The sequence below is a fragment of the Cuculus canorus genome, chromosome 9 (assembly GCF_017976375.1).
Source record: "Cuculus canorus isolate bCucCan1 chromosome 9, bCucCan1.pri, whole genome shotgun sequence".
Lineage (NCBI taxonomy): Eukaryota > Metazoa > Chordata > Aves > Cuculiformes > Cuculidae > Cuculus > Cuculus canorus.
In genome coordinates, this window is record NC_071409.1 from 15,933,035 (window position 1) to 16,073,176 (window position 140,142).

At 55.0% G+C, this 140,142-nt stretch overlaps 3 protein-coding genes and 1 long non-coding RNA gene across 7 annotated transcripts; 1 reads left to right on the plus strand and 3 right to left on the minus strand.

Annotated features, from left to right (window-relative positions):
• The first annotated feature begins 455 nt into the window (after positions 1-455).
• THPO (thrombopoietin) lies at positions 456-2,726 on the plus strand. Its single transcript, XM_009559312.2, has 5 exons — positions 456-692; positions 1,511-1,635; positions 1,718-1,804; positions 2,004-2,168; positions 2,275-2,726. Exons 1-5 carry the CDS (start codon positions 653-655, stop codon positions 2,443-2,445), a joined length of 588 nt encoding a protein of 195 aa, XP_009557607.2. The 5' UTR covers positions 456-652; the 3' UTR covers positions 2,446-2,726.
• Positions 2,727-3,131: 405 nt separating this feature from the next.
• Positions 3,132-5,780, minus strand: POLR2H (RNA polymerase II, I and III subunit H). Of its 2 annotated transcripts, XM_009559261.2 has the most exons (5): positions 5,658-5,780; positions 4,711-4,794; positions 3,894-3,987; positions 3,702-3,785; positions 3,132-3,577 (listed from the first exon to the last, which is right to left on the minus strand). In XM_009559261.2, the coding sequence occupies exons 1-5, from the start codon at positions 5,728-5,730 to the stop codon at positions 3,460-3,462; spliced, it is 453 nt and encodes a 150-aa protein (XP_009557556.1). In that variant the 5' UTR covers positions 5,731-5,780; the 3' UTR covers positions 3,132-3,459. The 2 variants fall into 2 exon arrangements, with proteins under 2 accessions (XP_009557556.1, XP_009557559.2); XM_009559264.2 differs by lacking the exons at positions 3,702-3,785; positions 3,894-3,987 and having other exon boundaries at positions 3,480-3,577.
• Positions 5,781-28,620: 22,840 nt separating this feature from the next.
• Positions 28,621-55,814, minus strand: EPHB3 (EPH receptor B3). 3 transcript variants are annotated; one of them, XM_054074419.1, is made up of 16 exons: positions 55,625-55,814; positions 42,483-42,547; positions 41,441-42,113; positions 33,967-34,122; positions 33,483-33,818; positions 32,559-32,683; positions 32,248-32,416; positions 32,048-32,153; positions 31,594-31,691; positions 31,286-31,408; positions 30,938-31,185; positions 30,509-30,724; positions 30,270-30,419; positions 29,988-30,181; positions 29,691-29,846; positions 28,621-29,404 (listed from the first exon to the last, which is right to left on the minus strand). In XM_054074419.1, exons 1-16 carry the CDS (start codon positions 55,710-55,712, stop codon positions 29,296-29,298), a joined length of 3,012 nt encoding a protein of 1,003 aa, XP_053930394.1. In that variant the 5' UTR covers positions 55,713-55,814; the 3' UTR covers positions 28,621-29,295. The 3 variants fall into 3 exon arrangements, with proteins under 3 accessions (XP_053930394.1, XP_053930395.1, XP_053930396.1); XM_054074420.1 differs by having other exon boundaries at positions 28,622-29,404; positions 31,594-31,646; positions 55,625-55,813; XM_054074421.1 differs by lacking the exon at positions 55,625-55,814 and adding an exon at positions 46,069-46,495 and having other exon boundaries at positions 28,622-29,404.
• A 25,043-nt stretch (positions 55,815-80,857) lies between these two features.
• On the minus strand, positions 80,858-102,368 carry LOC128853027 (uncharacterized). The gene is made up of 3 exons (XR_008451252.1): positions 94,612-102,368; positions 89,342-94,528; positions 80,858-85,113 (listed from the first exon to the last, which is right to left on the minus strand). It is a non-coding gene; the product is annotated as an uncharacterized LOC128853027 (long non-coding RNA).
• Positions 102,369-140,142: the final 37,774 nt, after the last annotated feature.

Consider the following 140,142-nt stretch of genomic DNA (forward strand, 5'->3'; position numbering starts at 1 on the left):
TAAGTATGACCAGGGATGGGGTCCACCTCTGGGCAAGGGTCACCAGGGTTGGGGTCCACCTCTGGGTGAAGGTGACAAGGGATGAGGTCTACCTCTGAGCGAGGGTGAGCAGGATTGGAGCCCACTTCTGGGTGAGGCTTTTTGGTGGTCTTCATGCCTTGCTGCCACAGGTGGGAACGGGACTTCATCAAGGATCATGGTCCTGGTGCCACCCAGTCAGCAATCCCATCTCTTCCGCAGGTACTAGGGCCACCTTCACCCCCTGGACAGGCACAGCCAAGGCAATGACCACTGAGGTCCCAACAGCTGAGTGCTCAGGCCGGGGGCAGGTGAGAAGCTCTGGAGGGTGCTGAGGACGCCTTTCCCGTGCCCCGAGCCAAGGGAGGAAACAGCCGGAGGCAGGAAGCTGTCCCCAGGGGCCAGGGCCCCCGCTGCGATTTTGCTCGAAGGTCAGTGGCGACACAACAGGAAATCGCGCTGCCTTGGCTGGGCGGCCAGGCGGGAGCAGAGAGCTGTGCCGAGCCGTCCCAGGGGCGCTCCTGTCCCCTGGCCCTTCACCCCTCTGGGCAGCTCGCGGAGAGTCCGCGCCTCTGCCGCCCTCCATGGAAGGGGGACAGGAGCCAGGGAGCAGCCGCTGGCCCCAGGGTGGAAGATGCAGGGCCGAAGCCCCCAGCTGAGCATGGAGCTGAACAGTGAGTGCGCAGATAAAAGGAGGGAATGGGAGCGAGCAGGAGGGGGCATTGCATTAGCAGAAAGCACTGTGCCCACAACAAACAGAGCATCTCTGGCACAGGTACCCCAAGGGATGAGCCCCATAGGTGGGCAGCAAACCCCAAGGGTGGCTCTGCTTTGGTTGAACCTGCCCACTACTAGCACACGAGACAGCTGAGGATCTCTCCATGCCTGTCCCAGGGGTACAGTCTGCACCGAGGACTTTTGGGGACAGGTGTAGTGACAAGGTGGGTGGATGCACAGAGGGCCTTTGGAGAGGAGATGCCTGTTGCCAGGATAGGCAGTCATTGGGAACTGCAGCTGCCCAGCTGAGAGGTGCCTGGGGCAACCGTGTGCTGGCAGGCAAGCCCTTGGCTGGAGCAGATGTACGCAGGCAGGGATTCCCCGAAGCGCACGTGACACTCAGAGCTGCTCCTGGCACAGATCAGGAGGGCTGGCCCTGGTCTGTGCAGGGAACACAGCTCTGCTCCCTGCCTGCAGTCCAGCCTAGAGCAGAGCCGAAAAACTTGGCACAGGTGCACCTGCGCAGCCCCTTAGCACACACAATCCACAAAGAAACCCTGACCCTCCCTAGCGAGCACTAGGCATCTGTGCTGACTGACTGCAGGGCAGCATCAGTCCCTCCTCAGCCCCACCAGGCCTCCCCCTGCACCCTCCCAGAGGGGCCACCATGGCCACCACCAGGCTGAGGCAAAGGGCTTGCCACTGCAGGCATGGCCCTGGGCTGGAGTTGGTCAAGCAGGGCAGCATGGTGCCAAGGTAACCCATCTCCCCCCAGGACTACTCTTCCTCACATCCTTCCTCCTGCACTTTGAGGGCCATGCCAGCCCAACACGCCTCATCTGTGACAACAGACTCATACAGAAGTACATTGAGGAGGCCAAGGACATGGAGAAGAAAGCGGTGAGGATACAGTAACCCCTGCACCCAACCCCGAAGCAGGGATGGGCTCCCAACATCTGACCTCAGCATCTCTCTGCACCAGGGCCAATGCCAGGCACTGCCCACACTCAGCTGTCCTGCGGTACTGCCCTTGGTAGACTTCAGCCTCCAGCAGTGGAAATCCAAATCGGTGAGAAGGGCTGGGAGGATGCTGCTGGAACCAGGGTGCCCAAGGGGCTGGAGAAGGAACCCTGGGTGGGCATAGGCACCAAAGATGCCTGCAGACATACCTGGTGGCACAGGGGGGTGGAGGACCCCAAGGACCCCTAGGGTAGGCACAGGAATGAATGAGGCCTGGGGGTCAGCCTGCTCACTGCCTGCTCTGCCAGAGAGAAACCAAGCGGCGGGAGATCCTCTGTGACCTGGCACTGCTGGTGGGTGCTGTGGCAGGGGCCCAGAGCCAGGTGACTGAGGAGTGTGGGGCCTGGCAGCTGAGCCAACTTTACCGACGCACCAACTCCTTCCTCCTGCTCCTGCAGACCTTCAGCTGGAAGGTGAGACCACCCCATCTGAGCCAGACCACCCTGGTGCAGGTGCCAGCCACACTGGGCTGGGCACAATCGTGTCTGCCACCCCTCTTGTTCCACTCTCGCCCCTCAGGAAGGACCCTGGGAGCCAGGCTGCTCCCCACACTCCATGGAGCAGACCCACATCACCAGCATCTTCCTCACCTACCGGCAGCTGGTGCAGGGGAAGCTGCACTTCTTCTTCCACGATCTGGCCAAGGACTCGTGCAAGCAAGGCCAGGAGGGTGGCAGAGACCCTCGGTGAGGCTGCGCACAGGGCTCACCCCTAATCCCAGGTCAGAGCAATCCTGCCAGATCTTGAACTGTGCTCTGGGTGCCCAGGAAGGTACCTGCAGGGAAAGGGTGCGCTCTGGCACCTCAAGCCTTCGATGAACTTCCAGCCCATGGAGGCAGACAGCAGCAATGCCTGTGTGCCCGCAGGCACAGGCCCTGCCACCCAGGCAGGCACTTCTACTGTGAATGCTTTATGAATACTTTACAATTAAAGAACTATTTTTGTAGAGAATCATTTGTGCTCTTTTCACCCTTGCTGTGGTCCAGGCAGGTGGACTGTGCACCCCCAGGGGCCTCGGCCAGAAGCAGCCTCTCAGGGTCTTTCCCCAGCTCCTCCTGCAGCAGCCACCAGCTCTGCAGGGCAGGGGTCTCTGGACCCCCCTCAGGGACATGAGCCACTGCTTCTCACCTCCTGCACCCACCTGCCTCTCCCTATCCCCAGAGGGCACCCTGCGCCTGAACGGGTAGCAGAGAAGAGCCCAAGGCGTGTTTGGAGTGCTCATCCTTTGGGAAGGCAGTATGGACCCCTTTTTCTCCTGCCGCAGGTGTAACTGCTCCCTGCCAGCCTCTTCTCTCAGCCAGCAGAGCCAGACCTAGCAAACACATCCTAGTTTAATCAAGAACATGCCTGGCCTGCCTCAGGGTGGCTCCTTTAGGAACTGAACCCCAGCCCCAAGGCAGATAGGTGGCTGTCCAGTCCAGCTGCTTTTGAAGCACAGGAAGTCAGAGGGTGGATGAGACGCCCAGGAGGCAGGACTGTAGAGCACCCCGTAGTCTCTGGATGTCAGGCACCTCTCTCTGTGCCAGAGCAGGCTGGGGAGCCCAGGAGGAGTCAGAGGAGCCTGAGATGATGAAGGGGACTGTCCTGTCCTCCTCCAGCTCTGAAAAGCCAGGCAGCATAGGTGCTGGTGCAGGATTTGATGTTACGGGGCTCCTGTTTGCTCGCCAGTGGAACGTCTCTGGGGCAGCCCATGGAGGCAGTTTCCTAGAAGGCCAGCTTCTTCATCAGCAGGTAAACTCGCGAGTCCACCTCAAACCCATGCAGGTTGTTGGCGTCTCCCTGCAGCCGCATGAGAAGCCCCCCGTAGGACACGTAGGCAGAGCTAGGGTGGGAGGAGAGGAGTGATGAGAGCAGGGAATCCTGCAGGAGACCTGGGTTGAGATCCCCATGCCTCCCACCACCACCCTAGGGCACCACTTCCCCCCCTCCTACAGACAGGCACTCACAGACGCGTGGCTGCCTCCGTGGAAGTCTCATCCCCTTCGATTCTGTACACCTTGCCATACATCACGTACTCGAACTGGTCTGCCCTGCGACAGGACAGCAGGAGCTCAGAGAGGAGTCAAACTTGGGTGTACCCCTTGGCACCACCCCTTTTCTCTCATCCACCCCCGTGGGTGTTGGCTGAACCTCTGTACCTGGATGGCCTGTCGTCCGTGGGGTTATACTCGCCATCATCCAGGGTGCCATCTTCATACAAGGTGCTGGCAATGACCAGGCGGAATTTGTCCCCTGGAAGGGGAGAACAGAGGAGAAGTGAGAAGGCAAGAGGTGCAGCCAGAGCAGCAGTGGCCACAGCAGATCTTGGGGTGATGGCAAAGAGCCACACTGGTGGGTTTAACACAAAGCCGCGTCCCCGTGTTCAGTCCTCCAACAGGACTGGGGAGAGTGAGGAAAAGATAACACTGAATCCTCTGTCTGCTGCACCTCACAGGTATCAGTTGACACCATGGAGGAAACCAGAGGCAGTAGGACACCACAGCTGGTGTTTTCAGGGAATGCAGGCAAAGATTTGCTGGGAGAGTCCCAGAGTGCTCAGGGAAGGTACGCGAGACCCTACAGCAGCAGTCCCAGCCCTTCTGCACTTAATCTACGGTGAGACCTTCTTTCCAACTCATTTACACAGCCAGAGAAGCTCATAGCAAAAGGTCTTCCTTAAAGCTTGGCTGCCACCAGCTGAGGCAGTTTTGTTAGACAGCATCTGTAAAGAATGGGCCAGAGATGAGCACAAACAAACCTCACAGTGAGACCAACCAAGATGCAGTTCAGTCCTAGCATGGTTGAAAGCACCCAGCACCTCCTGTGACTTGGGGACTGCACAGAGGCCTAAGAAAGCCTGAAACAGCTCATTCCTTGTTCCCAGCAAACTCGGCCTCCCTCCTCTGAGCACAAGTGTTTGCTTCTCTAATCTCACCTCATCCCAGCCTGTTGCGGAGTGGCAGCCTGATAGCTTACCGAGGTCCACAGGGTAGATCTGGATGTTCACATCCAGGATGAGATCCATCTTGAAGGATTCGCTCTCACAGTGCAGGCGGGACACTGGGGAGAGAGGCAGAGTCAGGAAGGACACAGAAGACTCAGGAGCTGGGTGGGAGCAGGGTCCCAGGGCCAGACCACATTTGTCCCACCCCACCTAGCGCTGGCACCCGAGCTGTTTGGGAGAACGGGTGCACAAGGTTGCCAAAGCCTGAAAGTGGAGTGCAGTACAGAAAGGCAGGGAGAGGCGCATGGCAGGTTGGGAAATGGAGTGCACCAGGGGCTGGGGGCACTCAAACTGCGTAGGGAAAGCAGCACACACAGGGGTGATATAAGAAATAGTTACTATTGCAAAGAGTAGAATATTTTTTTATTTAAGCTAAAGGAGAGCTAAGTTTCATCTAAGTAATTGTATTTTTTGAAAGTTAGACAGAACATCCCTCTGACAGCATTCTTTCTTTCAGTGTTTTTTTCAGACACTGTTTATTCTTTAGAGATGATAATGTCTTGTGTTCAGTGTCATCTATGCTGAACAGATGCCTCTCCTCCTGTAATCACCTCTGTTTGCAGCCTCTCCCTATCTCAAATGCCAGGTCAGGCAGAGCTGGAGCCAGCTCCAAATGAGCAAGAGTTTTGACTGTTGTGAAGTTCATAATAACATTAAAATTAGTCTTTGGAAAGTAACAGAATGTGCATAAGATTTCTCAGAGAATTTTTCCATGTGCATGAGAGTGGGAAACACATTCTGTAACCAGCGACTGAGCGCTGCTCCTCGTGTTGCCCAGTCCTGATAAAGGACGCCTGCTTTCTAAAACTCCTAAACGAGTCTTAGAGAGTTTATTTGCCGGCATTTTCGGTATCAGGGGCACGGAGCGGGACGGGCGGAGGAGGCACAGGGAGGGCAGCGCCGAGCAGCCCCCACTCACCGCGGTCGAACTTCTTGCCCTCGGGGTCGATGTCCTTCACGTCAAAAATGTCCTCGAAAAGAATCCCGGCCATGGTGCCTCCACGGCGCCGCGCACCACCTCCCGCCGGCCGCGCGCGTTTCCGCCGCAGAGCGGAAGTAGTGATGGGGATGGGCGGGGCCTGCACTGCGGGTGTCCGCGCGGCCCTAGTGCCCGCCCGCCCCCCGTACCCCCGCGGGGTCAATGGGCTGAGCTGGCAACGCCGGGGCTGCGGGGGGCAGAGGGGGGCGGCGGCAGGAGTAGAGGCATCGGGGCGTAGCGAAGAGGAGGAGGGCACGGGAGTCGAGGAGTGCCTTACAATCGGGGGGTGCACTGAAATGGGGGGCAGTGCAATGGGGGAGCACTGAAATAGGGGGTGCACGGAAATGGGGGGCAGTGAAATAGGAGGTGCACTGAAATGGGGGGCAGTGCAATGGGGGAGCATTGAAATGAGGGATATTGCAGCGGAGGATGCATTAGCGTGGGAGGCATTGCAGTAGGGGGTGCGTTAAAATGGGGTGCATTGGAATGGGGGTACATGGAAATGGGGAGTACGTTGCATCGGGGAGGCATTGAAATAAGGGTGCATTGTAACGGGGGGGCATCGCATCTGGAGGTGCAATGCAAAAGGGGGGTGCATTGCGATGGGGCACGTTGCAGTGGGGGAGTGCACAGCAGTGGGCGCCGGGGCTGCGCTGCAGAGGGGGGTGCACAGCAAAAGGGGGCGCTCTGCAGAGTGGGGTGCAGAGCAGAGCGGCTGTTCTGCAGAGGAGGGTGTACGGCAGAGGGGGTGTTCTGCACAGGGGAGCTCTGCAAAGGGAGGTGCTCTGCAGAGGACGGTGCACGGCACAGGGAGTGCAGAGCGCAGGGGGTGCTCTGCGCAGGGGGTGCTCTGCACAGGGGGCCGCGCTGCAGCGGCTCCGCAGAGCCCGTGCCGGGGTAGCTGCTGTCTCGGCCTCTCGGGGTGCCGGTGCTGCAGGGCTGTCGGGCCGGCAGGAGGCGCTGCGAGGCCGCGGATGGATCGCGGGGCCGCTGCCTCAGGCGGGCTCGGAGCCGCCTCGGTGTCCCCCGCTCCGCGGGCAGGACCGAGCTGCAGCGCGGGGCCCTCTCCGCCCCGCTGCTCCCCCTCGAGGCGTGGGACAGAGGGCTTCCCCCCGCCGCAGCTGAGCATTGGTGCGATGAGCTGCACGGGCTCAGCCGCAGCCCCCCCCCCCCCCCCCCCCGGCAGCTATGTGGGGAGGGACGGTGACAGCATCACCCGTGTCCTGCCGGTGAACCGTGAGGGCAGCGGGGGGGCTGGCAGGCCTGGGGGCTGCTCGCACATCGGGGCGCCGCGGGGTTCCCGCACGCCTGGTATCTGGTCAGGAGATGCCGGCGCGGGGTCGAGAGTTCATCCCTGTCCCCCCCTCCCGCAAACCCAAATGCCACCACCCGCCTGCCCTGACTGATTGTTCTCCAGCTCGAGCAAGACGCGGCAGCAGGGACCCCGATCCTTGTGTGGGGCAGGGAGGCAGCCTGGATGTAGGGGCTGCCATGGGGATGGGTGGTGGGGTCCTGGTGTAACGGGGACCAGGGAAGGTGGGTGACATGCACCGTGTGCGCGCCACGTGCCAGCAGCTGCTGGGGACCACGAGGCCGTGGGCAGGGACATCTATGGGATGCAGGTCCCCTGTGCCTGCAGAGAGGTGGCTTCGTGGGGATGTAGCCCACGCTGTCCCTGGGAGCCGGACGTCTCCCACGTGAGGCTCCTCCAGCATCTGCCACGGGATGCCTGTCACAGGGTGTCCGTGGTACCCACACCTCCCAGGTGTGGCCTCTCCGCTGCGTGTCCCCTCCGTGACACGGGCTGAGCGCATCCACCGCAGGCAGTGGGACGGGGAAGTGTGGTGACACGCAGCGGGGACGCTGGTGAGATGGAGAGGGGGTGCTGGTATGAGGGGGCTGGTGGCCCGTCGCGGGGGGGGGCATGCGGGTGGTTCATGGCGAGGTCACCCTGCGGCGGTGGCACTCAGCGCGGACAGCCTTAATGCACTGGGACAGAACCTCGGATCCTTCTAATCGTCGTCTGAGACGGTGACACCACCCCTCCCCAGCCCCACAGCCCCTCCCTGCTCTGCCTGCCCGGGCGGGGGAAGGGCACAAACCTCCCTGCTCAAACGTGGGGCCAAGCATGGGGCCAAGCCCAGGCTCCCCGCACAGTGCAAGGCGTTGGGTCTGGTGCCCGCAAAGAGCTCCCTGCACTCCCGTTGGCATCCTGCACCCCCCGGTGCCCCTTCCCGCTGTGGGGGGTGCGGAGCTGGGTGCTGCAAGGGCCCCTCAGGCTGCGCACATTGCCGGAGGGTGGCAGCAACACACCAAGCATGGCAGAACACCCCCGGGCTGTGCCACAGAGGACCCCAAAACTCCAGCTGAGTTCACCAGTCTGATCAGTTGCCCTTTCCAGCATCCCCAGAGTGCCATCCTGGAGGGATGTGACCCACCAGGCAGATGCCAGCCGGCTGGGGAAGGGCGGCATGGGGCCAAAGGCTGTTTTTCAGGGAGAGACCCATGTGCCAGACCCTGGGTGCCCTGGGTTACCGCATGGAATCCTGGTGTGATTCAGGCTAGGGGGCCCTGGCATGGTTGTGCCTCCTGCTTGGGTGCTCTCAGGGCCATTGCAGCGTAACAGAAAGGGCTTATCCCAGCTGGCTGTCCCTGCTGAGACCTGGCATGCTCATTGCAGGCCAGCAGGCTGCTGGGTTGTGCTCGCCAGCCGGTGAGGGCAGCCCCCAGGGATGCTGCAGCCCTCAGCCCCTGCCAGCCGACAGCACCGTCTGTCTCCCTGCCCTTGCGGGATCAGGGCACAGCTGACTTCTGACCCCGGGTGCAGGTGGGCACAGCCCCAAGCAGGGGTCATGGGCACGCGGCCATGCGCAGGACCAGCTGGTGGAGGGTGGTGGGGGGCAGGTTTCCAAGTGCCCTCCAGATGCCATGGGGCCAGGGTGACAGCAGGAGTCTGGCATGGTCTTGAGCCCCTCTCAGTCTGGCTGTGCAGCATAGCCACGGTGCTAAGCCCCCTTCTCGGCCCCATGCCCTGGTAGCCCAAGGGGCAGGATCGGTCAGGGACATCTGGCCCGCGTGTAAATCTGTCCAGGACTGGCAGAGGAAGGGGCACCCTGCTTCTCCTGCACCTGTCCCCATCTGCCCACGTGCCCACTGCTTCGCTGACCCTGTGCCATGCTGTGCTGTGCCATGCCACGTCATGCCACAGGAGCGTGGGTGGCCAGAGGGACCCATGTGCCCAGCTAATGCCAGCCCCGTGCTGCTGGAGGGTGAACAGATGGTGCCAGTGTGGGTGCTGGTGGGTGCTGGGGGGGGTCAGTGCTACCTCCGGTGCTGTTGCCTGGAGAGGGCCTGTTTGCCAGCCAGGTGCCTGGCGTCACCTCCTTATCTTGGACTAAACAAACCCTCCCCAGATCCGGCGCCAGGCGCTGCCCCTGTACCTGTGAAACTAGCCACCCACTACCCTGAGGCTCCCATGCCCGCTGCCCCCTCCATGCTGGGCTGCAGGACGCACCTGGGACATGAATCCATGGAGGGGAAGAGCTCCACAAAGGCTGCCCTTGCTCTGGTGACACCATAGCACTCTGGGTCTCCGTGCGTTAGGGCAGATGGGGCAGTCATCACCGGGTTGTGTGTGGAGTACCCGTCTGATGCCCCCAAAGCAGGACACAGGGTGGCACTCTCTCTGCCTCTGCATTGGGGCACCCCTAAAACATTCCAGCCCAAACTGGGAGCCTCTGGGGATCCCTCTGTCCTCCTGTGGCTGTGTCTCTGATGTGGCAGATCCCGGCAGCCCTGGTGCCTGCGGTGCCAGGCTCCCTGGAGTGGGGGTGCAGCCCCCCGCCTTGCTAGCTGCTTGGCTGTTATCTCCCGCCGATAAATTATACAACACAAGCGTGCCTTTGAATCGCAGCCAGGCCTCCATCCGGCAGGGTGGCCTTTGGGGACCCAACATCAGACATTTGCGGGCTGCCTCCGGTTGCCTTTGCCAAGGAGGGGGACAGGGAAGGGTAATGTGATTTCGGACACTGCTCAGCAAGGGGATGCTGGGGGTGGGCTCCTGGGCCGCCATATGGATCTGAGGGCAAAAGCAGAGGAGCATTGGGGCTGGGAAACCTGCCTGCACCCTGTGCTCATACCCACAGCTTACTATCCTGCCTGTACCACCATGCATCCCTGCTTTCACTCCTACCCATATCCCTCACCTGCATCCCTGTCTCTGCCTTCCTCCTTGCCTGCACCCTTGCTCACCCCCTCACTTGCTCCGCTGCCAGCACCCCTGCCCACTGCCTGATTTGGGGTGCAGGGTGGCAGCGGTGCCTGGGCTGCCAGCCGGTGCTTCAGAGGCGGCGGCCCCTGTTATCGGCTGCCACAAAGGAGCCGAAACGCCGCCGCCGTTATTGGAGCAAACAAGGACAGGGTGAGGCCGCGACGGTACCTGCAGGCACCTGCGGGCACCCACCTTGGCAGCATCATGGCAGGAAGAGGAGTGAGGGGCAGGGTGGCACCATCTCCATGCACAGGGATAGGGGGTCCCCACATGCACCCCACTGTTGGGGAGCTGAGGCCACATGGGGCAGCCCGGGGCAGTGCTGCCTGCTGGTGCGTGTTGCAGTGTGCTCTCCTGCCAGTTCCTTGCGTTCCCCCTGTGATGGTTGCTATGGGGTGCCCATCCCTGCATCCTGCTGGGTTGTTCCCCACCTGGGCTGGGGGTCAGGCAGGAAGAGACAAAGCTGAAATTAAGCTGTTAATGAGCCCGTCTGTCACCAGGCCACCAATTACACAGGCTGGGAACGAGGAGATGATGGAGGTTGGCGTGACAGGGGGAGGGGAGCAGGATGCCAAATCTCCAGCATGAGGGCAGCTGGGGATGTCACCATGTCTCATCTGCTCCCCCATGACCACTCGCCACCAGGCCCCCCAGGGGACCACCAGCCACATCCTGTGGGGTGGGGGACAGCAGGGACCGAAGAGTGGTGAGGCCACAGCCATGCCAGGAACCCCAGGGATCTCTGGGAAGGGATTAGCCCCTTCCCCTGCTTCTGAGGCTCTGGAGATAAAAATGAGCTTCTAGGGAAATAACCCTGGCCACTGACCCTGCCTGGCACAAGCAGTGTCATGAGCTGGCTGTTCTCTGCACTCAGGGCATGGGGGATGGCACGTGCCTACAGGGAGCAGAGGCAATGACTACTCCAGGTCCACTCCCAGACTCCACAAGGGGTACAGCAAGGAAGGGAGTTTATAACCCTTCCCACCTCCAAGCTCCTTGCCCTGCTCAGAACTGCTATGGTGCATGGCAGAGGCCCCTGTCCCCAGCTGGGATGGTCTAGGGTGGTCAAATTCCTCTGGGCTGATGCTGACATTGTTTTTTCCGCGACACCTCTTAGGAGCAGGGCTGAATGCCCAGCTGGGCAGGCGAAGGGACAGGCATCTCCCCCAGCTGTCATCACTCCTGCCTGTCCTCGTGATGGCCCTTAGCAGCACCCCGGCCCAGGAGGAACCAGGGGGTTGCTGGAGCCAGGGCTGGGAGCCTGCAGGAGCGGGTCCCTGCTCCTCTGCTGTGGCGAGGGGCTCCACGCTGGGCACTGGCAGTGTCCAGCAGCTGCCTGCTGTGCCATGGCCAGACCCACAGAGCTGAACCCGGCTGAGCCAGAGGGTGGGTTGGGATTAGAGCCGGGGGATTCTGCTGGGCTCTGAGTTAACTCAACGGCTTTGGAAGACAAACAGATTAAGGAGCTGTAGGGATCGGGGCAAGAATCGGCTAGATTGGAAGCAGAGGTGGGTGGCAGCATCCTGCTCGAACCTTGCTCCCCCCTGCTCCATCTCATCCCTGTCCCTGCAGCACCCTGTCCTGTCCCCCCACCCACCCAGGGTGCCTTTTTGGGGTTCCTGTGGTGCTGTCCCATGGCCAAGCCACTGGTCAGGGCAGGCTCTTCCCTCCAGCCTAGGTCTTGGCTGCGCATCAGCAGCCTCCGGGTGTTGCTGCCTTCCCCTTCCCTTTCCCTGCCCATCCCTTTCCCGCTCTCTGTGCCCCCTCTCCCTGCCCTCCCCCTCCCCAGCACCCTGCCTCCCCACCCGCATCCTGACTGCATCCTCTCACACATCTCCTTGCATGCCTTGCAGGGTGTGAAGCCACCATCGCAATAAGCCATCCTGAAATAAGCTTCCTCCTGGGGCCTCATAAATCTCAGAAAAGCACAGAGTTGAGGGGAGCATTCCTGCAGTGCCCTTTGCTGGCAGCGTCCCGTGCCTGGTCCTCATGTCCCCCCTGCCCTGGGAGAATTTAGGGCTGCATGGGCACCCCAATAGCATCGAGTCCCTGGGACAGCCGTGCTCACTGAAGATTGTATTGCCAGTAATGAACAGTATCTAGGAATGGGGGCTGGGGCTGGAGGGGACAGAGGGAACACTCTTGCCCCTCTTCCAGCACCCAGGTGCATCTCTGAGGATGCTGGGCAGCAGCAGACCAATCGGCTTTGCTGCCTGTTTCAGGGTGACGTCCCCATAGCAGAACACTCAGCATCATTTGTGACATGAGCCCGCAAGGTCTCAGCGAGCCTTTGGCAGTGCAGTGGGTAGATCGTGCTGGGTCAGGGCAGCCTAGGAGTCCCCAAGGAGGAGGGGGCCGCAATGAGAAAGGTTGGGTGTGGGGGACAGCCTCCTGCTGCCATGGCCCCCCCAGCAGCCCTGGTCCCCTCCCACCACCGCTTCCTGCGGAGGCGGCCTAGGGAGGTGATGAAAGCAGCCCCAGCAGATGTTTCTGGCTTGTTTTCATCTCATTAACTGTTTCCTCTTTTATTATGGGATAAATTATTAATTGTTCGGCACAAGGAAGAAAGGAAAGAGAAATCCTGACGGAGACACTGCAGGCTCCGGGGAGGGTGGTGGGCAGGGGCTTGCTGACACAGCCCTGGGCTAGGGGAGGGCAGGGAGGATTTGGGGTCCCCTGGGTGGAGGCAGTCCCTTGCAGTGCCACCAACCTCCGGTTGCCTGGAAAACAGGGGTGATGCGGGGTGCAGAAGGCATTCGGGAAGGTGGGCTGTATGGGGGCTGCTGACACCCGGCCTCTACCAGCAGCTGGTGGAAGTAACCCAGGCAGAGAGGGTGAGAGCAGGGCTGCGTGTGGGACCCAGACTGCGGACATCCATCTGCAAGCTCCTTGCCTTGGAGATCCCCTAACGCCTTCTCCCTGTGCCCTCTGATCCCCAAGGGCTGAGAATGGACGTGCAGCATCTCCCAGCTGAGGGACAGGGCTCAGCCTCAGCCCCAGCTCTCCAGCCCCTGCCTCTCTGAAATATTCATGGCCTACAATGATGAGTTAATTTAATTGCCCTGATGAGGAGCTGAATAATTTAAGCTTTTTGCGAGCAGGTCAGAAGACATCATTAGTGGCTGATCTTGGAGCAGGGAGGGGAAGTAGTTGAGCCCCTACCCTGCTGACACCAGGTGGGCAACAGGGGTACGAAGGGACTCATCCAAGTGTCCCAGTGGTTGGGTAGTGTGTGTAGAGCTCCAAAACACCAAGCCACCCTGACTATCCTGTGACCCTCGGTGCTGTGGGACACAAAGGTGGCCCCTGCCCAGTGTGCTGCAGGTCCCTCAGTCTTGTGGTCCCCGTAGGATCCATGTCCCAGCTTCCCTCCATCCCCAGCATCACTGCTTTGGTCTGCAGCCAGCAGCGATGGCTGGGATGAAATACAGCTCGGAGAAGGGGCTGGCGCGCTCTGGATTCCTGAGATAACGAGGACAGGCAGGACAGAGACCTTTATTTACATTTTTTCCTTGAAATTTTGGCCTCTCTCTGGTGAGACCCCATCCGGCTGCCACAAAGATAAGAGGGGCTGGCGAGGGGGCTGCTGGGGGTCAGCTTATGTTTTAAGGGGCTTATTCCCCCCTAAACCACTTATGCTCACCCCACGTCATGCACCCTGTGTGGGTGAGGGACACAGCTGCACACCATGGAGGGGCTCAGGACTGGTTCCTTCCCCATCAAAGTCCATGTTTCTTCCTCTCCATTGGTGTGACAGGGACCTGGGGGGCCTGATCATTGCTGTCGCCTCAGGTCAGGGGGAAGTAGTGTCTCCTGCTGCCTTGTTCCCTGCCTTGGTGGAGAAGGCAAAGGCTAGGATAACACTGTTGTGATGGCCATGCCAGGAAATTTTGGGCCAGAGGCCGTGGCTGAGGCAGGGGCTGCAGCCAGCTGCCTGATAACACCTGGATTTCCTCCTGCTGCTGCCTGGCGTCTGGCTGGTGGAGAGGATTGTGGTGTGGAGGCTGCCTGGCAGCAGCACCCCACCCTCTCGCTGCCTAGTGGCCTTGGGGAACACAGTGGAGCCCCACAGGGACCTGGTGCTCCAGCAGCACGGGATGTCCTGGGCTGTGCCCCTCTCATGGCACTGGGAACATCACTGTCATGGGAAGGAATGAGAAGAGGGGCAGCTGTGACTCACAGGTGTCTTCTGCACCTGAAGCCCTGAGGGTCCTGTCCCCACTGCCATCCCCTGCGCAGGCCTCCCACAGGGTCACCCCAGGGAGGCTCTCTGGGAGGTCCAGAAGGGCTGGGGATGTCGGGGCAGATCCAGGACCTGCCACAGCCACTCCAGGTACCAGAGCTGGCTGGCTGGGTGCCTCCCTGCACCCCACACAGGCAGGCAGCCACACACACACGTTTGCACACACACTCACATATGCACACACCCCTGCACACAGCATCGCACCCCACACACTCACAGACACAAACACGCTCCTCCATGTGCTCAGACACGCTCACATGCATGCACATACCTCTATGTCTGCACACACTGCACATATGCGTACACTTCAACATGAACACAAACACATGCAGATGTACACGTCAGTAGACGTGCAACTGTGCACACATGGTACTCGCACAGTTGTATGCATACTTGCAGTCCCTGTGAGGGCCCACAAAATCCACAGGCGTGCACATATGTGTACATGTTCCACACTCACCTGTGTACATGCACACCCACATTCATGTACACAAACACACACGTGTGGTCCCCTGTGCACATAAATGCAGCCCTAGAAGTGCACACATACGAATGCACACAAACTCACATGCACACGCAGACAGACACAGATACCCACTCCCATCTGCACACATGTGCTGCCTGCCTGGGGTACTGGTGGGTGCTCTCCACGCAGCCGCTGCCCCCCCCAGCTGCTCTCCAGAGTTTAAGAGCAAGGAGGAATTTTAAATGCATTGACCCCTGACCCGACCCTGCCTGCGAGGGGAAGCCAGACCCTGGGCTGCCCTCAGCCAGATGGGGCCAGGGGGACTGCAAGGGATGATGAGTCCCCAAAGTTCATTTCAGGCAGTGGGGAGCACCCTGCCTCACCCCTCTTCTTCCTGCACCTTGTGTGCCTGCTGGCTCAGGGAGCACTGACAAGGATCCCCCCAAAACCTTACTACTCGCAGCACCCACAGCTTGGGGACGCTGCAGGTGGGAGCCCCACACCAGGGGGGCACTGTGGGAGCAGGATGCCCCCGCCATGCCCTCTGCAAGGCGTCCCGGGCCCCCTACCCCTCTCCTGCCCTGCTCCCGGCATCCCCACCTCCTGTGCAGAGGGGCTGCTGTGACGGCGGTGTAATTAAAAACGCAATTAAGCGCTGCCACTTAGCAGAAAAGTCATACAGTTTGGGGATAATTATCTGACAATATAACAAGTTGCCCAACATTAATCAGGCACTGATCTGCTCCAGCAGCTGCGCTCCCGGCTCTGGCCGCTCCCTTAATGGCATCCTTCAGGAGACAGCAATAAATCAGACCCTTGCGGAGGCCCCGGGGGCAGCACACTGTCCCCTGTCTGCATTTGAGGGGTTTTGGGGAGCCGAAGTAGCACCCTCCCTACCCATCCCCGGGGTGTTTCTCTCCTGCCCGCAGGTGCTGAGAGCTGCTGGGGTGGTGGGGCTGGTCCTAGGGCATCCATCAGCATCCCAGGTAGGGTGGCTGATGGGACACCCCTGAAAGGAGACCTCCTTGGGGGTAAAGCCATACCTGGGGGACCCCAGGCTGAGGGTTGCCCACTGTTCTTCACTGAGGGACACTCAGCACCCCCTTACTCTCCCTATGGATGAGGCTGACAAAGTGTTCCTGGGTGGATGGAAGTGCAACGGGGGGTGCACTGGCTCTGGCCATCAGTGATGCAGGGACTTAATGAGTATTTATGGCTTCTATTTGCCGGTGCTAATGAAGTCCTCACACTGGAACAATATTAACTCTGAAGCAGAGGTGGGTCCTCCCATCATGTCCCTTTGGCACTGCCTGGGGACCTTCCACTTGCTGATCTGGCCACATCCATTGCCCCACCCTGATTGTCCTCCCACTGCTGTGTCCTGCCTCAGATGCTGAGGGGTCCCATGCCAGGGGGACCACTTCTTCCACATCTACCTGGCCTGAAGATAGGCCCTTTTTCTCCCTTTCCCCCCCTTTTCCCAGATTTGCTGCCACAACCAACACAGCAGCATAGCCTGCTCGCAGCCTCCCACGCTCCTTTCCCACAGCCCAGGGCTATTCCTGTCCCTGTCCCCATCCCTGTCCCAACCTGCCTGTTTCTTGGGGGGACTCAGCCCTGTTCAGCTCCGAGTTCTAAGAGCTGGAGATAAAAGTGGAGCTCGTTGCCTTTGTTCGAGCTCCTGCCAGCGTAGGCTGGGGAGGGGGAACCCGACAGAAAGAAACCAGCAGCTTAACACATTCACTTCGCCCCTAATTTGCCGGTTCTGCCACAAAATCCCATTACAAAGGGCTTAGCGGCTGCGCCCAGGAAGAGGTCACTGCCGGGGGCCTCCGAGGAGATTTACCGGCCACAAAAAGCGCGAGAAAAGAGCAACCCCATCTCCCTCAGGCGCTTCCCGGCACAGCGAGGGATGGGCACGGTGTCCCGGGGTCCCGTTGTCCCCTGCCCATCCCCTCCACCCCACACCTGGCAGCAGAGGAAAGCGGTTGCAAAGGTGCAGCTGGGATAATTTACCTTTATAACTCCAAAAGCAAATAAAACCGGGCTTGGCATTGATCTGTGAGCGTTGAGCAGGGCCATAAACCCACCGGCGGCGGCCAACGGACGCTGCCCGAGATCCGGCTGCGCTGCACTGGGTTTTGATGGGGGATGTGGCTGCAGTGGCTTCCCAAAAAGCATCAGAGGGAGTGAGGTGACCCCATAGTTGGGTGCACGGGAAGGGTGCTGGTAGCTGTAGAGAGCCCAGAGCCACTCATGGCACCCCTGTGCTGTGGGGACTGGCTGTGCCAGGCTGCCAGCCAGCCTGGAGCACCTCACTCAGGAGGGGTGAGGTGGTTTGGGGGAACCTGAGGGCAGAGCAGGTGTACATGGTGGGATGAGCACAGCTGGAGTCGGTGCAGGTGGGTGCACAAGGGCAGAGGAAGCCAGGGTGGGTGTGTATGATTGGGTGCATCCATGCAGCTGTGCATGCAGGAGGTGCATTCTTGGCTGCACAGACCCCTGAGCATGGCATGAGTGTGCACACATGCTTGTGCAACCATGCACTGACACAGGGACCATCTGTGGGTTTTGGAGGGACCAAGACAGATCAGCTTAGCAGCAGCACACAACGGCACAGCGTGTGGATGATGCAGGTGTGACCCCCGGGATGGGAATGGTGTCAGGCTGCAGCGCAGCTGTGTGCCTGGCACCGCTTCTGCCGGGCTCCAGCATGCAGAGTGGGGAGCAAGGCTCGGCAGCGCTGAAAAGAGCGGGGCGAGAGCCCGGGCGGGATGGAAATGAGTCCCTGGGGGTCCGCGCGGCACAAAGGCACCCGCTGGGGTGGGCCGAGACCTTCCCAGCCTCTCACCACAATGTTTGCAAATACCGGAGGCCACTTACGGTGGGGCCACCAGTGGGGAGGGCGAGGGGGGCTCCCGGCATCCCTCTCTGGGCAGGGGCTCCCTGAGCACTGCTGTGTGCCAGGGTGGCAGAGCTGGGCACGGGGCCCAACCTTGGGGCTGGCATTGCCCCACGGATGCCCCACAGCGTCCCAGATGGCGAGGCTGAGGTGGGCAGGGGCTGCCCATTGCCTTTGTTGGCAGCCCTGGAGCGGGAGCCAGGGAAGCAGGGAGTGTCGGGGAGGAATGTCCCTGCTCAATGCCCACCATGCCGGGGCTGACAGCCCTGAAATCGGGCTGTCACATCCAGTCTGGGCAGCCCTTCACCTCCATTTGTGGGGGCCTTGTTCGGCTCCCGCTGCATTCAGCCAACACAAATACAGCACTTAACCCTCTGGCTCCCACCATCCCGGGGTGCAGGGCCGGCCAGCTCCAGGCAACACATCAGGACGTGCCACCGCTGTCCTGCTGCAGCATCCATAGGGATGAGGAAGGATGCCTCATGGTGCCAGGCTCTCTAGAAGGGATGTTTTAGGGTCCCCAGGACTCCACAGCCTCAGGGGGATGCCCTGAGCCAGGAGCTGCTGCCTGCCCTGGACCGGGAGGCTCACGCCAACCCCTGTGACAACCCACACCCTTCCACTACCACCTCCCTCCAGACCCCACAACCACCCTGAGACCCCTTCCCACCCCCCCACGGGGACACCCACCCCGCAGCAGTCCCGGCTGCTGCTGAAAGCGGGAGCGAGGAGCCTTTCCTTTGACACAATTAAGCAGCCCCGGGTTCCAGCGCCTCGGCTCGCCGCAGTGTGTTAAATTAATGTAGCAGAAAAAATCATTATGCGAGGACACAGATGGAAGTGACCAAGCAGAAAATGCGATGTGCAGCAGCGGAGGACCCCTCTTACCCGTGTAAACACCACGGGGAAGAACAGGTTTCCCAGCTCCCAGGCGAGGAGGTGACTGCAGCCTGCCAGGGAGCTTCCCTCCCACATCGCCACTGGGCAGACCCCGGACAGAACTGGTTGTGGGGGTCCCCTGTGCTGGTGAAGAGAGTGGATGGTGGGACCCCCTGGGCAGTGGCCAACCCTGGTGCATGGAGGGCTGGCGAGCCAGGCAGTGCGTGTGGCCGGGCCTCTGCTCGCAATTACCATGTCATTATGTGCCGGCACAGCCATGGCTAACGGAGCAGAAAAGCGGCCTCTGCTCAACAACCACGGGGAACAGGGGGTGGCCCTGGGTGAAGCCTATGGGAGCACCCAGCTACTGGCGTGCATGCACCCAGCACATGTACCCTCACGTGAGCACTCATTCCCCAAGTGCCATCAGCACCACAGATCTCTCCCTGGGTGCATACTCTGGTGTCTCCTGCCCTTGTGGCCCCAAAGGGCCCACACCCACCCAGGGGGCTCCCACAGCCCCTAAGGGATCTGCTCCGGGGAGGGTTTCTGCTCCACAGAGAGATAAACCCAAGGCAGACAAAGCCCTGGGCCTTGGCTCTAAGCTGCTCAGCAAAAACTGAGACCTTGCTTGTGGGTAACCCCAGATATTGGGCAAAGGCATGCTGGAGGGTCCCCATGCCTGGATCCAGCATGGGACACAGCAGGATAGAGAGGGAACAGGGGGCTTCTGAGCACATAGAAAATGTGGAAAGTGATGCCATCAAGGCAAATCCTCCTCCTCCTCCTCTTTCATCACATCCTACCTGCTGCTTGGACACAAGCTGGAATCTCCTTGTTCAAACTGAGGGATGCTTTTAGCAGGCAAGGCAGGGGAGGCTTTCTATAGCCTCTGATGAGGGTCCATGAGCAGCCCAGCTCTCCTCCCGGACAGACCGACCTTAGAGCTTCACAGCCTCCTTCAGCCTGGATTTCACCCAGCTGGCCACCCTGCAGCAAACGAGAACTAATTACACACTTGCCCTCATTTGATGGGAGCTCTCAGGTGTCAGAGTTTAGGTGCTTCCCACGTCACCTCCCTCTGGAGCTTGGGGTGGCAGGACAAGGGGACAGACTAGGGGTCGAGGGGGTGGTGGGGGGCTGCTGTCTGCCTCTGTGCTGGCAGGGGTTATCACACCGGAGCAGTGCAGGATGATAACCAGAGCTCTCTCCTGTCAGCACTGTGGGGTGTGAGAGTGGGGACAGGGACGGTCCCCAGGCCCCCATCCCCTGCCTTAGGGGCACCCTGGGATGGCAGGTACCTGCTCCCCACCACCTCCCCAACTGGCTTTGTTTCCACAGGGCCGCATTCCCACCCGCCCAATATTCATGTGGGCCCCTTTCCTCCCCTGCTAATCCCCCCCGAATCGGGCTGGGGGATTGTTGACCGAGCTGCCATATCCCTTGAACAAGCAAGCCTGGGCCCCGCAGCTGCCGCCGGATTAAAGGACACCCTTTCGCTGCCACAGCCCCTATGCCAAAGCACACGGCCCCCCAAGCACACCCCCCACACCCCCCCATGCATGATTCTTGGGAAGGGGCAGGCGCCAGGAGGCCAAGGGATGGTTGTCTGGGGCATTCCCGCAGTAAAAGCTGGCAGGTTTAGTGCAGCTCTCCCGGCACCTGAAATGCCTGATCTGACGGGTCTGGCTTGTGTCACCAGTGCCCAGGGAGGGGAAGCCGTGAGCGTGCCGCTGCGCAGGGCTGAGCCCGGGGAGGGCATGTCCGCAGGGTGGCCCTGGCACTGGCATTGGTGGCTCCCTGCTCTGTCCCCTCCCTGCTGCCACTGGCCATGGTGTGGGCAGAGCCATGCACGGCAATGGCAGAGGGCGAGGAGCAGCTCTCACGATCTGGAATTGTGGGTCATCGGAATTAGATTAATAAGCTTGTGCTAATGATGGCTAATTAGCATCTAGCTACACTGATGCAGAACTTGCTAAGCTGGGTACCTAACCCCTGCGTTGCTGCCTCAGTTTACCCACCTGCAGCATGGGTGAACCTCTCACCTGTCTCTCCGTGATGTCAAGGGACATCAAACCAGGGGGAAATATCACTGAAGAGAGAGGGGAACCGGCTGTCAGCTTGTTATCAGGGCAGGCCCCTCAAAGTGCCCCTGGCTGGGGCAGCCTCCGGCTATCTTGTTATCTCAAGAGCTCATTCTGGGTCAGGGTGGACATGTCCACATGCAGAAGTGGGTGTTGCTGGATGCCCAAACCACCCTGCCCTGGGCGGCAAGGGATGGCTTGTGGGGTGGAATAAATAAAGGTGGAAAGGGCAGAGCACCGTGGCCCTATGCTGCTCCTACTGTTGGGAAGGATGAAAAGGGTTTGGGGGCTGTAGGATGCAGCGGGCCAGCCCTTTCTAGGAGGAGGCTGATGTGATGTGGGTGCTACGTGGGTGCTATTCGTACCCAGAAATATTACAAAATGCTTTTTGACTCCACTGACAAGCCCCCAGAGCCCCACAGGATCATTCATACCGGTTAAGTGCATAGTGCAGATAAAGGGTCCCCAAGTAACACAAAGGAATGGCTCAGATGCTGTCTGTAGAGTGCATTTTGGTGTGGCAAACACTCCATCCCTCCCTTGCAGGGACCAATTGAGACTCACAGAAGCCCCGGCAGTGGTGCTGAGCACCCACCAGGCTGCCTGGCAGGGCATGGGGTGTTAAGGAGAAAAGCCCTTTCCCTGCACTGTGCCCATCCCAGACCCTCCTGTAGAGCCTCTGCCTCCAAATGATGTGTGGCCTTTGCTGGGGACAACTGCTCAATGGTGAGCTATCCTCCCAAAGCAGCCAATGGAATGGGTGCCATCCCCTGGCATGCAGGTTTGACACCCCGGCACTGCAGGGATGTCCTGGGGGCTGCGACTGGCATCTTGTCCCAGCTCCAGGGGACATGGAGGGTCCCTCCAGCACCAGCATTTTGGGGTCAACCTCAGCAGGGCGAGGGGGTGGTGAGTGGGTAAAGGCTACTTCAGAAACTGCAAACGCCAGCACAAGCTGTCCTGCCTTCAATGCAAGCAGCGAGTGTGAAGTTAAGAGATAAAGAGGGAATTAGGAGATAAAGTCTGCGTAATCCCAGTTGCTCTATGCAATTAAAATGAGCTTCACCCCACTGTAATTGGATGGAAGCTGCCTGCCAGCGTCAGCGCGACCGGGAGCATTGGGTGAGCAGGCGCGGAGGATTCGCCGCACCGAGCACGGGGACTTATCTCCCTGCCAGAAAAACCGTGAGGGCAGCAGCACAGAGAGCGGGAGTTAATGAGATGAAAGTGGAAAGCCTGGCACAAAGGATTAGCTCCCGGCCCGCTCTGCTGCTGAAATTCCAAGGTTTCCTGGGAAGGCTTTCCTTGCACTGTGGCCACATCCTGCCTGGGCCTGCTTGGCAGACGACGGATGTGGTTGGAGCAGAAAAAAATGGCTCTTCTTCACTGGTGTGACCTCTTGATGGGGACTGGTCTGTCCCAGCCACCAGCTCCCCCCTACTCCATCTCAGCCTCCAGTTTCTCTCTGGAGGGTAGCTGCACAAGACCATCACTAACAGCATTTACAGCTGCTGGTATTAAGCAGAAATAAAAAAACCCAAAAAACCCAAGTTCAGATTAAAAGGACACTGATGAAATGCCAGGAGAAGAGTTACAGCCCTAATAAACCACTGCCTTCTGCTGGGGGGGGGGTGACAGGGGGGTTTACGAGGCCATTTAAACTTCACTGTCAGAAAGGTGTATTAAAGCCATAAAGGCCTTGTTGCTTCTCCTGTCCCCTGGATGCCGGAGCACGGCTGTGGTCGTAAATCCACCTGCTCACAGCCCGGGGCGAGGGGCCCAAAGCCCCTTGTCCCTGGGAAAAGTTTGGAGGAGCAGCAAGGCCTCCTTGGCTGGGGTCTTGGAGGGTGACGTCAGCCCTGACGTGAGATAAATGTGGCTGTGGGCTGGTGGTGCTGGCAGAGATGGGATTATCTCGTCAGGAAGGCTGGGACATGCCTCGTCCATCACCCACTGCCTTCCTGCTGGGAGCGTGTGAGCGGGAGCCTGCCCTCCTGGTGCTGGTGCACCCCATCCCTTGCCTGGTGCCTGGGCTGAAGGGGACATGAGCTGGGACGGTGGCTGTCATGCTGTCAAGGACAGCCCCATCAGCTCCCAGATGTGCTGTGCCGCAGATCCATCACCTGGGTCCTTGACACCATGAGCCCCAAAGCCAGGGCTGGAGCAGGATGGGCCCTCTCCATTCCTCTGCCCAGGTCTCCCCCATCCCTGCATGGTCCCATAGGTTTGTTTGCACAGGGCTGATGACACCAACTCAAACATCTTGGTGCTCCCGCCCCGGTGCTCCTGTTGCAGACTTGGCTCATCCTCCCACTCCCCTTCCTGCAAGCCTCAGCTGCAGACAGAAACATCCGCCACCACCTTGGAGCTTTTTGCCTCCGTCCTCTCCATCAGTAGCTCCCATGGGATCGTTCTGTGATGTGGCGCTGTGGGATGGAGTCAGGGCTGGGGCTGGGGACAGTGCTGAAAGGTGCTTTCCGGCACCAGCCGCCCAGCACAGCCTGACTCACTCCACCTGGGATGGGTCATGGTTTCTGCTTTGTCCTCCTGGGGCGCAGTCCCGGTTCCCCGCCTGGGTTACGATGGGGACAGTGGGATGGGGGAAACCTGTGCAGGGAGAGGTGACAGAGGCTGAGCCACTCTGGTGATGGTGACACAGAGCACCCTTCTGTCAGGACACCAGCATGGGGCTGCTGGGGTGGCGGGGATGTGCTGGAGGTCGGTGGAGCTGGCTGGGGAGCCCCAAGGGCAGGAGGAAGTGGAACCTCATGAGGGACCAGGGTGGTTGGTGGCCACCTCTCTCACCCCCATCCTATGCCAGGAGGAGCTGCTAGCCCCCCTCCACTGCCCCTCTTTGGGGGTCTTTGGCCCCTGCTGCTTCCCACTCTGGCTCGTTAGTGGGTTCAGAGCAAGGAAACCCGTTAACAGCACAAAATAACTGCAGGCGGTGGGGAGTCGAACGCAAACCCTCACGCAGAGCAGACACTGCTGCTTTTTCCATTCGTTTTGAACTCCTGCAGCCGCCCAAAACTGCGATTCCCCAGGGCACAGACTGGGGCAGCTGGGGAGGGGGCGCACAGTGGGGTGCAGCACCTGTACCCTCATCCACCGCATCTGGGGAAGGGACACAGTGGGGTGCAGCACCTGTACCCCCATCCACTGCAGCTGGGGAGGGGACACAGTGGGGAGCAGCACTCACAGTACCATGTTCAGGACATCACTTGGAGCGTCTGTTTGTTGCACTGGGATGGGTCATCGGAGTTTCGGTTTTGCCGGGCTCCCGGTCGCGCCGTGGCCAAGGGAAGAGGTGGGATGGGATGGGAGGGGAGGGGGTGCTGCCAGCACGGGGCCAGCGGGCGAGGTGGCTGTGCCGGGAGGTGACTCAGCTCGCCCCGGCTCGGGCGGAGGTGGGGTAGCGATACCGGAGCTAAAAAAAACCCGACCGGAGCGCCGGGGAGAGGAAATTTCTCATTAGGCAGAAATGTGTGGCTGAACCTGTCTGACACCCGGGGCGGCCCCGGCCCCGCTGCCGGGGAGATGAAAGCGGGAGCCGGGGAAGGGGTCTCCCCGTTTCCCCGAGTCCCGCTCCGGGAGAAGCCGGGTTTGGGGGTCAGGACTGTCTGAGGGCAGCAGCACAGGGTGCGGGCGATGCCACGGTGCGGGATAAGGGCAGCAGTGCCCGCTGAGACTGAGCCCCACGACCCGGGATGGGCAGGGGCGACGGCCACCGAAACTGGGGCCAAGCAAACTGGCAGGAACTAGATGATATTTAAGGTCCCTTCCAACCCAAACTATTCTGTGATTCTATGATTCTGTATGATCTTTACTTATCGCTCCCAGCCACAAAGAAGCCCCTTCGCTCCCCTCGTTTCAAAGGAGCCAACTTTTCCAGGTGGGGGGTGATGCCTCCCCCAGCCCTACCAGCAAGGCTGTTACAGCTTTCCCTGTGATTTCCCCTCCGTGCAATGCCTCCGTGCCTTTAACGACTCAAAGCTGCTTTTTGCCTCTTGGTCCAGCATAGGGCTGGATTCTGCTCCTCTAACAATGCAGGCAGGCGCGGGCTGATTAATGCGAGTGCGTTCGCTCACTCGCTGCGTGCTGCCAAAGACGATGTCAGCTCCCAGGCATCCAGGGGGGAGAGCTGCCTCCTGCACCCCAAGGCAGCCCCCCAGCTCCCCTTTTCGGGAGCATCCCTGGCTGAGCGGCAGCTCCGGGCACAGGAATACTGGGCACCGCTCTGAGGGATTCTTGTCCTGCATGGTCAGTCCTGCTCACGGGGGCAAGGATGCAGCCCTGGAGGTGGTGGGCAGGGACGACGGGCGCTGCACCATGTGCAAGCCCCTCGCTGGCTGCCAGAGGAGACTGGAAGGAAGGAGTGGGAAGAAAATGATTAAAACAATTTTTTTTTTTTTTTTTAATGAAAAAAAAAGCCCTGGGAAAAAGCTGCGTAGGGTCCTGGCACGTGAACAGAGTCTGTAAGAGGTTTTAAAAATTACCAATAAATAATCTTAACGGGAAACAGAAGGAGCAGAGCTGGGGCGTTCATGGGTGTCTCATGGTTCCCTGCAAGCATGGGAAAACACACGAGGTCCCATCCCTCACACTGCGGGGACAGCCACTTCCCGGGCTGTTGTGCATCCCTGGCTCCTTCCATGAGGCAATGACCTGCCTGGCCGGCGTCTACCCCATCCCTGGCTGAGCTTGGATGCAGGATGTGGCCCCTGGTCAGACTGCACTGGTGACTCCTGCGGGCACAGGGTGGCAGCGGGGATGAAGCACGGTGGCAGTCACGGCGGGTGCCCATGGCCCTGCTGCCCCATGCCCTGGGCTGGCCTGCTGGGTCGCGGCTGCACTCTGCCGAGCCGTGCTGAGCCATGATCCCTTCCAGCTGTGCCGGCCCCAGGCGGCTGACGGGACTGCGGGATCCTCTCCCTGCCAAGTCGCCGAGGTGTCAGCCAAGAGTTAGCAGGGAAAACGCCAAGCAGCCGGCGAGCCGGCCAACCCATCATCCCCAACCTTCCTCCTCCTCTTCTGCTGGGGAGAGCCTCCTACCCTCCCAGCAGAGCCCTGAGCCCCTGGCCCACCCCAGAGGGTCCCCGTTAACCCCCGGTGTGCCTTCACCCCGGCCGTGTCCCCAGGACCCCCCACCGCTGCCCCCGGGGTGCTCCCCCATCCCGGCCCCTCCACCTGGGCTGTGCATTCCCCTCCTCTGGGCCTGTCTGGAAAGGGACAGTCCCCCCTCCCCGAACTTTCCAGCGCTCTGCAGAGCGGGAACAATCATAGCCTTTGTCTTCCCTTAATCTCCTGGTTAGGAATTAAAAGGGGGAAAAAAAATCCAGCAGCACAAAAGGCTCTTTTGCAGGGGCTGGGAGGGGGGAAGCGCAGGGCGCAGGCAGAGCGCGGCAGCGTGGAGGCAGGGTTTGCCTTACTCCTGCCACCCCCTAGACTGGTCACCATGCTCCCCAAGGGCCATCCCATGCTGCGCCATCCCCCCAAGAGCCATCCCATGCTGCCCCATCCCCTCTGCCGCCGGGTGTCCCCACAGTGGCACCTGAGGGCTGTCAACTTGGGGAGCATCACCTGCTCCTGCCAGCCCCTCAAAGGTCCTCACCGACCCACCATCCTAGGAGGTGGATGCAGGGAGCATCTTTGGGGAGACTTGGGCTGGGCTTGCACCCACACAGTGCCAAGTGTCTCCTGCTCACTGCCACGGCCCTGCTTACACACACACATGCACACACACGTGCCCACACCCTCCCAGCACAGGACTCCTCACCACCCAGAGGCCCCCAAAAACCACGCAGGCACCACAGACCTCCATAAAATTCCTTAAATAATTTAATTGAAAAAAGTCTTTCTGTTAAAAAATATTTTTACAAATGCACGCTCGCATTATTTTCCCTTGCTGCTGTTTTTTACTGTTGCTTTTCTTTCACCATTGAACACAGTTTTCCCCCATACATATCTATAAAAAGGGAGGTGGTAGGTACAGCACGTGAAGAGCCCCTGGGTGAAAACCAGGCAGTGTGTGGGGCCAAGGTTGTGGGGACACCTGGGCCCAGCTGCAGGGTTGCTGTGTCCTGCTCTGTGGGAACAAGGTGGGCATGGAGAAAGCTGGGAGAAGGACTTTGTTCTGGGTTTGCTGTTTAAAAAGAGTAGACACCTCCCCTCCCAAAGCAAAACCAGGCCAGGTTGGAGGGTTGAGGTGAGGATGCCTGGGATGCACTGGTCCTGGTGGGACCCCAAACCTTGCAGCAGCAGGACCCTCACAGCACCAGGGCTGGGGGAGCTAGGACAGCAGGGGCAGCCCCTGAGCCCCACAGCACTTCCAACTGGAGAGGCTGAGAGGGTCAGCAAGCCCAAAACGGGCCATGGCGTCTGCTTGGCCATCTGCTCTTAAAAAATTCCCAAAGCCAGGTCACTTTGCTTGAGCTGGGAGAGGGGGAGCTCTGCCCAACTGCCACTTGGGGTCTCACTATGGCAAGGTCTGGGGAGCAGCCAGGGTAGGGAGCAAGCCACTATTGGATGGCAGGGCAACTCCAAGGAAATGGGGCTGTGGTTGTGGCACCCCCAGCAGCCAGAATCCCTGTGGAGGAGGGATAGCAGGATGTGGGGAGCCCATTCCCCAGCACAGGACTGCTGCCAGCCACCCTCCAGCCTTGTTTACTGTTCCCTGGGGAGGAGATTGGGGTTAATGAGAAACCCAAGGGCAGTTGAGTTTCAAGGAAAAGGGAAAAATAGCACCTGCTTGGCCAGCCCAGGGAGGAGGGGAGCAGGGACAAGCATGGGGGGAGCACATCTAGGGGAACCCTTGCTTGCCCCTCTGTACTGCTAGCAAAGTATTCCTGTAAGTGAGCCAATGAGATGTACTCCAGCCAAGGGGGATTTAGGACCTGAAAACCCCACATGAGCAACTGGGGGCCCCACTTGGCTACTAGGGAGCAATCATCCTTGGGCTGAGGGTACAAGACCCCCCAGCCCAGCTCTTGCAGGGACAGCGTGCTCCCACCTGGCTCAGCAGCTGCCATTTTGTGGCGAGGAAGAACGAGGCCAGTGACGCAGGGATGCCGGTGGCTGTTGCAACACTCCTGCCCAGGGCCAGACTCTGCCTGGGGAGAGCAGAGGAGGATTGGTGCTCTGAGCAGAGCACTAGGCCAGGCAGTGAGCACAGCTGCTCCCTGCTGGGTTTTCACACACAGGGGTTGGTTCCCACAGTTCCAACTTGACTTGAGGGGTGGATACACGGGGGAAAAAAAAAAAGCATCTTTGAGTGCATTAGATGGAGTTTCACAGCTGGCTCTGCCCTGGGACTCAACCTCCAGCCTATGCACCCCACAGGGGAGCACACCAGGCACCGCAGACTGGGTACGACATCATTGCCTGGGCCCAAGCAAGGGGGACCCTGTGAGACCACCTGAATATGTGACAGTCAGAGAAGGGGGGAGCAGAAAGGGGCACAGAGCCAGCCTGGGGCTGGCCAGGAAGAGCTCACTGGGCAGTGAAGCCGCAGACAGCCGGGCCTGCCGCAGGGAGAGCGCGATCGAGCAAAGGAAACTCCAGTAAAATTCTTATTGCCTTTATTCTGCCCATTGCCTCACACAGTCCTGCCGGCCAGCACACACCCACACACGCATGCACACACTCACGCACACTCAGGCACGCTGGGAGTCTCTCCCTCGGCTTGGAGGAACCGGGCTGCAGTGAATCCTCAGGGGAAGGCGAGTGAGTCTTTTGGCAGCAATCACAGCGTGTGTCAGGAGCGGGGCAGCCACACCGGCAGCACCTGCTCCTTCTGCATAAAAGAGGAGGCTGGGGGAGGCCGGCCCTCAGCGCCCCCCGGTGCGGCCCCCGCCCCAGCCCCGCTCTCCGGCTCCTGGGGGGAGCGCGGCTGCCATCAGTCCTGGGGCAGAGGGTCTCTGTGCAAACGTGCTGATGGCCTCGCTCTGCAGTCCAGAGCCAGCCAGGAGAACCAAGAGGGTAAAGAGATGCGGAGCTGGGCGCCTGGTCCCCCTCCCTCCCCTTTCTGCTCCCTCTTTTTTTTTTTTTTTAATATATCTCTTTTTTTTTTCTTTTTTTTTTTCTTTTTTTGCCTATCTCCCTGCATAGTAAATCTCATGGGGTTCGGGTTCCGGCATATAAAGCCAAGAACGGGAGCAAAGCCTTCCCTTTGGACACGTTCCAGTGCAGACCCTCTGGCGGAAGGGCCACCAGGGCTGGAGGAGAGGAGTGATTGTCTGGGGCCAATGGCCCCGGCCCTGTCGCCAGCTCGGCCTCCCACGGCTGCTTCCACGCAGGGACCAGAGTTAGGGAAGGCTTCAGACGTGTTTGACAGACTTGGCGGACGGGTCAACAGTCAGTGGCCTTTGGGAAGGGATGGAAGTGAGGACTTGGGGGAGAAAACGGGGTGAAAAGAAATCCAAGAAGCAGAACAACTCTTCAAACTGATGAGCACCGAGACAGGGCGGGAAGCAAGATGTGCCATCTCTGTCCCATAATCCATCTTCAATATGAAGATGCGTTGCTGCCTCACCCCTCCAGGACACGGGACGAAAAGCTGAGCTCCCTCTTGGCACGAGAGCCTCCAATCCAGGGAAGGGTGGCCCGTCCCATCCCAGACAACCGTCCGAGGCAGCGGAGTGCCATGTGAAAGGGGAAACTGGAAGCCAGGCTGCACCACAAACTGAACGTGGTTGGCCCATTCCCTCGGTCCGTTCCAATGCAGAGTCCCCTGTGGTCAAACCTGCACCGGGAGTGTCTGGTTCATCTGCAGCCTCATGTCCTGAATGCTGCTCAGGATCTTCTTCTGGTGCCCTGCTAGCGTCACCCCTATCCTCAGCAGGTCTCTGTAAGGAGAAGGAGAAGACTCAGGCCCTTGCCAGCAGCATGTGGCCCTGCCCTGTACAGCTGCTGCCAAAGGGAGCCATCTTCATTACAGCCCTCTGCCAAGCTCTGGGTCCCTCTAACACCACAGGGAGCTGGACGGTGAATCCTGGACCCTAACTCACTTGGGAAATCCCATGCAGAACTCAGCCCTCCACCTGCTCAGGCAGGAGGAGCTGGCTGTCAGAGAGGTGAGGGATGATGTGCTCCAGCCCCAGCCCTTTCCCTCCTCTGCAATCAGGCACTTACTCTGCAGTCATCTGTGCCACCAAGTCAAAGGAGGCAAAGCCGGCATTGACAAAGTTCTCCTTGTACCGTCCCATTTTGATAGCGTCCAGCCAGTCTGCCACGGTGGTGAAGGTGGTGTAATCTGGGACAGTGCGGTCCAGGAGTGGCTGGGAGACGCTAGAGGGCAAGAAAGCCGCGGGTCACAAGAAGCAGAGGACAGAAAGGTGCAACTGGAATTGGGAGATTTACCCCTGCCCTCCCACATCTCTAGTCCCAACCACCCCAGCATTCCCTGGGCTTGACGGAACTGCCACTGACCCAGACTGGACGCTGGCAATGACTTTCAGGCTGGCAGCGTTGCGGATAAGCTTGTCCAGCGTGTTGACAATCTGTGCAAATTTGGGTCGCAGGTTGCGATCCCGCACCCAGCAGTCCAGCATCAGCTGGTGCAGTGCTGTGGGGCAGTCCATTGGGGGTGGCAGGCGGTAATCCTGCTCCACTGCGTTGATCACCTGCAGAGAGACATGCAGAGGAAGGCTGTGAACCACTGGGGCTCCCATGGGTGGGCCCACAGCTCCCTGCTCCCCAGGGAGCACTTACATCTTGGTTGGACATGTCCCAGTAGGGTCGCTCTCCGTAGGACATTACTTCCCACATGACAATGCCATAGCTCCACACGTCACTGGCCGAAGTGAATTTGCGGTAGGCAATGGCCTCAGGAGCCGTCCATCTGATCGGGATCTTGCCTCCCTGCAGGGATACACAGCTCCATTCAGCACACATCTGGGGTGTCTCTCCCCACCCCTGGATTAGTGGATCCCCCTCCAAGTGTTCCATACCAGGGAGCTGGTGTAGGTGGGGTCAGCTGGGTCATCCTCCAAAAAGCGAGAGAGCCCAAAGTCAGACACTTTGCAGACTAAATTGCTGTTGACAAGGATATTGCGGGCAGCCAGATCCCTGTGCACGTAGTTCATCTCCGAAAGGTACTTCATGCCAGCGGCGATGCCTCGCAGCATTCCCACCAGTTGGATGACTGTGAACTGCCCGTCGTTCAGCTGCCAGAGGAGATCAGAGGGGTTTGCAACACCCCAAATGGATCGAGAAGGGATCCCAATGTGCTACTACTTTTGCCCTCCCTAAAGCCACCTCACTCCCCACACCCCACAATGTCCATGCACAGCCCTGGGGATGCCAGCACAACACCACAGAGGGATCGACAAGGAGGGCTTGGAGCCCCCAGCCCAAGGCAGAAGGGGATGGATGCTCACCCGGAGGAAGGAGTCCAGTGCACAATTCTCCATGAACTCTGTGATGATCATGACGGGGCGGCTCTTGGTCACCACACCCTCCAGGTGGATGATGTTGGGGTGGTCGAACTGGCCCATGATGCTGGCCTCACTCAGGAAGTCCCGCCGCTGCCGCTCTGTGTAGCCCACCTTCAGTGTCTTGATGGCCACGAAGATCTCACGGCGGCCAGGCAGCTTCAAGCGCCCGCGGCACACCTCACCGAACTCTCCTGCAGGTGGGGAAGGGGAGAAAGGGGCGGCATGGTGAGCCACACCTAAAGGTGAGAGATGGCAGTGTCAGCAGCTGCTGTGCCCAGCCCTGGGACTTGCCTGCTCCAATGACCTCCTCGATTTTGACGCAGGAGATGTCAATCTCTTTGGCGAATTCCCGGACTGCTTCATTGGGGTCCTCGTAGGTGAAGGGGTCAATGTAGACCTTCATCCCAGGGGTGACTGCAAAGGTAGAGGAATCAACACCAGGAGGGACGCACCATGGGTGACAGATGCCAAGGCAGCTTGGCCAGCTGTCTGCCCATCCCTCCCAGCCCCTGGCTAGTGAAGGCTGCCCCCTCGCTTGCACATGGGGCAGGAATTTGAAGAGGGCAGGCAGAGCCCTTTTGTTGGGCTCTCACACTCACCGTACTGCTGCAGCTTCTCTGTGTACTCGGGGTCTGTGCTGTTGCGTTGCTTCCTGCCCAAAGGAGACGAGAGCAGGTGTTCAGTAACCATCCCTTTCCTGATGGGGCAAAGACATTCACTGCCAGCTTCCAATTTCCAGCAGAGACACAGCCTATACCAGAGAGCTTTCCCTCCAGCAGAGGGTGAGCAGAGCCATCCCTCTGCCTGAGGTGTGATGGGAGAAGATGGCCCAGTTGCGGTGAGAGGATGGTATGAGACCGGGCAGAGCCCCAGCTGGTGCTGGGGAAGCAGAGATGCATAGTCCTCCCACAAGACCCGTGCTCTGGTACCCACACACAACAGGTCCAGTCCTTCGCTCTCTGGCTGGAGGAGCTGCCAGAGCAAAAGCTCTGGGGCAAACACGAACAATCCCCAAACCCAGATCTGAATCCCCCCTCCCTTCAAAGCCAGTACCTGAAGCAGACGATGGCGATGATCACCACAACGATGATGAATAGCAGCCCCGCAGTGGCTGAACCCACAATCAGAGGCAGTTCCTGGAAAGTCTTGCTGGTGGAGCCTAATGGAGGGATAGGCAGGAATCAATGTCATTCTGTGGAAGGAGCATGCATAGGAGGGCTGGGGGACAGAGGCAGCCCGGTCCTCATACTTACCATCCTCCGCAGTTGTCTGAAACTCTGTGGGGAGGCTGTACCGGCCGTATCCAGCCACTGTGCGCGCCCGGACCTGCACCATATACCGAGCATTGGCCTTCAGCCCGTCTAGCCGCACCGAATTCTTCTGGCTGGTGACCGTGTTGGCAATGCCATCACTCATGCCTTGCTGTAGGGGAGATATGTGGGTGTCACCTCTGTGGAGCCACCCCTCTTTGCTGCTCCTCCATCCCCTGGGCATCATCTCTGCAGGGGCCCTCTTTGCCAGAAGGGTTGGAGAAGAGGAAAGGTTGTTCTACCTCCTGCTTTACCTTCTCTGAGTACTTGATCTCATAGTCGAGAATGATGCCATTAGGTCTCTCTGGAGGAGTCCAGGACAGTGTCATGCTGTTCCCAGTGCTGCTGTGCAGGTGCATCGTAGGCACGGCGGATGGGGCTAGGAAAGAGGGCAGGGGAGGAATGATCCATCTGTGTTAGGCTCCCCCCTCCATCATCCCACACTGGTGTAGGGCACTCTCTGCCTGGGACTTATTTGGTTAACCCCAGTGGAAAGGCATGGAAAAACTTGGAGGCTGGCCTCCCACGAGCCTCCATAGGGAGGTGCGATCTCACCATCTTGCAGCCAAGGTGACAAAGACCATGAGGACTCTTGGAATCAGCATCGAGATAACACTTCATCCCACGCATAGCCACAAACTGGTCTGGGGAAAGGCCCTGCCAGCCCAAACTGGGGCTCCCTCCTCTACTTGCAAGGAGCTACACACTCCATCCTAACAACACCACCCGTGAAATCAGATCAGAGTGTGGTGGCTGGAGATTACCAGCATGCTGGAAATGAGCTAGAGCAGGAGGAAGGAGGAAACAGCAGAGCACTTGTCTGGCTGCAAAGGTTTGGGCTGGTGCTGAGCCTTTCCAGGCCCACAGAGGAGAAATCTCATTTCCTTCCTCCTCCCTTCACAGCAGGCACAACATCTCTGGGGTAGGTCTAGGAGATGCAGAGCTCTCCAGAGCATCTGTCAACTCTGCCCTTCTCTGCTTGCATGCATTCTGATCTCATCTCTTCCAGGGAGAAATGTTAAACGGAGAGGAGAATTTACCCAGGGGATTAGATGCAGGCACAGAGAGCCACTAACATGGCAGCACAAAGGACTGCAGACTCCAAGGCTGTCAGCAAGAAATCCCTGCTCTACTCTGCGGCAGAGAGCCAGCCCCTACTCTCCAGCAGCTCCACTCACCTGCCTGGTTGGTGGTGATATTGACAGAGGCGAAATGCGGAGAGAAGGGGCTCTTGTTGGAGATGCCGTTCACGGCCTGAATCTCAAAGGTGTACTGGGTGTGGGCCATCAGGTTGCTGATGTAGATGCGGCGCTCGGTGAGGCCAAGCTGGCGTGGCACGAACTCCACGTTGTCATCGCAGCGAGTACACAGGCGCCGCTCCACGCTGCACTTCTTGCAGATGACGTTGTAGAGCAGGTCGTCCCGGCCACCTGTGTCCTGTGGCTCACTCCACTCCAGCACCAGGGATGTCTCGTTCACATTAGAGATGACGTTGCGGGGAGCAGAGGGGATGCCTGTGAGGAAAATGTGGAGGTCAGGCAAGGCATGCCCCCGTGCCTGGCTTACCTCTGGTGTTGGCACAGCATAGCCCCCGCCCCCGATGTGGGGCACAGACACCTGCTGCCTCCACACCTCCCCCTTGTTCCCCAGGGCAGGACTCACTGGTGCAGGCGCTGTCTGCAGAGTCCGTGTCTGCCCGGAAAAAGCCATTTCGACACGTGCAGATCATTGCTGCTCCGGAGGTGGTCCGGCTGTTGGGAGGGCAAGGAGAGCAGGGACCTTCCCCCTGCTTAGACTTGAAGGTTCCTGGGCCACATGCTGCAGGAAGGTAAAACAAATCACAGTTACTAAGCGCACCCAGAAAACACCCACTATTCTCCCAAAGGCTGGGCAGACCCCTTTCTCACTCCTTGCCAAATCTCTGATCAATGGCTTGAGGACCACAGGCCACTTTTGTGCTGTCATCAGCAGTGTTCAGGGATGTGGTGCCTCAGTCTGGGCAGGGCAGGTGAGACCGTGCTGCCAGCACAGGGTCGGGGCACCTACCAGTGCAGGCACAGCTCTGCCCAGGAGACACTGTGTTCCAGTGAGACATGAGGCAGCTGGTGCTGGGAAGAGCTGGTCGCCAGCATCTGTATGGAGACCAGGACCCCATTTTGTTTCTTCACTGCACTTCCCAAGCGCTCCCTCTTCCTTAGCTGGTTTCCATATACAACACACTTCATAATGTCAGTGATCCATTGCCCAGGGAAATAAGGCTATGAAGGAAAGGACTGCTCAGCCCTGCCCACAGTAGCCCCCACCAGAGGCCTCTACAGCTCCAAACATGGCCACTCAGCCCCAAACCCTCTGCAGCTGGCTCTTCAGCCACTTCTCAGCGCCAGGGCGGTGGAACCTCCCGAGGCTGGCTCAAGTGGAATGCTGAGCAAGATTAAAACATTCCTGCAGGTCCTTGGCTGAAGAGCTGCTTTGGCATCACTGCCACCTCCTATCCCTGCTTCCGACCAGGGTCCTTCAAGGAGCCACAAGTCCTGGGATTCGGCCTGGCTGGCACTGCGGGGTGTTTAGTCTTAATGAGGGACACGTGAAAGGATTAAAGGCACTTGAGCCAAAGGGGAGAGTGGCCTCAGGAACCCTGGAAACAGCCTGATTTATTGAAGTGCTGCTTCAAGGAAGTAGATCCCATGCTCTGTATTCACAGTTGCCTAAAGTGTTGAGAGACCTGACAGCATCAGCTCTGCTTTTGCATCACTCCGTTTGCCACGGCCAGGGTGGCATCAGCACCGATGGCCCCAGAGAAGCGCACATCCTCTTCACTCTGCCAGGCTTAGGGCAGCTCCCAAGGGTGCGTAACCCTCCTAACTGCCCCATCCCATGTTACACACCTGCCGCACACCACCCGTAAACAAGAGAAGGTTTCCTGGTGCTTCATCTGGCTGCGGCAAGCGGAAGTTTCCGGCTATGAGGCATCTCCTGACACCCTCTGTGGAAGTTTTCTGACTGGTTGCAGTTCTATGCGTGGGGCGTGGAGCACTGCTGAGTCACATGCTGCTGAGCTGGCCCCACAGGGACCCACACACAAATGCAGGGTGATGTCCTGCCCCACGGTTTACCCAGGCACGGAGCAGGAGCATCCCCAGGGTTGAAGCCCTGCTCTGTCACAGTGCTGCTGGGCACGGGACACGCAAGTAGCCCCATCATGAGTGGAGGCACCCCATGGGAGTGTACATGTGCCCCATGCCCTCTCCAGCCCCCTTGCCTGGATAGCTGGCAGAAGCCACTTCCTGCTCCCTGGGCACAAGCCTTCTGGCAAGGAGACTCCACTTTGGTTAGAACAGCACAGGCCACATGACTCGACTCATTCCAGCTCCTCAACTTGAGTTCACCCAGCCTCTGGGCCTTCTCTGTGGAAATGAAATCTTAGCCCATTCTCACTGCACAAGCTGGAGGGCAAAGGGGTGCACCACCTTACTCCTCTGCGAGTGATGGGAGCCCCTGGTGAGCAGGTCCAGGGCTCCTGTTCCCTCAGCCTGGGCCACCCTTGCCACCACAAAATGCAAAGATGTGGACAGCAGATGTCCAGAGGTAGTGGAACAGCCTCAGCATAGGCAGACCCACCCCAGCCAGAGTCCCAGGCGGTTCAAACTGGGTGGATACAGTTTTCACGCATAAAGAACCAGATTGCTGAGGAATGAGATGACTGAAACCTCTTGGACAGGAACACTCTGGGCTCAGAAAGCTGCCAAACATGCTTTGGTTATGGACAGGAGCCCAGATCCATCATGGACAAAACCCCCTGAAATAATAGGTTTGCTATGGGATAGCAAAACTGGAGCAATCAGGGCTCATATGAAGCCAAAACCCAAGTGTGACATGGCAGCCAGGGACAGTGAGGTACTCCATAAGGGATGTAGGAGGGATGATGGCACTTGGCCTCCTGCACACTCAGAGCCCAGTGGGTTATAAGCACGGAGGGGACAGTGACCTCTCATGCTCCTGGACATAGGAGGAATGGATGGGCAAAGCTGTCCTTGGGCAGCTGTCTGCCACCCCACAGGAGTGCCCAGTGCAGGCACAAGGGATGAAAGTTATTTCTCTGCACCCTCATGCCACCTTGGCAGGAAAGAGATGAGCCACGTCCTAGCCCCATTAAGCCAGTGAAGAGCAGGAGAGGAACCGAGGCCCAGATACACTCCAGTGCTTAAGTTTCCAACCCCGCTTAATAAATCAGAGCATAAAGACCTCGGTGGCAGCATGACAGCTCTCAGCCGCCACTTTTGAAGGCTGTAACTGAGCTGAAAGCTGATCCCAGGTCCCTGGTGGATAAGCCGCTGTGTCATCTCTTCTCTGCAAGAAACTGCCTGTACAACAACCACTGTCTTGGCCGGCACGCCAGGGAATGAGCCTGGGAGCTCTGGACCGGGAACGTGACTCCATCCAGCCGGAGCTGGGGAGCCAGGCTCCCCTCTTCCCACCAAGAGGTTTGCATAAGCACTTTTCCTGCTGAAGTGTCCTCAAGTAAAATAACAACCCTGAACTTCTGCATACAGATCACATCTCCTGGTGCCGGGCCATGGTCAGCTCCGGGGAGAACATGACAGTCGCTGACAGCCACAGGATAACAGGTCAGGGAACCGAAGCGGAGCTCCCTGGTCTGAAGAGGAGCCGCTGGTTTGATGCGAGGGAGCTGCAGCTCAGCCTGACAGTGAGGATCAGCTGCGGGGGGGGGATTTATGTGGGTGTGAGAGGGAGTGGAACAGTAACATAGCTCTGGAACTGCTGCAAAACTGCCCCAGCGCCCTCCATGGGGCAGCAGCACACACCACACCGCACGGCACAGACCACACCGCTGGTCAGCTGGCTTCTTCCAGCAGCCACTCCGGGATTTTCATCAGTTGTCTACCTTCGGGGCCTGATCCTGCCTCACAGAGCTGCAGCAGGGGGCTGAGGGGAGAGGAAGGCCCTCTTCCCAAATACAACCCCACCCCGGTGAATAAAGTCCAAGGGAGGGAGCCGAAAAAACACCGAAATAAAACCTTCCTGGCAGCAGCAGAGAGCGGTGACTCATCCCGCAGGCAGCCTCCATTACTGCATGGGATGCGGGCAAGCAGCAGCGAACCCCGCATGCATCTCCAAAACTTCAGGGTCCCCTCCTTTGGGAAAGGGAGGACTAGCCCACAGCACATTGGGGAATACCAGCCCCAAATTACTGTGTTTCAGGTCTCAACTGCTTTCCCATCCACGCAACACTGTTCCAGCCTGGGCAGCATCCCTCCAGCTATTTCTCTCCCTGCAGGACTGAAGCAGAACGCCTCGCTTGAGCCTAGATAAATTAAACCGATCACATCCCTTTGTCCAGCAACCCTGTAATTTCTTTAAAGGCAGCAATCAAGTTTGCCTGGGACGATCTGTGCTTTATGAACCTGCACGGCTCGCTCCCTTCCCACTTTCGTAAGCTGCTGCAGATGGATTAGAGCTGTGGAAGCAACAGCCCGGCTACGTTCAAGGCGGTAACTCTCATTTCAAATCTCTCTTAAAAGGCACTTGATAGTTTTTCTTCTTTTAAAAAAAACACCCTTTTGGTGGAAATATTTCACACTAGCACAGTCCAAAAGTGAATGGAGTAAATTTGAAGGGGAGAAAAGGAAAAGAGCTCTCAGCAGTTTCTACAATAGCACCCAAGGAACAGGCGGGAAAACATTCTTTTTTTAAAAAAAGAAAAAGGGGAAAAAAATTTAATCTGCAAAGCTGCTCCTGGAGCCACAGCGGGTCACAGGCAGGACGGCAGGGGTAGATTTCCTCGACTGTGTTACAAGTAACCCATTGTGGAGCTGCGTGGCTGTAAACCGGCAGCTCTCCCCTGCCCGCGCTGCTGAGCCGCCTTTGATCTGGAAACCCTGGCAATTAATAGCCGGCAGTTTCACTTCCTGGGTTTCATGCACCAAGCCCGTGTTGCAATGCAAAACTGCAAACAGTTGGCAAGTGCAATGCTGGCTTGGCATTTTTTTTTTTTTAATTCAGGGTGATGTTCCCATTAGTCACTGATTGCAAGGGAAATTTATTTTTCCAAAAATGCAGATTTTGGCCCCAGCCTGACCTTCTGTTGCCTACTGACTGCACCCAAAGAGACATCACCTGGTCAGCAGAAAAGTAACACCCAAAAGACCTAGAAATGGGTCTGCAGAGAGCACGGCGTCACACTGCACACTGTCTCCCTGGTGCTTTTAAGGTCTGGGTGCCCACTGATGACACCACACAGCCTGAGTCTCCCTCCCGAGTGAGCTGCAGGCTCTGGAAGCACCACATCCTCTCTCCAGGACCCCCAGCCATGGGCATCGAGGGTGCTGCGAGAAGCAAACTCATGGCTAGCCTGGCATGGGGGCCAGCCAGATCCCAAACATTTCTTTGGGTGAAACCAGCAACACGAGGGGTGCAAACCCCCAGGAAATCTGGCACAAGAAACACACACCCAGGAGCATTTCTGGGGAGGTGCTGCACATAGAGCTGCTCTGCGCCGAGAACCCTGCACCTCTCAAAGGAAACTCCCACCACCTGCCTGCACAACACGGAGAGCACCTTGACACCAAAGCCCCCAAACGGTTTGGGTGCTTGCAAACCAAAAGCAGCAGGGACGGAGGCTGCAGGGCTTGGGGTGCAAGCAGGTGAAGGCAGCGGTCCCCTCCCTGCACAGGCATGTGGAACCTTCATCCCCCTCCCCAGCCAGCAACTCCTCTTCCTCCAGGGAGAGCTGCCTTTGCAGCTCTGTGTGGCAGGGAGCGTGTGGGAAGTGGTACAACCCCCAGAAGGGCCGTGTGCTAATTAAATAAAGATAATGAGGCTGAGAATGAGATGCCAAATCAATGCTGTGGCAACTCAGGACTAGAGCGCCAGATACCAGCCTGGTGTATCGCATTACAAAGCATGCCAAAGAAACTGCCTTCAGCCGAGCGGGATGAGCCCTCAGCTCCCGAGGGACCGGGATACAAGCTGCATTGTAACAGGTCTGAATGCAAGGTCTAATCCTGGCTCTGGATAGAGATAAAGAGGAGGAGGAGGAGATCTTCAAAGGCCACTGAAAGTCTGGGGAAAGGGGGAGATTTACAACAGAGCTTATCCCATCTAAGCAGTAACTGGGTATTGTTATTTATTAAAATGCCATCTGGCACTCCGGAGCGCTTAACACCCATGTGGTGAAGCCTCAGCGGGCTCCCTGGGGCGGGAGCGCTGAAATCCCAAATCTGCAGGGCTGCATCCACATCGCTCCCCATGCCGTGGGGGCTGAGAGCCTTCTTGGTGGTGCTGAGCTGCCAAAATGGGGTAAGGGAACATCCAGCCGAGAGCTGCAAGGGAAGGGAGCTGCAGCTCTGGCTTCTCCCAGCCCTTCTTCAGCTGTTTCCACTTAAAACACACGATCATATGGCGGAAAATCTGATCGTACAAGGGCAGCGCAACTTTCCCAGAGAAACGTGAGGACACCGCGGCTTCTGCTCAGCGAGAGGGCAGGCTGCCGGATGGAGACATGCCCGCAGCTCAGTGTGGCTTCCCTGTGTGCTGGGGAAGAAGCTGTGCTTGTGGGAGAAAATCAAAGGCGCTGGGAGAGCTGTTGCATGGGCGTCTGCCCGGCTAGGGGGAGGCAGGGAGGGGAACTTGCTCTGGACTGCAGTGATGCCCTCAGCATGATTGGAGGAGCTCCTGGTCCTGGCTTGGGATGCCCCTGCTCAGCTGGAAATGGTGTCACCTTGTGCCCAAACCCCACTTCCTGCTGGGAAGGAGCACATACCCTGTACAATCTAAGACGATCCAGCCCAAGCAAGAAGGAAAGCAACTCCCTGGGGGTGGGAACCCCAGCGTACATTTTTAAGCATGGGCTCTTCACCCAGTGACTGATGCCTGACACAGCCTCCATCTGCCCTAGATCAGCTGCTCACAAGACTAATGCAGGGCACTGGGGCACCACAGTAGGGGCTGTGCTGGCACCAACTGTGCTGGAGGTTCCCCAGCAGAGCCACAGCCCCTGGAGGCTGAGCTCTCCCTGACCAGCTGCAGCAGCAGAGCCAACAGCTATGCTGCTCTCAAAGCCAGTGGAGAGGCTGGCCTGGCCCGGGCCCCGCGTCACGGGCCATCCCAAATTGCATTGCCCTTGCCAAGAGCAAAGGGCCGGCGCCAAGCATCCCGTCATCGGTGAGCATGAGGCATTCAGCACTGGGGGCACAGCCAGCATCCTGCTCCCAGTACAGTGTCTCCAGCCAAGGGGAGCAGCGACCTTTCTGTCCTAAACCTGAGACATCCCAGGGAAGGGTCCTGCATGCTGGAGACAGCTCGCCCCAAGGATAAGCAACATTCACCTGGGTATATTTTTCCTTATCAACACACCCAACTTGGGGTGAAACAGCAACAATGGAGCTGTCGCAGAAGAGCACAGCAGCACCCACACAGAACTATCCTGCCACCCAGGATGCCCCTTCATTCCCAATATCTTTGTGCGCAGGATGCTCTTCCCTCCCTTCTGAGCTGTGACAGAGAGCTTTGGCTACACCACCTTTATGCTGCCTCCTTCTCTCCCCACTGCAAGCCCTCAACGCTGGCAGGAACAACATTCATCCGTATGCATCCACATGGCTTCTCCCACAGCCAGCACGGCATGGCCTTGCTCACCACTGGGATTTCTGAGTGCCTCTGCACAAGCAGTATGAAATCACACTTCCCAGGAACAATCGTTCACCCCAGACACAAGCACCGCAGTGGGGGGGAGTGAGGAGATGCTGAACACGGTGGCAGCAGCAGTAAGAGGGAGGTTTTGGTAATGCTCAGGGGCTTAAACGTGCTAGATCCCTGCTGAGGACCATGTCTTGAGCCACAGCTCCTGGTGAAGAGACGCATCCCTCAGAAGACAGCACTGGCAGATGATGCTAACCAGCGTGTCACACTAGACACCATGGCAGTCTGGACCACGAAGGCTTTAAGGCTTCCAGTCAAACTGCAGACCACTCATCTGAGACACGGCCCTGCTCCCTCCTAAGGGAGCCCACCCTGCTCCCAAGTCTCTGAAAACAGACTGAGCTCAATGCAAAACCACCTCTTCCACATCAGTGCATCAAGGGGGACAAGAGCCATGGCCACTCAGTCACACACGTACCTTGGCACTGGGTATCCTTCATGGTTGGCTCATATCCGGCAGCACACGTACATGCTCCCACAGGTACCATCCACTCGCCATCGCCGTTGCAGTACAGCTTCAGGGGAACAGACACCTCCACTGCATTAGGGATGCAAGTGCCTGGCGCGATGACCAGAGAAGTGGGCTCAGCCCCCGTTAAAGTCTCCGGGAAGATAGCAAAGCCAGCAATGGTATTGGAGCATTTCTTGTAGAAAGCCCGGACAGAGATGAGGGACATGCAGGCTCCCAGGTCCTGGAAGGCCAGGTAAAAGCCATTCTTGGACAGAGGACCAAAGCTGCGCACCTTGGTGTTCACACGGCCAGACTCCAGCTTGGAGAAGCTCTCATCTGGGGCAATTGTATCCACTTTGATATAGGGGTTCTCCATCCAGAAAGGGCTGTTTGCAGAGGCAGAATCGGTATCCGACTCGTAATAGAAGAGGTTGAAGGTCTCTTTGCAGGAGCCAGGGATGTTGGGGATGCTGTTGCAGTCCCGCACAGTGAACTTCAGCTCCACGTAGACACGCTGGACATCCTGGCGCTGGATGAACTTGGTGCGAAGCCAGTTGTTCTGGTTGGCCTCCCGCACATTGCACACCTGGTACGTGCGGATAGGGTTCATGGCCTCGTCGTAACCACTGACTTCTTCCCACTGCAAGCGAGAGGGGAGCGGGTTAGACCCCACCTGGGGACATCAGTGCCACAGACACATGGTAAATTGCATGAGGTGGGTGGACAAAGCAATAGTCAACAGGGAAGAGAAGCATTTGCACCTTTAAAGGTCCCAACCCTCCCAGTCATCAAGCTGACTAAGGGCAACAAGAGCAACACATACCAGGGACCATGGCGCTCCCACTCTGCCAGCAGAGTCAGGAGAAGATGGTTTCACGAGGCAAGAGGATAAGCATGAGAGGGAAGAGACAGCCAGCTTCAAAGGCGCTGGCGAGCAGCCCCAATTCCTGTGGGGCCAGGGTCAGTCGTGCCCTTTGGAGGTCAGGAGTGGGGCTGGCTCCAGACTTACCCCTGTCTCTGGATGAGTTGTCCATGCCAACTCAGAGGTCACCCACTTCGTGTCCATCAGGGTCTCTGGAGAGAGAGGGAGGAAAGAAAGAAGTAATTGGAGATGAAGGCCAAGATTAGAGAGGAAAAAAAAAAAGCACAAAAACCAGGAGGAGTGGGGGAGAGGAGAGCCGAGGCTGACATTTCTGAGGAAAACAGCAACTTGGGGGGTGAGATGTGGTGGGAGGAGGGGGAGCGGCGCAGACAGACTCCAGATTTCTCTTCTCCCTGTCAGAACAGGAAGAGCAAGGCGTCCCCGGAGAACCACGCTGGAGTGGGGAAGTGGCAGGATGAGGACCCAGCCAGGTGGCTGGGGGAGATGGGCCTGCCACCCTCAGCGACCAGCGTGGCCAGCCATGCCTCCCAGCCAGCACAGGGGGTGCCAGAGGAGGGAGACTGGGACCCCCATCTGCACCCTCCCCCTCTGCTTTGGCAAGACGCGTATTTACTGTGGCTGGGGTTGAAAGGGCTCGTTCCCATGACAGGGTGGTGCGGGCCAGGCAGGTTTATCCAGAGGAGGAGGAGGGACTGGCAAGCTGCTCTCCCAGAGACGCCCCACATCACTCATTTTACAAGAGGAGAGAAGAATTTGACCGTCTGGCCAACATTCCTGGAGCAGACTACAAGACAAACCACCCCGGCAGCATTCCCCAAACAGCCCCAGCCCCAGCCTTGGGGGAGCGAGACGCTTGTCTGGGAAGAGCTGCAATTGCAGGCAGCTGTCGCTAATCCCAGGCAGAGCCGCACGGCTCCGCACAAGCACCACGCACAAAAACTGGGAATGAAACGCATGGACAGAGAACAAAGATGTGCTCCAGCCTCTGTTGGCTGCTGGCCCTGCGACTTCTGCTCCATGGATGGCTCCGTAGGCTGTCTGAAGGGGAGCAGGCATCCCTGGGGACCTCTAGCCCATCTCCTGCCCTGAGGGGTTTTGGGGCAAGGGGAGGGCAAACGCCAGAGGTAGGGAACAGCCCCCACAGACCTCCATGCGCTCAAAGGGGCTCCAGTACCAGCCCCAAGCAAGTCCCAAGACTAGCTCGAAAACGTCTCCCTGCTGAGGGCTCATCCCAGCTGCACACAAGGCTCCCCAAGGGCTGTCCATCCATCCATTCATCCCTCAACCCACCCAGTCCCAAGATGCAAGACACACAGCTCTCCACCCCCTAGAGCTGGCAGCAGGCTGGGAGGCGCTTGCTTTTGACAGCCAGGGCACAGGACGTGTCAGGGCAGCTCAGCCCCAGAAGTGAGAGGCAGTTTCAGCTTCTTTCCCTCCACCTAAGGAAAATCACAGGCTGACCCGGCCAGGGAGGAAATGTGGAGGAGGAAGGAAATGTTCACGTGTTGCAGGGTTTTAGATCAAGTCTGTCTGGACGTAAACACCTTCCTCCCAAGTCCACCCTGGGGAGACCCACCAGCAGCTCCCGCACCAGCACCCACAGACGAGCTGGGAGCACAGATCATGAGTGCCACTGCAGCACAGATAAACAAATACATTTGTGGACACGTGGGCTCTCCAACCTGCCCTGATGTTTGCCAAGATCCCAGCCCGGCCTGTGAGCCTGTCTCTCATCCACGCTTTTCGCATGGAGCAAACACAAACACAATCCCATCACAGGCTGGTGGCACCAGGGGCAGAGTGAGGAAATCTCCTCACGGTGCCAGCTCTCCAGCCAAGAGAGGGGCAGCATTTACAACAGGAAGGACAAACTGACACCAGCTTTTGTTTGCAAACAGGGAAGCACAGAGGTAGTTGTTGGGCAGTGGTTAATTGCCATTTCTCAAAAACACAAACTAAGGGGCACTCAGCAAAAACAAAGGGCAAAAAGGAAGGAGCCCTCTGCCCAACAGTTAACAAAGAGGACTTGGGATGAGGACACCAGAAGGGCCAGGATACCCACAGGGTAGCCTCTTCTCAGTTCCAGGGCCCTGCCTGCCCAAAGATGCAGCAAACTGCCATCTCTCTTCCCTTCCCCACAGCATTAGCTACTGACCCCCATCAGAGGCCAGAACACAGCTCCACGTGGCTACGAGACCTCCCCATGACACTGCTGTGCTACCCAGACCCCTGCTCCCAGCGAAGGCGGCCGGTGCCAGACCATGAGGGAGCAGGTTGTGGAGCAGGGCTGCCTGCACCTCTGCGAGTGAAAGGCCCTAATAAGGGCAGAGTGGTTCCATGCGAGGGCCAGGCACGCCATGCTGGCGGCGGAGCAGAGCCAAGCGTGCGCACTCAGCACTGACAGCACGCTGGCCTGCCAAGTCCTGACGCAGAGACCCTGCATGGGTCCAGCCAACCGAGGGCCTCAACCCCGACACAGGTAGCTGGGTGGGTGTTTCTTCAGGCGGGCTGGACCCAGAAAAGTGAGGAAGGGATACTCTGCACGCTCAGGGCCAGGGCCAGTGCAGATGAGCAGTTGCGGTGGTGAGTCAGGCTGTGGAGATGGGGATCTGGGTGGCAGGGTGTGCCTGTGAACAGGCGGCACAAGGATCCCATGGCCAGTCACAGCACAGCCGGGCCTGACCTGACCATGTGGGCATCCCTGCTCCTGGGCCGGGAGGGGAGCTTTGCTCCCCAAACCTGCCCAGGGTGCATAGGAACTTCCCTGCATGCCAGCACACCCCACACAGGCAGCCCTTGCCGTGTTGCCCTGGCCCCAGGACAGGGCATGTGGGCAGCCATCCCCTACGGCAGCGTCCGTGAGTGCCAGCCGAGAGAAGCAGCTCGGACAGGAGGCTCACTGCCTACATCCTAATTTGGCAGCATCTGCCATCTGACCAGCAGAGGACAGAAAAAAAACCTGACAAAGCCAAGCCGGCTGCTGGCGCAAGAGCCACGTAAACCACACAGAGAGCAGGGAGGGGAAATAATAAAAATGAAATCACTGAGAGACTCAGTTAAAGGAAAGGGGCCAAGCACAGAGGGCAGCTGGGGGCTTCCTGCAGCCACAGGAGTGAGTTGGGCCAGGTGGGGTCAAAGAAGCCCTCCAGCCCACTGCTGTTGAAGGTCAGGGGCTGCTGCGCTGCACAGTCCCAGGGCTGCTGGCAGCATACTGAGCTGAGCTGCAGAAACTGCTCTCTGCTCTTAAAGTCGTTACAGAGATGTGACGGTAGCCTGGTACTGAACGCGTGTCTCCAGCAAACACTGGGGCACGCTAAGCCCTGGCTCCCCATGAATGGGCATGTGCCAAGAATCCCCATGAATGTCCAGACATTCCCATGAATGTCCAGGGCTGGGGAGAAGTCCAAGCACTGGGTTCCTGTGGTTCAGGAGCAGCTGGGTGCTCCCTCCCTCCGGCACATGGTGCTGGAGGTGGGCTCAGGGGCAGCACTGGTGGTTTGCCAGCTCAGTTCAGGTTTGCAGGTGCTTTGGAGGGATATGAATGGCATGCAGGGCTGGCCAGGCAGTGAGTCAAAGCCTCCTCAATGCCACAGTGAGAACCTGGTCCCATTAGTCAATGGGAAATTGGCTCCCAATTTTTCCAGCTTAGGGAAGTCACCCTAAGGCTTGCTTTATCACTGACTGCAGCACTGGGCAGACGTCCTCTCCTTACCTTCAGCCGGACAAAGGCAAGGGATGCAGCAGGAGCCTCTCTAGGCTCAGTAAGTGCAGCAGTCCATGGTCAACCCCACAGAAAAGCAGAATTTCCAGAGCAGAGTGAGATCCTGGGGCAAGGAAAGAGCCCCACTCCTCAAACAGGGCTGTGAGCATTGCTCTGGCTGCCACATCCTTGTCCTGCAAAAATCGCAGCTCAGGGAGTGCCCGGAAGGAGAAGACCAAGCAGCCCTCCTGTCACCTCCACAGAGTCCCCAGCAGTTCATTGGGTATTTGAAGCCGTGGCAAGGACCCATCTGGAGCCTGGGACCTCTTCCTCCCCATGTGGGGGCTCAGGAATGCAGTGTGCATGGTCTGAGGCCAGCGAAAATGTTTTAACTCCCCCCCTAAGAGGCCCAGAGAGCCTATCTCGCGCTGCTGAGCAGCAGACCTACGCAGCAGCAACGGCTGAGCCAGAAAAGGGAGGGAAAAAAAAAATATCAAATTCTTTCAAGATGAAGCCGCTGGGGAAGACTCAATCGTCTCCACGAACCGGCTCCAATTTGAACGCTCTCGCCTTTGAACATGGGGACTGCCGGCTTTTATCAGGATGTGCTGGCAAGGCAGGACGCCAGCTCCTCGCCCCAACAAGGAGAAGGCAGCTCGCGCAAGTCCAGAGCATCCTGGAAGAAGGCAAAGGAGGAAAGTTAGTAAAGACGCCCACGCAGCCTTGCCACAAACAGTGGAACCTGTTCTGCAATGTGCTGTGCTCTCTGGGAGCCATTCAGACCATGGCAACACGTCTACAGGAGCCCAGTGTGGAGCAAGTGGCCTGGCCCACTTGTATGGCCAGGCCACTTGCCCGATGTTGGGCTGCAAAAAGCATGGATGGCTGAGCCACTTGCCCCAGGACATGGCTTGGCTTTCACCATGGCAGCTGACTGTGGTGATGCCGGATGCCTACCCCTCCTCACCACTGTGCTATGCTCCCCTGGAAGGAAAGGCAACTTGTTTAGGGATGTAGTGACTGGTGACTGCCTGCTAGTCAAAAATCCACCAAAAGGGGCATCTCCCTGTGTATTTTAATTTCCTCCTCGGTTTTGGAGATCATTATGGCAGGAATGAGTGGCCTTGCACACTCCTCATTCAAGCACCTATCGGTACAATTAATCCCAGCAATGGCACAAAGGGCCTTTGGTGTAAGGTCCTTTATCTGGGAACAAAGAGCTGCCTGTGGGAGAGAACCTGAGGTTGCACTTTTCACGCTGACGAGCGTTTTGCGTACACAAAAGCCGAAGCACACAGAGTGCCCTGCGCGTGTGTCACGTCTGGGAGACCCTGTGATGCATTTTCCCGAAGCTGCCGCCCACCTGGATCCCTCCTCCTCCTTCTCTCTCTGAACCCAGCTAAACCCTGTGGCCGTGCTCCTCCTGGGCAGGGGATGGCCCCACTTTGAAAGCAGGGGATTCCACACACTGCCTGCAAGGGGAAAGCATTCCTGTCCTGCTTAGTCCAATGCAGAGCACGTGCTCTGTGGATGGGGCACCCTGCAGATGGCAGTCTTGGAGCTGTTGTTGTCGTGTGCAGGGGACTTTGCACACTGGGAGGTTTTGGCGCTTGGCAGCCCCTCACACCCATAAGGGGAGATTCCTGCTGATGCAGCTGAAAGGCAGGAGAGCAGAAAGGAAGACTGCAGCCAGGGAGGGAGGGAAGGAGGCAGCACCCAGGGTGGGCTGAGGGTACCCACTACAGAGGTGCCAGGCGTGGGGTTTGGGAGCCTGGTGGAGGTGTTGACAGATGCTGTCTGCCAGCTCCCTCTGCAGGGACGGGGCTGGCAGCACTGCCAGCACTCTGCACAGCCCACGGACTCCCCGGGGAATCCTGGCTCTCCTGGGATCCCCTCCTGCATGCCCAGCTGCCTGAGTGTCGGGCACAAGGGGGGTATGCAGAGTCCCACCCTTGCCCTCCCCAGCTGCTGGGCTGGGCAAGCCAGGCGGTGTGGTTCAGCCCAAGGGAAGGGCTGAAGTGCTCCCTATCACCGCCCACGCTGGGAACCTGTCCTTATGCCGAGCAGGGCGCCTGCTGCTCCCCAGCGCCGAGGGGGAAGATGCAGGGATGCCGTGGGAGCCGGCCCCCCCACTGTCCCTCTCCAGGGCATTGGACAGCCGATGCTCACCAACCTGTGCTTACTCCGGGTCTGGGGCAAGCCAATGACTCGCCAACAAACTGGGAACAATGGGAACAGAGGAAGGGGAGGAAAAAAAAAAAAAGATGGGGCCTGTATCACAGCTGTGGCCCTTCGTGCCAAGGGCGTTTGGCCCATCATCAAAGGGGATCGGATCTGCTGAGGCAAATGATGACACATCCACTTCAAGCGGGGCAGGTTCTGCCTGCTGCTGGAGGCGAGCCACCAGTGTGAAGAAGTACTGTGGGCACTTAATAATAGACTCATTATTTCTGCATTATGGCAGGGCCCAGAGGCCCCAACTGAGATTAAGGCCCCTTTGTACGCACCACACATGCACGCACAAGGGCAGGCAGTTCCTGCCCCAGAGAGCCTGGCCAAGGATGGGCAGCACTGCCGATCCTGGCCCCACTGGCACCACAGTAACCTTCCAGCAGAGCCTCAGATGAAAATTCCAAGGATGTATCCTGCATTTCCCAATCCCACTCCTGCACTGGGGTATAATAACCTCAGCTAAGGAGACACCCCCATCACAACCCTCACTGGCTGGCTGCACCTCCCTCACAGTCCCCTCCTCTGATCCCAATGTCCTGCACCTTCTGAATGGGCCAGATCCAGCTTTCAGATGACCGGGAGCTGCCTGGTATGTGGGATGCAGGCAGATAGGAGCACTCCCTCCACCCAGCCCTGCCCCACCGCCCACCCACTGGACGCTAACTGGCTGAAGAGGGTTTTCCGGCCGCGTGCTCCTCGCCAGGAGCTGTTTCCTGATGGCCATGAGACAGACTGAAGCATGTGAGAGAGGACAGGTGCCAGCTCTGCGAAAGCAGATCAAGTGGCAGAGCCCAAGATGTGGGGAGGGACAGGCATTCGCTTCCTCCTGGTCACGCACTGGGTCAGGCTGGGAAGGGCAGATTTCTGCTGCTGGGCGAGCAGGGCTGTGCCAAAACAGGCTCCAGCACCCTCTGGCACCCATACTGTACCGTCCTCCAAAGCACGGTACTCGGACTCCAGGGCTTTTGCAGGATGGCAGGCTCCTATCCTGCAATCGCATGCCAAGGACACGTGCAACCCGCTGCCCGAGCTCTGCCAGGTCCTAGTCCTGCAGAAAGGCTGTACTGACACTGGGAAAGGACACCAGCCAGCTGCTCGAGTCCAGCCCTGCACTGCAATTACTGTTCTATTAATACCGCGGGGATTTCGGATGTCAGAGCCCAGTGTGCCACGCTGGGGTCAGCTCTGAAGAACTGCCACCCCTGCCCATGTGGTGGATGTGCCCTCGTGCTCACTGCTTCAGCTCACCCAAGGGAAAAAGCTGCTTTTGCTGTGCCAGACTGTGGGCAAGGGGAACGGGACAGACCCTATGGACAGCCTCTCAGCCCTGCCCGTTGCCAGAGACACTGCTGGCCTTAAAACGACTGCCATCCACTCAGGATGGGCATGTCCCCGCCTGGCCCAGGGGAAGCTGCCTGCTGCAGCTCACTGCCATGGGCTGTGGTGGGACAATGTGACTAGCTGTGCCAGGCAGGCAGGAGAGCTTTATAGGTCACCATCCCCAGCAGGAATGGTCATGCAGCTACCCTCTGCTGCCACAGAAATAACTCATCTGATCTGGAGATGCTGGACCACTTCGAACCGTGAATGCCATTGAATGGGATGCAGGCAGCAAATCAGCCTGCAAAGCCACTTTCGTTTCCAGGCCCTGCTATGAGGGGGACAGGCCTGTCACCTTCCTCTGTGGACCTATTGCCCTGTGCCCGTGGTTCCAATGGGGCCACCAAGATGAGCTGGGCTGCTTTGGCTGGACAGATAGCCCCAAAGCCCCTGGGGGAAGGAATGGAACGTGGTCGGTGCCACAGACCTGCCTCTGCTGGGTGACTGTTTGCAGCAGGCTGAAATCCAAAAGGTCTTTCTTCCCCCTCCAGCTCCATTTTTTTTTTCAGGTTGTACTTTTGGAAAGAGCCCAGGGAAGAAATAATGACATTTAAAAAAAAAAAAAAAAAGACAACCCACCCCCTCCCCAAAAAAGGTTACTTGCAGCACATCCAAAGGTTCGCCCCACAGACAAGGCGGCTCAGCTGCCAAGCTCCATCCCATCCCGGCAGAGCGGAGCGGGAGGTTCTGCCAAGATCTCCCTCCTCTCTCCTGCCTGAGGCAGTTACCCGAATCTCTGCGCTGCTCTCCGCTCGCTTCCTCGGCTCTCCTCGAGCACCAAGTCCATCTGGAACTGCTTAAACCCAAATATCCCCCCCTTCCCCACCCCCAAAGTCAGATTCTTCCAGAGTTAAAACAAGCACAGAGTCAGGAGGGGGTGCCGGGCCGGGCTGACTCGCTCCTTCATTTCAGTTTAATTTCTGGGGAACTAGAATAAATCTGTTCCTGGCGATCGTTCAAGCCCTGCACATTTTTCTCATTAATAAAAAAAGGCCTTGGATCGCATGCTGCGTGTGCGTGCGCGCCTGCCGAGCTCCCCCCCTCCCCACTCGCCCCACGGGGTCCCCCCTGCGCCCCAGCCCTCACTGTGCAGGCGGCCGAGCACGCAAGTGACAAGTAGGATTTGCTGGGGGGGACATGCAGCGTCCCCTGCACGGGACGGGGACAGGTTTCAGCAGCCATGCATGATGGCCACACCTTGGAGTGAAACAGGGAGTCCCAAATCCCTGCTCTTGCAGCTGCCAGGGCGGGAAAGCCCTGGGGGACGGGTGTCCTCATTGTCCCCCCCCTTTCCAGCATCACAGCGCCTGGAGCATTCCTGGGGAGGGGGCTGGGAAACAGGTGTTTGTCAACAGCTCCTGCCACATGCGTGAGCAAAACCAGGCCCCGGCAGCCCCCAGCTTAGCGACGGGCAAAAATAAAATAAAGAGACACCCCCCCTCAAGCAATCCCTCCCCCAGCCCAGGACCCCCAGCTGCACACAGAGAGCAGCTATGGGGCAGCACTCAGCCCCACTGCCGCGCTCCTGCCTCTTCTCAAGATGGCTCCATTTCCTTTGCAGAGAGGCGGCCATGCGAAGCTGGCTCCAGGCTCGCTCCCTCCTGCCTCACGGAGCACGGTCCAGCATACTCGGTTGCGCTGAGAGGAAAGTGGGTGCCAGCAGAGGAACTGCAGCCCCTCTGGAAGTGGCTGACCTGTAGGAAGAGGATGCAGCCCCACAAAGATCTGATGGTCCCACAAGGCATGCATGGCTGCTCCAAAGGCAGGTGATGCTAAAGCACAAAAGTGGGAGGACAAGGCCTCACCAAGAGCACCAGAGCTGCCCACCTGCCCTACAAAATGTCTCCACTGGACGCCCCATGGGGCTGGCACGCGGCTTGGCTTCACGAGCGGATGGCCCATGTCCTGCCACCAGCCCCACCATAACCTAAGCACAGGACTGGTTTTCAAGCAACAACAAAAAAACAAACAAAAACCCAAAACACAAATTCAGATGGGACTGTTCCAGCCAGGTGGGAGCGCCACTGCAAAATTTAATTTTAATTAAATTAACAAGACTGCCCAGGGACTCTGGGCCATGCCTGGCTCCCTGCGAGGGGCTCCCTGGCCATGGAGGGGCACCTCCATCCCCACCGTCCCCCAAACACTGCGCTTCGCAACGCGCTCATTCCAGGAGTGACGCCAACTTGTTATGGCTTCAGCGCTGGGGAAGCACAGGGTGATGGCAGCCACCAGCTCCACCACAGCCCATGGCACAGTCCCCCTTTCTCAGGGGTCTCCTCAGGGCAGGCTAGCATCCACCCCGTCACCTCCACTGGCCAGGAATGGGGATTCCGACCCCAGGGCTGCCTCAGCACCCTTCCCCCAGCACGGCTCCCAGGCGGAGACGCTTAATCCTGACAAACCAGTTTGACTCAGCACAACAGGAACAGCTACAATTTTAAAAACATGCAAGTCTGTGATTCAGATTGCTCGGGCTGTTTTAATTAAACCCCAAGCTCCCCTGCTCCAGTGGCAGCAGCAAACGGCTCACGGAAAGAAAATGCAACAAACTGGTTTCCCCAAATATCTCTCGCAGTAAGTCATCACAACAAAACAAGGAGTTTCGGTTCATTCCTTAAAAACCAGAGGCCGCTATTCCCAATCGCAAGGCACAACCCTGCAGCCACAGCCTTGCTGGCTGAGCCGCATGGCAGAAACGCGGGGCTCGAACGGACCCTGGTGCTGCAAGTTTTCCCTCTATCGGCTCTCCGCATGCTCCGCTTGACACAAAGGAAAGCCCTTCTCCACCCCGCCTCGGGAGCCTGGATGGGGCGGGATTCCTCACATGGAGCTTTTAGGGAGGAACGAGAGATTTAATGAATCCAGGAGCACCGCGGAGCACGACTCACCTTCCCTCATAGCCCTACTCTGAGCATCAGCGTAACAGCGGGGCTAACTTCCCCCATCACCCTGCCGAGAAACATGCCATTTCAGTGAAAAGTAATTAAATGCAAAGCAAATCTCCCTGCCAAGAAAATACCTGGCAGTTCCAGTACAGGGGTCAATTAGGCAGGGATTGCCGATGCAGAGAGGAGCGTGGTCAGCCTGCGGAACACACAGCGGGGCTCTGGGAGCTGTGAATAGGCAGAGCGCAGAGGAGGGAAATTCTCCCTAGAAATACTCCAGCTTTGGGGTAGTCTGGGCATTTCACTACAGCCAGAGACAGCTTGGGGCTACATGCAGAATGTGATGCCTCTGTGGGGGTTTGTGGGGGAAATACATGGGAAATCCCATCTTTAAATGGAGTGCTGGTGCCCAGAGAGACTGCTAGGAGCAGTAGCACGGCAGCAGAGCAGCTTCTCTAGACAGCAGGTCCTGGTCCAAGCTGACCTGTGGTCCCGGGACAGCCTGTGGCTGTCCAGACTCCCTTGGGCCAGGGCATTTGGAAGCCTGGGGTTTTATCCTCGGATGTCTGCAAGGGCCTCGAATGCAGCACCCTCTCTGCATCATTTCACCGCATCTGCTCCCCGCAGGGCCTCTGCTCCCACAGCCCCACAAGGACAAACTCCTCAGCTTCAACCCCTGTGCCAGAGAACGGATCCGCTGTTGCCCCCGGATAGAGCATTCCTTCTGCAGCCGGCCCGGGGACTGCTGAACCAGAGAAGAAAAACACATTGTGACTTCAAACAGACCCAGCGCACTTACAGGATCTGGAGAGAAACCATTTTCTCCTCGGCAGCACAAAGCCCTCACTCAGCTGCTGCCGAGCACGGCTTTTCTCCTCCACCCCCGTGGGGCCTTGTAAAGAAACTCAACTCCCCGCCATTCCCCAGGGAATGGGCAGTGCCAGCGGCCCCTGCCCTCTCAGCCAGGCACTAGCCGCAATCCCAGCCTGTTGTCCCTTCAGAGTGGACAGCAAGGTGTCCAGGGACCGCTCGCTGCTGTTGTCATCTGCAGGATGTGTGCACAGATTTATGGCCACGCCAGATTTATGATCAGCATTAAAATATCTGAACGAATGTGCATGCTAGATTTACAGTAACCGCTCAAACGTGTTGGTCCCCATCGGGAAGCAGCATCGCGAGTGGCCAGAAATACCCAGCACAGCACAAGCGTGGGAGCTCGCTGACCCTGACACGAGCAACGGCTTCTTAAAGCTGGGCAAGGCAGAAGCCTCTCACGGTCCAATTGCAACTTTCCTTCCAGCTTGGACAACAGAGAAGGAGAAAGAAAAAAAAAATTAAAAGAAAATCCCAGGGGAATCAGGGCTAGCCTCAAAAATTCTGGGTGGCTGCCAGCCAGCCTTGAAGCAGTCCCATTGGGTTGGCACCCTGACCTCCTCGGGCGCTGTGTTCGGCCCCTGACCCTTCCACACACTCAAGAAGCTGAGCAAATCCCACAACTCCACATCAGGAGCTGTTTGTTTTCTCTCCATCTGGCTCTTCACACCACTCCATCCCTGGCCGGGGCTCCCTGCCTCCCCAGGGAGCAGTGGGACAGTCCCCGGGCGATGCCCGCCGGTGCTGCCAGCCCCCACGCCAACTTTGCTTCCCTATTTCCCAAACCGCTGATGGGAAGCGGGTTGCGGGGGGCTGCCTTGCGGGCGTGGAGTCCCGCCAGGCTCCCTGCCCACAACTTCATCCTCCTACTCCTCCCCAGCAGGCAGGACTCGCTTTGCCCGGCGCGGTGGTCCGCGGGCGGCTGCTCGGGAGCCTCCATCCCGGAGAGCTGGGTGCAGGCAGGCTTCTCCCTTCCTCTCCTGCCGCGGGGCTCCCTCTCAGCCCGGAGCTCACGGACCGCACAGGCCCACAGCTCCTTTTCCTACGGTGTACAACGGAGAATGGTATTTTGATTTCTTTTCCCGTTTAAAGACGAAAAAAACCCTCAACCCAAAAAAACAAACCCAGCGAGGGAGGGTGAAAAGAAACACGGGTAACAAGCACCCTCTGAACTTTCCACGAAGCCCAACGCCGGCGGAAACGTGTCCCCCAGCCACCGGCCCCGGGAAGGGCTCCTGCCCGCGGTCTCCGCCGGTGCCGCAGCCCGAACCCCGCATCGCGCGGCGACGGCAGCCCGAGCACGAGCCCAGCTCCGAGCACAAAGCCCCCGGGCGGAGGCACTGACAACCCGGCAGCTCCTCTCCGCCCGGGGTTTCTCCCTCCCTCCCGCCACTCCGGCAGCGGGTTCGGTTACCGGACACCGGAGCGTCGCCGCCCCCGGGGCTCCCGGCCGGGGTCGCGCACACTTAGCGCCGAGACAAAAACCCGCCCGGGCCCCCTCTTCCTCCCCGGTGCGACCTGCCTCGCCCCCCCCGAGACCCCCGCTTCCTCGGCGCGGCCGAAACCAGCTTTCCTCGCTCCAAGCCGGGGCGGGGGGCGCCGGGACGGCGCTGCCCCGCGAACCGGGATTCACGCTCCAAGGGGAAGGCGGTTAACCCTCCTTTTAACCCGGGGTACGGGGAGCTGCCCTCCTTCCCGCTTTCTCCATCCAGTGCAGGGATGGATGCGGTACGCGTGGCCCCTCGCCACGGCGAGTCCCAAGCCGGAGCCCCGGGGGTTAAGGCTGCGAGCCCTGCCGGGGAAGGGACGGAGCCGGACACGGCGCTCAGACACTCCTCCGGCGGCCACGCCAGTTCTGGCACGCCGCGAGCTTCCACTGGAAGAAATATTAATTTTCCAGCCCTCTCGGTCGTGGCGAAAAGCCCCGGAACGTGAACCGAGTATCCAACGAGGCGCCGCTCCCTGCCAGCGGCTGCGGCCGCCGCGCCCCGGCCAGATTGCGCCGGGCTGGATTCCACGGGGCGTTCACTCCGAAACCTACTGAGGGCAGCTGAGCGCGGGGAGCGGGGCTCGGGCGGGACAACCGGGCACGACGAGTCGAGTCGAGTCAAGCCTGCGACGGACACCGGCGAGACCCGGTTACAACCCGGAGGGTGCCCGCGTGTGTGCGCGGCGGCACGGGCCCCGGTACTCACCCTCCAGAGCGCGTCGGCCGCCGGGGAGCAGCAGGAGCAGCAGGAGGGGCAGCGGCGGCGGGGGGGCCCCCGGGCGGGCCGCGGCCATGGCGGGGGGGCGGTGCGGGCGGCCCCGCCGGGCAGTCCCGAGCTCGGCGCCACGCGCGGCTCCTCTCGCCGCCGCGCCACGCTCGCGCTCTGGCGCCGGCGCCGGCGCCTCCGCCGCTCAGCCGCGGGGGGCGGGGCTCTCCCGACCACCGGCTCCGCCCCCTGGCAACGCGGCGACCCTGGCGACGGCCGGCGCGGCGCCCATTGGCCGGCGGCAGCGCTGGGGGCGGGGCCCCGGCGAAAGATGAATCGGAGTGGGCGGGGCGATGCCCAGCGCCCCACCCCCGGCCCCGCCCCGCTGCGCTCGCGGCCGAGGGCGAGGAGCGCGCCCCACCCAGCGGCCGCCCGCGGAACTGGGCTCTTAAAGGGGCCCCGCGCCGCCCTGCCCCGCCCCCCGCGGGGTGCGAGCCGGGGTGTGAGCCTCTCCGTGGGTGTGCGGAGGCGGCCGGGGGCTCCTCGCTGCCCCACGAGCTGATTTACCCGTGCCACTCATCGCTGTCCCGTCCTCTACGGTCCCATCTCGTTATCATGGGTATAAACTGGAGATGGGCAGATTTAGACTAGACGTAAGGAAGAATTTCTTCACGATGAGAGTAGTGAGGCACTGGCACAGGTCGCCCAGGGACGGTGTGGATGCCCCGTCCTTTGAGGTGTTCAAGGCCAGGTTGGATGGGGCCTTGGGCAGCCTGATCCAGCGGGATGTCCCTGCCCGTGGCAGGGGGGTTGGAACTGGATGATCTTTAAGGTCCCTTCCAACCCTAACCGTTCTATGATTCTATGATCACTTGCCTCCCATCCTGTGCCATCCCATCTCACCCCATCTAACACATTCCACCCTGTGCCATTGCATCTCACCCCATCCCGTCCCAGCTCATCCCATGCAACTCATCTTACCCCACTCATCCCAACCTGTTCCATTGCATCCCACTCCACACCTTCCCTTCCCCACCACAGTATGATTCCCACGCTGGCTATAGGCCTGAGTGCTGAGATCCTGGCCAGGGTGACACTATACAGAGAGCACCGTGCAGTGCCACCCGCCAGCACCCGCGTCCTCCATCCAAGGCACGTCTTCCCCACTGCGCTCCTTGTAGGAGAAGACATTCGCTACAATGCACGGAGCCATGGCCTCGGAGCCTATGGGTGCCTCAGTCCTCTCCCCATTCTCTCCCCTGTTGCCATGGGGAGGTTTTGGGACCGTGTGTGGGACAAACCCTATTCCCTCGGCACAGTGCATGCATGCTGTCCCTATAGCTGGAGTAGGCACTGCCACATCCTTTGGGACAGACACATCCCCGTTGTGCTGGGTGTGGGACATGGGCTGCAACCTGTCCTGGCCATCTGCACCACACCACAAATCTCCTCCTCAGATACCTGGGGAGGCTGGGTCTTGGCTGAGGGCTGAGCAAAATCCCCCAGGTCCCTGATTTTGGAGCATTTTGATGCCCCTGGACCGCAGGGCATCCAGGAGCTCTGGCAGGTCTAGGATAGGGGGGTGCATGGCTGGGCACATCAACCCTGGGCAGCCTTGGCCCTGCGGCACAACCATCTGGGTTGTCCCTGCTGCAGCCGCCAGCCATCTGCAAGCAACACCTCGCCACAGTGCTCCGCGCCCCAGAAACCTGTCCCAGAAACTCCCTTGCCATGAAGCCGTGGTCCCTGTCCTGCGCCGGCGCAGTGGGGTGACTGTCAGCCCACGCTCCCAGCCACCTTCCCCACAGCTCCCGGAATTTGGGGAGTTATTGAGGCTGGCCTCTGTGCTGTATGGATGGGTGCAGAGCGTGTCTTTATTGCCTCCTCTTTCTGCCACCCAAACTCACTGAGGTCATGGATGGACATTCTCCTTTCTCATCCCAGAAGGATTCAGCTTCCCAAGCCCTGGCTGGAGATATTGGCATGAGAAAATTTGCTGCTGAAAATTTGGAGAGACCAACTCCTATTGCAGGAATGCTAGCATTCCCTGGAAGCTGTGGGGACCCTCACCAGGACACCATGCCCTGAGGGCTGCTGCAGCATCCCAGCATCATCAGGCACACTTCCCAAAGGGAAAAGCCATCTTGAGAGATCCAGTATGCTAATTTAAGATGTGACATGACATATGCCACTGATAAATCTCTGCAAGGGACAGGAGTGTTGTGCTCTCCAAGTAAAAGGTAGCGGTTGGGAGCAAAGCAGCAGAAAGGGGGTCATCCTGATAGAAAACAAAAGTTTGAGCAAAGAAGTAAAAGTTGTTGGTTAGAACATGCTGTCACTCAAGAGGCTGAGCAACAGAGAAGCAAGTGGTGAAGCTGGCACTAACATGTGCGCCAGGGTACGATGCTGTTCCAGCAAGGATTGAGAGTGGTGGGGCTGATGGAGATGCCAAGAAACTTAAACATGGGCCAGACCCAGGGCGCGAAGATTCACTAGGATCAGAAGATTTCCCCAGGAAGGGAAGATTTCCCCAGGAAATCCCCCTTGCCAGAGACATCGTACCAACCCCTGCAGCCAGAGCCTGCTGGCTTAGTGAGATGTAGAAGCCTCGTTTATTCTGTGATTCCAGAGGTCTGAGTTACCCAAGCACAAAATTTCTGAACGGAGCACAGGGGGAAATTGCTTATTCACACTTGAATAACTTAAAAATGGCTGAACCAATTTTACTTAAACTTTCTCCAAGAATTCCCCTTGGAACCAAGCCATGCCTGGCAAATTTCAGCCCAAAAGGAATTTATTTCAGAAAAGGATGAGAAACTGGAGCAGGGAGCGGGGTTGCGCGGATGGGGGGAGGATGCTCCATATAATCCCCTCTCTCCCGGCACACTGTAATTAATGAGCCCGTGCTTGCTCCCAGCAGACCAGTGCTGCCAGTTGGCCTATCCCTAAGGGGTCATGCTCCCCCAGTGCAGACGGGTGCTGCTCTGTGGTCTTGGCCAGAGGCTGAGGAGTTTGGGGCCCCACCAGCAGCAGCACAGGTAGCTGGCTGCGGAGCTCCGAGTTGCTGCCTGGGTGTTGCAGCTGGTGGACAGCCTGGAGAGCAGCACTGCCAGGGCTCCAGCGCCTGCACAACAGGAAATAGCTGTGGTAACTATGTGGTATTTGCTGCCAGGGGATGGCTCTGTAATGCCAATCTGCCTGTTTGTGCAAGGACTTGGTGCTGAAGATGGTGATGCTGTGGCACCCAGGGGACAGGATTATGTCAGGGATGGGGGCTACAAGCCCGAAGAAACCTGGTCATCTCCCAGCCTAGCACCTTGGGAGATGGATGGAGCTGGAGAGGGCTGCAACAGAGAACATGTCAGCATGACATAAGCAGGATTGGGCTGAGAGGTCAAACGCGGGGCTGTCACGCACGCAGGGAATATGTCTACAGCACTGACCTGAGTTAGCCATGCTCTGCCTTAGAACAGGTCTCCAACCCACATGGCAAATCTGTGGTTCTCCTGGTGTCTCCAAGAGGCATTCCCACTCAGATGGGGAGCAGCAGAATGGTAGGACTTGCTGAAGAGAGATGAAAGGAAAGCCCCAAAAAGCAGCAATGGCTGTGGATGTCCAGAGGACAAATCTCCCTGCCCAGCCCTTTCTCTGTGACAAATTTCCCACCCAAAGACCCCGTCCTGCTGAATTTCACTCCCTATTTCCAAACACAGCCCCAGCATGCTCCTGTGGTGGCTCCACATCACACAGACAAGGTGTACGTCAGACCATGGCCAGACATATGGGTGCACCCACACGCCCTACCCACTGCACCCAGCCACCACTCCTCACCTCCTCTGCATACGGCAACTTCAACTGCAGGTGATTAGGGAAAAAAACATTCCTATTTCTCAGATCTAAGGGGCATCAAATGAAATTGCCCAGTAGGACTTTTAAAACAAACAGAAGGGAGTGCATTCCTCACCAGCATCACCACAAGATAGATACAGGGATATGTCTTTGAAGGGTGGCACTGAGTGGATGGAAGGAAAAAACTCTACAAGAATTTGCCATTGCCTGCTTAGGAGGAGTGCAGCCACGCTGGGCATGCATGAAGCTGGCATGGGGTTCCCCCCTGGTTTCTGGGCTAGGTATCACTACAATGGGGCCATCGTGGCATTGGGTGGCATCTCTATTTTCCTTGCCCTTGCTAGAGTGGAAAGGCAGCACCTGGAGGGACAATGCCTGAGAGAGGCAGATGCTGGTGGTTCCTTCGTGCCATCTCCAGCACAAGGAGGGCCCCGGAGGACCCATCGCCCCATTCCCAGGGTGGGGAGCACTGCCATGTGCCAGCTCGCCCAGTTGACGTGTCTACTGCTGGGTCAACACTGGCTCCAGTCTGTCTCCTTCCCAGGCTCCCCGGGCACTCACCCCTCCAGGCTCTCCTCCCAGTGCTGCTAGGTGCTTGGTGCTGCCAGCAGGATCAAGTGGCCGGCAGCACCCATGCCAGTCCAGCTGGACCTGTGAGGCAGCCACGTCCCACCACTCATGGTCTGCACTTCCCACTCTCTCCCGTCCCACCCACATCCAACACCCCTCACCTCTGGCAGCTTCAGGATGCAGTTAAACACTTCAGCACTTAAAATTTCAGGTGCTAATTGCTTAGTAATGAAAACTTTAATCACAGGGCAATTAAAACCTTAAGTAGCTGTGGGAGATCCATTCCATGTCAACAAAAAGAGAGTGCCGTCATGCTCCGGCACCGCCCTGGCATGGTGTGGAATGGTGGGGCTGGGAAAGCCCATCCTGCAACCCTGCTATCCCCTGCTCCAGGGATCTGGGGAGCCCCCTCCTTCCCACGCAGAGCGGGAGGTGGCCGAGGAATGATCGGCTACCGCTGTAAAACTTAAAACCCAGCTAATTTCGGATTAAGTGCCATATGAAAGGGTTTTGTTATTTTAAATCTCCTACTTTCCAAATTCTCAGGATTAAAATTCTCTGCATTTATTTTAACCACATAACATTTGCAGACAAATCACTTCTCCCAGTGCAAAGTTTGAAGCAGGCTTAGGATATAAAGCTCAGCCACAAGCTTCGGAATGAAATTGCTGCAAGCTCCTGCCAGCAGCCGTCAGCCCCGTTTGCAGGCATGCACTTGCAGGAGAGCACAGCCACCAGTTCTGCAGGGGGAAGGGGCCTGACCTGCCAGGTACGGGAGCCTTGGGAGTCACTGAGAGGAGGAAGGGAGGCTGGAAACCTGGTCCCTGGGCTGATTTCTGCACTGAGGATGAGCCCTTAGGAAAAAATCCCATGAGGTTTCTGTGATTGCAGAGCTGGCCCTGTCTGTCTGCCACAGGGTGTGTGTTGTAACTGTGCTGATGCTGTCCAGGTGACATTGTCCACTTCTGTATCAGCCCTGTTTCATCAGATGCTGGCAAATGCTACATCAGAAAATAAAAAAAAAAAAAAAAAAGAAAAAAGAAAAAAAATCAAATCAGTGTTTGTTCCTGCTCTACAGCCCATGGGTTGGGAAAGAGGCATCCAGCTTCGTGTGACTTCAGCTCTGCGAAGACAGGATTGGGGGGGCAGGAAGCAAAGGCTCCAGGGCTGGGGCCTAGGCTCAGCCCCAGCTGCTGGGAGGTGTGGCAAACGTGTGTGTCTGCGGGCAGTAAACTGCTCCCCACTCTTTATCAAAAGCAGCATCAGTGTCTGGCAAATGTCACTCTCCTTCACGCTCCCCAGCTGGGAGGTCCATTTCCTCCCACTGCCTCCCATCACCCCTTTCCCCTCGCTGCCCCTCAGCCCTGCGGCAGGACAGAGCGTGGCAGGATAGGGCATGGTGGGATGCACTCATGAGCAAGTGACCGTGAGGCTGGGAGGACCAAGGTCGGGACGTCAATCAGTGATACTCCATGGTGGGGTCCTTACCCAGCCCACCACCCACTTGGGCACTTTTGCCAAGCAGGCGGTTAGCAGCCTGGCCCCATCAGTGACATTTTAGGGGGCTGCACATGAAGTGCCAGCACAGACATCCTTTGCATGCCCTGTCCTGAGCTGGGGGCAGCCCGGTGCCTGCCTTAGTCACAGGGAGCAGGTGCTCTCCAAACACAGGGCAATTTAGGGGCCGAATCCTGCATCCCAGCCTGACAACACAGAACCATTCCCAAGTCAGCACAGTGACACCAGATTGGGTGATAAAATATTTGAGGTTCACGCTTGTGTCTGAAGCACACAGAAATCCTCTGCAGGCCCTCCTGGCTGCAAAAGGCCAAGAGGCCTCGCTTGACACTGCATGCCCTACAGAGCCAATTGCTCCCATGGACTGAGCACACAGGCACTGGCATCATGTCCTGCTGGGGCTGCCTCGGAGCGGCCAGAGGTGACAGTGGCAGGGCCAGGTGCAGTGCCTGGACCCTGCCAGCCCCCACCTGCCCAGCCCCTCCAGGCCAGAGGCAGCCCTCCTGCCAGCTCTCCTGGAATCTAGGCTAAGGCTTTGGCAACCCCTAGCCCTAAGGGTACCCTAGTCTTGCCTCCCACCCCACCTGGAGCATCCCTTGCCCAAAGCTGGCTCCGGATGCTATGCCTCCCGTCACCATGGCAACCCCCATCCTTGCTGGGTTGCCATGGCTCCCCTGCCCCCAGCCGCATCTGCATCCTCAGTGTCGACAGGACCTAGTGTTTTGGGTCCTCAGGGGCTGCCACTACAGAGGGCATCCTGTAAAGCCTGGGAATGGAAGAGCAAATGAGGCTAGAAGGAGGGCTGACAGCATGCTGGCATCTCCACATCACCCTGGTACCATGGGGGCATGGGCTCTGGGACCACTTGTGACCTTGGAGGGCTGGTGGAAATGGGATTGTCTAAGGGCATCACTTTGCAGGTCACCCTCACACTTTCCAAACTTATCTCCTCCCTTTCTAGTGTTTCTCTGCCCAGCACAGCCACTCTGGCTCCACAGGTCTGTGTTGGTGGGAAGGTGGGAAGGTGCCAAAGCCCTTTGGTTTGGCTGCGTGCTGGCAATATCAACAACACCAAGCATATATGACCACCCTCCTGTACCTCGTTGTCCCCTAAACACTATCCCCTTGAAACACTGTCCCATCTATTGCAAACACCCTGCCAGCCATTTGGGGAAACCTCAGTGTGGGGCTCCTGTCACTGCACTTGCTGCACCAGAGTTACGGCTCCGCTCGGCAGCAGCACGCGAGCCTGGCGGGCTCCAGGCTAGCTGTGCTAAATAAACACAGTCACCGTGAGAAAAAGGCAGTCAGGAATAAATAGTCAAGCAACATAATAAGCTGAAGGAATAAACAAAGGGGAGACGTGTCCAGGCATGGCACAAGCCTCCGACTTCATGCTTCCAAGCCGGGCTCTGGCCCAGCCCTGGTGCCCCACGTGTGGTGGAGCTTGACCTTCTGGCAGCGCCCCAGATGGCTGTGCCTCTCCCACCCCTCCAGCTGCAGGGATCCCCTCTCCCCACCATGCTGCATTCCTGGGGTGCCCGAGGAAGACAGTGCAAACACCCTGGGAAAGTGCCAGGCAGTGTTTGGCCTGCCCAGGATTTGCATGTGGTGCTCAGCTTGAGAGGGATAAACCCAGGTTTAGCTATTGCTTCCCCTGGGGCTGCCTCTCAGTTCCTAACTAGTTTTGTTGTAGCCCTTTCCCACAGTAACTGGGCTCAAGGGACCCATGTGGCCTCTGTGCCCTCTCTCCCCTCCAGCACTTGGGAGCTTTCATCCTTCAAAAAGTTTGCTGCAAAGCGGATGATGCGAGAGTGGGAAAGGGATAGCCGTGTGGGATGTGGTACGGTGGGAACACCCACTGACCGGCTGCAAAGACGGGACACAGACCCACAGCTACCGCCCTGGAGCCTGGGTGAGGTTTGGGTGGTGTGGTGGTGCAGGGACCAGCTGAGAACCTGCAAACTCAGTGCTTCCCTGGGAAAACCCGCAGCAGGGGACCCTGAAGCCAGTGAGGGTGAAGGCTGCTTGAAGGACTGGAGGAGTAACACGTTGTCCCCATCACCGCAAACCTCCTTTAAAACTCTCCACAGGCCCCTGACACTTCACCTCCATCCTTCTCCAGCTGGCATCCAGCAGTGCTTAGCCAGGGAACAAAGGAACATGGTTTAAAGTAGCCAGTTATTTTAAGATCCTGCACTGGCAGTAGCAGGCGAAAAATAGAAAGAAAACTGGAATAAGTGACAAAAGAGCATTCCCTGATACATACTTTCGCAGCAGTGCTTCCATGAATTTGGTGTAAAATCTCTTGCAGGCAAGAAAATTGAAGTAAAAGGAAAACCACTGCAAGTCCATCTGCAAAGTGGCACCTGGGTTTCTCGGCAGGGCAGGACTCTGGTAACATGGCACTGCCAGCAGCCAGGAGCTCAGCTGATGGGATTTTCCATGTAAACTTGTCATCTACAGGTTTCCCTTGGCTTTTCCAGTCTGAGAGCATGAGTACAAAATAAATTGCTGGCACATTGCACTCTACTCCAGTGGCTGGGCAGACAGGGCTGCCGGGGCCCAGGTACAGCCCAGCTCACCCCAGGAGCCAGTGACGACAGAGCTGCAGATTTGGCTTGGCCCGGACATCCGTCGTGCCCTCTGGCATAATTTTGCTGAGATTTCCAAGTGAGCCTTGTTTGATCTTTGTCTCCACATGTCTGGAGGAGCAGCCAGGCTTCTACCTGTCCATGGCAATACGCTTTCCCATGCTGCTTGGCAGCGAGGCTCCAGGGACTCATCTTACTGCAAAGAGATTGGCAGCATAAGATTTATCGCCTTGTGAGCACTACGTTCCCCAAAAGAGCCCATCACGGTGCAGCCCTTTCCACCATGTCTTGTCTGGGATGCTGTATTGGCCATCCTGGGTGCCCTGATTGGAGAAATGACCCCTAAAGCTGGACCAGAGTGGGCTTTTACTAAAAGGATTTGTGTGCACCTTTATACTGGGGAAAACCCCATGAGGAGAGGTAGAGGAATGTGGGACACGTTGCTCCAGCAGCCTGTGGGTGCTGGGGCCAGTTTGGCAGGCCTGTGGCTGGGTGACCCTGGTGTGCCCTTGTCTGCCACCTCTGTGGGAGCCTGGTGAGACAGGGAGGAGCAGAGTGGTGAGGGAGGACCTGCCCATCGCGCATCGATGTGGAAGAGCGAGGGCAGGGAAAGCAGATGGGCAGACAGATACACCTGGGACTGTGCTAAGTACCTGGGCAGCCCCAGTCCCAAAATGCCCCCAGGACGAGAAGTGGTGGACCTGGCACAGGAGAGGACTTGTTCTCCTTTGGCAGGTGGCTGGATCCAGGCCATTTGGCTCTGGTACATAGCAGAAGAGACCACTTCCACTCAGTTTGCCCAGAGCTGGGGCCAAGTGTGGTCCCCAAATCAGCTGCACCCCATCAGAAAGCAGCAGCTCCTGATCCAACCACATACTATTTTGCCTCCAACAATGGCTATCCAGGGTGCTGTGGCACGTCCCTGAAGCCTGGAGGCCAGCGTGTTTTCTTCCTCCTAACTGCTTACCAGACTCCAAACTCCATGCTGAGTTGTCATCAGCCTGGGCTCGTGGGAACATCCCTGCTCACCCCAAATGCCCCATGCTGCACCTGGCACTGTCCTTGTCTGCAGGAGTGGCAGCACATGGGATGGAGCCATGGGGAACAGGAACAGGGACCAGAAGGGGACACTGAACCCAGTCTTCCACCTTGGCACCTGTAGAACCGGGAATGATGCCCTGAAGGCAAAGGTCATGCTGGAGTAGTGCTGAGCACAATCCCCAGGACAAACAGCACCCACACACAGGACTCCTATGGGTGCCAGGGCCCCCTTGGGCAGGGGCTCAGCAGGTGCAGCTGCGGGTGCCCCACATCACCCCCTACCCACTCCCCCCTGCTGGTTCCTAGCCTCCAGCAAAGCATTTGGGGGAAGGTCAAACATTTTCTTTTTTCTCTCCTCCCTCCCTTTCCAAGATGAAGAATTTAATTTTAGTTTTTACAGCTCCTGCTAGGTGGATAAATCCCTTCCTGGCGAGCCCAAGCCCTGGAAAATCTTGTGAATCTAACGCTGGCCCTTCTGGCAGTCACTGCAGCAATTCCTGTTTCTCTCCAGCCGCACTCTGTAAAGTTTTATAGTTTCCTGGTTGTAGCTGCAAGGCCCCAGCAGTGCCGAGGAGGGTGGTGGGGGGAGAACCCAGCACTCAGGAAACTCAAGACCAGGGAGGCAAAGTGGGGAATCACTGTCAGGTGGGACGTGCCAGGGAGACGGGACCCTCCATGGGCTCCTCTGGGCAGGGATGTCCTGCATGTGGGAGGCATGGTCCTGAACACCGTGACTTAGTCCAATATAGCCATCAACCAATCTGATGGTGGATCTGGGCCAGCTTTGCTTGTGTGTCATGGGGCAGTGGTGGGGAGATGCTGTCCATTACCCGCCTTGAAGCATGCACCTAGGGACTGGGCAAAGCCGCTGGTATTGCAGCCCCACTGGGTGTAAGCAAGGCCTCATAACAAGACCCAGCATTCCTCCGAGACCGCTCCCTAATGAAAATCAGCTTCATATCTGCTTTATATCAGCTCAACACTGCTCTGGCCCCTGGAGGGACAAAGAATGTGGATAGCAAGCAATGCCACGACACAGGCCATTGTCTTGCTCGTCCCCATTGGCCATGTGTGTGTCCTGGGAGGGGTAATATGGCACCTTCACAGATGGGAAAGCGTGGTATGGAGGTACTCTGGTAGTCTGTCTGGGACCAGTTTAATCCTGGAGTGAGACATGGTACTTCACTGGCCAAGTGATGTGGAAGGCTTCCTGTACTTCTGGCTTTGCAGTGGTGGCTGTGTTACCCACGGTGATCCACTCACCTGGGGGTTGTGGGCACTCATGCATGGGGCAGACAAAACACCAGATCACTGAATCTCTCAATTTTCTTTTTGAGTCTTGCCTGTATTTGGCACCTTCTGACAGAAAATTTCACCCCCGACAAGGTCAGGGGCGAGACGATGGGTCTGGTGGCTCTGAGAGGTAGCGAGAATCCCCTGATAATGTCCTGTCATGGCTAAAAAATCCAACTTATTTTAGGCCATACTAGGGAAGCAGTGAGAGACACAGTGCCAGTATTGTGATGCCATCAGCTCCATTGATGCTTATACTCTGCTTTTGAACACTGAAGTCACCACACTTGGCTCCGGCTGCTCTGTTGCTAAAATGATACGGTAAAAATAGTCAGGGAGAAGCAGAGAGTATGATGGGCAGGAAGGTGATTTCTGGAGGAAAAGAGAGAGGATTAGTGCAGAGAGAAGAGGAATGAAAGGGATGCCACAGTGGTATGCAGCCCATGATCTAGCCTGGCATCCTGCCACTGGGTCTCGAGGGGCTGAGAGGTATTATAGGAACCAACAGACAGTAACGGGGATGAGAACATCTGAGTGATAAATGACTTTTCCACTGCTGACCCTACACCAGGGCTTTCCCATACCCTCCCCGGTCACTCAGCAGCTGGGGACAGGAGAGTGCCAGTGGATGGCAGGGCACCCATGGGTGCTGGGGTGGGCTGCAGCACAAGGGGAACCCAGGGATGGGGATGCTTTTGGGTGACTGCACAGGAAAATCTCTCTTCTGCTTCCTGCTGCAGCCAGGCTAGGATGTCCCCATCACCTCCACCAGTGCCATCTCACTGAGGGCCATCACGGGTCACCGAGCAGCAGAGAGACCTGTCTCACCCTTTGTGCCCTTCCCACAAGCCAGGGGCCAGGGGGAGGTGGTCAGGGGGGCTGTAAACTCTGCATTACCACTAATTAAGCACTTGGCTGTCACCGAGGCTTCCCAACGCGCCTCTTTCTTTGACACTTTTACTGTTTGGGGAAATGGCGTCTCGGGCCTTTGATGAACTCGCTATGAAGTTGAAAGGAGCTCGTGGCCGGGTGCCAGGGCCTGTTGCAATTGTCTCTCAGACTGGGGATGGGAAATGACCCATTTATAAAATGTGAGGTGATAAATTAGACCTGGGAAACAGGAGACACCGACTCTGTAGATAAAAGGCAGGATGAACCGGAGTGGCTGCTGGACAACCCTGTGTGCCCCCAGCCCCAGCTGGCACAGGTACAGCCACGCTAGGGTGAACCTAAGGGTGGGCAAAACTTGTCCTGCTGCCGATGCCAGCCTGGCACCCAGTCCCAGCCATAGCAGCGACATGAGCTTGTGGGGAAGGTGGCAGGCACTGAGCAGGGCGCAGTGCTGAGGAGCACTCCAATGGAGTTATTTATAAGAGGGCATTTCTGAGGTGAAGCAGATTCAAAAGCTGGAAATCCAGGGCAGGTACAAGGAGGAGGAAAATGCTCTGCTCTCAGGATGTCAGGAGGATCAGCTGCAATCTGTGTCCTGCCACAAAGCCAGTTTGTGGCTGTGGCTGTGGCATGGCCCCATATGCTTTGCCTGGGGAACGTGTGGCCAAGGTGGTTACTGAAGCCCCTCACGCTGCTAGATGCACTGCTCAAAGTGCTGCCAGGACACTGGAGTGGCTGAGGTGCGGGTGATGGCGAGCGTGACCATGCATCCCTGCTGTCCCCTCATGGGAACCCCCCAGCATCACCAGCACAGACCTTCCTGTTATAGGGGCCCAAGTCCACACCTTGGGTCAGAGTGGGCCACAGGGGCTGAGTCCTGCTGAGGTGCAGAAAACCTACAAAGTCTACAAAATCTACAAAAACCCCATGCAACACAAACCATGTTCATGGGAAAATTTCAGGCCCCCTATGTCCTGAACAAATAAGGTGTGACCGCAGACCAAGCCATCACCTACAGCTGCACAATCACCCACCTCCCTGGCATTCCCCACCCCCTGCGTTCACCCCTCACCCTACCTGTGTCCCGCCATAGGCCATGGCTCAGGTCCGAAGTGGAAAAGTGGGTGAGGGGCTGTTCCACACAATTGCTACCGGTCAGCTCACGGTGTCTCCCAGGAAGGCAGACGGTTCCTCACAGCTTCAGTGCCCAGCTCCAGGGATTTGGGGCTGCAAGAAGGGAGTAGCAGCTGTTCCTGTCCTTGTCCCATCCCCCAGGCTGGGGCAACGCTGGTGGAGTCACCCCTGAACAGGGCTGGCTCCAGCATCTGGTGTGGGGCAGGAGACACCAGCCCTCTTCTTGCAGTGGCGGATTGCAATGGGCTTTCTAGGACTGGCCAGGATGCAGGGCCAGATCTCTGCAGAAGGGCTAATTACTGCCAATTAGTGCTTGTCAGGCCTGGCTGGTGGCAGGTGATGGGCTTTGCCTTGCAGCTAGAGGGAGAGTCTTTGGATTTCACACATCCACACATAAAGCAGCTGCTTGTTAGTTGACTGTGGGCAGCCCAGCGTCCACGTGCACAAGAGCCTCTACCCTGCACAGAAGCAGCTGTGGCTGCACTTGTCTTGGGCTGCTGCCGAAAGACGGATGAGGATGTTTTCCTCTGTGCTGCAAAACTGCTGGGCACAGAGATGCTGTTTCTCATCCTTCCTTGAGCTTCACCTCCCATTACAGCACAGGTGTCGAGTAGGATCTCACCCCTTCCCTGGGGTGACACAGGAGCAGCACTGGGCATTGCCCTGTCCTTGGAGGAGCGCAGCCCTGTATACCTCTGGGTACGGAGCTGGGGGAGATGCCTCTCACTGTGGTGAGCAGCTCCTTGCTGCTAGACCCTTTGGACTCTGCAGGGCCTTTGTTTCCAAGGGATGTAGCACCAATATCCTATCCTCTATAACACTCAAAAAAACTTCATTTGCCTTTTAGGACTCTTGCCCATGTTCCTGCTCTGCCCCACATTTTCAGAGCTGCAGTACCATGACATCGCCCATGCATTTGAGCCTTATTTCTTTTTAACACTATGTATATGTGTGTGTGTGTATGTGTATATATATATATTTTCATCTTATCCTCCCTGCATTGTGTTTCTCATTAATTATTCACATCTCATGAAATAGGAATGAAAACAGATTGCATGATGCTGGCAGGAGTCTTGCAGGAGGGAAATCAGCCTGAAGATTTCTCGCAACCACTGCTGGGCTCAGGCATGAAACCCTTCGCCGCGGGCGCAGGGTGCCTGGTGCTGGGGTCTCCTGCTGAGCATCAAAGCATCTGGGAGAAAGGGACTCCAACTGGAGGGACATTGTGGAGAGCCCCTTGGCTGTGCAGGGTGGGGGACAGAGAACTCTCCCTGGCCCTGACGATTTCCTGCCACGGTGTGAGACCGTTCCAGCCTCCAGCCGCTGGGTTTCATTATGTGTTTTTGACTGAAAGAAATCCCTTCCCCACAGAGGTGCGTGCTGACGGCGATGGAGTCACATCCTAAGCCTGCCTGTGATAGACTAAATAGACAGAGGCCTGCCTCAGCCTCCCACTCAAAGGCAGTTTCCCCTGTTCCTGATCCCTCTCCAATTTTTCCACATCTTTTCTCAAACTGGGATTCAGCGTCTGCTCCTGGTCTGGGCATATCCTGCTCCTTTTCCCCATCTTTTCTCCTTGGGCATGCATGTCCTGGACAGTGCACGGATGGGAACCACTGCTCCTGCTCCACCCAAATAGAAATTGCTTTTTAGAATAGCTCTTTCCTGCTCCCTTCTTCCCTCTTGTTATTTAAAAATCTGCTGCATGCACTTCATCTTTTCCGTTTTTAAGAGATTATCAAGAAGACAGGACTGAAGCAGGTCCCTCTTTGCGCCCTTTTATCCTTTCACCACCCCACCCAAGGCCCGTAACCCTCACCATCTTCTCCTCCATATGTTGGCAGAGATGTGTTGATTTAAGCAGCAATACTGCAATATTTCCACCACTTCGCTCTCTGCTCTCTGCCTATTGTAATCTTTTCTTTGCTCTTTTGACCATCAGCATATATTGAATAAGAGCTGTTAATTGAGCTGTCTGCATTGACACGTTGGGCTTGTACTTAGTGGCTATAATTAATTTAGGACAATATATGTGAATTATCTTGATTAGTCTATCCAAGATGCATCATCTTGCACGGGCTCATGGTGAATGTCATACATCTTTGCGCAATACTCTTCCACAGCAGCGGAGTCCTTCAGTGTTAACTAACCTAAATATGTCACGTTTTTGCTAACATGCTGCCTTCTCCACATCATTAATGAACGTAATAAACCACATCGATGCTAACGCTCAGCAGCCTGCCCAGCCCTCTGCTAACCTCCTGCCACAGGGAGTAGTGACTCTTCCCACAGGCCAAAGGTAGGAGCCAGAACCTGGTGAGATGGAGGTGCACAGATGCCTGGACAGATGCTGGGATGGGGATGGCTTCATGCGGTGGATGCCACTGAGGGCTTTACCACCTGCTAGTTGGGTTGGCCAACAGAAAAACTGGCCAGTGAAAGGTCTCTTTGGTGGACTGCATTGTGGTCAGCACATAGACCTTGAGAGGCATGTCCATATTTATATTTCTTTAATGTATTTTTCGAGGTGGTGCCTGGCAGCTTTCCACAACTGAGGGAACACGATGGTGCATCTGTGCAGTCCTGCTCCTGTCAACTCCCCGACTTCCCTTGCCTCTCTGCAGCCGCACTGTGGCCACATCCTTCCACACTCACTGTTTGCCCCTGCAGAAAGTCCTTCGTGGGTCTCTCCTGGAAGTGCTCAGCAATGTCAGAGCCTGTTTTCAGGCATGGCAAGAGATTCCCTGCTCCTGCAGGAATGCTGGCGTGCCTCTGGACCCACCACCAGCAGGACAGGTTATGCTTATGGGGACGTGTAGTGGCTTGACCTGAAGAAGGGTTGGTGCTGGCTCCAGGGCAGGCCTTTTTTTAGAAGCAGCGTGCATCACTGCTGAGGCCTCCTTTGATAGTTGTACTACAAACAAACAAGCAAACAAACCAACCAACCCTTCAGATATCACTTGAGCAGAAAAATACAATTACAGGACTCAGGTTTCCAGCATCAACCTCACCATGGCACATTTGAGAGCCCTGAAACCAGCAGCTGCTTAACTCTGCATCCATTTGCAGATCTCTCCGAATTTCCCAAGCACTGCAGAGCTATTTACCCAGTGCAATAGTGCACTGAGATGGAGGAAATTTGGCGGCCCCAGTGACGTCTGATCTCAAGGCAGCAGGGAGATGCGGCACACAAACCTCGGCACGCCGGCAGCCTGACCTTGCCCAAACAACCACATGCTGTAGGATCCTGTTTGGGACAGACAGAGCAAGACGGGAGAGATGTTTAGGCTAAGTCCTCGGTATTTAGCCGTCGGAATTTAACCCTGCTGGTTCTGATTATGGCTCAAGAAGTTCAGTTTCCATCTCAGACCACCAGTTTTGCCCACTTAAGAGCAGTCGGTATCACCTCTGACCTCCCGGCAAGCTTTATTACTGCAGCCCATGAGGAAGCAGCCGCATTGACTGCCTTGTAAACCCCAGGGCTGTGGAGGGCTTGTCCCAGCAAATAAAACCCTTGCAGATGCCCTCATCCCCCATGAGCTCCCTGGGGTCCCCCAGGGCCACCCAGCATTGCTAGTCCTATCACAGGACCCCCTGCTGAGGTGTGGGAGAGGCGAAGATCTGTGGGCAACCAGAGCAATGGCACTCGCTGGTGGCTGGTCCTCTGGAAAGGCTCCTACAGTATAGGGGATGACAGCAAGTGAGCTCAGGATGAGGAGCCATGGGGACACAGCTTGTCAGCAAAGGGCTAGGGTTACATTTCCTTGCAGCTCCTTTGGTTCAGCCATCGACTGGTACGGTGCTGTTCCTCACTCTACAAGCACTTTGATTGCAGTAACGAGCAAGCTTTCCTATCCTTCTTATGCACTTGCTGGAGGGAGACCTCTCCAGTCAGTCCTCCTCTCCTTGCCCTTGGTTGACTTACCAACACCCAACAGAGATGGAAGGAGAGCTGGCTCCAGAAGTAGCACACCTCTGCTATGGGGGTCCCCCATCTCCTGGCCTTGCTTGTGTCCTCCCCGAGGGCACATCCCTGGGTCTGTGTCCCTGCTGGGCTTGGGACCGGGAAGATGGCCCCAAGTGGTCCCCATCCCCACTAGGGTGTCTCCTCATCTTGAGCCAACTTGCTCACTTGCTGCCATCCCAGTTCCTCATCTCGTCAGAGCCTTCCCTGAATACATATGGCCCCAGGGGCTCCTCCTGTTCACCCATACCCTCCCCTCTGCAGCCTGTCCTGGGAATGCTTGGTTCAAGGATTTCCCCCACTGGCCTGGGACTTCCTTGAAGACACTGCCTCTGGTGCCCAGCCTGCTTCCCTGCATAAGACCCAGCACAAGCCTCCCTGGCATCTCCTCTGCCAACACCTCCTCCTCCACACCCAGACATTCCCAATTGCAGCAGTTCCTCCTGCTGTCGTTTGGGGGTCAGGGATCAGGATCACTGGCACCTTGTCCTGGCTGCAAAGCTGCTGGAGATCCTCCTCCAGACAAGCTGAAGGAAAACCTCTGTGAGCTTTCCATTTCTGTGCAGTGCACCAAGGCTTGGGATTTCTTTTGGAAACTCTCCCATGGGAGGCTTTTTGGCTTGAATTTTTTTTCCCTCTTAGAAGGATTAGGTGTGCCCACTTTGGGCTCCCTGGCCCAGCCTTGGGTGGCTTTAGATTTCTCCTAGGATGGCAAGTGAAGCACATGGGGATGACGAAACCACATACCCAGGCTGGCTTGTAGGTCCCCTCCAAGGTAACACAGTGCCCTACACAGCCAGCACCCTCGAGGAGAGCCAAAACCCATGTTGCTAACATGTACAGCAAACAAATGCATGGGCAGTTAAATTAAGAAAATTAGGTTAGTCAATCTTCCTGGTCTCTCCATGCCTCATAAAGGACCACAAAGATGGCACACAGTTGTCATTCCCCCCTTTCTAGGGTGTCCCTGGACATGGCCCCTGGTGCCAAACCACAACGGGCTCCTCTGTGCCTGATGCTACCCTAAGTATGCTGATAGTTCTGTTGTGCTGATGCAGCTGTCCCCCCTCCCCAGGGCAAGGAAGCTGCATCTCTCCCTGCACGACTGCCTGGGGAAGGAGGCAGACCCGGTGGCTGGTACCCAAAGGAGCTCAGGGCCCCAAAATACCCTCAGGATGATGTCAGTGCTAGGGTGGCACCCTCCATCCTATCTCACAGCTTACTTGGAGGAAGGCTGTTTCGGCATGGGGGACAGGAAGGGTAGGGAGAAAAAGAGCAATTTAGGCTGGGCAGAAGCCCCCCCAACTTCAAAGTGCTGCATGCGTTGGCCAGGGATGTGCAGGGGCATGGGTGGCCTCGAGGATGCTCTTGCTGGGGACACAGTGCTGGTGTTGACACTTGAGACACTTCAAACGGTACCGGACAAAGCCCCTGAGAACAGACTGCCGGCAGGGCTGCTGGCGCCGTCCCCAGACGGACTACTCGGTCTGAGGAGGGCTGCAAGCGCTTGCCTCTCTATTTACATTACCAGGAATGCATAAAACGGGGTGTGCAGGCTGAGGGGAGGGGTGGGTATTGGCTGATTGTTCCCAGGATCCCCTTGTCAGAAACCCTCCCTGCTCCGTTAGTGTCTCTTGATATATGGCTTGCATTAGGGGATGAAAGTGAGGCATAGCTTGGGGTTTTGGCACGACAAACCCCATTAAACTCTCTCTGGGAAAATGAGTCCAAAAAGCATTTTGGGGGGTTGAGTCACTAACGGAGCTGAGAGCAGCACTTACCCTCATCTCCACCAGCTCAGCCCAAAAACCTGGTCAGGACAGGCGAGGTGAGGGTGCTGAAGGGTGCTGGGCGCTAGCAAGAAGCTCTAGCACCCTGCTTCACTCATGACCCCTCAGCACCCATTGCCAGGGTGGACAGAGGCAGGACAGCCAGCCCCAGCCCTCCTGGGGGCGTTGGTCCTGAACCCAGGCACCCTGCCATCACCTGGAAATCTGGGAGTGAGTGAAGGCGTTGCAAGGTTGGAGGTCTTCCCTGCTCTTTCCAGAGTGTTTTTTTTTAGCAGATGAGGACAGAACACTTCCCCACCACAGCAGCCCAACGTGGGGTTCACCCCATGTCCTCCTCCCTGGGTTGCTTGATGGGCAGCAGGATGCAGCCTCCCACGACTGCACATCCCTGGCTGCTTTTCACTTCTCCAGGGACAGCGGGGCAATCCAGGGAGGAGCCAGCTCAGCCCCACTCCCTTGCAGGGGCTCTGCTCAGGAGTGCTGAGGGCCTCAATTCTCCCTTGCTCAGAGGTCAGGCAGAGTAGGAGCAATCAGTGCTATGGGAGAGCGATAGGACCACTTATGGCATGGGCTGCTGGGTAAACCCTCTTCTCCCTTGCTGGCAGCCCAGGAACCAAAGCCAGGCTGAGAAGGGGAAGGGTCAGCGCAGCCTCAAGCCCCCCAGCGCCTTTGCCTGCCCTTCTCAGGCTGGGGGGAGGTCTCATTCCCAGACTGGGGGAGGTGCAAGCAGTGCAGCCACCTGCCTGCACCTCCTGGCCTCACAAAGGCCACTCTGCAGGTGATCCCCTCCAGGGTGATGGGAGGGGTTTGCCAAAAACTTTCCATCACCCCATGAGGGAGCAGGAAAATCCTCACAGAGGCTAAGCCTGGAGTAAAATCAGCAATGGGGATGGCTGAGCACAAGGGAAGGGAAAATTTCTCCCCGCTGGAAAAGGCAATCCCCTCCAAAGCCAGCTCTGCTGTCTCCTGGATTAAACCCAGCCCCTCTCATCCTCTCCAGGAGTTCTGGGTTTGCTTCTCTTATGATGAGAAGCCACATGAATACTTAAGTGCCATTGTGCTGCAACTAGAACATGCTTGACCACAGATGCCAAGAGCAATGCAATAGGAGGAGGAGGAAGAGGGGTAGCAAGAAAATCATTGTCCCACCTGCTCCCTGCCTCCTGCCCCTCACTGTGCTGCATTCGCCCATGGTTTCCCTATAAAGGAACCAGGAATTTGCCAGGGACTGGGTGCAATGGGCAAAGGCAGAGTGGGGCAGGAGACAGAGCAGCAGCCATTGCAGTGAGCATTGCAGAAACTACTGGTTTCTGCTTGTGTTGGGATCCTGAAGCCCTTTCCTGGGGGAAAGGGTGGGGATGCCAACCCTCACAGCACCTCCCATGGTCCATCAGTCTGGGGACAACATCCTAGGATCACCAGCACAAAGGCATCTGAGGACTGCAAGTGATACTTGAGTCACCCTCCTGCAGAACGCTCCTACCCCCCTGGCCTGCCATCCCTGCCTGGTGCTGATGCCCAAGGCACCCCAAGCTTCCCCCGGCAGGGTGACGCCACATGGGTGCCCATGGCACGTTCTTCCCCGGGGCCTTGGAGGGGAGGGAGTGGCTGTCACAGATGAGAAGCAAGGCTCTGGAAGATATCCAACTCTCTTTTAATTAACCTGAACAAGCCAGAGCTTAAGTTTCTGAGCCAAGCTGAAGTCTCCCTGTTAGGAAAAGCCTGCAGTACCTGGCAGTAATTTAATAACTCTCATTTTGAGCTCTCTAATAGCAGTGCTGTGGAATGGCTCCAAACCCGCTGGTCTCCCTGCCTTTCCGCAATCAAGTTACCTTTATTGCTTTATAGCAATATTAACAGAGATACCAGTGTTAATGCCTCACCTCAAATTCAGCTAGCAGAGAAGAACCTGGCATGGCCAAGAGGAAACGCGGCGGCGCGCAGTGGGGCCAGGCTGGCTGGCTCTCAGCACCCCACACTCACCTGGTGAACATGCTGCTGTGCTCCAGCCACCAGTGTCAAGCATGCGGCAGGGCTAGCTGTCAGCCCCATCCCGGGATGGGGATCAGCTCAGTGGTACCTTGGGATGCCCATCCTTGGAAGCACCTGGTTGGATGTCCCAAGATGGACACTCTCACCCTAGGATCCAGCCCTATTTGGGCAGATGTTTGCAGTATGCAGGGAAGCAGGATCCAGCCCCTTCTAGGTGACAACAGGATCTACCAGGATTTATGGGAGTTGTAGCACCAGCCCCCAGGGTGCATTTGCTCTAGCAGGTTCTGCCCAGGCAGCATGGCAAGAGCTCGGGGATCCTGCATGATAGGGTTGCAATTAGCTTGATTGCACTAATCTAGAGGACTCCACAGCTTGAGGCACTTCAGAAATACTCCTCCCTTCTCTCTCAGGGAAGGTAGGATACTTTTCACCCTTTGAACCCATAAGACGGTCAGGAGTAGCAGGTGAGACTAATCCCTCCTTTGCTTCCAGCCCAGAATTTGCTGCTCATTGGGGAAACATCCCATCGCACAGCTGGGGACGTTGAAGCTGTTTACAGGAGTTGTTCCCCCTCCATTGCTTAGAGTTGTTCCTCTATGAAGCTTTCTCTGGCTTTGGTCTCCCCAGCTGAGCCCTGTCGCCCAGCAGGTTGATGCTTTAGAGGGGTCCCATCAACTTTCCCAGCTTTGCTGCAGGTTTGTGATACAACCTGCATGTTCTGAGAGTGCATTTGTGGGGTGTGCTTCCTCCTTGCTGGTTGGGCATCACAAGGAAAGCTTGCCCTAAAACACAGCCCTGACCAGGAGTACCACAAAGGCACGTGGGGACCCTGCACTCCTTGGTCTCCTCTGAGCTGTGAGGAGCTGCATTTCAGGTGCCGCTGTCCTGGCTGGCAAGGGGCAGATTTGTTGCCATTGCCATGAGTGCCAGGATGCAGCAAGGAAGAGGAAGCAGCTGGCGAACAACATTTTGGCTCTCCAAACCCTTGTGGTGTATGGAGTGGAGTGGTGTGCCGGCATGGAGAGGGCACAAGTGCCCCAACCCTACTGTGGTGGTGGCAGCATGGTGTCCCAGAGGAGAGCAGGACTGTGAAACCCCCCTGGCCACGGGTGGCCGCCAGTGTAGGAGCTGACAAAGCAGCTCTGTTCCAGTTTATGGGATTGGAAACAGCTGCCCATGGAATGCAGACAACCTGACATGGTGGGGACAGGATGGGCAGCCCAGGAGGACAGGCTGACACAGAGAATGCCCTGCTAGGGCTCGCCCAAATCCCACTGGTCCCCACCAGTTTCAGCTGGGAGCTGGACTGGGGGCAACGGAGGCTCCTGGGCAAAGGCCGTGGTTTCCTTGTGCATATCCCAGCTTGTGTGGGAAATTTCTCCCAAGCCAGGGCAGTGGAGCTGAGTGACAGCCTGCATGCAGAGCTGGTGCTAATACCTTCTTTGCTATTTTTAGCTCAGCAGTCTTGTGCTGTTGGTTTCAGTGTATTTTTTTCCCCCTCTTAGTAAATTCCAAATCTTTTCCTTCTTTTGCCTTCTATTCCGGGATGCTGCCTGCACCATTCGGCTTTGATCTGCACTGATGCCAAGTGTGTTTTGAAACTCTAAGTATAGCACATCCCTTGAATTTCTCTTATCTAGCAAAGCAGTAATATCCTCAAAGAGCTCCAGCAGGCTGGTTAAACACCTGACATCGCACGGCTCAGTCCACATTGGCTACTCCTCAGCCTGGTTCCCAGGCATCCTCCCCTTCAGAGTGCTCCATGGGCTCATGACCTGGGCTGTGCTTTGCTGCTGGGGTCTAGAAGTTGCTGTCAATCTTATTTTACAGCTCAGAGACTGAAAAGGGCAGCTAGGAGCGAAGAGGGCAAACGTTTCCTTTTTGATTTTATGCGCGCGCGTGTGTCCCCCAAGGATACCTGAGTGCAGCCTCTAATTTTGAATCTGTGAAATGATTGCAGATCAAAATAATAGTATTTAGGACTTCAAAATAACTGATTTTCCAAGGTAGGCAGATAACCAGACGGCCAAACACTGTCGTTTGCGACTTGCAGCAGATTGCAAGGGCAAAGATCTGAAGTCTGCTCTTAAATCCGTCCCCAAAATGTCTAGTGCTTCATACACAAATACTGTAACAAATTAATGTCAGATGCTACCCTTGGTATAATTAGACATGATCTAGGGTGGCAGAACCAGCAAATTGCAATGAATTACGCAAAACCCCTACCCAGAAATCCGCATCCACCTCTGGTTCATTGCCACTAAAAATTCATTTGTTGGTTCGAGGCTGCCCAGGGTGAGCAGCCCCCAAATTGGGTCAGTCCTTTGGACCACTCTCCTGGAGGCAAAACAGGCGCTTTGCACCACTTGCCCCCAATTTTGTCCTTTGATGGAGCACTGATGCAGAGTCCATGGGGAATTCTTTGGGCTGTGGGGTCTTGAGGGGGATAGAGCAGCAATGATGAATTCTACGTAACCCACTAAAGACACATGCAGCATCCAGAGCTGAAGTGCTAGGAATCACCAGTATTTTTCCCCCTTTCCACAACACACAGTATGAATTAAAAAAAAAAAAAGGAAAAAGCCCTCATTCCCTCGTTCTCATTAAGGGATAAACCTGATCTGGCCTAACTAAGCCAAGCTCTGGCAATGACGAGCATGTGAGCAGTGCAGGTCTGCTCCAAAGTGGAACCAGCTCCCAGCCCCACGCTTCAGGAAACATCTCATCCAGTGAACCTCGTATTTTTCCCACAAACGCCCCTCGAGCTGTAAAGCACATCTGGATAATTTTAGGCAGAAAGGGATTTTCCCAGAAAGTTGGAGGAGGATGGTGGGAGAGGCGAGGGGCTGGTTATATTTGGAAATCTCTTTTAAGCGTTGAGACCCCATTGCGCCTGCAGCATCGTGGGGTAATGCTAAACGGTGTGGCATGGCAGCAAGGATGGCTCTTGCACTGACATGGAGAAAAGTCCCCACAAGCAATTTCTGGCTATAGGGGTGTTTTGTTCCCCGCAGCTGAATTTTGGGGTGTGCTGCTGCCCATCCTCCCTCATCTGCCCTGGGACAAAGCGGTAACCCGGTGAAATGCTCCGGAGATTTAATCCAGTGGTTCTGGGGCAGCTCTGTACACGGTACTGCTCAAAACCAATGGAAAGAAAAAAAAAAAAAAAAAGCTATTTTGGAAAGAAAAAAAGCCCCAAAGGCTTCGGGGGCCAGCCAACCGTTGCTTGGAGGGGTCGGCATTGAGTATAAGAGGAGGCAGCTCATCAAGGCCTTATTAGCACAGGAACTGCCGAGTGCAAATTAACGTGCCAGGCTCCGGCTCGTCCCAGCCGTACGGGTGAGTGCTGTGTGCGCAGCCACACCGAGCAGTTTAATCAACTCAGAAAGCAATTTGTTCTCTCTCTGTTTATAACCTTGACAAGCCAGCGGGTTATTTTTAAGCACACTGGCAAAGGCAAAGGCAATTCCCAGCCGGGTGGCAGCCAGCAGGCAAACCATGGCCGGGCAGGCGAGCAGCCCGTGCTATCCCCACCACCACAGTCCAGCCCCAGGGCAGCTGCCCAGTGCTGAGTGGGCAAAACCCTTCTCTGAGCTCCAACTCCTTCACCTCTGCACCCCCAGGTCAGGGGCACACTGCTGTGGGCATTGTCCATCACTGTGGGGCAATGTGTTATCTTGGGACATGCGCACACACTTTTTGCCCGGTGTTGTGCTCTGGAGAAGGTTAGAGGAGCTGAGATGCGTGCAGGGCTTGGTAATTGAGTAAGAACAACCCAGGGACAATGTTTCCCTTGAGGACAGATGAGTAATTGAGGGGAACTGTGTGGTAGTGACATTGCTCACCATAATCCCATCCCCTTGGAGATTATCGTCTATACCCAGGGAGGGAGGATGGAGGAGACGGTGGCATGGGATTGCAGAGCCCTTCTTTTACCTCATAGATGCATCCAGACACGCGGACCACTCCTTCACCTCTGGCATCCAATCTCCCAGTGAAGGAGGGCATGGTAACTGCCATGAAGCATGCCCAAAGTCACCCAGGCACTGGTGTCAGAGCACCAGTCCAGCTTTCAGCCAGGTCAGCTCCCTCTCTTGCTTCTGCAGCATCCATCCTCTCCACTGTGGTGCTGGTCAGGTTTGTCCTGCAGAACCTCCTTGTTTCCAGAGACCAACTAAACTGCTGTGTTAGGAGAAGGGGGACCTGGAAACCTGAGAGCAGGCGCAGCTGCCTCTGACGTTCTCCCTGTCCTCAGGGCGCTGGGCCATGTTTGCGTTGGCCTGCCTCCGCCCCAGCAGCTGCTCAGATGTGCTGGTGATAACACGATTCACAGCAAATTGGTTAATACTTTCACAGCAAGCAGGACACACTGGGGGCTGAAGCCACTTCCCCACGATGGCCACCCTAGTCCCCTCGGCCTGCGAAGCGCTGTGTGCTCTTGCGGACGCTGCTTCCATGTAGGTCTCCCTTGGCTGGGATCAGGGGAGAGACTTCTGTCTCAGTGATGGCATGGTTCAGTGCCTGCACTTGCAGCTGATTTAAAGCAATGCCCAAGTTTACAGAGAATTAACCAGATGAAGGAACATTATTTTTCTTTATTAGGTTAAGGGGTAAGCAAATACAATCAATCTTGTCATGTATCACAAGATGTCAGCAACTTCCCACCTCAGCCAGAAAATTACTGGCTCCTAAGTGGGTTGTGGAATTACATTCATAACCACAGAAAACAAATATATACATGTATATTTTAATGAAAACACTAAAGGTCACAACATCATATTATCATCAGAAATAGATTACTTCTCAGCTAATTTAATCAATGACCAAACCCAAGCCACAGAAGAACCCTACCTGGAGGAAGATGCAGCCCGCATGGCAAGAACGAGGTATTGGTGATGTGATCTGCAAGGGATAGGGCCAGCAAATACAATACCAAACCCTAGCTTAAGCTGGTGTCCAAGGGGAGCTTCTCCCCAGCCCTGATGCAGCTGGGTACAGCTGTGGCGCAGTGCTCTGCCCTGCCATCTTGCATTGTGCCAGCTCGGACTCACTTTAGCTTCTCTGATTAACAGCTTCCTAATTCAATTGCTCTCATCCTCATCCTTCTCTCACCCTTGCTGGTGCAGATAACCTCACTGAGCTTCTCTTGGAGATTTACCAGCAGGAGGGAGCCCATTAACTGATCTAAGCTTCAGAGTCACTAATCAAAGCTAATAAATTAACCAAGTGGGTGTTGATTTCCAATCTGAACCTTTAGGAGGAGGAACAAGACCTCCTTTCACCTGTGCCTTGTCTCTTCCATCCCACTATGGTTCCCTGCCCCAGCAGTGCAGGGTGTTCCCCACTCTCCTTGTTCCTTGCTCAGACCCACCTGGCTCAGAGCTCAGAGCCAGGTGGGACCGAGGCGAGAGGAGAGCCCTTTCGAGCCAGAAAAACAAAAATAATCATTGCAATAACGGCTAGTAAGAGCCCAAGCTGCCTGCCGAGATCATGAGCCGCTCAAAGAGCCCAAAGAGCTGTGAGCATGAAAGTCAGCTGGCAAGTGTGGGGCTGCCTGCAGTGGTGGCAGGGCAGAGGGCAGGGGACAGGCAGAGGGCAGGGGATGTGGCGAGGTGAGGAGGAGTGTGGGGCCGAAGGCTTTCCTGCCTGGCAGGATGAGAGATGTCGCCCAGCAGGGCCAGTCTCACCATCGCAGGCACGGTGCCACAAAGGAAGCTGTGTGTGCCGTGCAGCCGGAGGGCTGCTTCTGCCCGCTGTCTGACCCAGCCTCAACGCTGCTCTCCCCCTGGTCTGTGCTGCGAGGTCAGCCGAGCCACAGTTTATCCAGTACCAGGCTGTTTGTGTTGCTAAACACAAACTTGTGCTCTCCTTGCCCAGCAAGGGACAGATCCGAATCACTCCCTTGGCAGCACCAGGCTGAGTCTCTTCTGCAGCTTTGGGGCCCCAGATCCGCTGTGTCCACACATCACAGAAAAATCCAAAATGCAAAAACGTTAGGTAACACTCAGCAAAGTCCCCTGGAATGCAGGCAGCAGGAGGAGGGGGGTGGCCTGGACAAGCCCTGCAGGCCTTGTGCAGGAACGTGGCAGGGTTTTCCCACTCCAGAAATGTGCACATTCCAGAAGCTGATGTGCAGGGTGGGTGCCGAAGGTGATGTGTCCCACTGCCACCATGCGCTTGTGGCTGAGCTGGCTGGTGCCGTGGTGGAGCAAGATTGAGCCTTGCCCTGGGGATACTGGGAGGCAGATGGTCTTGGAGGCATATCCTTCCTGGAGATAATTCGCACACAAACCTGGAGATGCCTGTCATCCCCACCCGGGTCACTGTCTGTCCTCATCCCACCCATGTGCTCACAGATGCAGCAAGGTCTCTGTCACCCCCATCATCCCATTGCAGGGACAGACCATGTTTCTCAGCCTGCAGACAGCAGTATTTCCCCAGCATTAACTCTCCAAATCTGCCCAGAGAGCGAAACTTCTCACCCCGGGGTGCACAGGCAGCCTGAGTCCTGGCTGGCAAAGCCACTGCTATGCTTCAGATCTCGGGCTGGCACCCAGACAGTGATGACAGGTACCATAAAACACATCCGCACGAGCAGATGCGTGGCAGTGCTGAGGACTGCCTTGCTGGCTGGCTGCATCCTCCAAAGAGTACTTTCCTCAATTGAGAAAGTGACTGTTGTTTCCCTGCCTGCCCAAGGCTCCTCCAGTGGAGCCAGGAGCTCTGGCAGATCCCTCACCGATTGCAGGGAAGCTGTGTAAGGCTCAGAGCTGTGAAAATGGCACTCCGTTACTGAGGTCACTTCACTCGCCATGTGCCCAGACAATGCAGGCTGGCAGCTGCTGTGCACATGCTGATGCTCACCAGGACCCGCAGCAGGATGCTGCCTGTGTTTCCTGCCTGGCGCTTGCCTGCACCACCCACTGCCTGTCAGACGCTGATGGCTCAAGTGTGCTCTACTCAGGGGCAGGTGTGCAAGCCAGAGGCATGCAGCACAGCATTCACACCACACAGCGTGCCAGGGGAAGCCGAAACACATGCAGGCACAGACACATGCGGCACACAGTCCACTGCACTTGGTGGCACGTGCTTCAAGCCAAACTCCTTCATCTAAACCCAGCGCTTTCAGTTGAACCCAAATACCCTTAAATACAAAACAAAAAACTCAAACAAAAAAACAGCAGTGTGGCTTTTTCAGCAGGGCACGGGAATGCACGCGTGCAGGAGGACTGCGGTGAGCTGGCTGTGCCTGGTGCTGCAGGCACCCTGCATTCTCAGCTGTGGCGTGCTGCCTCGGTGCGGGGGCAGGCAGCCTGAGCCCGCCCTGATTCATCTTCCCTCCAAATTGTGAATGAACGAACTTTCTCCCAGAATAAATAACAATTGCTCAGAAGTTATTTTAGGGCTGGTCTCAGTCGCTGGAGTTTCCGCGCCTGCCGAGGCCCATCACATTGTTTTCTGCTGCTTTCCTTGGCACAACCCCAACTCAGGGTTCATAAGTTATTACTATAAAAGTCGAATTGCTTTGAGGGGGGGAGACTGGGGAGGCAGAATCAGGGTAGAGAGAGAGGATGGGATTCCTGGAAAGTCTCCAGCCTGGGATAATTGGAGCTGCGCAGGGTTGGACTGGTCCCTGCTGTGCTTGTGGGAGCCTTTCACCTGGCCCATGGCCAGCGAGAGACGGGGCGAGGTGGAGGGCTAGGGCGTTGCAGGCACATTCCCCTGGAAATGTGCTGGGTACTGCTGGGGCTTGGTGTGCTGGAGGCATCTTGAAGGTGCTCCAGGCTCAGTCCCTGCTATCTCCTGGAGAGCTCCTGTGCCCTTTATCCTCTTCCTTTTGCCCCCTTCAACCTGCTGTCACCCTGCTTCCATTTAATGCTGGTTATTTCCCCATCTATAGCACTAATTTCTTTCCTGCCTTGGCACTGAGGACCACCCTTAAGCCCTGAGGCATTAACGTTTCATTTCTCTTCTAAAACTTCCTCTTTCGGTGTTTGCCACTACAGCTCTTGGTAAATTTTGGCCATCCCTAAAAGCAAACGTCCTGCTCCTTCACACCATGCATCACACTCAGTTTCAGCAAAGCTGATGACAAGATGCCAGTCCCCACCCCGCAGCTCCTCCCTCCATCCTTCAGATCTGTTTCCAACTCCCTCTGCAGCCAGGGCTTGCCCTGGACCTTACCCAGTGCAGCAGGGCAGGAGCAGCTCCACGGCATGGGAACCTTGGTGGGGACAGGGGCACAGGGTCACCTCCATGACCACATGGGACTACACCCTGGCTGCTGTGTCCCACGTCCTTCAACCTAAACTTTATGCTTTTTCCTTCCTTTTTAAAATGATTTCTGTGAAATGATCATGCTGATGCGTCCGTGCAAAGTCATTAGGATTCAGTTTGCTCTCTTCTTCCCTCCAGGCTGCTGTATGTTTATTATTCCCATTATTTAAGGCTAACCTTATAGTAATGACCAGCAAACTCCTGGCAGACAGAGCCCCTGCTGTGCCAGCCCCTCCAACCCACAGCTTGGATACCTAACCTGGGGCTCCCTCCATCCCCCAAACGCAATACCTCAAAGCCACAGCGACACACGGTGCTGGGGAGCCGCTGTGTATGCCCCGCAGGTGGGACTCTTGGACTGGGAGCAAGCAGGAACACAGCCAGCAGATAAGATGTGGTTGAGCTTTGATTCGTGCAGCTGGTATGCCTGGAGCAAAATCATCAAATGCAGGTATCCGCTCGGTGAGATGTCTGCTGGGCAGTGTTAGGCAGTAAGGCTTCGGGGGGACAAGGAGCAGCAACAGGAGGGTGCCTGGCAGCGAGGCACGGCAGCAGACGTGACCTGCAGAGGCACTTCAAAGAGAACATCTCCGTGGCATCACTGCTGGGAAAAGCCTGGTGCTTTGGTTCCGCTGGCACTCCAGCCTGGCTCAGCCATGCCAGCACAGTGCGTCCACACTCCCCACTCTGCCCCACCACCCGCCAGGGTGATGGGATGCTGTACTACCTGTGATTCTCAGTGTGAGCAAACATAAAAGCATTAAGTACAAAGAAGTGAAATGTAGGAAAGCAGAGCAAGCAAGGTGCATTTTGGCTACCGTGGCAGCTCGGAGACAGGCAAGGCACCCTGCGGCACACACCAGGGACCTCACTGCCTTGCAGTCTACAGGAAACCCCTGGCCCAGGGCTGTAAGGCTGTTGTTCCACATAAGCAACTCTGATTCTTGCAGATTAAAACCAGGAGAAAGCACCCCTGGGTCCACATCCAGCCAGGCCAGTGGCCGAGGTGGGCTCCTGGCTCCTTCACATCCTTTTTCAGCCAAACCCTTCCTTTTGATCCCCTGCTGCCTGTGAGCCCATGCAGACCCTCCACCACCACTCTCCCTTGATAGCCGCCCACCAGGCAGGGCTAGTTCCTTCCCTAATGGATCTGGCAGCTGCTTGCTGTGCTGAGCAGGGTTTTGGTTTCCCTGCACTGAGGTTTTCTTGCACAGCCTGCTGCAAAGCGAGAGCTGCGGCCAGGCAGCAGTAATGCTCCCCTCACCCTGGCACGGCTGCTTTGCCAATGGGTCATTCTGCCAGTACCCTTGCAGGCAGTCACCGGCTCACCAGGGACAGGAAGGAAGAAATAGAGTCACAGGAATCAGATTATGAACTGAGTAATATCACATGCGGAAGAGCCTGTGGGGAAGGGGCTTCCAGGGTTATTTATGCCCAACGAAACTTGCAATTAATTTGCAAAGGAAGTCGCTCGGCATTAAGAAGCCCTCCAGGCAGATCCTAGACCCAGGGACACACATCACATTATTTTCTCGTTTAAAAACCATTGCGGTGGTGAAGGGGGCTGCTCCCCCTGGGCTAAGAAGGGGGCTGGGAAAGGGGGAAGCCAGCTCCGGAGGGGCAGGCATGTTTAGAGAGAGAGAGGGAGCAGAAATTAACCTTGGAAAGCATTCAAATTAGTCTGTGTAATAAGAGACCCACTTCTCTGGGTAAATTTGTTAGGATTAGGGCTCACTGAGCTGTTGAGGAGAATTTGGCGTGGCTCAGAGCCAGGGCGAAATGAAGCTCCTGGCTTGGTCGGCTGCGGGAAAGTCCAGGCTAATGGGCTTTGGTTCAAACTTTGATAGGAAAAAAATCCAGGAACAAAGACACTAATTCTTCCAAAAGCCCCAAAATCTCAGTTTATCCATTTCTGTTTATGTTCATTCATAATAGATATACACAGCTGTTCTTATCATTCATATTCAAATTCCATATGCATCTTTAGCAGTTATTACTCCTGCCTCAAAATGAAAAAAGGCAAGCCATGTGGAAGATTAAACAAAAAGCAACCTGCCTTGGGGTGTGAATTCTCCAGGTATCCACGTCCAAGCTCAGGTCCTTGCACAGGGGTCCGGCCTCAGGACAGCAGAGGAGTCTGTTGCCAGCCTGGGCTGGGTGTTTCAGGGACTAATTTCAGGGCCTTTGTCTTCAGCTATAGCTTTTTTGGCTGCTGTGGCCCTGTCTGCTCTGCTCCCTCTGCCCTGGGTAGCGAGGGGGCTGCCTGCGGTTTGTCCCATGTCACTACTCCCACCACCTGCTGGTGAGGGCATGGCTTGCTCCAGTGATGCTCTGCAAACCAGAGAGGGGTGGACAAACCCAACCTGCTTCCCAGGGCCAGGATAGCTACATTTGCACTGCTCTGGGTGAGTGGAAAGCAACGTTTCCAAATTCAGTGGTTTTAAGCTAAAAAAATAAAAATAATTGGTTTTTAAGTTTATTTGGTCTTCTTTTTTAAAAAGTTTCCCTGTCTCACATTCTGAAGGATCTTCTGTTGCTTTCTTTAAAACTTATCCCTGGACTCCAGGCTAAGGGCAAACCCAAGACATCTAAACCTGGATATCTGACAGAATATTTGCATCTTTAAACCTTACTTCTTGATCCCCAGAGGTTGCTCTATAAGACAAATCTAGTGCTGTTGAGTAAAGCTCATTAGCAAGAACTAGCTGCTAGAATGAGCAGCAGGAGCACAGATACTTAAAAGTGTCGTCACTAGGTTTCGGAGTTAATCCTGCTGAGAAGTTCCCCTCTAACTCCACGTTGTTTTTCTGCACATCCAGAGGTGCTAGAGACTTTGCTATTGATTCTTTGGATTATTAGGGGATGGCTGAGATTCCATCTGGATGTGCAACTCGTGGTGCCTTGCTGCAGAGAGCAGGAGCAGCAGCAGAAGGATCAAGCTACTGCAATATTCCCTGAACCTCCTCTTCCTCATCTCTGTACAGTGCCCAGGCAAGACATGGGCTCTGCCGTCCTGTGGCACAAACTATTTCTGAGCTCTTGCAGGCAGCTCTTGCCCTGGTCCCGGGACCAGAAGGGGGGTGACACACCCCGCAGAGCGGCGTGCTGCTGCTATATTTACATTCCAGTGTAAATTGGCTTCTCCTCTTGTCTCTCATGTGTCCTGTCCCCGTCCCCTCCTGCTGTGCGTTTCCCCAACCACCGCAGCCCCTCTGTCTGGTCGAAATATCCTTTAATCGGGAGCTCATGTCTTCCAGCTGCAGCAGAAGGGGAGCAGCAGCCTGGGGACAGGGGACAACACAAGCTGTGTCCCAACCCCCCGCATGATGTGCCTCAACACGCTCCTTTAGTGCCTGGCAGGGGTGCACAGGGTGGTTCCAGCACCTACTCAGGGCACAGGTTTAGCGCTGAGCAGGGGTATCAGGACATGTCTCCTGGGACATCACCCCACACAGACAGATCCCCGGCTCACACAGCCCCACTGAGCACTTGAGTGACTGTGAGATGTGAAGGGGGGCACCATCCTGAGGCTGAACGACCCCCTCTGGGCTGCAGGAGGGGGGCTGGAAGAGTCTAAAGCAGGCTCACCCAGCCGTCTTTCATTTAATGAACAAACACAGAAAGACCTGGAAGTAATAAATCTAGAATTTGGACTACAAAACCAAACACGACTGCAGCTCCCCTTTAGAACGGGGAAGCAAGAGGAAGAGGATGGCCACAAAACCAGCCGGGGAGCACAGGCATCATGTCCCCTTCTGTAGCCACTCCTGGCAGCAGGACTGCCTGCTGATCGACCAAGATGCTTTAAAGGGGCCCTATTAGGGTGCTCTGGTCAAAAATGCAGCTCCAAAAAGCTGGCTGCACTCATTCTTTTGGGCTCTCAGTCACCACGCTTGAGGAATGCACAGAGCATCCTTGGAAACAGTTAGGTTTGGTAGGTACCAGGAAGAACAGTTGTCCCTTGTCCTCCTAGGAGCAGAGCTCAGGTTTGCAGAGGGTCCAGAGGGAGGACATATACCGTCCAGGTCTACGGCATCACCTGCACCCCACTCAAATGGTGCCAGCGTGTGCAGGCAGCCAGAGACCCCTCGGGGACTGTGGGCCGTGTATGCTGTACTGGCAGGGTGTATTGCTGCTCTGACACAGAGGTGCTGCTGTGCCATGGGGCTTCCCTGAGCTGCTCTGCCAGGGCACTTGGCCAGGTGGCCCTGGCGCTGCCCACTTGTGGGTGCAGAGCAGCATGGGACAGCCAGGATGACTTCCAACATCCCAGCAGCCCATGGAAAAACAGCTGGGAGCCACTAGACCACACTGCTGCAGGCTCCTGTTGGGTCTCCCCAGACTGACTGTCATCCTCCTACTGCCAAACCCTCCTTTTCCCTGTCTTGCACCAGGAGCTGACCTTGCATGTTGCTGAGCCAGCCCTGCAGAGACCGTCAGGCTCACTGCTGCCTTTTCATAAAGTGCAGCTGCAAGGATAGGCGCGCGCGGAGGCCATCAGGATTTCCCCCAAGATGACACAGCTGACTTTAGGAAGCCCTGATGCCTGGGCAGGAGAAGACATCCCACCCCAGAGCCTCAGGGCATCCCACCCACACCGGGCTGGAGACCCAGGGAGAAGGAGGATGGCAAGGTGACAGCACGGCCATTGGGCAATACAAGCTATTGATGGGATCACTGGCCAAGCACCCACCTCCCCGTGGTCACCCTGCCAGCAGTCCTAGCTTTCACCTTGGGAAAGGTACCGGGTGCGAGGTCAGGCTGGGCACCTACCGGCCTCCCTCCCCATGGCCCCACTCACCTGGCTGCCAGCCCGCCCTGGGGACCTGGGCATCTCCCCTTGCAGCCGGGGAAGCCGCAGCAGCGTCAGAGCCTCCTTCTCCTTCCAGCGCTTGGGCAAACTGCTATTTGTAAAACGAAGGTGAAAACATCAAATCAAACGGATGAGTCAGAGAAGTTCAAAAAAGGGGAGCACAGGGAGGGGGAGAAACAAGCTCTCCATCTCTCCTCCCACCTGCCAGCAGGCAGGGGAGCAGGCAGAGCCTCGCCTGCTTGCCAGCCCCTCACCGCTTCAAAGTGGGTGCAGATAGGATCTAGCAGCCAGGGAAGGCACCGAGCAAGCGCTTAGCGGGAATGGAGATGGCTTCCGATAAGTCAGCTCCCAGGTTTAAATTAACTAATGACTTCAGATGCTGCCGATAGTCTGCAGGGGATGGGGAGGAGTGATTTATGGAGAAAGATTAAACAGACTAATTAGGCCAGCCTCACGGTTTAGGAGTTTCCCAGCCTAGATGGGGCTGTGCCAGCGAGGACCCACTGTGCCCCAGCACGGTGGGAAGGGATGGGAAGCAATCCCAGGCCCCCTCTATACAGCCACAGACATCCTGGCAGCCCCTGTCCTCAGGAACACTGCTGCCACACGTGTCACCCTGGGGCACACAGGGGATCCTGCCATGCACCCCAGCCCTTGCCCACAGCTGCTCACTGTGGGGTACAAACATGGGATGCTTGCGGGCTCTCTCCTGCTGCGTGACCTGCACCTCTCTGTGCTCCCCAGACAGCAGTGATGGGGGAAGGCCTCTGCTCAGCCCATGCTGGGCTGCTTTATGGCCACTGTAAATCACAGCCTTGCTTCCAAGTCGAGCTAAATGCCTCTCATCTCCTAGGTGCTTTTCCTTCTAGGGGATCGTTTTTATTGTTCCTAGACAACAGCCTGCTGCTGTTAAAATGCAAAGCCATGACACGTGCGTGGCTCAGCTCTGCTTTGCACTTACCTGCTGGTGGGGTCATGGGGAAGGATGTGCCCACCACCTCACACTGCTCTCCACAGCCATCATGCACCATGACTGCCAGGTCTCCAGGTGGAGCGCAGTCACCGGGAAGTCAGCAAGACTTGTACCTAGGCTTTCCCAAATGCCAGTTACATACACCCTAAAGCCCAGCGATTTCCAGCAACTGCGTAAGCGCTGACCTCAGCCCCATGCTGTACTGACTCACTGCTTTCACGTGTAACGAGTTGCTATGGTCTCAGCCAGGAGAACTTTTTATCATGTTATGGGAAAACACTTGCAGTTCCTTTTCTCCAGGAGCCCTGGCTGAAATAAAAAGGCCTCCGCAGGCTTCAAAGTGGAAGGATTTTCATTGCTTCCCAGGCTGAGAACAAAGCACTATTGAGCATGGCAAACGGTTGTTGTCTCTGTCCCTTGATGTGCATCAGGCATCCCATCCTTGGAGCTCAGCGCTGGCATGGAGGGCCAGGTTCATGGGGAGCTGCAAACTAGTGTGAATGGAGATGGGCTGATCCTGCCCTCAGGCTGAACCAGAGGACTCCGAGATGGGTTTGCCCCTGTTGAATTGGCCAGGTTTCACCACAAGCTGCCAGGGTGGCCGTGGGCAAGGCAAGAAGGCGGCTGGTGGCTTGACCCAGGGGCTGGCAGCACCTCCCCGCCCACCCACACAGTACCTGCAAGACAGTGGGTCGCTGTCACAGTGAGTAATGCGGTTTTCAGCCGGGATTGTGTGCATGACTGTGTAAATAACACAGTTAGAGGTACCATGAAACCAGCTGTTTCCATGTTAAAATGGAAATTTAATGGAGTGACAAGCGGGAGCTACGGAGGATGCAGTGCGGGCTTCCTCCAGGAGCCCACACAAGCCACAGCTTAATGCTGGGGCACGAACTCACGATTGTGCCTAAAGCTCAGCCCGGGTGCTATGTTTGCCTGGACCCATGGAGGGAAGTGCGGGGCGTTCCTATTCCTTGCCCCAGGACACCCACAGGGAACCACAGCTCTACTTTCAGCTCACTGCCTCTGGCACCGCGATACGCTGGAGACAGGCAGTCGGGGACATTTCCCAGGTCCCTTCAGAGAAACAGAAGTCCCTTGTCACCGCTATCGGCATCAGGCTCCTGGGCTCTCCCCCTGCCCACACATGGATCTGGGACAGGATGCCTGCAGCCCTTTGTCAGCAGTGTGTGTGGACCGCCACGGAAGGGCTCTGCCTGGCATAGTGCCACCAGTCCCATCTGCTGGAAACGGGGTTTTGGGGGAAGGGACTGCTGCTCTCCCCGTGGCCCCTTCTCTCCCTCATGCAATGCAAAGAGCAGGGCCGAGCGGGGCTGCGGTGCTCCTATGAGTCCCTGTCTGTTCCCTGCATATCCTGTGTCACCAGCCCACACTCCAGTACCACCACCTCACCCCAGTTCCCTGGGAAACAAAAGGCCTTCGTGTCTGCTTGGAGCCAGAGGCAGGAAAGTTCACATGGGAAGAAAAAAGAAAAATAAAAAGGAAAATAAAATCAGAGGAAACTCTCAGCACCACGCAGCACTGCTAATGCCGCGCTGCTGCAGCCACCTGTGACCTGCTGAGCAATGCACAACGTCATTCACAAGCAATTACTCACCGTACAATATTTTCATTTCCCCAAACTGTTAATTAATTATTTAGGCATCTCTAGAAGTTACATGGGGGATGATCAAGCACTGCTCATCCCGACCCATCAGTCCAGGCTGCCCGAGTGCACACCGTGGGCCACTTTTAGGAAAAGCACCCCCATTCCAGTGATGCTCTGTACTGGTGCTGCCCATGCACCCAATCACAATCGTGGCATTGCAGAAGGCAGTAAGGCAAAATAATGGTACAAATGCTGCCCGATCAGGAGTAGGAGCTTTTTTTGCAGAGCTGGAAGAGTGAAGTTCACCTGTTCAATCTCTGTTGCCTCCCCCACAAGCCCTTTCCTCCCCTCTCCTCTGCCTCCCTGCAACGTGCTCCAGGCACCTGCCTGCTGCCAAAACCACTGAGAAATTCGGCTCTGATTTGTAACGCGTGAAGGTAATGCACTGCTGGAGCAAACCACTGCCTCAAGTCTCAGGCTAACCTTGGCTATATGCTAATGAACACAGGGCTGGGGCATCTAAAATCTCCAGAGAAAGTCCAGGCTGTGGCTAGTCAGCATGCAGCCGCCCAACAGGGAGAGCTCTGGCTACTGCCAACTGCAGCTGTGAAACTTCGGGAGGGTAAAACTGATCCCCAAAAGAACAGCCCTCTCCAACACACACATGGGCTCAAGGCATCTCATCGACTCTTCCCAGTTTCCCGAAGCAAGGTACCACTTGACATCCTGCACTAGGGCTAAAGGGTGGGAGCTGGAGGCTCCTGAACTCAGGCAAGCCCCAGGCAAGGAGTTTTCCCAGCTACTACAAGAAGCTTCTTTAATCCTGCAGATAAATGTATTGAGCATGGAGGAACATAGGGATAAAAAGCACTTACTGAGAAAACTTTAGAAGGACATGAGTTCTTTCCTAAAATCACCCTTCCCTGCAGTGCAGGACCTCTGGCTTGCATGATTGCTGAAGGAAGTGGGAGCTAATGGTGGAACTGGGGAGCTAGTGCTGGCCTGCACCACAGGGCTCTCTGCCTCAGAGCTAAGGATGAAGGCTGTGTTTTAAAGCAAGGGATGGGAAGCCCTGCTCCCAGCTCTCCATTTCTCTTTGGAACAGCCAGCAGGTTGCCAATACCCAGGTGAGACACTGGTCCTGCAGGATGACAGAGGAGCTTCTGGGGCTTTCAGCTCATCTGTAAAACCTCCTTGTCTCTTCCCTCCCTCACTCCTCCCTGCAGTCTTACGCTGAGTTTATCACCTCTGCTGCAAACTCATCTTGGGACTTACCTTGGCTGGGCTCCAGGCTGCGTGGGGCCCTGGTGGGGGTCAGCCTTGCCAGCCACTGTGGACCCCTCCTCTCTAGTAAAGCCAGCAATCACCCTAAACAGCCTCCCGCCCACTTGGCCATGGGTCTCTCCCAACACTTTGCCCTCTCCCAATTCCCCAGCTCAGCCCCTCACATGGCTTCACTTGCTGGCAAAGGCTCCCAATGCCCCAGCATCCACCTCATGGGGCAAAGCCCCTGGTTGCTTGCAACCAATCACAACACCCCTCTCAGATCTAAGGACCATCACCAGCTTCCCCTGTTTCCAGCTCCTGAGTAATGTTCAAATCCTCTTGCTTACAGCTTTACAGCTGCCTGACATCTCTAGTCCCCACCCCAGCCTGCCACGTCCATGGCATTCCCAGCATGTCCAGCCAGCTGGCAGTGCCTCTTTCTCTTCCAGTCCCTGCAAGGAAACATAGACTGTTCTGAGACAAAAAAATTCCTCCCTAGGGGACTTTTCTGGTGTTCCTTGCCCGGGTCAGCCGCTTTGACCTCTCTGCCAGCCCTGCAGCCCCTTGCTCCTGCAAGGGCAGCGTCAGTGAAGGTGAGTCCCACACACAGGGCCAGCCCAGGACCCCACGAGCCCAGCACCCTCCCGGCTGAAAGGGCTCAGTTGACCTTCTACCTTATGAAGGACTTTTCCTGTGCCAAAGGATGGGGCAGAAAGAGTTGAAGGGTGGAGGCAAGGATAGAGCAGGGAGTCACACGAATCTGAGCCTGGGCACCGAGACCTGTGTGCTTAGCCACTGCAATTTCAGGTGACAACCCCTTCCCTGGGGAAAGCACTCAGCCCATTTTGGCTGCTGCTGAACTTGGTGGAGCACCTCACCCCCGCTTGAAGGTTTAGGCAATTAGACCTTTTCCACAACACATGACTCCCCCCTCATTGGTCCCTCTGATGTCTCAGCGATGAAAGCTGAGATGAGCCCCAGAGGGAGGGACTCCCCATAACAGAGAGGGAGTTCACAGACATCACCACAGCTCTGGCTTCCCCTCCTTCATCCCAAGCCCCAGCCGTGCATCGTGCAGATCTTTGCCTGCAGCGGGGCCTCAAATCTAGAGAAACACTCACTTTTTTGTCAGGGCTGGTCTCCTCATGTTTATTTCCCTTTGCTGTGCGAGCAATTTCCCCTTCCCACACAGGGAGCGATGGCCCATAGCTGTATCAATCGTGGCTGCGGGGATGGGGCCAGCCCTTCCCCAGGTCTGCAGAGCCAGGCAGGGACGAGCGCCCGCGCGGCCGTATCTCATCTGCCGGCATGCAGCACGCCGCCGCGCCTGCAGGAAACATATGTCACTGGTTAAACAGATCGTGAAAGCTTCAACCACTTCCTTATGGTGGAGCTGGGCTGAATTCGTACCAACAACCGGAGTCTCTCCTGCACCTCTTCCTGCAAGCAGGACCAGCCCTTGCCCCCACGGGGTCGTTCTTGGCCTCTGGGCTCCTCTTACCCTATAGAGATGGGGCAGCTCCACGTCGAGCTGTGAAAAACATCCAGAATTGTTAAGTCCCCAAGACACTCCCCTCCACCCACAAACCTGCCCAATGGGGAGCTTCAGAATGGAGAAAGGCTTCCCAAAATCTATGGTCCACCCCTGGATTCTCTCCAGCAAATAACACCCAGAGTCTCGTGCACAGCTGCTGTGGCCAGGGCACCCTGCGCCTGCTGGCAACATGAAGCCAGAGCCCAATAATAGCTTCATGGGTCCCCAGCACCTTGCTGTCCCCTGGGGCATTCTTGCAGGAGCTCAGCACGTTTTGTGGGTGCAGGCTGCGCATGGAGGAAGGGATCCCCTTGGCTCTGCCTGTCCCCGAGGAGATTCAGGCAAAGCTTTCTTGGGGTGTCTCCCAGGGATCTGCAGCATCTCCCAAAACAATCTGCTCTGGAGGGATGTTAATCACAGTCTCTCCTCCTCCGCTGATGGGGTTATGAAAGATCCTAGTGCCAATAAAGCAGGCAGCTGTGGCCGGATTCTCCCCCTGCACTCCATCCCCCGTGGCAGAGGCTTGGGGCTGCCTGGCCAGGATGTCTGCCCAGGCAAGTCCTTCCTTCCGCAGACGTGGGTAGGTGTTGGTGAGAGGATGCATCACCACAGTGTCTCCACCGTTACGATCAGCTTTCTCCCGTGGGCTGGAAGTTGCTTTTTTTGGAAGAGAGGAAAGAAGAAAAGCTCACGTGGGCTTTAGTGATGAGACTGACAGTTACCATCATCTGAGCTCGGCAATGGAGAAAAGCTGCCAGGCCAGGCGAGCCTGGCCGTGAGTGCTACTGCAATGGCAGACCACACACCAAAGAACTCGCTTGGCTTCTCTGCTGCCGCTCTGCCTTGCCCAGGGGTATTATCAGCTCCCCCTGCCTGCCCGCAGCCTCCGGCAACCTCTGCAACATCGCTCTGCTGGGGTGGAGGGGAACACTTGACAATAACATCTTCCTTATGTGCCTGAAACGGCAGCCAAAATCCCAGGCCTTCCTTAGGATTGCATTTCAGCAAAATCCCCACAGCCTCACAAAAGGGTAGAGCAAGACAACAGTGTTATTTCTGCAAATACAAACACCCACAGAGATCCCTGCCTGCTTCAGGCGCTGGAGATGAGGGCAGGTAGGCTGGTGCCACATCTGTGCATCTCTCACCTCTGTAAGCTCTGCTCACCAAGACGTCACCAGCCATAACAGCCAGTTTGCTTGGGACGGTTCTCCTTCCTCCCTGCTTGGAAGGAATTTTGCTCCCAGCATTGCATCGCTGAGAGCGGCGCCCACTCCTCACTGTGGGATCATGTTTGTTTTGGGATCCGGATTTCCCTCTGTTTCTTCTCTGCACAATCATTTTCCTTAGCTTCTCCCCTATGGTAGCCAGCTGGGTCATCCCTTCTGCTTGCAAAGGAGAAGGACCAAATCCCTGCTTGGTCTCACCATGTGATCCACCTGGATACCTTTGCCCAGGACTGCACTGTGTAAACAGTCCTGGTTCTGTCAGTATCGGCAAATCTGATCCCAGCTGAAGCAGTGCCTCCTGCAGCTCACTAATGAAGGCAGTACCCAACAGAAACATCCCTGCCCCACACCCTGTAGGCTGGCTCTGGAATGCTCTCCTCACTGGGTTGCTCTCCAAAACACACGGCAGGAAGCTGGTTCCCCGCCTGGCCACAGCCTTGCATGAATGGTGGGAGCCCTCACGGCTCTGCCAGATCTCATACTTGTACCCAGCAAGAGGCAGGGTGGCTGCAGCCCTCTTCCACCCCCACACCCCCCATTCTGGACCCCAAAATTCTCAGGGTGCGGTTTGCCTCCCACCCATGGCTGCTGCTTTGCTGGTGGCCAAGCAAGTGCTGCAGAAGCCAGGGCAGCAGCACCTGGCCCACACCAGGGCAACCACCTTCCATAGCAGGAAGGGTTTCGGTGGAAAATCACGCAAAGGCACAAGACTGTTCACACAGTCGGTTGCTGCTGCTTTGGTTGGTATTCCTGAGAAACACACCTTCAACTCTGGATCATCTGCTCCCTTTTATTTCCAGTGCCCGGGAACCATCTCCCTACCACAGCACCTCTCGCCTATCAGGGTCGAGTGCCCAAACACACAGGTAATTTGTTCAAATTAAACCAATTTTATGGGAAAGAGGAGATGCATACTCACTACCCATACCAAATTTGTTACATTCCTTATGACCTACTCCAGCCACATAGCTCCTCACAATATTAAATGACTCCCATTGCTGTTTCCCAGGCTGGGTCTCCAAAATCCTTTTTGGGCCGAACCCTCCATCCTTCCCCATCCATCCAAGGCTCCAGTCCCTGGAATTTACCAACGCTTAAAAATATTTTACACATCCCTGTAAAATCACACACATTTAAAGCCAGTTAAGGCCTGAATTATGTTTTAAGATGTTGTCCAATTTGTAAGCATCATAAAATGCTGAAATAAGTTATCTTAGAAATAACCACAGGGAAATTACAGTCCTGACTTGTAGCCGAGGAGGCCGTGACTGAGGTGCACCAGCAAACAGCTCTTCCTGTGACAGATAAAGCCAGTGAGCAGGAGGGCCGCCGGGGCTTTCAGAGGCTGTATTTTAGCCATCGAATTTGCTGTAGTCTGTGGCAGCTTTAAAGCAACTGTTACGTATCTCACCTTCTGCCACAGAACTTGGTTTGCTCCAAGCACACACTTGTCAGCAGCACGGGCAGAGCTGAGCCACGCTGCACCAGGAGACCCCCTCGGGTGCTGGGTGCCACTGGGCAGCACCAGCGAGGGATGGAGGAATGGGATGAGGAACATAGTGGGAGCATTGCACTGGTGAGCCCAAGAAGATGGGTGCCAGGATCCTCTGCTGCACGGGACCTGTTTGGAAGCGTGTGGGAAGCAGAACTTGGACTGACAGAGGGGAATAATACCCAGAGTCAGGCATGTAGGGGGGAATCCCCCCTGTGCAAAATTTCCCTGCTAAGCCATACCAGGGCTCAGTATCATGATTTGTGTTTTATCAGTGTAGACAAGGGGTGGGGAGAGGCTGAAGACCCTCAACAGCTCTGAGCACCAGCCAGCAGAGTGGCTGCTGCCTCCGAAGTCTCCACTTATTCATCTCTGCAAGGGACCACTGTACCCTGTAACTCAACTTTTCCCCCATCTTGCTTCATTTCCAGAAAGTGGAAGCACTCTGCTACAGTTTGATTTTCTTTTTTTCCTCTAAATTCCCCTTGTTTCCACTGCCAGCTTCCAGGGAGGGAGATGCACTTTGAAACAGGATGCACCAGCCCTCCTTCTCACAGAGACCTTGCTGGGATCTCAGCCACCCCGAGGGTCTCCTGTAGCACATCTGGGCCATTAGCTTTACACCACCTCCATGCAGGCTTTTGTGGAGGCGCATGTTGTGGAGGTGCAGAAAAGGGCGGTGAAATTAAACCACTCTGAGAAAGATGTGGAGCAGGACTCATGCCCACGAACAAGCCAGCCCCTGGCATGGTGGGAGCAGCCGGCTGCCTTCCCTGTGTTTCATACTCTCCCCATCTGTCTCCAATGCAAGGCAGGAGCCCAGCGTGGAAACCCGCTGATTCTTTCCAGAGCTGCAAAATGAAGCTTTTTCATCCCAAGGACTCAGGCTGCTCTGTACACTGCCCTCCTGCCTCCCTAAACTCCAACCAGATTTCACACTGAGTCTTCAAAGGGAAGGAGCCGGAGCAGCATCCCTGGCAGGCAGCACCGTGGGGACCAGCTGGCTGAGCCCTCCCAGGGCTCCTGGGGGGACAATGGGGCTACAGGTCCCCAGGGCAGGGTGGCAGGTTCCCATAGGAGAAAGGTGTTAACAAAGGCCAACCAAGCAGGCTGAGGCTCAGCTCCTGGCAGAGAATCAGAGAGACCATTTCTGTTTTGCTGCCAGGTTATCAGTGGATCCATCAAGCAATGCCTTTGGAGACACCAAATCTATCAGCTCTCCCATATGGATGCCATCCACCCTGAGCCATTTCCTGCCTAATCGGTATCAGCCCTGCTCCTCCCTCCTCAAAAATCACTCTTTACAGCCTGCCACAACTCTACAAATATTTTTACAACAGGTAAAAGAGGCAGAGAGTTCCCTGCCCCTCAAATCCCCCAGGGCGCTCACTGTGCACCATCGCTGCACCAACCGGGATGCAGGTGCAAGACCTCATCTTTGGGGTCTCTCATTATTTTGCACTTTGAATTTTCACCGTGGCTCTGCAAACACCCCAGTGGGTGCTGGAGGACTCGCAGGTATGCAGGAATAGGGATGTAGGTGGCATGGGCTGGACAGGACCTACCTGGTGCTAGGGCAGAGCCCAGGCCAGGGTGTGACTTATTTACCAGAAGAGGGTTTACCTTGCAAAGGTTTCTGTGCCTGATAGCCTGGGATTGTTTTGGCTTTCATGTGGTCTCTAATGAAAGAGAGTCTGGAACAGATGCAGATTTGAAAGAAAAGAGGAGGAGAAAATTTCTTAGCATAGGGTTTCGGTTCCCCTGCCCATAAACAGTGCTGACAGGGAGAGGCGGCAGTGATAAACACTGAGATAAGAGCCCAGCTAGACAGGTAATACGGCACAAAAGGTTTGTCTGGAAAAGCTTAGGCAAAAATCGCCACACACTGTTTAAAAAACACAAAACCTCAAGTCCTGGCCGGGGCAGGCAGCAGTGCTCGGGAATTCCCCCAGCTGCTCAGGCACAGGGTACCCCAGCAGGACGGGAAGGGTTTACCCCATCATTAAGTGCAGTTGGTTTTCCTGCCTAGCATCTGCCCAGGGCTGCTGCGGGAGCTCCTCGTGGAGCAGCTACTCCTGGCGAAGGTGCTCAGCATTCCCTCCACTGCCCCAAAATCATCTTGCTCTCTCCTCTGATGAGCTGTCACATATTCTTAGAGTTAAATATCGTCACCAATACACACTATTCAGGGGAAGAATTCCTCCTGCTTAAAGATTCATGGAAATCGGTGGTGGAGAGAAAGACAGTTTTCCCCTCCTCATGGTCAGAATTCTCTGTGGAGTAGGATAATTTCTGATAACAATAAACAGCACCTTGGCCCCAGGATTATCCCACCAGTGGTGCCATTCCCAGGTTTCCAGGATTCAGGAAGCATAAATCCTAAAGCCTTGAATAAAGAGCATAAATGTTTTAAATCAGGAACAGCACGTATAAATTGTGCAGAACTTTATAAAAGCTACAGAAAATACAGCCCTGCCGCGCGAGCAGCGTAAACCTTACACAACAGCCTGGATGATTCACGGCAGCGAAGAGGCATGAATCACGCGGCAGCGAGCGAAACAGGTTTCTACCTTGTACCTTTAATGTAGAGACAGCCCAGCTTCAGCCGGGATCTTATCAGCTCCATCCTCCCTCCTTGGCACCAGTGCATGACTTGACTTGCCGGCATTGCCAGGGTTCAACGGGAAGAGCCGGGGCAGGCAAAGGCATTGCAGAAGAAGTGAGGAGGGTTTCTTTTAAACCAGCTTATGCCTAGCAGAGACAGCAGAGGGATGCCTATTATTTTCAGGTGATAACAATGAAGTATTTCTACAAAGAGCAATGCCAAAGGAGCAAAGATTGTATGAGTCCGTCCAGCACAAAGCTTCTGTAGTTGAAAAGGAAACACCCAAAGGCTCTGACGGCTCTTACTCGCCAAGTGACCTGGCTGCTAACAAAAGAGCCAGCAAGGGAAATTGTCTGCTCTCCAGCAGGCGTAAAGACATGTCTCTTTTTAAGGCTGCAAGAATTGAAACGGTGGTTAGAGATGAAGGTTCTTATAAAAAGCTGAATTTTAAAACGTGTAAATTAACTAAGTAAGAAGGGGATGAGCTGTCCTGGCTTCCTAAAAGGAAGTTCGTGCCTCTAATCAGCTAGGATGCTTTTTCCCATCATCAGGAGGGCAAAGTAAGGAGAACTACTTGACATAATGTGTTTAGGGTTTCAAAGCTCTCTGACAAGGTCCCATACAAGAGGCTATTAGGGGAATTAAACGTTTGCAAAGTAAATGGAAAAAGTAACTCTAACGGTTGGAAACAGAGGCAAACCAGCATCTATTAATGAGAGCTACCTTCCAGAAGGCTACGGTACTCATGGGGAGGCTCCCTAAGTTTTCGTGTTAATGCCGGTGGTTAAAGAGATGCATTAATGATCTGGAAAAGGAGAATGAAAAATGTCATAAGAAAAATCTGGCAGAGGACCCAAATTGTGCAGAGCGTTCGGAACAAGAGAAGACTACAGGGAACTTCAAAAGGCCTGAAGAGAGCTTGATGGATGGGCCAGTCAATGGCGGATGAAATCCAAAGTAGACAAATGTGTAGTCATGCACGCTGCGAGGAACAGGCCCCACTAATTCAAACAAAATGTTAAAACACAAAGGAGTGGGAGAGATAACAGGCAAAATGCTCTAACGCCAATACCTTCATTGAAAGCATGGAGGATCCTCATCAAGGATGTTGTGCTCTGTCCTGGTTGCTTCACCTCATAATGGCACTTTTAAGCCCACTTTCCCCTGACAGGAGCCCAGAGGCAGCCCAGGCAGACTCCGCCCATCGTTAGACACTGAGATGAGCGCAGACAGAGAAGGTTCACCACGTGAGACAGATGTCCTCCAGCAGGAACTACTGAGCCAGAGCCTGATTTGGGGGGCTAGGACTGCCCTCAGTGGGACCGTCCCCATTGCTGGGCAGCCCAGGGCGAGCAGGGGCCTCATGAGGAGCAGATGGGGAACACCGAGTGAAAATGATGTCGAGGAGGCAATCCATGCACAGCAAAGAGCTAGGAACAGAGAGCTCGTCCCTGCAGAGGAAAGTGGGTAAATATATCTGAAGGGCCCCACGAGGTTTCTCCAGCCATTCACAACTTTGTCAATAGCTACTTTTCTGCAAATAAATTCAATATTTATTTCCAACAAGTGGCTGGAGGGAGGGAGAGAAAGGAAAGACACTTATTGAATAATTGCGCAGCCCTCAAGAAAAACCATAAATTACCCAGCTCTATATCTGTCACTATAATTTCCAGCCAAAGTCCTAATGAATCTTTCCCAACAATAGTATAAGGACAGGTCTGCAAGTGTATTGAACCGTTTAAGCACTTGGGTAAGCAAAGCAGAGGCATTAATAACCGCCACAAGACATCGCACACTGCAGCGGGGACTGAGCATCTTGGGTTGCCTTTGCTCCATGGCCTCTGTCACAGCCCACCTTGCCCCAGCACAAGACAAGGGCAACTCTGGGGGTCACCAGCCCGAAAGAGCAACTGGAGGCATACATAGTTCAAAGGTTTTGACAATTATAGGTAAGAAAACTCAACAGCAGAAAGGCACCTCTAATGGAAACTGGTGCTCAAGGTACATCTGTTTATGGGTGGGAGAGAGGCAACGGCTTTGCTGGTTGGCCCTGTAGTTTTGCTCCACAAAGCAACAGAAGATGAGAAGCTTGTCCACACAATGAATCATTTTTCACCTACAGGCTTCAGTCCATCATGTTAACATAAGGGCAGATAAAAAATACAGGCAATTCATTTTCGCCAGACAGTAAGAAAACAGTGAAAATTACTTCCATGGACTGCATTTCCAAGAAGTGTTTCTTAATTCAAGCACATGTCTTTAGAATCATAGAATCACTAGGTTGAAAAGGACCCACTGGTTCATCGAGTCCAACCATTCCTAACAATCCCTAAACCATGCCCCTCAGCACCTCATCCACCCATGCCTTAAACATCTCCAGGGAAGGTGACTCAACCACCTCCCTGGGCAGCCTGTTCCAGTGCCCAATGACCCTTTCCGTGAAAAATTTTTTCCTGATATCCAGCCTGAACCTCTCCTGGTGGAGCTTGAGGCCATTCCCTCTTGTCCCGTTCCCTGTCACTTGGGAGAAGAGGCCAGCTCCCTCCTCTCCACAACCTCCTTTCAGGATTTTTGACTTTTCTCAAGTTCTTCCAGCAACCAGCATGAGAAAAGATTAATAAAAATTAAATACTTGGGCAGCAGGTGGGATAGGCAATCCTCGGCTGTCACCGGGTTTGTATCCACCCCACTGCTGGGGCACACCAGCACCCCTATGGCCACGGGCTGCTGGGAGCCAGGGCAGCTGACCTCTCCTCTCCCAGACAATCCCAGTCCGGAGCTGCCCAGCACTGGGCCACAAGTCTAGTCATGCTCCAGAGTCCTTGATACGCTGTATGGTTTCACTTCACATTTCACTTTTGCACTTCAAATGCTGTTCCCACAGCGAGGATTTACTGCTGCTGGGTTTGCAAGCAACCCTCCACTGCATATCATGTTCTGCCATCTCCAAATGGCCAGCACAGCTCTTTCCAGTGCTTACAGGACCCCCATTATTCTGATATCTGAGCACTTCACAAACATTAATGGATTTAAGCCTGTAACCTCCAGCTGAAGCAGGGAAGAGTTATTACTTCTGTTTACAGAGCAGGAGCCACGACACAGCAGGGCTGGCTTGCCCAAATCCACAGCAAAAACCTGTAGTGAAGAAGGCAACGGGACGTGGTTTCTTGTCTCTTGGATTAGCATCCTAATACCGAATCTGCCTTTCCCTTCCCGTTCCCATGAATGGCCTTCTTCCACGGGGATTTTGGTCATTATTGCCCACCCAGGCACATTAGACATAAATACAGAAGGATGTACCCCAGTCCTGCTCCTGCTGGACCCTGGTGAACCTGAGCAAGGAGGGGTCCCACAAGAGACTACAGTCTCGTGGGAAGCAGACAGATTAATGTTTTAACTTGCATTGGTGTGACATTTCCATCTTGTTTGACAAACTAAACATTTGAGTTTGCAAATGTCAAAGTATTTCCATCAAAACTGTCGGCAGCGAAGTCTGACATTTCTTAATCTTTTTTTTTGTTCCCATCCTCTGAACATTTTTGATATTTCAACTTTGTCTTCAGAGGGAAAACACATTGTAATTTTCAACTGGTTTAAGCAATTACATATTTTTAACCTAAGCCATTAGCTAGGTCCTGGAGGCTATTCCTGCCGGGAACAGATATTGATGGTGACACCAAGATGTCCTTCCATGAACCCTGGTTATTTACAGAGGGGGTCCAAAGTCACACAGCTCAGAGCCTGCCAGGAAGCAAGTGGCTGAAGTTTCCTTGTTCCAGGCTCCAAGCTGCATCCAAGCAGCCCTTCACCTCCAACTTCTGGCTCAGCTCTTTCACAGGATCATGCTGAGCTATGTCTCCAGGGGCCTGGGCAAGGGGCTTCCCACCACCTCCTGGTGCATTAGTGGAAGAAGGAGCAGGAAAGTCAATGCAGAAGAGCACGTACTGTACAGAAATCTATAGTCAGCTGCATTTTGATACAGTCCCCAAAGTACCTAATTATGCAGCTCAGATTTCTCCCTGCTCCTCATTCCAGCGATAGCTCACCCTGAATCTTTATCAGGCCTTCAGGCTTCACAGACATAAAGGAGACATTTGGCTCTCCCATCTTCCCAGCAGGATGGGAGGGCAGAGGTAGAAGGGCAACATGCTGCTCTTGTCAGATTTGCAGAAAGCGATGTCAGGGAGCAGGCGCCTAAGTGCACATAACACCTAAATAAAATGCCTGGCTTTCCCCATGGTGCTCTGGCTTTGCTGGGGAGGGATGATGTGGAGCCAAGCAGGCAGCTGCAGCAGCACAGGAACACGCTCAAAGGGGGTCTTAGAGGGATTTGGGAGAGGGAGAACGTGCATGAAAGTTGCATCAGAGCAAGAGCTAATTGCCAAGATTAACAGGCTCCAACAAGTGAAGTATGAGCACTTGAAGCATGAAGTGTTGACTGAGATGCGAGCGTTACCCACAGACCCAAGCAGGGTTGATGCAGAGAGGGGCAGAGCTATTTCAGAGCAGAGAGCATGGTGCATAGTTCCAGCTGCTCCTCACGCCCAGGGGACAGGTAGAGGTACTGAATGGCCAAGCACCCCCAAGGAACATCAGGGAGGATGGCATTGCAAGATGTCAGGTGGGCAGATGTAAGGGAGCACTGAGAAGAAGGGAAGCATGGGCCCCTGCTCCATGGGTTTGCATATTGAAGGTTTCTCAACAAGGATAGTGCTGAGGACACGCAGCATCTCTGCTAAGACACCACTTGGTGTTGCCCATAGTGTATCCTCAACGTTTTGTCTCAAGAAAGGTGTAGAAATACTACTTGCAATTATGAACTGGTAACCTAACCAGAGAGACTCAGCCATGGGGAGGGAGCAGACAGCAGGGCACAGGCGGATGCCCACTTGGAAAACCAGGGCCAGCTGCAAGCAAAATAAATAAAACCAGCCAGCTCTGATGCTCAGCCAACCCAGGGGCATAGTAACTACACAGGTGGGGGAAGCTGTGAGGCGGTTACACAAACTGGGCAGCTTATGAGACGGATGAACACTGCAACCAAGAGAATTTGTCAGTGTTTAAATGAGGATGGACACAGAGGTACTCTAGCTTTGGCAGAAACTCCTGGGACTGTGTACCCAGCACAAGGCAGCGGCTGAGGATGGTGGTGTGCTGCAAGAGAAGATGAACTGGCAAGAAGTGCCACCACTGCCTCTGTGGGCAAGGGGAGTGAAGAAGGACAGCTGGGCCTTCAGCCAAAGTCCAGAAGCAGCTTTGCAACAAGATGCTGCCATGAGGAGGGAGGAGATAGCCGGAAGCAACCTGGGAGCTCAGGGCAGGTTGCAGAACACACACCAGCCTTGCAATGGCAAAGCTGGCAGCAAAGGGATCCTAAGGAAAAGAAGATACACAGAAGGAAAACCCAAAGGAGAATTACAGGGAGTGTCTGCTCCCCCATACAGCTGTGATGGGAGTGAGGAAGATGCCTGGCCTGCGTTGAGCTTCCAAGCATCATTTTAAGACCGGGGCTCTCCTGCTTAAACCCCAAGAAAAAAGGAGAGGGGGACATATCTGCATTTGGCTCAGAAAGGTAAGGGTGTTGGGAAGAAGATGTGACTTCCATCAAGTCCCAAAGGCAATCCTTGCAAGAGTGGGGAGTGAAGCTTGGTTTTCTCAGCTGGGCAGCATCACAGCACAGGGCACCTGCCTCTTCTTATGAGCACATCCCCTGAAATCAGGTTTGGGGCAGGCACGATCCATGAACTCGAGAGAGAGAAACTTCTAACAAACATTATTTGCAAACATATCATTCAGCCAGCCCCGTTTCTAGGTTACTCAGCTGACAATTCTGTAATGCAGAAAGAGAAAAAAGATCAAAACCAGCCGACATGTCAAAGAACCTAAGCCACAGAAGACAAAACACAGGGGGGGAAAAAAAAAGATGACTGGTTTTCAAAGAGGAAAAAGAAAGAAAACATTAAACCACGGGGTGCCCAGAGATCTCTGCCAGAACCAGGCTTGTCTGCCTCTCTACCAGGGCTAGGAAGTCAGTGGTAAACTGATAAAAACTTTCTAAACTATTTGGGGTGGGTTAATGGAGGTCAGCAAACACATTGTGGGGCTTGAGAGGGACCCTGGCTCAGCGAGGTCCCAGTGTGGAGAAGAGCTTAACCAGTGCGAGGATCTCTTGGGCTATTTGTGCATATTAAATGCTTCAAATATAGCTAAGCTGAAAAAGAAAACACCAAAGCATCACTGCAGATGTTCCCCAAATGCATCTAGGCATCGTGCAGCAGTATTCAAAACTCAAATAAAACATTATGGAATATATAAAGGGCAGGAGAGAAAACGCTGTTATATAAACCTGTCTTCACATCAAGACTGGGGGCATTTCCAAAAAGATATGCTTCAGCCAAACAAATTATGAAGATAATCGGATGAAGTTTAATGGCCTGTAATACACAGGAGGTTGGGCTAAGTGAGCTAATAGTTTCTCCTGGCCTTAAAGCCTATGAACATAGGAATAAATCAAGGGAATACTTGTTTAGTTCCAGTCTCCTGGCCCGCAAAAAAATGCTGCGGCAAGAGGAGAGGGAAAGAAGAGATGGGCAGTGGAAGGAGCACAGGAAGATGAAGGAGATGAGGGGCACTCGGGGATCACTGAGGTAGGAGCATAACATGGGACAAACCCCAAAGCCACCGATTAAGATGCTGGTTTTTAAACAGCACATGACTAACTTTGGAGCTGGTGGCTGGGAAGAATTGCTGGAGTGAAGTGATTTACAAAAGTAAGAGGACAAGTGTGAAGGGGCAGCGGTTGCTGGGGCTGGAGGGAATGTCTGCCTTGGGCCAGGACCAGCCCAACAGCTAGTGTGACCCAGGAGGAGATACAAGATACACAACTGCCAAAGGGAGCATCGCTCCCCACCCCCTAACGCCCACACACCAAGGAAGAAATCCCACGTCCAAATACCGCATCCTTGGGGTGGCCTGGGGCTGGGGAACCCCAGGACAAATAGAGTCACTGAGGATGGGGGAAGCCTCAAAACCAGGGATACGAGGTGGGTGAAGCCACAGGGATGGCAACTGGTGGGTGGAATAAGTTAGAGCTGATAAAATGTTCCAGGGAATATGAAGGGCTTTTAAAGACATTGGGGAAAAGAAGTGCTAGTGAGACAGAAGGATAATAATAAATGAGAAAGGGCCTGGAAGGAATGAAGAGCTTTAAAATGGCTGTTGCTGAATTGCTTTTTCAAATTGCTCTTTAAGGCGATAACTAAAGAGAAGAGGCATGGTCAATTAGGAAGTAATGAAGACCTTGTAAATACACTTACTGATAAAAAGCACGTAAGGGAATGCTCGACAAACCCAACATACACAAATCAGCCAGGGCAAGCAACATGCGTTTTGAATTATTAAGGGAATTCGCTAACGAACTTAGTGAGCCTCCGCCACTTCAAAACCCACCACTATCAACAAAAATAAAATTGCAGTCGGCCAAATTCTGAGCTGGCATAACAAATCAATGGAGGGTTCGGGGGGGCTGCGGGGACTGGCAGGGAAGGAAATAAAAACAAAGCAAAATTTAATAGGAAAAAAAAAAAAAAGAGGAGACTGGGAAAGGAGACTGACAATTAGTAGCCGGGAAATTCTTTTCATCTGCCAGGCAAAGAAAAATCAGGGATTAAGGAGAAAGCATTTGCCAGCTCCCAGAGCAGAGCAAAGCAAAGCCATGAAGCAACGCAAAGCAAGAATTTATTAAGGTCGAACCATGGCGGTCAAAGCCGATTGGTGTTTTACAGGGCATTGCACCCTCTCTAGAGGCAGAGACTAGTGGATAAAAGCTGGCAGGACACCAGTACACACGACATTCCACCCTGCATTTCAGAGATCTTTCTTGGAGGAATTAATTGGTTGAAAAGCAAAGTCCGTCTCAGGACCACATGGTGCAGAGGCCGGCTTGGGAACCAGCACTAGGCCTGGTCTTGTTCAGAATAAACACTAACGATCAAGAAGATAAACGGCAGAGTAATTGCATTTGCAGATGATGCTTAATTAGGTCTCGCTGAGAACAGAAATAACGCAATAGAAGACAGGATGGTTTGAAACGTGGGTGGAATGGGGTGAGCAATGAGCCTGGAAGGATGCATGGATCTCACAGGAGAAGGTGTCCTCAACAGAAATACATAGGTGGTGGGACAAGCTGGAGGACAGCCCCGGGAAGGGAGGTGGCTGGAAGAAGCACTTTAGGTGGGATATCTTAATGCATCTGTTCTGCACTCTCAATGCTCTGAAAGGCATCACCCTCAAAATCACAGCTGGTGCAGCAGGGTTTGCCCAGGCAATTTGTAGCACAAGGTGACTGCTTTTTGCCTTGCCCAGAGGTTTTGAGGCAGAAAGGGTGGTTTTGGGGACCAGGAGAAATCTGCTGCCTTGGCCTCAGAGAGCTGCCTCCCATGGCTGGGGCTGGAAAGGGAGGCAAGAAAAAAGACATCTCTGTGGAAGGGCGTACAGATTTGTCCAGTGTGGGAGGAAATTCCCTCCCACCACCCCCTGAACAGGGCAGGACAAATAAAAGCAAGGGAGCCCCAGCAGAGCGAGTGTTATTTGGGAAAGCTGTCAGAGCGCTCACTCCCCGGGCATCTCTGCTTCTCATCTGCCTGATGGAAGCTGACGTTGTGTGAACCTTTCTGAGCAAACCCAAATTATTTTAATTTCTAAATCCAAACAGTTCCAATTATATCATTTCCCCTGTGCGGAGCTGGGAAATGCTCTCCCTCTGCTTCCCTGGCAGGGCTGCGCACCCCCAAGCACTGGCAGCACTGGACCAGGGGCACTCAGGACTGACCTGGGGAGGCCAGAAGCTCACACTCCTCCCCAGACACCCCCTCCTGTTCAGGGACAGCTCAAGGAACACACTGGGACAGATCCCAGCAAACACCAATGAGATGGGGTGATGGTTTAAATACAGAAGGAATTTCCAAAGTTAGATTTTGCACATGTATCAGAAAAAAATCAGACTTTTCAAAGAAATTAGAAATCCTTCAGGTGAGCTCTCGTATCCAGAAGGGAGCTTTTTGGTTTTCTTTGCTCTGCAAAGAGCAGCCTCAGGGAGGATTTCACTTTAAGGATGAGCAACAAACAATTTGATAGTTACAGAAATAGAGGGGGAAAAAAAAGCAAGTTGAGGAAACATTTCCTAAAGAGCTCTGATTAACTAATTAACTGAATTTCTTCCTACACCAGCCTTTCCCTCACAGATTCACTGCCATCCACTTGCAGAGGGTATATTGCACTAACACTTAACATATCATAATTGTAATTATACACCTCCATCTGCCTTTGGTAAATTTTTTTTCCTCTCATAAGCAGCTCTCCTTTTCTCTAGGGCTGCCTCACCATCATGTTTTCCCACCATCATTTTACCCACAGCCTAGGCAGGGGGAGTAGTGCAAACATTGGATATAGCCGCTGCCTTTCACCACCAGAACCCTCCTTCCCCCTGGCTTTTTTCACCTACAGCCCCACACCTCATTGCCCCCAGCATCACCTCTTTCTCCTCCATTCCCCCCTTGTTGTTTTTATCAGGGTCTCAAGACCTCCGCCTCCAGTAACTCACAGAGCCTCATCTCTGGTTCAGCCTTGCCCACATGCAGGCACCCTGCTCCGCCCCTCCCAGTGTACCCATCCTCAGTTTCCCAAGCCAGTGAGAGGCTTCTGCCAATCCATCCCCAGCCCCTTCCATGCCACAAGATCCCAGCAAACCTGGTCTTGTAGGGACAAGACATCCTGGTTCTGTCACACACAGGGGAGATTCTGACTCTGGTAGCACCAGTACTTCTAACATCACTCCTTCAGCCCTCCCCTTGCTGCCTTTTAACACCTTTGGTGCTGCTTCAGCATCAGCTGTCTGCCGGCAGCACAGGAGCCCCCACCCCTCAGTGCCCACCTGCACACAGGTGGGGGCAAGGCGGAGGCTGAGTTGTTCTTGCTCTTACCTGGAACACCTGCACTGCTCTAGCATCACCTCCTTCTTAGGCTCCACCAGAGACTGCCACTGCACCCGAAAAGCCCTGTGAAGCCCCTCCATTTCTGGTTTAAATTCCCAGCCCCTTATCATATTACAAAGTAACTAGGGTGCCTTTGCACTCCTTTAAACTTAAACACCTTTTATTCTCATTAAATGGCTCCGTGCCTCTCTCCCGCTTCTCTATCTCCCAGTTAAAAGCTAATTAATTACTGTTGACTTTCCAGCAGATGTTCCTGCTCCGGCACTGGTCGGAAACTCAGTGATTTGCGAACCGCAGGGCTTCGGCGCAGAGGAGCGAGGACTGGGGCATGCCGGCCGGTGGGGAGAGGAGCCCTTCTCAGCCAGTCCTGCTTCTGAAAAGGGAGAGAAAGTGGCTGTTTGTGAGAAAGGCACTGGTTGTTTTTCTTGGAAAGAAGTAAAATCCTCAGATAGGGGTAAAATCCTGATTCCACAGAAAATTAAGCAGTGTGGATTTCAGTTGGGTCTGGTCAGAGGTTTATTTCCCCTCATACAAGAAACCTCTCATAAATCACTGCTCTCTCCAAGGGCTTTTCAAAGCAGTGATGCAAAACAGGACTGCACTGTCCACAGAAGGCTGGCCGGCCCCAAAGAGCACCGGGGAAGTGAGAAGGAATGGGCAACTATCTCCACGGCCCCACTACCCTGCCACTGCCATGCTCCCAACTGCCCTGCATCCCTCTGCCTGCCTCTGCTGTCGCTGTAGCTCACAAAAACCAAGCAAAGGTTGGGCAGGGATGAAGAAGAAATGGTGCCATGGGAAGGAGATGGGTGACAGCTATGGACCAGAAGAGAGGGTGATCTGGCAGCATGCTGTGTGCCGTGTGGCAGGGAGGAGGCAAAACTACTCACTGATGCGGATACCATTGCTATGGTGTGTATCATTGCCAGGTGTTCTGGTGGGCATGGGAATCCTCGTGGGCATGGGAATCCCAGTGAGCATGGGCATCCTGGGGAGCAGGGACATTCCAGAAAAATCCTGGTGAATGTGGACATACCGGTGAGCATCCTAGGGGCTACAGGCATCCCAACAGTCATGGGCATCTTGGTGAGCAAGATCAGCTCCTGCCTGGGGCCGGCATCTCTGTCACTGCTTTGCTTTGCTTGAGCTGCAGCTGCAACACCTTCAGTGCAGAGTGGGACACAGGGATACGAAGTCCCCACCAACAGGGCACATGTCAAAGGCACCTTCTTCTACAAAAATGCTACTGAAAACATTGTCAAGCAGCGAAGCTTCTGGGCTAACAGCCGTGCAAATCCCCCTGATGATTACAGTGACTTTCTAATATCGACAGAAACCTCTGTGCTAATGAAATGCACTGAAGTTAAGCAGCCGTGGAAATGCCAGTGTAAAGGAGAAAGGCCACCAAACAGGCATTAATGGAAACCCAAATCCCCAGAACTAACGGGTTGTACTTGGAGGGGAGGGAAGGGAACAGGGATCTCCTGTGCCGTTGTCCCTGGGCGATGGTGTGACCTTCTCAGGCTTCAACTGCTTGGTGCCATCATCCTCAGAGGAGAGGGGGAGGACAAGTGGGGGTACCATTGGATGGGTGGGAGCACTGGGGCCAGAAACTGGAAAGATACGGAGGCGTTTATCCCTTTGGCAGTCAACTCTGCCATTGTCAAGGTGCTTTACCTTCTTGGGGAGCCTCCTGTGCAGCTGGGAAGTGCTGGCTGTAGAGCGGATGCCTAACAAACACAGATGCTTACAGGCCTGCCTGGTCCTGACAGACCGTTTCCCATCAAGCTGCGGGTAGAAAATAGGATTTCAGCTTTTCCTTTTCATGGTAAATGTTTCTGATTCTGCTGGCTGATGTGTTCACCTCTTGAGTTAATAGGCAATAAGCAAAGTGGTGTCATTCTTGTTAAGGAGACAGAAAGGGCTCCATTTAAATGCAATGTGCAGGGCAACATAAGACAGGCTGTGAGAATACCCTGTGCCTCCTTGCAGCGGTTTGGGAAGCTGGGGAAGATGGTTTGCATTTTCTCCAACAGCAAAGGCCAGCTGGGTGCGTGGCTGGAATATACCAGCCCTGAAAATGGAGCCTTTTGTCATCTTCCTGTCAGGATTTCCAGGGATTTGAATAAAAAGCAAACTCAGACACACGTCCCCCAGCCTGTTCCCTCCCTGGCTGTCAGGACAGACTGGGCATCCTCTCCCAGCTCTGCTCTGCCCTCCTCGCTGCTGCTCCTAGCAGCCACCAGAGCAGAGCAGCCCAGCACTGTGCTGAAACTATGAAGTGCATGTTGCCAGACAAAGGCAAGAAACGGGGGCCAAAACCCTTCAGACACCATCCGTCTTCCCTTGTGGGCTGCAGGCTTCCCTTGTGGGCTGCCACTTCCCCAGTGGCACAGGCAAACCTGGGAGCCACGTGCTGAGTGTACATTTGCTGTCAAACACTTACTACTAATTACATTAAAAATCTCACGTTGAGATGAGGGTAAAGGCACCCGGGCTGTCAGCGGGAACACTCCCGAATTGACTCAGTACAAAAATCCTACTGCTGATAGGGCCCCCTTTTTAAATAACAAGCACTGGATCCTTCTCGCTTTATAAAATTCCATTTAAAGGGGAAATTACAAAAGCTTTCTGGCTCCTTTGATCAATTGTAAGGGTTCTTTCCAGCACTGGAGGAGTGAGCCCCCAACTCGAGGAGGAAGGGAACTGTGCTGATGAAGGGAGGTGCTTGGTGGGGCTGGTCCTGGCCAGGTTCTCCTTGCCTGCTTGGCGGAGACATCCCTGAGCCACATGTAGAGCACTGCCAGCCACTGCAGCTGCATTTCCAGAGCCCAGTGTGGCTACTGTGACAGGCTGGGTTTGGATGGTCCTGTCCTCTGGGACAGACTGGTGAAAGGAGAGGAGAAATGCTGGGAGGTTAGTGACTGGGGGGGGTTTGTTGGCAATTACACGCGATGTCCATGTTACCTCAGAGGAGCCCTTGCAGCTTGCCCTCCAAAGTCAAGAAGTAGCCAAGTCTGAGTTCCAGCCCTGACCCCAGCCGTGGCGTGGTGTGTGTGTGGGAACGGGGCAGCACGCACAGAGGCTGGGTTGCTGCTATCCAATGCAACACCGACATTGCCACACACTTCCCTAGGGAAGATGCTGCCACTGGGACCGCTGTTGGGCTCTACCAGAAGATTCACTGCCAAGAACATATAAGGTCACTACCGAAAGCCTCCTCACTGCTGTGGCACGTGAGGGATTGGTTTCCCTACAGCCACGCACGTCCTTTGGCTTAAAGAGCAAATCTCTGGCAGTTAAAACTGTGTTTTCTTTTTTTTGCCTTTTTATTGAAGGGCTGAACATGTAGGGAAGGGAAGAGCAGCTGGGTGTATTCTAATGAATCCTGATTTCTAGCAAAGCCTTTAATAGTATCTGCATCTTGTGGTATCTTGCTTGAAAAATTAATTCAAATTGGTTTCGATATAAGCCTTTTCACAGGGAACAAGCTGAAGGATCTGAAACAAAAGGCAACAATAATATCTCGAGCTGGAAGGCGCTGTTCAGACACAGCAAGGATTGGTGTTAGGCCTGGTTTTATCTAACACCTTCAATTAATTATATAGGAGAGGGAACAAACAGTACCTTAATTAAATCTTCAGATGATATTACAGTGAAAAGGTGTTAGACACCGGCAGGGATGTGCAAAGGGGCTGGGGAAGGCAGCAGTGCAGCGAGCAGAAAGCCAGGCTGACTCAGCCACATCATTCGGGAGCACCTATCCAAGGCAGCCCTTTCCTGTTGAGCCCTGCGCTACCTTTGTGGTGAGTGGGGAGAGACCTCAGGCCACTTGCTCCAGCACCCCACTACCCCCAGAGCCCCAGCTGAGCAGGATTCAGTGCTGCCAAAACCATCACCAGCAAAAGAGAACCTACTCCTCCTGCCCACTTCCTCCACCGTTGTGCCTGCTCTGGCTGCCCTGGGCCATGGAGAACTTGCACCTCTTGAGGCTCCTTGAGCATCTTTGAAGCTGCAGCTGGGCTGGGTCTGTTCTGAGGAAAGCTGAAACCCTTTAGGTAATATATTTTATGTGGTGGAAACCAAGTGAACTTAGCAGAGACACAACTATGGTCTTAACTGGAAATGCCAGGTATGTTAATAAAGACACTGAGCAAAGAAATTTCTAGACAAAAAGTTAATCAACTAAAAATCAAGATTTTTTATTCCAAAAAATAAACATTTTGGGGAAAAAAATAAACACATAGAATATTTCCAAGAGAATTAAGAAGAGCCATAACTATTTCAGCCTAGAATTGAAAAGCTAATATTGCAAATATAAAGATTTAAGTTCCTTTGCAGTTCATACATTTTATAACAGAAATCCAGACATCTAAAAACTAAAATAAAACACTCCAATAACAATCATAACTCTGAGTCTCTCTTTTTCTTCTTTCCTGGCACCCAGACAACGACTCAGAAATGCATCTCATAACTCGAGCTCAGCTCCGGAAGTGACTTCTATAAAGTAGGATAATTAAGCAAGAGTAACGTGTTATTTTAGAAATTACATCCTCGCCATGACATGTTGGAGGAGGATGCAGGGCGGCTGTGGGCTGGGACCACTGCTTGACAAGTGCTGGCACCCTCGGCACGGAAGTCATCGGCACCCTGGGTGGGGGTTGCTGGCTGCTGCAGGGCGCTTGCAGCTAACCCGGGGTGTATTCATGCTTTATGTTTGGAAAGAGGTAGTCTTTAAATTGCATTTAACTCCCAGCTTTTCTGCTGCTGGGGAGAGCGGAGGAGAGGGTGGAGGTCAGAGCAAGGCTGCTCCTGGCAGACTGATTAATCCAGGCTACGAGAAGCGGAGTTGTGGTGCTCTGGGACAACAAGCACTGACATCTCCCCATCCCTTATCCTGCTGCACTGAGACCGTATTTTGTATCTTGTAACTCCTGCCGGATATTTTTTTGTGCTGTGAGGCTGATAAAACTGGCAATTCCCACTGTCCTGCCTTTTTAGTGCTGGAGTTATTGTCTCTCCTTTACATCCCGGTGTTTATTTTTCCCTACTGTTTGGAATAGATTTACCTTCAGGTGGACACCAGGCTTTTGTCCAGGAAAAAAACCCAATCCCACGAGCAGCCGGATCTAACAACATCTTGCCAGCACCTCTAAACATTTCACAGAGAGATACTGTCAGGATTGCAGAGGAGACACTCCGATCTGCACTCATTCATGGTTTAGGACACGGTTCCCCTCCTCCCACCTTCACAACCGATTGTGCCTGAGCTCAAACACACACGCACCTTCCTCATGCTGAAAACATGTCTGCAGCTTCCTGTGAGGAGTCAGGACAGCCTAGGCTGCCAACCCAGCCGCCCCAGCCCTGGGAGGGGAGAGGAGCAGGAGAAGAACTGCTGCCTCCAATTAATCCTGAACAAAATCCCAGCATAGCCAGAGAGAGCTCAGATTTATCTCCCAACTGCCTGACTTGGCTCCTCTCCCTGAAACATTTGGCAGTGGCGACTGAGACGCAGCGGCTGGTGGAAATCTGCAAGGGTCTTCTAGGGCTAGAGTCACTTCAGGGAACCTGCTGAGGGTCTCCATGGAGGGAAAGGACCCTCAGGACACCCCAGGACAGGAGGTGCCTGCCCTGCCTGCCCTGCCATTCTCTGGTCCCGTGGCACAGTGCCGCTTTGCTCCATCATTCTAGCTGCTGCTGGCGGTCCTGCTGGTCACCATGGGCACATGGGAGCCTGGCCCTGGCTGGGACAAGTGCCAGAGCTTGGGCAGAAATGCCACGGGGAAGGCAAGCTGCAGCCAGAGCCTAAGAGAAAGGATGAGCTGGCTGGTTAAAGAGGTGTGAAAATAACATTTTGTTTTGTTTTCTTTTTCTATTTTCCCCAGTCCTATTAAAAGAAATGATTGGTGAAATCCCTGCAGCCAAGGCAGAGCCAGCTACGCTGGCAGATGCCTCCAGTCTTAATGCAAGGACAGAGGCAAGCAGCGGCTGGGAGCAAAGCCGAGATGCTGCTTAACCTTGGAGATGACCCATCTGCCCAGGCAGCTTCCTCCAGCCCTGCTGCGTGGGCAAGGAGGGATAAAAGGATTCATGCTGCTGGCACAGAGCAGTAAGTCATGCTGAAAAAAGGAAAGGAGGGGCAGCAAGGGCAGAGGAAGATCGAAAAAGGGGCGGAATAACCCCCAGGAAAAGGCAAAGGAGTTCTTGGGTTCAGTGCTGCCTGGAGAGGCATGGGAGGCTGAGCAAACCCACACCCTCTGCCGCTCAATTCCCACTGCGCCAAGAGGAGCAGGATATCGCACATCGTTTGTAAATAAGCCTGTGGCATCAAAGAAGCCCTTGTCTCCAGTCCCTGTGCACCCATCCCAGCCCACAGCTCCGGGAGTGAGCACAGCAATGCTCCTGGGGATGGAGCGCAGGGAGATGCTGGGGCTTTTGGAGGTTTCCCCAGCTGCTGCAAGAGCTGGTGGCATGTCAGCTGTGGGGGGTTCCAGGCAATCGGTGAAGAGACATGTCAGAGGAGCCAGTAGAGAGCCCTTGTTGCCATCCTTGTAGCACCAAGTGATGGTCACAAGCCACCCTGCTGGGGTGCTGAACCACGTGGTGAGAGCTATGGAGATGCTCCTCAGGGTGGTGACCCAGGGTGAGAACCAGCTCATGGGTGCCACATGCTCTCCTTGGGGCCCTCCTGCCACCGCCTCCACCCAGGCGCGAGGGAGCCTGCCGAGGGAATAAGAGCTGCCTCGGTTCTCTGACTTCAAAGCTGCGAGGGAAACATAATGATGTGCGAAACGTCGAGCTGCCAGCTCCCTGCGGCCAGCCCCACGTTTCCTTTGGAGTAAATAATGCCATCTAATGAGATGGTTTAATTGTGTCATGCTAATTCCATGTGAAAGCAGACAAGATTGAGCATGTGTGCAGTCATGGTGGGTGCACAACCCCAACTCATGGTGTGTCTCCTGTCCCACAGTGGCCCGGTCACAGCGGTGCTGCCATGTGGTGGTTAGCCTGGGAGTGAGCAGCAAAGACTTCTCTGGAGATAATGGGATGACCGGCAGAGCTGTCTTGTGCAGAAAGCTCGTCTGCTCCAAGGCACCAGGAGTTGCATATGAGTGGGTAATGGAGAGATGCTGGGTGCTGGTGGGGCAAGAGAAGGTGCTGCTCCACACTGGGACCCTCAGCTTGTGCCACAGCGGTCTGTGCATGGGATTGGGATGCTGGGAGAACTGCCAGTGTGGGAAGCTGTGGAGTTAAGTCAGGGCTCTGGCAGTGTGGAGGGGGCAGCTCATGGCCTGACTTTGTCTAGGTTCCGTGGACATTCTTGATGCAAATATACAGTGTTGTCTTCAATTGCAGTGACTTAGGGAGGGATACTGCCTGGTGTCTGTAGCTGAAGCCCTGTGCTGACACTTCAAAGCCAATTCACGGGATGTCTGCAAGCAAACTCCAGCCAGGGAGCTGGGAAACCCTGGCAACAGGACATGCCGAGTCCAAGGCACATCCATGTTTCTGGGCACAACTGTTCAGATGCTGAGCAGGCCCACAAGCATCTCATGGGTCCCACCTTGCAGGGCCATGCTCAGCTTTGCCAGAGCAGTTCACATCCAACCTGGTTTCAACCACTTCTATTTCTTAAACTGGATTAAAAGGACAAAGAGCAGAAACATGTAGAAGGGTAAATCAAGCCTGGGAAATTTCCTCTGTGAGCCTGAATCTTGTGGCCTCTGTGAGCCTGAGTCTTGTGGCAGGATGTCTTGGAGTGACAGTCCCCAATCTCCATTGCTGCAGCAGCATTGGTTTACCTCGTACCATGCCCCGTCCCTCGCTCCTGGGTGGTTTGTGACCACTGTTATTCCTGTGGATTAGCATTTTGTTATTGTCTCCAGGCAGCCCGACCCTGCTCCTGGCCACAGCTCCCAGCCCCCTGAGCCCCCAGGCATGATTTCAGCCATTGGCCATGTGCAACAAGTGGCCAAGGAGACAACACCTGTGCTGCCAGTGCAGCCGGCCACCCTGGTCACCACAGGCTCTTTCCAGGATGTAAACCCTTGATTTTCAAGACTGTTTTCTCACCAGATGAATGAAATAAACCAATGATTAAAAGGAATAGTAGGAAAATAAATTGCACCATGTGCAGTCATTTGGACACCCCAGATGGCTTGTCAGCAGGGTTTGACTTCCAGGTCTACAGCACAGATGGCTACCTCTGAAGCTGGGGGAAGAGCTGTTACTCACCATGCGTGGTAGCCCCCAGCCCTCACAGTGCACCTCCTCAGAGGTCAGGGGCCATGGTTCAGACCCACAGAAGCCCCGAACTCTTGAATATCTCGCCATCGTGTGCTCAGCAGAGGGTCCACTCATATGGTTGTTGCATTGGATGGATGCCACCATGCTAGTGCTAGTGTACCACCTCCAGCAGAGCCCTCTTTATACCAGGTGATGCCCAAACACTTTGAGAAGCAATTCAGGCATACACCATGCCAAGGGCAGGTCACAAGTGCCAACATCAGGCAGGGAGCACGGTGCTAATGAGGGGGACACAGTACTGGAGGGAGGCCAGGGCCGGTTGGGGCAGTTTGGTAGCCATGCTCATCCCTCGCTCCCATGCTGCAGTGGTGTCAATAGCCTGCCTCTCCTCCAGGAGGCTGTGGCCCTCAGAGCTCCCTTCCTCCTTCTCTGCACAGATATATGGTCTCATTTGGAGAAGCAACTCCTTGGAGCAGAGGCTGTATCAGTCTCTGCCTGGAAACACCAGACACATTGGTGCAGTGGCATCAGCACAAGAGAATAGCAATAATCATTAGCACCGGCACCAAAGGGACTCCATGCTGGCAGTGATGTAGCATTTCTATTAGAAGTCTCACACCGCTCTATTATGATGGCATTAGCAGGAGTACCGCTGCTGTCGTGGCAGCCACGGGAGTGGGAGAGGGCATGGCTGCAGTGGGGCAGCAGCTCCCCACCAACCTCACTGCCCTGTTCCCAGCCAGGATGTGGTGGTGATGCTCCCAACAGCACCCAGGGGTGGGGGGCCTGTCCCACATCATTGAAGGATCACCCCACCACACACAGGGATCTGTCCCGATGTTTTCACATTTGGTTTTGTTTCCTTTTTTTTAACCTCTAGCTCTCTGTTTTTTATTGTAAAGCTCCAAACTTTCCCCTCCACTTCCCTGCATGTAACAACATTTCCAATCCTCCCTTCCTTGGAGACTCCCGAAGGCTCCAGGAAGAGGGAGGGTTGCAATAAACAGATGGGAAATAGGGAAAATAGTCAAACAAAGAGAGGAATGAGAAGGAGAAGAGAACAAGGTGCAGATTCCTGGCCGCTGGGGCAGGAGGGGGATGCGGGAGGATTATTACGTTAGGAGCAGCTTCAAACTCCCAATTCTCAGGGCACGAAACCTGCACAATTTAAAGTAGTCAAAACAAACCCTTTGCCGCTATTTATACTTGAGCTGCCTGCAGGCGGCAAAACCTTGACTCCATATTCCAGGCCTAATAGATTCCAGGTGTTTTCCAATAAACTCCCCTCCTCCAGCAAGAAGCCTGAATAAGCTCCCAGCACCTTTCGGTCCCTCAGCCCCCTCAGAGCAGCTGGAGGGAAGGAGCTGGCCCCAGGGGCAGCTGGCATGGCAGGCCCTGCAGCAGGGCATCTCCTGCTCCCCGCCTCTGCTGCTGGGGCTGCTGCTGCTCCAAGGGGACCTTTCCCAACTGCGGGGCATGGGGCAGCTATGGAAGCCAACTCTCTGGAGCCCAGCTGGCTCCCGGGAATGACACCCACAAGCATGGGACCAGCACAGGGTGGAAGATGGGATTTGTAGAAGGGGGGCTTTTTGTGCCAATTACATTCCTATCTCTTCCTCCCCGGATGACTGCAGGATGTTTGCTCTCTCTGGCTGCAGAGAGGATAGAGCCCTGCTGCAATGCTGCACTGTTCAGCTGCTGAGGGAGAGGGAAACCGTTTCATTAACCAGCACCCTGGGGCAAAGGCTCTTCCCCAGGCAAAGGCTCTGCCCTGGCCATGGCTAGTCACAGCGCTGACCACAGAGCAGTCTAATGAGCACCAGGCTGGCAAGAGCAAAGAGTGCCCACATGCACCCCTGTCTGCGGCCCCACTCCTGAAGGACACTCAACTCCTCCAGAAACGGGAACCTTTTTAAGAGCAGCTGAGGAGAAGGAACATCAAAACATGCTCAGTGTCAGGCACCAAAGTTGGAGACAGGGGTCCAGCAAAGGCTACACATTCTGCTCTGCTTTCCTGCTGCTCTCCAAAAGGTGGTTGGCACAGCCAGGTTTTCTCCCCAGTGTGACCCCTGTGACCTCCCAGCCTGCCATGATGCTGCTGGTAATGTGTTTTACAGATTGACTGCTGTTCCTTGAGAGCTGAGCGAGTTGGTTTGCAGCTCCCCAGGAAGAGGAGCAGGCCTGGCTGAAACCAAGGCATGCTTCAGATAAAGTCTAACCCTGGGTACCTTATCAGATTTACCCAGGTCTCTGACAGGAGGGTAGTGGGTCTGAGATACAAGCAGGCTAAGCCATGAAGACACACTGCAAATCCTGCTCCTACCCTCTCCATCTCCAAAGAGCTGTGAGTGAAAGAGCTGGGAACTGATTTTGTTTTATTAATGTCTCAGAGCTGGAGGAGACCGCAGAAGTAGCAGTGCATTGAATGTGAAGGACAAAATTCCCCATCAGTTCCTTTAGTGGATGTTGGAAACTAGACCTCAGCATCTGAGTGACACCCAGAGATTTAAGGGCCCTATACCTGAAGCACCTCCAGCATCCCCTCACTGCAGCAGTTATTCCTCTGCCAAACAAATACTTGCGCCTAAACCCATTTTTTCCCCCCTCCTTTGAATCCTCCAGCTGTGGCATCCTGCTTTACCTGCTAAGCTGGAGAAGCCTCTGCTATCAGGTATCTTCCCCTGGTGCAGCTCAGGTCTCCTCTCCTTTGATCAACTGATTGGGATCCTTAAATTTCTCATGGTAAGCATGTCTTACAGCTCAGCTCCGACGTGTATCTCAGTCTGTTTCTGATCTTGTTACTGCTCTCCAATATCCTTTGCAGAAATGAGGTCACCAAAACTGGCCCCTAGCTGCTCTCACTCTTCCCTCCGAAGCAGCACCCACCGCATCTGCGTCATATCCCAGCCCAGGTGGCATGTGTGGCATGGGAGCTGCTGGTGTCATTGTCTCTGTGGGCAGAGTCCCACGGACCCCATGGCAGCATCCCCAATGGCTGTGCAACAGCCTCCATCCAGTTTGGAGACTCGCAAAACACAAGCCAGGGCTGGAGCAGAAGCCTTGGCTCCCTCCAGCAGTGCTTGTACCAGTGAGAGCCTGTGCCCACTCCCAGAACAACCCTCATTTGTTGCATTTAGGGTCAGGTTTGACTTTCCTCTTTTTACACGTCAAATTAGCAGATTTGCAGCTAAGTGGAACAGCAGCATCCAAGGCTGCTTGTGAGGGATGGGAGAGAGTCAGGACCTGGGGCTGGCGTTCATGGTAGTGAAACCACTGCTCTCCCAAGGGGGAAAAGAGGAAGAGTTGAGTCCTTTGGAGTAATTTTAAATGAAAAGAATAAAAAGAAAGTGTGGCAGTAAAGACAAACAGTTGGGAGGCACTATGTTGGCATTTTGGCCTAAAAACTGATTAATCTAAAGCTGAGTCTCGTTATGGATTCATAGGTGTCGATTGGATCAGATCGTTAATTCCAGCATCCACTGGCCATGATTAGCAATCCAAAGTGCAGAGCCTTGGGGGGAAGGATTAAAGGCTCAGGCCAAGAGGAGGAGTGAGGTGGTGGGAAATAGGAAAGCATGGCCAGCGGTGCCATAATTTCTGCGATGAAGGGAACTCAGCACAGTCACCGAAATAGTTGCTGCCACAGAAGCAGCTATGAATAAGTCCCCAGAACGTATTCACTCTGCAGTGGTGGCAAATACAACCCCAGGAAATTTTGACTGTATCCCAGCCATGTTCAGGGCGACCACATTGAAAGACAGACCCCAGTGATGAGACTGGCAAGCAACATCACCCATTGCCATAAGCAGACCTCCTGGAGTCTCCAAGGAGACAACCGAGAGGTGTCAAATGCCACCTAACCAAAATGCTGCCAGGACCACACCTCTTCTATCTGTCTGTCCATTGAGGAGGGTATGAAGGGTCCTGGCAAGTGCAAGGCCAGCCCTATGACTTCTTGTCTGAGAGCAAAGCAGACCATGTGATGTAAATTAATACTCTCCCGATGCACTGCAGCCCTGTTGCTGTTGCCTCTCTCAGGAGCTTTACCCATGGCCATAGCGCTTGTTGTTGCACAGCCCAAGCATCCCTCTGTGCAGCAGAGCAGGACCCCAGGATACCCAGGTGGGGTTGCTTCCTCCTCACATAGGCTGGCAGCAAACAGAGGAGGAAGCAGCAGACCTGTGTCCTGGACAGGCTGTGTGGTGGCAGAACCACACAGACCCAGTACAGTCCCTGGTTCCAAAAGCAGGAGCAGAGGTGCTTGGCCAGGTCCAGCACTGCCGGCTGTAGAAGGCACAGCCTCAGAGTGACTTCCATCCACTCTTCAGCTGTCGGATGTTGACTGATAAATTTTGCCTGGTATTGATTAAGGAGAAGCCAGCAACTGCTGTGTTGGTGGAGGAGGCTGCAGTGACCTGCCGGTGGCAGGCAAGCCAGGGTCAGTGACCCCCTCTGTGGAGACAGCCACTGCCGCGCTGGGCTCTGACCCTGGCAGGGTGACATGGTCTTGGCCCAGCAGCCGCCTGGGGTCATGTTGCATCCTGCAGATGTGGTGCCAGCACTGCTGTACGGGACCATGGCTGTGCATGCCCCCACACTGTGCCTGGCCACCTTTTACTGGTTTTTCTTGTCTTAATACTTGTTTTCTGATGGACACCTTGCAAAGCCCTGCTCCTTGGCCATGACGGCTGCAGGGATGCAGCAGGGTCATGCCAGCCAAGCTGAGCTCACCACTGGTCAGCATGGCAGGTTGTTAGGCAGGCACAGTGCTGCGCTGCTGGTAGATTGGTTGCCAAGTGATCTCCTGGTTTGGGAGCTGAGCGTGCTGAGTGGGGGTATTTTGGGGAATAAAAGCGCTGATGTTCTGGTAGACTTGATAGAAATCTGAAGATAGAGGGGGCTGGAAGCAACTGGTTGAGCAAAAGCTGTAGTGAGATATGCTATGCCAGCATAAGCATCCCCATAGGCACAGCACAGGTGAAATCCCATGTGCTCAGTGCCAGCTTGCGACGCCCAGCCATTACCCTCCTGGCCCCCATGGGAGCATCCATCCCATTCGTGAGGAGTGGTGGGTCCTGGAAGGACCAGGGCAGCTCCTCCTGCAGCAAGAGGTGATGATAGCCATGGCAGTCAGTCCTGGGACCTTGCTGTGCAGCATCGCCAGAGCTGCTCTCACTGTGGGTGCAGCCATCCCAGCCAGCAGCTTGCCCAGCCTGCTCCTCCACCTCAGAGCTCTGGCTGCAAGGATAATGACAGCCCTCTGTTTCATGTGGCCATGAACACCTGAGAGCTGCTGGGGGACAGCAGCTAGAAGATGAATCATCTCAAAAGCTGGTCCTGCCATCCCCAGGAGGAGCTGATGGCCTGGGTGGTGTTTCACATTCAAAGAGCATTCAAGTGACCATTAAATACGAATGCAAGATGCATCTCTGCTGCACTCCCAGAAAACGCATCCTCATCGTACCTACAGACAGCTTATCCCCTTCCCGCCTCCCCCTCTGCCAGGAAGGAGAAGGTACGAGGGGCTCTGCTCTCCCCAGAGCAAAGGGCTGGAGGCTGTAGCAGCAAACCCAGGCTGCTAGAGCACAACACACTGTAGCCCCCCAGAATCCCCTGCATCCCTGTTTTTCTCCTGGAACCACCCTGCAAAGCAGCCTGCCTCACCACTTGCAGTGATTCCAGGCAAGATCCTTCTTCTCCTTCTGGGAAAATCTGCCAGCAGAACAACTCAGAGCAAAGGCAGGGGAGGGAGACTGTCACCCAGGCCACTGGCATTAGGTTTTGAGGGATGTGCACTAAAAGCACTTGCAGAACAATGAGTTTCATGATGCTGTCTGAGCCGTGGATGCTTGGGGACCAGACTGGCAGCACAGTACACGAGTATGATCTGGTGGGGCTCCTCAGCTATAGCACTGGAGACAAGATCCAATCCCTTTTTCCCACCCTGGGTTCTCTGTGCCCAGCTGTGAGGGGACACCAGCCACCAAGCATCAGCCTCTGGGCTGCTTCCTGGAGCAGGTAAGGGGACAGAGGAGCCACACTGCTGGTGGTCCACAGGTCCACAGACCCTGCATGGGGTGACAGTGAGGGCTATCGCTTACAGGAAGCAGGCACATAAGGTGGCTTGGGGTTCACCAAACCTTTGCAGAGCCCTCACCGCACGGAAGAGAAAAAAGGAAAAGAGGAGAAAGAAAAGAAGAAAACCCAACCCACCACAGGAAAGATTTGCTCTGACTCCCCAGCTGGGGCATTACCACCGCTTTTGCAAGAGATCCCTGTCAGAGTTTTACAAAGAAAAACTACCAGGAGAAATACATAACCTTTTCTTAACATCAGCAGCTCAATTAACTAATGACAGCAAAGCATTCTCCAGTGTCACCAGCCCCACTCGCTCCAACGAGGTGGGGGCAAGGGGGCTGCTGCGTATTTATACAGCTGCACCCAGCCTTTGGCTGGGCTGGCTACTTACTTTTTATCTCTGGCAGGATCTCTCCTGCCTTTTGCACGCGTGCGCACACACATGCTTTCTAGAAGTGAGATTCACTCTGCATGAGAAGGTTAACAAATACCAGACTGCCTCTAAAAATACCTCCCCAATCGATGCCGAGCATAAGCCAGCCCAGAGTGCCAAATGCTGCAAGAAAACCATTTGTTCCCCACAGGATCGCCCCTTCCCATCTCCCCTCCGTGCCACAGGGAAGTCTAGATCTTTCCCAACTGCCCATCCTCTTGTCCCCACCTAGCCATCTCTAAAAGGCTGGTCCCGCTCCTTTCACTCAGTCAAATGACTCCATATTAAATCATTTGTCTGTGTCGATTGATTCAATATTGAGATGTGACTTGTAGCCACTTGTATCTAAATAGAATCTAAATTGTTATTACAGCTCCATAGTTGCGGCTTCTTCAGCATCGTCCCTTGTCTTGCCAGCTCCGCTCTGCTCTAATTGCCTTCAGTGCACTGAAAAAATGAACACGTACAATTTGCAGGGAAGAAATTATCATCACATCTCCTTTCAGATCTTGCTAAATGCTGTTGTGTTTATTCATTCACCCTGTGATTGCTCCCGGGGCAGATAGCAGCAGGCAGGCTAATAACAGGCAGAGAGTGCGCACTTCTGATCAGAGGCCAAGAGGAACATTAAAACGAGGGAAACCCATCACTTCATGTGCCTTAGGGACAACCTCCAGCTCCGAGTACCTGTAGCTACACTGGAGTGAGGGTCGTCTTCATCCCACCCACTGCACACTGGGGACGGATGCTCTGGTGGCGTGGAAGCCGTCCCTCACCCTGGGCTGGGCATTGCACCAGCTACAATGGGCACTGGGTCCCATGAGACTGCGGAGGCTGCGGCTCATCTAGCGATGGGGAAACTGAGGCAGGGAGGGCAGTGGAGGTGGCTGAGGTGAGAATTGCCATGCAGGGCATCTCTGCAAGGGAAGTTATTCCCTGGGGCCGAGACAGGGTGGCAGCGGCCCCAGTCGCAGCCAAAACAGCCCTTTCAGAGAGAAGGCAGCAGAAAGACCAAAGGTGTCACCTCTGCAGGGTGACTGGCTGGCACACTGTTCGCCCTGCCAGTGCTTGGCAAACACCCGCCACGCTGGCGAGTTCTGGCAATGGCCCGGGAAGGGGGCATGGGCCCAGGATGGCCATAAATCACCTGCCACGTGTGTGTCCCTTGGCTCTGACCTCGGCAGGACCGAGATTAATGGACTATCCATTTAACCCCACTAGCCCTTTACTAGCCGTGAAGCACAGGAACAGCTCACCAACAGCACGGCTGGGAACAGCCCTGCTTGGTGGGTGGCTAGGGTGCGGAACAAGAAGGACCCCTCTTTTTTGGAGGAAAGCCGCCTGGGAAAGTCATTCTCTCCGAGCAGGGGGGAGCAGCCCTGCCACTTCTCCCCTGGGCAGGACATTTTTCATAATTACAAGGAAGAGCTCAGTCACAATGGCTTGACACAGCTGCAATTAATACCTAGCTCATTGCTGGCTTTTGCAGCCGGTTCCTGCTCCACCTCGTTAGGGAGATGAACAGGGGTGAGGGCATCTCCTTGGAGCAGTGTTTCCCATGCTGGCAGCACCAGCTATGTGCCAGGAGCCCAGAGAGATGGGTGGTGCCAGCTACTTTGAGAGGACCCATGCAGGGCCCCATGCAGCTGGGGTGAAGGCATCCAGCTTTCGCTGGGGAAGAGGGAAGAAACACACACAGCTTTGTTCTTATGTCCCAGCAGCGAGGGGCAGCTCGCTGTCATACCACACCATCCTCTCTGCTGATGGCTGCTCATATTCTGCTGCCCAGCTTCAGAGCTAGCGGGTTTGGGGTTTCCCTCCCAGTTGCTTTGCCAGCCTGGTGTTGGTCCCACCAGCACCAGCCATAGGGTACCTTTGCACTGCGGGAAGAGGCTTTGCCGCAGAATAAAGTCCCTGAGGTAGGGCCAAGATGCCTTTGCAACTGCTGGTGCTAACAGTGGTGGGTCAGAGCCTTCGCTGGAGCACCTCAGACCCTTCCAGCTGAACTTGCTGTGCTCCTTTGTGCATTTTACAATAGCAAAAGGGACAGGGCTCTGGCTGATGTGTCCTCACATCACAGGACCTTACCAGTCCTGTGTAAGGTCACACTGTAAGTCCCCGGTGTAAGGGGCCAGGCTCCTGGCTCTCTGGTGCAGTATAGTCCCCTTAAACAATGAGCTGCCCTGTCTTCCCAGTCCCAAGCACGGCTTCTAGCTCCTTCCATTGTCAATCTGCCCTGCACACCCATCCATCCATGACATTACCACACACCACAAGGGCTACCAGAAACTCCAGGGCAGAGTATCAAGGCATTTAGCCCATTTTCAGCCTCACCTGGCTCAGCTCACACCTCTCTTACACTGTCTAAAACCTCTTGGGGGTTTTGAGACAACTGCTTTTTGGCTGCAAACACTGCAGGAGTTGAATGCAGTGTCCCCATCAGTGGCAGGGCCTGAGTCCTGCTCCTGGAGGCGAGGAAGGCAGAAATGCTGTGATTTGTGCTCTGCTTCACCTTGTTCACCAGCCTCAGGAAGACCTATATGTTGATGGGCACCCAGGAGCACAGCGTCACTGGGATCTGCAGGTGTCAGCTCCTCTCTGCATGAGCAGGGCTGACCGGCTGAGAATGGCGCGGGAGTCAGATATCCCCAAAACCGCAGTGCTCACTCCTTCAATATTGTTATACTGCAAAATGGAGAGTAAATATGAATGAATTCAATATTAACTGTGTGAGATAGGATGCCGTATATTCATACAGTTAAGAAAAAGAAACTAAATGGAAATCTTTATCACTATAGACTGCTGAATATTAATAGTTATTGTTTGAGTCGCTGCAGCGTGGAAAAGTCAATTATAACCTAACTGTAAAAATGTCCTGAATTACAGATAAACTAGGCAAGGAAAGAGATGAATCTTCACCACACAATACAAAAACTGCAATAAAAGAAGAAATAAATGTGATAAGAACTTTAAAACAGTAGCTGTCAAAATGCACGGAATGATTCTTTGTATTAGTTAATACTATGTATAAACTGGAATCTCGAAAGGGTTAAATGCCTGCATGTTAAACACTTGTTTTATTTCTGCAGCCTACAGAGACACAGGCAATGGAGAGGAACTAACATGTTTGCATCTTCACTGACAAAGCCTGAATTTTCCAAATAGCTCGTCCCCCACACTGGGGCTGGGATTTTCTAACACCCTTTAAAGGACTAGAAGAAATGGTCAGTTTTCCAAGTGTTTTCAAGAATTGAGAGCTGAAAGTGTGAGGGGTATGTGACTTGGCAGTGGCTGCTGGGTCCAAAGTGTCTGGGGACACCTTGCCCTTGGTCCCTGCTTAGAAGTGGAACATTGTCCCTCTGCTCTTGCTAAGGCAGAGGCTGCCTTTGGGATACTGCAGGTCACTGGCTCCCAGCCTGGGAGGCAAAACAGAGCTGCTGCAGCCCCAGTCCTTCCTCATGGTCACACTTGTGACATTGCACCTGGCAGCGAGAGATTAGGGTACACACCATGGGCGCATTCCCAAAGGCCCCGCAGAAGTCTGGAGGAGTGCCACTACACCCCACATCCCTTCTTGCATTTAATTCCAGAAGAGACAGATGGGTGTCCCTGGGAGATGACTCTGCTCCCTCTGAGGACAGCTTAAACCTGTCTGAGGTCTGGCAAGGGGGTGGTGTGACACGGAGCTCTGCACAGCACGCTAAGTGAGAGGGGTTGCCATTCCCCACCCCTCTGCACCACTGCAGATGTGAAGGAAAGTGATTCTTTAAAAGATGTCGCCATCATTTTCCATGACTGTTCCTAGCAGTATGCAGGCACAGGAGGAAGTCACGCCTTCTTCAAGTCCCTCCAGATCTCCCACCATCACAGTCCGCCCTGCTGATGGCAGTGGTCTTGGCTGACGTCTTCCAGCCCCCCAGCTGTGTTACTCAACCTCTTGTCCCACCTGAATTTCCATAGGCACAAGTGAGCCTTTTGCCAGAGCTGTGGCCCAGGAAGCTTAGATGTTGGGGTTTTTTTTTTGCCAGAGAGATGACACACATGATCCCTGGCCCCTCAAAGGGCCAGCATCTATTTACCGTGCCAAAAAGACGTTCTGAATCACATTAGCATCACATGCCATTACTCCCAGGTGGTGCCAAGTGACCTATTATAGCAGGAATAATAACAGCAGATTTCCAGAGTGAGGAGGTTTGACCTCACACCAAAGGTGATGTGCTTCCTCTTCAGTAATTAATCCATCCCGCTCCCACCCTGGCCAACACCATGTCATTATTTTGCAATCCTGATCCTTCAAACAAGTATTTCTGCAGGCTGGCATTTTTCATTGGCATCGGTTATCCCTGGAGAGCAGTGCTGGAGTTTAACGTGTTGCTGTTCACAGCTGAGAGCTGCTTCCCCAGAGGAGAGGGGAGGGGAGGCAGGCTGACAGCCCACTCCACCTCGCCTCTGCCCCGGGCAGGAACTGAGCAGGGCAAGCTGTGCCGCCTTCATGCTGGGACTCATTGTGCTGATTGCAGTGGGAAATTACAGGCTCTCTCTGCCCCTTCATCAGGAGATGTTGGGTGCCCGGCTGCACATACCCCTGGCAGTGATGAGAGACTCAAAGACACATACAGTCTGAAGCAGAAATGAGGCAAAGCCTTAGCTTTGGGTGGAGTGAGCCAGAGCTGTGGCTGGTGGAACTGAGGGACGTTGCCCTGCTAGCCTCAGCCCTGCTCTCCAAGAGCCTCCTGCGACTGAGCAACCAAGGCCACCAAGCCCTCGCTGTCCTCCATCACCATCCTTGGCTCAGATCTGCTCACACATACCAAACCCCACTGCTGAGGTTGCACAACTATTTCCATTAGAAGCCATAATTAAGGTCAAAACCTACTTCTGTTATAACCCTACTTTACTCTCCCAGAGCTTTTTGAAAAATTCTCCTTTTGCTCTAATTTTTTCCATGCCCTGAGCCCAGAGGCAAATTGGAAGGTAATGTTTAAATTAAGCCTATTGAGAAGCATCCATGAGATGTGAGAAGCGCACTGTCCTGCTCCCGCCACCACTCCGGAAACAGCCTGCATCCCCAAACCAGCATTGCATCCCATTCTGGAGCAGGGCTTTACTAGATCTGAGTGATGGAGAAAGCTGATGAATATTAAGCTGATTAATATGGCTCCATTGTTTAGAGATACCCCACGGAGTGTTTATATTAATTCCACACTCGCACCGCACTGTGACCCTGTGCACCATGCCCGCGTGTGGATATTAGTGTAGCCTGAATATTAAAACCATTTCAAAATAATGAAATCTTGGCCACATCCAAGATCAGAGCAGCGAAGGCCAACGGACCAATTCCCCAGCCCATGTGGTGAGCTAACATCTTTGCTCAGCCGGGTTAACCATCCACAGCCAAAAGATGAACCAGCACAGAAACAATCTGGTCTCAAAGCGGCCATAAATATTTTGGTCTGGCAGATCACCCGCTGCAGGCCCTTTAGTGCTGTGGGGCAGCAGAAGAGCTGTAGGAAGGTTACTGTCATCAGGAACAGACATTTAGGGAGATTCTATCGCATCTGCTCTCTGTGGGGGCACAGGGGTTGTTGCAATTAGTGTAATTTCCTTTAGGAATCTAAGAAAACACCAGCTCTCCAAATCTGCTGAAATTCCTACCCTTCCAGAAAGGCAGGTTAGCAGCAGCCAGCCGGCACCTCCAAACCACCTCTCCTTGCAGACAGAATTTGTGACTCATTAAGGCAACAAATATGAACAAGATCGATATCACAGTCTTGAACAACTCCAAGTACTATTGGCCCAGAAAAAAACATCTGATTCGAGCTGTGGGAGAGGAGAAACATACTCTGGGGCAAGACCCTGCAGGTATTCTGCCAGTACTAGTCAGAGAGGCAAAGATGAGCTGGTATAAAGGTGTAAGAGTGTTTATATCAAGGGTAGTTTCTCTACACAGGAGTGTCAGGATGTGCACAGGGACCAGGAGCCAGGCAGGCTGGTCTTGTGTGCACTAATCCCCTCCGTCTGTTCACCATACGGGCTGCCACGGCCGGCTCTGGTGGGGAGAGGAATGCTTTTGTTAGCCCAGGCACACTTGGCAGAAGGAAGGAATCGCTGGAAAGCAAAGCGGGCACTTAACAAGCTGCATCCTTCCATTATAATTAAAGCAAGACCCAGAAATCAAAGCTGTTATCTGCCTGCCCACATGATGATGGGGCAGATGCTGCCCTCAGTTGCTGCTAAGCTGAGGTCTGAGCTGACCCGCGTGCCTTCTGCCCAGGGAATGGCTGTGGCTGTGGGCCAGGGCTGCCGGTGAGCCCCTGGCCTCCAGCACCAGCTGGTTTAATTTACAGGTAGCCCATCTCCAGCACCGAAGAGTGGTGGAAGGGTGTAGAGAGACCTCCAGCTGTCAGAGATCAATAGTGACAAGCTCTCCCCTTTTTTCTCCCAAGACTTTGGATGCTGGGTCACCTTCAGCTGGGAGGAAAGTGGTGGCTTTTGGCAGCGGTTCCTAGAATAAGAGGCTCAAGCCCGGCTGCTCACAAGCTGCCTCGTCACCCCTGTGGCGGGGTGATGGGGCGAGCACAGGGGATGTGGCTGAGCTTTGCTCTGATGTGGATAGGCAGTTCAGCAGATCAAGGGCATTAAGTTTTCATCCTGGTCACCTCAGGAGTTGTATGTACGCATTCAGGATGAGGAGAGGCAGGGATTCAGCCTGGAGGACACCTTCCACCCTCCCCCCGCGGGCATCAGCACAACAACTCAGTCCCTGCCAGGTCATGCTGGCTCCTTTCACTGGGCTGGCATCTCTGCAGCTGCTGTTGAGGACACCAGACTCAGCGGGACCCTTCTTGTTGGATCAATGTCTAATGGCTGCAGCGGGGGGAACAGGCGAGCTGGGGACGGAGGGGTGAAAGGGCAATGACTGATTCACAAACCACCCAGTCACCAGAACAAAATTCCCCTTTTAACAAGGCATGGAGCAAACAAATTATCTTTGTTGTTAGGAAATCTGTAAGCACTTATCGTTATAATTACCATCTGTGGTTTTGCCATTCAGGTAAAGTAGCAGCAGCAGCTCTGATATGGGTAAGGCTTGGCCCCGCAGGCTGCTAATCAAAACCAACCCATTTGCCTTCAGGTTGAAGATGATGTCAAACTTGATTGAACGTCCACCTTTGATGGCTTTACCTGAGACCTAACAACATCTGTGTCCTACTCACAGTAGCTCTGAAAGGTGATACGTATGGAAGAGCGAAGCCGCCTGCCATCCGCACCCAGAAAGGGAGCTGTGAGCTCTGATCAAAACAATCAAGGCTTCAGGAATCAATAAAATACAACTCTATTTTTTTAAAAAAACGTGTAAACAACAGAGACTGAAGCCCAAAGAACTGGTCAGAAGATTTATATGCAGCTTAGTTCAAATTTCTGTAATCTATTTAAATTAATAGCCACGTCCCATGCTAAATTGCTTCCAGAGACCAACGGCTTCCATGTTATTTAATTCTTTGCAAGGGAAGTACAGAGGGGGACCTTGCTATGCACTCAGCAACATGATGCAACTCATCCTCTGAGGGCTAAAACTTGGGTGTGCAAGGAGCCTGGACAAAGTGGTGAGGTGGATAGGTGCCCCTTACCTGCTGCCCTGCACCTTCCTGCAGAGAAATGCAATGGAAAGCAGTTCTGAGGTTGCTGTACCCCGCTATCTACCGTGCTTGGTCAGAGCGGGGATGGGAGCATCCTCCCAAACCCCACCTGCGCGATGCCCAGCAGAGTGCGGCAGCCAGAAGCACAAGGGAGTCCAGTTCCCACCCAGGAGGCTCTCCTCATCATGCCACAAGCTCCAACACCATCTGGGCTTGCCCAACATTTTCCATTTTAAGACCTTCCCTCTATTCCTTATAACTGCCAGCATTTAGCTGGAATTTGCAAAAAAGGGAAAATCCCCTGGAGCTGGGGGCACAACCCGGGCCAGGAAGATTTCAGCCAATGTGCTGAATGAGATTCTGGAAAATGAAGATGGCCAAATGGAGAAATTCTTGCCGCCACTTCAAGGGGAAGCTCAAATGCCTCTGTGTTTGTGGTGGAGAACTAAATTTCCCTGGGGTGCCCCAGCAATTTTCCCAGTGATAATTCTTCCAAGTTGTGCAATATTTTAAGCTTCTGAAACTCCCAGGTTGCCCGTGCCGAGCGAGAAGCTCATCTTTGCTGACTGGCAACTCTGCGGATTTATCTGAGTCCCAAACTGGGGTTGCGAGGGTGAGCTGAACTCTCTGCGCTTGCACCTTGCAGTGGCCAAAGGACCTTACGTTGCCTAGTGCAAACTCTCCCAACTCCAGGCAGAGAGCAAAAGGAGAGGGGAACTGTATAGGAGCAAAAGGAAAAGGAGGAATGTGCTGAAATCGGGCCTGGGGGAAGGCAGACCAGGGCAAGAGGGGTGTTGCAGAAGTGCTTGGGCTGGATCACAGGATCCTCAGTCTCCTGCAGTGAGAAAGTAAGGCCATTTGTCAAATACCACCTCTTATTGGTGCTAGAAAGAAATATTTAACTCCCTGTGGGTGAAATGCCTGGTGTCAGCATGTACAACTCACACAAAATGGAGTAGCATCAGACTGCCAAGATCGGAAACTGCACCCAGCTTTCACCCCGTGCCTGTAAGCTCTCAGGAAGAAAGAGGTTAACAAAAGAAACAATTTAGAAAGGCAGAAGACTTCTCCTCCCTTTCTCCATCACACACTTGGTATCTCCACGCAAAACCCCACCCGAGCCCAGTTAGTATTTAACTCATTCTCTCTACCACATCCCACCTCTGGCAGAAATCAAACCCTGGGAATGAGAGACCCAAAAGCTGAAAACAGGAAAATCTCCTGGAAACCATTACACAACCCAGCACTGTTGCGACACGTCTGAGGTATAATAAACAAGGTGCTTGACATACCAGCAATACCATTGCTCCTGCCTGCATCACTGCCACCCACTTGCAGGAGACCTTTCTTGTCTGTCCCCAAATTCTTCTAAGCCTCAAGAGCCAGGCTGAAATCCTGCTCCAGTGTTATCCTGGTCGCCCAGCCCTGAGGAACCACCGTCCTTGGAGGGAGGTAACAGCCCTGGGAAAGTGGGGTTGCGGGGATGTATTTTACAGTATAACCTGCTCATCTGGATCAGATGTCTGCCAAGGTTTCACCGATATTATTTCTGTCTGCAAGCACTGTAACCACTCTTATTGCAAATGGTAAAACACCCTTCCCTGCACCTCACCTGCTTTGGGGAGCATGGAGCCATGCACGGTTCCTGCCAAACTCTATGTCGAACAGCATCCCTCTCCCTACAGCTCAGGAGCCAGCATCACGAGTACAAATCAACTTCTTGCTGAGGACAGAAAGGTTACCCCCTCCCTGCACAACTGCTCTAAATAAACCATGTCCCACAGATTATCATCTGAGGGTAATATTTTAACCACAAACTATTATTATTTATCCTTTAAAGAGGCAGGCAGGTGCAGGAGGCACTTTACTCTGAGTCATGACCGTGTGAGTTATGGCCGGAGGATCAAGGCACAAACTGCCGTTAGTCTTTGCTTTGGCACTTACTGGAGATCCATAGCAGAGAACCTCCCCCCAGTTTCTTCATGCTCCCCCTAGTCTTTGAACTAATAGGCACAGCTTCTCCTCCCATTTCTTACCAGTAGCCCCTGGAAGGAGCCCTCCAGCCCCAGCCGTACCCCATCTTCAGCAGCTATCAACATGGTGTTAATCACAGCTGCCCCCCAGGAAAGGATCAGCTCCCATGCCCCACAAGGAACAGGCAGCAGCCTGGCAGCTTCGTAGTCGTTATTCAGGCACTGCCACCCCTTGGGACTGGGGAAGCTATGAGCACCCCAAACAGAATGTGCACCGGGTGGGGTGGCCACTGGCCTCCCAAGCCAGGGTGGAGGGGAAAAGCAGCCTCCAGTCACCTTGACTGTGGTCAACGAGGGTGAGCAGATGCTTTGGCACCCCAGCCTACTGCTGTTACCAATTCACTGTAGGAAGGGAGGTTTTGGGGACAGACTGATGGATGGATGGAGAGCGTGGTCTGGCAGCTGGCCCTGTGCTGGTCAGCATCACGCTTCCTTTTCTGTAGCCGCAGACACCAGCAAGTTTGTTCCTGGAAATATTTGTAAAATGTGGGAAATCTTTTAATAACTCCCACATGACACACTTTAAGAAAAACCCAACAAAGTGTCAATGTTTCCCTCAAACTACTATCATGCTAATGCCAAGCAGCAGCGAGTGGTGGAGGAAGGTGAATTTACAGCAAAGGCACAAGGTGAAGTGCCAGATGTCCTGGGGTTTTGTTCCAGCTCAGCTGCAGACTCATCTGTGCTGGAGGAGACATCTGTGCTCACATGCTCACCACCCTGTGCCTCAGTTTCCCCAACCAATACAGGAACAGGAAAGAGGCCAAGAAGCGCATCCATACCCACCAAAATTTGGTATAGAGACAGGTGAGGAAAGATCATATTATTGATGAACTGTTCCGGAATGTCTGCAAGCCCAAGCAAAAGCTCCACTAGCAGCAATGTATCCAGAAGAGAGACAGCCCTGCTGTGCATGGGTCCTGTACTCAGTCAGGGTCTGGTGCCTCATGGAGGGCTGTAGAAAGCTGTCTTGAGGGATAATTCCTAGTGCCTGCACCTGGCCAGGGAACCCTCAAGAGAAGCTATTTCAGTCTCCTTTATCAGCTTGGAGAAATCACACAAGCAGCAGGGTCCCATTCACGGCTTCCCCAGCCTCATTACTGCGGTTCCTCCTGCAGCAGCCCCAGGAGGACTGGCCATGTCCGGCATATACACAACACATGCAGCATCCCTCCCTGTCCTGAGGCAGATGTGGGGGTAAGAAGATACTCGGCCAAAGTTACCTCAGAGGGGCTTTGCCCCTCTGACAGAGCAACTCAGGGCATAAGGTTCAATCCCCCAATAAGCCCCTCCATGGAACCAATCAGAAAAAAGACCTATACACTCTGAAATAACCTCTCTGTACCAGAGAGCATCTGTCTGCTCAGCTCGACCTCTGAAGTGGGTGTCAAAAATCCCACAGTGCAAACACCACTGTCCCGTTTACCCCCCGAGTCTTTTCACACCACGCAGTTCCTTCCACATTATCACATGGGGACAAGCCGTTATACCCCTCTGCTTGCTAAAAGCATCCATATGAGAGGTTGGTGCAGCTGACAGCTCTGAGATGGAGTGAGATAGACTCACATTCATCACACAATTGGCTTCCCAGCTTCTACAGAGTTATGACTGCACAAACCTGGGACGGTGGCATTGCACCCTGCCATGACGGCTTTCACTGGCCCAGGTAGCCCTGTGTGGAAAGGCAGTAGCTCTGCTGGGCTCCCAGACCCCAAGATTTACACAGCTAACAATTCACATTCATGAATGCTAATACCTCGGTATTTCCAATATTTTATACTCTAAAGCAAGCACATCTGATGTGGAGTCATTAATATGTAATAAATGCAACTCCACCACAGCGCTTTGACAGACGCAGATTTTCAGAAGAGAATGACTCTTCCGAACAGATTTTAAATCCAAACAAGCCTTCTTGGCAGCTGCCAGAGACTGGGATTTTGGGAGGGTTCACTGACTTGCAGGATTTCAGGGGTGCCTTCACATTGGAACGATCTGCCTTCAAACATCTACAATGGCATAAATGAGTCATGCACGGCTTGCGAGACATGACTGAGATGCCAGTGGCATGGCTGGGGCTGTGAGTGGGTAAGCTGGGTTGGGGGGTTCACCCCACAGCCCCCAAGGTAGGCTGGTGGCTTTGCAAAAAAGGTCCTGCAACCCTAACCCCAAAAAGTGGCACCACCCATTTGCCTGGGGATCCGGTGGGATTATGCTTGGGATGCTGCTGCAGTGCTGGATTCTTATTCCTTGGGGTTTTTTTTTCTGGTTTTACCTTCAGAGACCTGGTTTTAGTCTATGGGCTGACAGTTTTTCAGTACAGACATCAGGCAGCACTGCTCTTCCTGCATCAGCTCACACCTGCTTCACAAAGCTGCTCTCCATCCAACACACACAGACTGTTTGCAAGCTATGCCGATGTTTGTGTAACCTCGGGTTTTTTTGGCTGGAAACCAGGCTTTCGGGAGGATTTCTCAGGCTTTCAAAACCCATCACGGTGCTGAGGCTGTGAGTACGTGTGCTCTAACCGCACAACGTGACGGGCAGGGGGAAGGAGTGGCGGCTGCGGGAGGGCAAGGTAGGTCCATCCAAGCTGCAAAAGCAGACTTTTTGGGATCACACCTCACTTTTTTCCCCTCCCTGGAGATATTTTCTTTCAAACATCATAAAAAGGTATTGGATATTCTTTCAAAGATGCCCAGGAGAGCAAGCAGAAGAAAACCCAGCCTGCAACCGTGGCTCTGCGGATAACTGATTGCTTTCCTCATATTGGTCTGACCCAGAACAAATATGTTTCATTTTTCCAATGAGCTGGTAAAAAAATACAGTCCCCTTATTTCTAGTTTACTTAGAGGTGTTTTTTTTCTTTTTCTTTTATTCCCTTTTTAATGCAGGGCAATTTCAGAACAAAAAGCCAAAATAGCGACTTGAAAAACCACTTTTTAGGGTTTTCTTATTGTTGTCAATACAATTTGTCCCGCTCAGCCTGATTTCACAAATCATTTCAATCACTTTGAAACACCTATTCTTGACCCTTTCACTGCTCACCACAGTCATCCTGCCCAGCTGCAAGTCCCCAGCCAGGATGTGTCAGTACCCCAGCACCAGTACCTCCTGCACAGGATGCGGCCGGCAGTGTGGCGCTTCCCTCTGCACCAGGATTGTGCTGGCTGCTCAGCTCCATGCCGTTTCCCTAGCGAAAGAGGCTTTAAACTAAAGCCGAGATGTGGTTTGCCAAAATATTTGACAACACTAAAGCACTGCTTGGCCGGGCGCCAGGAGCCCCCTTTGAAAAGTGAAATTCAGCATGCTCCAGCCCCAGGAGCAGTTCCCACGCAGCCGGGGAGGGTGACGGCAGAGCCCGGGGATGGGGATGTGGCTGTGGCAGAGGGCCCATTACCTCGTTTCGATGCTTGTAGAGGATGAGCATCCCTGCAGCTCCCAGAGCCATGGGTGGCAGGCTGCAGCTCCCCTGCCCAAGCGAGGGGGCTGGGGTGCTGCTAGCACCTAAGCTCCCTTTGGCAGGGCACCGAGAGCTTGCCCGAGATGGGACATGGCTCTGAGGCAGCCTGTCCTCCTCCAGCACGGCTGCTGGCTGCAAATCCACCCCAACACAGCTACTGCCAGCTGCCAGGTCCCACCAGGTCTGGCACAGCCTGCAGTTGAGACACAGGGCTGGGCTCACAACCCCTCCCTAGATGCCAATGTTTTCCCCCTGCTCGAAGATGGCTTGAGAGGGCTGTGCCAGGCTGTCAAACGGTCCTGGCATCACACAATTTGCTTGTCTCTGTTTGGGAGCCGTGAGCTATATGCCCTCCTTATCTCTGCTTTCATGGGACACCTCCTTGCTAAAAACAATGGCTTGGATGAAGAGTGGAGCACGATGGGCAGCGAGGCTGCTGTGGGGCAGACTCCCCCTCCCCATCATGTTGCTAAAAGTGGTAGAAGTGGCTCAAATCCCCTGTGGCAGCAAGGCAGGAGGAAGTCTCGGACACAGCCCCACTGCTTCTTTTCATTTGTAAGGCGGTCAGCATTTAGCACGGGGTAAATCTGTCGCATGAACCTCATCTTTCTCCCCACACTGCAAATTGCTGAGCATACATCAGGGTGCTGTAAAACTAACTCACAATAAAGAATAAGATCTTTCAGGATGAAAAACTAACATATTATCCTCAGCACAGGGAGAGGTATGACAGGTAAGCAGTATATTTGGGAGGCATCCCTGCCTTCCCCACACTTTCTTCTCCTACTCTCAGGTGCTCACCTGCCTCTGCCCAGGCTGTTGTCCCTCTGTCACAGCCCTCATGCAATGTCCAGCGCTACCGTGGCTGCACAGAGAGATGCTGCCCATTGCCCTTCCACCCTCCACCCCCCAGCACTCGGGGTGGCCAGGGTTGGTTTGTCCAGCCTTCATTTGCATCACTTCGCTTTTGCGCCAGAAAGAGAACAACAAAATTAAAGAGCAAAGCACTGCAGTAAATACAAATATAAAAGCGGCAAGCAGCATCCCCGGCAGCAGTAACACATGTCCAAGAACTCCAAATCCCGGCGCAGAAAGACGGCGCTTCTGGAAAGAGGTAGCAGAAAAGAGGAAAGTCTTCTCTGAGATCCCCAAAGCATAAATCCCAGATTTGAGCTATGAAGTAGAGCATTAAGATGAAAAAAAAAAATTAAAAAAAAAACCCCAGCCCTTTGCCAGCATGCTGATGTTCATGAAAAGAATAAATATCTGGAGGGAGAGTGGCTGTTATTGCTGGAATAACACAATCACAAAGGAACACACCACAAACAATTACACTGGAACTAAGAGGGATGGACGCTCATTCTGTGCGCTATTAGGCACAGCTATGAGCCAGGGAAACACACATTTTTCTAGAAACACTGTGCTTCTCCTTAGCATAGAAACCACCTCCTGGATGGCAGGATAAAGTTTAAAAAAAAACACAAAAGAAAAAAGGAAGCAGAAATCTGCAGTATCATAACAGAAATCACAGATCAATGTGTTTGCCCTAGGAAATGAACAGATACAAATCAGGACTTGGCAGCTAAAGGAGTCTCCCAAACAAAGCAGAAACAGCTCAAAAGGGACGGAACAAAATCAAGAGAGAGAGAAAGGGAAGGGAAGACAGAGCAGTCTCTGAAGCAGACACCATCAATCTACACATGTGGAGAAGGAGTCAGCGTCGGTACCTGCCTCCTGAGCAGCAAAGGTTGCACATGTAAAGAGGGAGGACAAACAGTGCTGAGAAAATACAGATGATTTGCTTCCAAAGGTTTTTTCTTGCCAAAATTTACAGGCCTGCAGTTCTCAGTTAATAGATGGAGCTCCCCTTAGAGCTTCTAATGGAAGAGGCTGAAATGAAAACCACCCGCTCCCCAAGGAGAGTGGGGTCAGATCCAACAGCCTGCATGAATGTGTTCTGCATCATCTCTGCTGGGACAGACCCCTGGACACCTCATCACACGCCCTGAGATAACGAGCTATGTGGAAGTGGGAATGTGGATTTTTAAATTAAAAAAAGAAGAAGAAACCGCCTAGCACAAAGGGATCATCACCAGAAGAACGCAAAAGAAATCCCAGACTCCTGGCATGCCCGAGGCTTGCGGGTTGGGGGGGGAGTTGCCTCTTCCCCCCAGGACACCTCCTGCTTGACGGCT

Excerpts from the sequence above, each read along its gene's own strand:
- THPO (XM_009559312.2), top strand. The coding sequence starts at position 653 with ATGCAGGGCCGAAGCCCCCAGCTGAGCATGGAGCTGAACA. Across the intron at positions 693-1,510 it reads GCTGAGCATGGAGCTGAACA|GACTACTCTTCCTCACATCC; the intron begins GTGAGTGCGCAG and ends ATCTCCCCCCAG. Across the intron at positions 2,169-2,274 it reads TGCAGACCTTCAGCTGGAAG|GAAGGACCCTGGGAGCCAGG; the intron begins GTGAGACCACCC and ends CTCGCCCCTCAG.
- POLR2H (XM_009559261.2), bottom strand. The coding sequence starts at position 5,730 with ATGGCCGGGATTCTTTTCGAGGACATTTTTGACGTGAAGGACATCGAC. Across the intron at positions 4,795-5,657 it reads GGGCAAGAAGTTCGACCGCG|TGTCCCGCCTGCACTGTGAG; the intron begins GTGAGTGGGGGC and ends CTCTCTCCCCAG. Across the intron at positions 3,988-4,710 it reads GATCTACCCTGTGGACCTCG|GGGACAAATTCCGCCTGGTC; the intron begins GTAAGCTATCAG and ends CTCCCCTTCCAG.
- EPHB3 (XM_054074419.1), bottom strand. The coding sequence starts at position 55,712 with ATGGCCGCGGCCCGCCCGGGGGCCCCCCCGCCGCCGCTGCCCCTCCTG. Across the intron at positions 31,409-31,593 it reads AGAGAAGCTGCAGCAGTACG|TCACCCCTGGGATGAAGGTC; the intron begins GTGAGTGTGAGA and ends CTACCTTTGCAG. Across the intron at positions 30,420-30,508 it reads CCACCTACACCAGCTCCCTG|GGAGGCAAGATCCCGATCAG; the intron begins GTATGGAACACT and ends GTATCCCTGCAG.